The sequence below is a fragment of the Lynx canadensis genome, chromosome C1 (genome assembly GCF_007474595.2).
Source record: "Lynx canadensis isolate LIC74 chromosome C1, mLynCan4.pri.v2, whole genome shotgun sequence".
NCBI lineage: Eukaryota > Metazoa > Chordata > Mammalia > Carnivora > Felidae > Lynx > Lynx canadensis.
In genome coordinates this window covers 110,442,803-110,564,698 of record NC_044310.1, presented here as the reverse complement: position 1 = coordinate 110,564,698, position 121,896 = coordinate 110,442,803, and the positions used below count along the sequence as shown (strand labels likewise).

At 40.5% G+C, this 121,896-nt stretch overlaps 2 protein-coding genes and 1 non-coding gene across 8 annotated transcripts; 2 read left to right on the top strand and 1 right to left on the bottom strand.

Moving 5' to 3' along the window:
- Positions 1 to 2,821: 2,821 nt before the first annotated feature.
- Positions 2,822 to 6,785, top strand: SFT2D3 (SFT2 domain containing 3). Its single transcript, XM_030324764.1, has one exon. The coding sequence runs from the start codon at positions 2,822 to 2,824 to the stop codon at positions 3,476 to 3,478; it is 657 nt and encodes a 218-aa protein (XP_030180624.1). The 3' UTR covers positions 3,479 to 6,785.
- On the bottom strand, positions 6,611 to 115,344 carry WDR33 (WD repeat domain 33). Of its 6 annotated transcripts, XM_030324749.2 has the most exons (22): positions 115,200 to 115,344; positions 76,440 to 76,666; positions 74,528 to 74,596; positions 73,831 to 73,935; positions 69,434 to 69,529; positions 69,096 to 69,247; positions 67,287 to 67,384; positions 28,822 to 28,948; positions 26,798 to 26,952; positions 26,631 to 26,709; positions 26,068 to 26,178; positions 24,922 to 25,016; positions 24,635 to 24,721; positions 24,028 to 24,167; positions 23,281 to 23,433; positions 21,307 to 22,377; positions 18,594 to 18,702; positions 15,097 to 15,535; positions 10,762 to 10,925; positions 10,557 to 10,649; positions 9,465 to 9,680; positions 6,611 to 7,266 (listed from the first exon to the last, which is right to left on the bottom strand). In XM_030324749.2, exons 2-22 carry the CDS (start codon positions 76,641 to 76,643, stop codon positions 7,037 to 7,039), a joined length of 3,993 nt encoding a protein of 1,330 aa, XP_030180609.1. In that variant the 5' UTR covers positions 76,644 to 76,666; positions 115,200 to 115,344; the 3' UTR covers positions 6,611 to 7,036. The 6 variants fall into 6 exon arrangements, with proteins under 6 accessions (XP_030180609.1, XP_030180611.1, XP_030180610.1 ...); XM_030324751.1 differs by lacking the exon at positions 9,465 to 9,680 and having other exon boundaries at positions 115,200 to 115,283; XM_030324750.1 differs by lacking the exon at positions 18,594 to 18,702 and having other exon boundaries at positions 115,200 to 115,283.
- LOC115522513 lies at positions 94,372 to 94,478 on the top strand. Its single transcript, XR_003971419.1, has one exon. It is a non-coding gene; the product is annotated as a U6 spliceosomal RNA (small nuclear RNA).
- Positions 115,345 to 121,896: the final 6,552 nt, after the last annotated feature.

Sequence of the window (121,896 nt, the reverse complement as noted above, 5' to 3'; positions counted from 1 at the left end):
TCATAGCTGCATAAATGATTAGGAAAAAGTCATTTGTGGACCACTATTCTTTCTGTCTCTATCAATCTGACCACTTCATAGAAGTGGAATATTACAGTACTGGCCACTTTGTGACTGGCCTATTTCACCTAGCACGATTTTCTCAAGGTTCATCCATGTAATAGTATGTGTTAGAATTTCTTTCCTTTTAAATACTGAATAGTATTTCATTGTCTGTATACACTACATTTTGCTTATCCACTCATCTTGGATGGACACTAGGTTGCTATTGTTAATAATGCTACTATTAACACGGATGTACAAGTATCTCAAGACCCTGCTTTCAATTCTTTTGGGTATATACCCAGAAGTAGAATATTGGATCACATAGTAATTCTATTTTTAATTTTTTGAGGAAGCACCATACTGTTTTCCATAGCAGCTGTACCACCTTCTATTCCTACCAACAGTGCATGTTACAATTGCTCACATCCTGGCCAACACTTGTTATTTTCGGTGTGTTTTTTAAATGTTTATTTATTTATTTTGAGAGAGTGTGTGTGCATGCACAAGTGGGAGAAGGGCAGAGAGAGAATGTCAAGCAGGCTCCTCCACACTCATCTAGACCTGACACGGGGCTCTATCTTATAACCATGAGATCATGACCTGAGACGATCTTATAATCATGAGATCATGACCTGAGCTGAAATCAAGAGTTGAACACTCAACTGACTGAGCCACTCAGGTGCCCCAGTGTTTTGTTTTTATTTCATAGTAGCCATCCTAATGGTTTTGCTCATGGTTAGTGATCCAAGATGATCACCATTATTACCAAGTACAGAAGAATTTCAATCTAAAATGAAACCAGAGGACAGGAAATGGATGTGCTCTCAGGAAAACAAAACTTAAGAACTGAAGAGCTGATTTCCTCTAAATCCTCAGTTTACAGAAGACAGAAATTTATCTCCTGACCAAGGAACATCCATCAAGGCTCTCTCCCCATCTGGGAACCAATGAACTTACCATGTGGACTCTGGCTGGATTCCCCCATCTTTGCACTCCTTGCCCATAAATACAGCCCACCACACCCCAAATACTTAGTGGGAGTCACCTGTAGCTTGCTAAAGTCTGCATTCCCCAAACTTTAATTCCTCTGCTTTTCCCAAATAAATTCAATTCTGATAATTCAAGCTTGCCTCAGTTTACCGCTTTAGGTTGAGGTAACAAATCATAATGTATGTTGAGAAAGAACAATGTATATCAGGATGCAGACAGAAAATATTAAAGAGAATTTAATGGGGACAACGGTTACACAAGTAACAGAAAGGCTGAGAAGCCAGAGATGACACCAGCAGAAAGCCATGAACACCTGCCTCTTCCTAGGGTAGAGGAGGAAAGAGCATTACCTGTCCATTAGCTAGCGTCATGTTCTGTCACTGTGGGGAAGCTAGTACCAAGGTGATGAGGGGAGCTGTAGTGCAGCCAGAAGAAAATACCCCGGCTTCTCTGCATCAGTGCCTCTGAAGCCAGGTGACAGAGGATTACTGGAAACAGCTATAGAAGTAGGCACTGCCTCTCATCCCGGGTACAAAGGAGTGTAGGGTACGAATGGTCTTCTGGGGCAAGCAAGCCAAAGACCTGCCCAACAACAGACTGCTGTACAACTTACCGGTACTGTCCTTTACATTACAAAAGGACTTCCATATCATCATATTTAAGTTTGCAGGAGCTATTTATGAAGTCTAGCAAAATAGGTGTTTCAATCGATGGCTTCAGGCCAGATCCCTCTCAAGCACCTTTACTACACCAGAATTGACAGCTTTGTGCATTTGCAGCAGCCTTTCAAGTCCTAGAAACAGGGAGACAAAAGAGACCCTGTGCTTGAGTTGCTGGCACAGCCTTAAACAAATAAACTTTCACAACTGGGAAAGGTGAGAATGTCAGCCATAGGCAGTTGCAGGTGTGGCTAGATCTGAACGTCCAGGAGCAGGAATTAGCCAGGTGGAAACAAGAGAGCACAGAAACCATGGAGGAGACCTGCTGGGTGTGACCTTTGTGAGTAACCCCAGACAGGCTCTGAGGAAGAGCAGGATCCCTGGGAGCCACCTCAGAACAGATCTAGGAATTGACTGAAGTATGGGCAAGCTTATCACTGATCTGCCCATAAATCAGGAGACCGGGACCCAAAGACGCCAGGAGCACAAAAAGGTGAACCAAAAATATAAGGCAGGGGGACCAACAAGTCTTGCACATAGGTCTTGAAGGAGTCAAGAAGCCTCTGATGAAATGGGGAACAGAAGATAAGCAAGTAGGTGAGGGGGGGCGGGGGGGTAACTCTTCATTTATCAATTCCGGAAGCCTTCCCAAAGAAACCACCTAAGTCCTGAGCTCTAAGCTTTCTTAAAAATTAATTTATGAAGAACTGCAGATTAGCATACAGTGTTAAGTAATACGGAGATTCTCCCAATGGCCAACATCTTGCAAAACTACAGCACGGTACTGATACCCATAAGCTCAAGATACAGAACTGTTCCATCGCCACCCCAAGGGTCCCTCGTGTATCCTTTTATAGCCACAACCCACCCCGCCCCACAACTAACTTTTAATGACAGGACATAATCTAGACAGTAACAGCTCCCACCTGGAACAGTTAGCCTGGGCCGCTGCTAACCCAGACAGAAGTCTGCAGAGGGGCGGCCCCGCCCCTTTCACGCAAGCTGCAGGCCCCGCCCCCCCGCCGGGGCCGACCAACAGCCATCTGGAGACGAGCCGCTTCCGTCAGCGACCGAGAAAAACCGGAAGTCGGCGCCAGTCTTCCCCTCTCGCGGCCGCTCCGGCCAAAATGGCGGACCTCCACCGCCAGCTGCAGGAGTACCTGGCGCAGGGGAAAGCCGGCGGGCTGGCGGCCGCGGAGCCGCTGCTCGCTGCGGAAAAGGCGGAGGAGCCCGCGGCGGGGGGCGGGCCGGCGGGGGCGTGGCTGGGCCGCGCGGGTCTACGCTGGACGTGGGCGCGGAGCCCCGCGGAGCCAACGGCGGCAGTGACCTCAGCGTGTTTTCCCAGCGTGACGCGCGCGCAGCGGCTGGTGGCGAGCGGCGTGTGCCTGCTGCTGGCCGCGCTCTGCTTCGGCCTGGCCGCGCTCTACGCGCCCGTGCTGCTGCTGCGCGCCCGCAAGTTCGCACTGCTCTGGTCCCTGGGCTCTGCGCTGGCGCTAGCTGGCGGCACGCTATTGCGGGGCGGCGCGGCGTGTGGGCGCCTGCTGCGCGGCGAGGAGACGCCGTCGCGGCCAGCGCTGCTCTATGTGGCCGCACTGGGCGCCACGCTGTACGCGGCGCTCGGGCTGCGCAGTACGTTGTTCACGGCGCTAGGCGCCTGCGTGCAGGTGGCCGCTCTGCTGTCCGTGCTATTCGGTCTCTTGCCCCGGGGTGCGGTCACCGCGCTGCGGCTAGCGCTCGGGCGCCTGGGCCCGGGAGCCGGCCTCGCCAAGGCGCTGCCGGTGTGAGAAGCCCCGGGGCCCGTGCTGTCGAGCAAGGACGGACGGAGGTCCTGTACGGAGGCGACGCGGAGCCCGGCCCCGCGACTCGCCGTCGGAAGACCACCGGGAGTCGGTCCCTGGCGCGGCGCGGACGGAGCCAAGGACTGCGCCCGCCGTCTTCCAGATCGCGCTGGGTAGAGGCTGCTCCGTTGTTGTGCCACCGAACCTGTCACCTTTGAGCAGCTGTTCTAAAACTGAGACTTGAGCCGCCTCGGAAGCTCTTCGGTTTCAGCGTCTTCCGCCTTACTGTTGCATGTGCTATGAAATCGGGATGTTGTGGTTGACTTGGTGAGAGTACTGCTGTGAAACACTCACGGTAAATTGCTTTTGCGTTAACCGTGGTCTTAGAATGAGCGCAGTAAAAAATGAATGGCTCATCAGTTTTAATTAGCTGCCCTTGTGACTTTTCTCAGACTTCTACCTTTTGTCGTTTCAGAAATCCAGTGGTAGATTGTAGTAGCTTAGCTACAATACCCTTTTCTTTGGCTCTCGAAAATTTATTCTTCCTCAATGAGTGGATTCTTAAGGGTATCAAATTAAACACTAAATTTAGCCACCAGGTTTTTATTTAAGTACTTTAGTTAAGACCGTTTACCTCGGTTTTTCTTTTTTTTTTTTTTAAGTGAAATTGTAAATATGGTGCCTTATAAAATTGAAGGAAAATTGGTTTTGTATTAGACATGAAAGCGATGTACCAAAAAGTAAATGCCCCAAGCATGACCTGTCGATGATGCTATGAGAGGTCCCTGGGCAGAACTGGGTTGGGGACTCCTGCCAGACAAGAGACTTCTACATGCAAAGTTCTGTATTTGACGGAAATTGTGGATTTCTACAAGTCCTAATTTATCATTCCTAGTTTTACTACCTGCTTTTTAAAGTGCAATTTCTATTTTGTAGGCTGATTCTAATGCAGTGTAAGCTGTTTTTCATATCTGACACGTTGCCTCTTAGGTTCAGCATTTACTCTGGTCTTTGACTTCATTGCATACCCTAATGTATTGCCAAAAAGTTTGGACTCAGTATTCCGATGAGTCCAGAAAACATGTTTTGTTAGTAGCTCTATATTAACCAGAAAGTAAATGTACTTAGGATTTTCAAATTCTTTATCAGTGGGTCTCAGTTCACATCAAAATTACTTGAAGAACCAGATCAATTCAGCCAGAATCTGGAGAGGGGCGGCGGGGAACCCAGGCCTCAGTAATTTTTTTAGAGCCCTCCAGATGATTCCCTGTTCAGCTAAGGTGGAGAACTACTTTTCTGTGCACTGGATTGCACAGTTTGAAAATAATTATTTTCTGGGGCTGGATTCCACTTTGCCTAAACAGGTGTGTCAGGCAGCAATAGAGCATTGCCTCCTTTTGCTCAATATTTATATTCCTAGATCCTGATCAGTGTCCTAATCCCTGCCCCAACTTCATGGGGGCTCCGCACCCCAGTATTCTCTAAGAATTACTGCCTTGTTCCCCTTTCAGTAAACAGGGCTACTTACCTACCTCAAGAGGAACAAACAAGAGGGTGTTTGTAGTAAAAGCACATGTTTTTAGAGGGATTTTTTTTTTTGTAATTGGAAAAAACTTGTGCCATTGGCTGCTCCTTCTATCCCCTAGTTAAATCTCTGTCCTAGTTCTCAATTTCTCTAGAATTTGCACAGCTGAAGATCTGACAGTGTTTAGCCCATTTTTATGTTGATGCTGTTATGGTTTTTTTAAATTGTTTTCCCAGCATTTTCTCAAGAATTCAAACACCGAAAATGTAGCATTTATAAAATTCAAAGCACAATACCTTGTATGTACTTGGTAGTAATGTTCTAAAAGTTCCTAAGTATTCAGTAAATTACAGTGTAAAGATTGCAGTTTTTTTTAAAGGAATTCTTTCTCAAAATGTGATGTGGTTATCTGTTTGCTGAGGTACTGTATTGTTTAAAGCTGAAGCCTAAAATGTTATGATGGTAAAGATCTTAGCACATGAATCTCAGAAAAAGCCTCTCAATATGGGTTTGGTCCCTGGATCCCATTTTAGCTTATCGGAATTTGATTACAACTTCTTAAGCTGTGCCAGTGGAGGACAAATAAAGAATGTCCCACAAACTTGAAGCGTTCTGGAGACTCCTAATCGTGTGTTCACACTGACATGCTGGTAAACGTCCTTATATTTCAAAACAAAGTGAAAATTATTCACTTGTAGTCTCTAGGTTCTAGCACCCTGAAGAGCAGTGTGTGTGCAGAAATAACTTACCTTTTGCCATGTTTTACATTGACAGGGAACCAATTAAGAGGGTTTTGTTATCTGTCCACCTGTGCCAGCATCCCTGTCTAGGCAAACGCTGAGACTCCCAGCACCAATGAACTGGCCAGGTCAGCTGGTCTCCAGTACCAAATTGAAGCTGGCAAAGTAATAAGATGTTAGGGCAGCCACGGGAATATCCTTTGAGTAATAGTTTTCTTATAAAAACAAAGTGTGTGTAGAGAAAATATGGGGTTATCAAAACTGAACTTTTGCTTCCAATCCAAACCGGGCCAAATGTTAACATTTATTTAAAACTAAAGGAGTTTGTTGGGGATGAGAACTTCCTGGCTTTAAGCTAGAACTATTCCCTGCCTTAAACACTGGTAGGAGAGAAAGTTTTGCAAAATAGTTTAGGAGATATTTGGTCTATTCCTTAAACAATTTGTGACATGATGTATAGTAATCAGAAGGGTACATGTAGTTAATTTCTGGCTTACATCAGGTTCCTCTCATCAGGAACAAGAGAATTCAAGTCTTAAGTGTGATTACCAGGAGATGCACCCAAGGGCAAACCCCTACTTGCACAGCCAGAAGATTTTTTTTTTCTTTGGAGTAGAATTTTCCACCTGCCAGAGCTGGTGGGTAGCTAAGGCTTTGGATCCACATCAGACTGTATTATAGTTTCACAGTATTTCTCACTCTTACAAAAATAAGTGTGACAGAATAAGTAGAGGAGGATTTAAGACAAAGTTCACAAAGTTAACTTCGACGGCTTAGAGGTACCCATCAAGTGTGCTCACAGATACAAGCTGTAACTATACACCCCTCAGCAGCCTGGGTGCGGTGGGAACGAAGGGTTCCTTAAGGCAAGCATTTCACAACTAGTTTTCTGTTATTTCTTGCATAAATCACATTCTGTATTCATACAAAAACAACTTAATGTTTTTCTCTGACAAACTGTACATATAGAAACATTTCCAATTGGACATGAACTTAAATTTGTGGAGGCTCCATGTCGCGTGACACCTAAAAAAAAAAAAAAAAAAAAGATTCCAGCTTTTCTCTTCACAAAACAGTGGGAGTCAGGGCAGTGAGGGTGGACAGGACAGAATGAGGCCGGCCACTCTGGGTCGCCAGCAGCAGTCTTCATCTCGACCTCATTAGGGGCTCCTGGGCTTCAGCTGCCCCATAAAAAGTTCAGGGCTACATGGTGCAGGCTTCCTTTTGTTTCTCTTGGTAAGTCCACAAGAAGTTCTTAAATACTGTCCAGAGAGGCCTTGGGATACTCAGCCCCAACTTCTACCGACCCCTTCCACCACCCCTTGAAGCTCCTCGCCGTGGCGGGCCAGAGTTCATGTTACTCCCTCTACCCCAGTTACTGCCGCTACGGCCCCCTCTGGAAGGAGTACCACTGCCCGGAGGGCCCCCAAAAGGTTCATCTCTGTGGTAGCCGTCGTGGTGATCCCCATCCAAGGAGCTGGAGCGCCCAGATTTTGGCACTCTCTGGGAAGGTCCTGGGCCCCCTCGGCCTGAAAGAAAACAAATTGATTTCACATGTTACTTTTTTATATCAGAGACTGTTAATCTAAGTCCTGGTGCAAACTCTTAATGGTGATAGTGGAAGGAACACTCTGGGTCTTTAAAACAGAGTTCTGAGGACATGAGCAGTGGCACTCGGAGGGTTAGAAGTCGTGCCTCCAACCCTCTGGTCACCACTGTCGCAATCCCACCCAGCTTGGGGCCGTGTTCCTCAGCAACCACACATGCTCCCCGAGGCTGTGTGATGGACAGGACAGGAAACCCAAGGTAAACACAGAGCACCTCTGGGAGCCACAGACCACGCTGGGCCACGTCTCTAGCAAGTGTATCTTCACTCTCTTGTGCCACCAGGGGTTATTCTGTTCTGGGGAGACTTGAAAGGCAACTAAGAACTTTGGAAGCAACTAAGAAATACAAACTGTTGATGTTAATTACAATGTGTTATCATTATCCCACAGCTGTGGCATTTTTGTTTTCTTTTAAATAGTAAAAGTATTTCTTTAAAAATAAGCAATTAAAAAAAGGAAAAAGAAAACTCAGCTTTCAGAATTATTTCTCCCAGGGATAGGATTTTTTTGTTTAAATTTTTTTCAATGTTTATTTTTGAGAGACAGAGCATGAGTCGGGGAGGGGCAGAGAGAGGGAGACACAAAATCCCAAGCAGGCTCCAGGCTCTGAGCTGTCAGCACAGAGCCTGACACAAGGCTTGAACCACAAACCCTGAGATCATGACCTGAGCCAAAGTAAGACACTTAACCAACTGAGCCACCCAGGCGCCCCCTCTCCCAGGGATAGTTTTATCTGTTCCAGACTTGGACACAAAAACCTTTTAGGTATATTAAAATTCTGACTTAAAAATTTTTTTTTCTCATGAGCTGAATTTGGTCATATATCCCATAATGTACTATCAGAAAACAACTGCCAACTTTATTTTGTCTTAATGTTTTTTTAATTTTTAATGTTTTTTTTTTTTGTTTTGTTTTTGAGAGAGAGAGAGAGAGAGTACAAGCAGGAGAGAGGCAGAAAGAGAGGGAGACAGAAACCAAAGCAGACTCCAGGCTCTGATCTGTCAGCACAGAGCCCAATGTGGGGCTTAACCATGAACTGTGAGATCATGATCTGAGCTGAAGTCAGACGCTTAACCAACCAAGCCACCCAGGCAACTCTTTTTTGTCTCAAAATTTTGAATGGAATGTGAACAAGGAGGTTAGGAAAGCTAGCCAAAGGGGAAATGTTGGCTTCTTTTCCTACAAAGTGTAGCCCAGACCCACCTGAAGGCGACTGGGCAGAGAAGATGTCGTTAGGAAGTCATTTCCACACTAGCCCTGTGGCCTTGGCTCGGGATCCACAGGTGTCCTAAGTGCCCGTACTGACCAGCAAAAAAATGTGTGCTTAGGTAGGGAGACCTACCAGTGACATGAAGTAGCTTCTGAGGGTTTTGCTTTGAGAAGAACCACCAAAAACAAAAAGCACAACTTTGTAATGAAGAGACTGTAAATATGAGGCAGGTTAACTGGGCTTACTTTCTAGCAGCCTCCAAACTACCACATATGCAGTGGCCCACCCTAATCTGAGACCACATGGTGGCTACTGTTCCTGGCTAAAAGTGCTACGTCCAAAATAAAGTTCCCAAGTTTCACGCTGTAGAAGTAATCTACTGCCCCTGAAAACACCCCTTCCGGACCATATTCCTCAAAGTCTTTGTGACTCTGAGCATCAGCAGTTCCTTCCAGACCCGGAAAACACAGAAGCGGGGAGAAGACCGTTGTTCCTGCCACCAAGGAAAGCCTGGAGGGCCGGGAGCAGCCAGAAGCAGACAACACATGTGCCAACGAGAGCACGAGACACCCTGCTCTGGGGTACCGTGACGAACAGCAGGAGTGGAAGCCTGAAGGAACCAGGGAGGGGACTCTCGGAAGCAAGTGAAGGAGGCTAATGCAGAAGATGAGCCTGCAATCACAGAGTGAGGGCTCAGACTGTTGGCGTGAGCCCCAACAAGCTATATCTGTAGCACATTTGGGGACATGTGCCTTTACACAGCCCAAGAACTGGAGGGGAGAATGGAGGAAGGACCCTGGGTATCCTGCCCAGAACGGATAGAACAGGAACACGGGGATGGGGCTGGCCTGTGGCCCCGCAGCCTTCTTGACAGAGCTCCCACCACTGTTGATCACTGGCCTCCACTGACCTTTGCCTCCTCGATCCTCAGACGGACCCCCCGGGGCTTCCATTTCTCTGTGCTCCGAGGTCCCCGGCCCGTCGTGCCAGGGGCGCTTTCGGGGTGGCAGGGATGCCATGTCCATGCCCTGCAGAGAAGAGGAACGTTCTCTGCTAGCTGGGGAATGACCGTCGTGAGGGGGATGATCAGGGCGCGGAGCATCACGGAAATGTTCATGACCTGGCCCTGAAACGGGAGACACAAGGCTAAGCATCTGACAATCTTCTAGTGTGACCGAAAGCAGGTGGAAATCATACTATTTAGTACCAACTTGAGAACCAATGTTCATTCATGCAAGAAAGGTATGCTGAACACCCACCTAGGCCACATCACGAGTACATAAAAAAAGGTCAAGATCAGAAATCAACGTACCTCTTAAAATAAGATACAGGCAGCGTCCAGAAAAGTGGTTCTCAGACTTTTTAGTCTCAGGATGTCTTTACACTCTTAAAAATTACTGAGATTTAATTTATGAGACTTATATTTCATAAAATTTGCCATACTAGCAATTAAAGCTGAGAAAACTTTAATGCATTTAACTATATTTTCTGAAAACAAAGCCACTTCGTGGAAAGAATGGTAATGTTTTCTATTTAGACAAACCCCTCTGACATCAGGCTCAGAAGAAGAAAGGTGGATTCTCCCAGCCGTTTCTGCACTCAATCTACTGCAATAAAATGCTGCTGCCTCAAGGATCTGAAGACAATCCATCTTCCCATGGAGATGTGAGTTAGAAAAGAGAGGACCTGGGGGCACCTGGTGGACTCAGTTGGTTAAGCGTCCGACTCTTGGTTTTGGCTCGGGTCATGATCTCATGGTTTGTGAGTCTGAGCCCCGCATCTGGCTCTGTACTGACAGTGAGGAGCCTGCTTGGGATCCTCTGTCTCCCTCTCTCTCTGCTCCTCCCCCCACTTGGTCTCTCTCTCTCTCTCTCTCTCTCTCTCTCAAAATAAATAAACAGTACAGAAAATGGACCTGGTGGGCCCCCAGAAGTCCCCAGACCGCACTCTATGAGCGGCTGGGCTCGGATCACCAGAAGCCACAGCAGCTCTCCTTCCTTACCTGGCTCTCTATTTCCATCCCAGGAGTCTGGTTTCCGTCCTCCTTCAAAGCGAGGGAACTCATCAGGAGTAGGGAGCAAACCCTTCCTTCCTCCTACACATGGGAACAACACAACACCACACTCACAGACCATTTCAGGTGTGTCCCTAGCGGCAAACTCTCCAGCCCATCCTTGCCAAGCCCAGCATCCTCAGCACACACTCACCTCGCGGGGTACCCCGACCTCGACCTCGGAGATCTCTTCCTCGGGCCGATTCATCAGAAGGATCAAAATTCTCCTCTGGACCAAAGTCTTCAGGACCAGGAAAGCCATCCCTACCTCGGGGCGGGGCACGGCCTTCATGTCTTGGGGGTGCTCCTCTTCTAAAGCTGTCAGGGAAAAGCAGCAAAATATCCGCCTGATGAAACCCCTCACAGCTCTTGAGTTCATGTTTCAAAGAAACATAATGGTGTAAGAAAGTATGATATTAACGTTAAATGGGAGGAAAACAAAATAAAATTATGTATTTTTTTTTTTTAAGTACAGATTTTATAGTCCCAATATTAAAGGCAAAAACAGGAAGGAAAATGTAGGGTTATGTTCATTTTCTCCGAAAGCTTTTAGGAGTAACGAAAGCAGTGAATACGTTTTAAGTGCTAATAATCATGCTTTCACTTTCAGATTTCATTTCATCCTCAGCACCCCATTATTAATTCCATTCTACCCATGAGTACACTGAGGCACAGAGAGGTAACGTCATTTATTTACGACACACAGTAAGTGTTGGGATTTGAACTCAGCCAGTCTTGACTCCAGCCCATGCTCTTTTACCACTGCCTTCCCAGTATTTTTCATGATCATTTACAATCAGAAAAGGGAGGGTACAGATTTATGACTGCCAACTGTACCAGACTCATTTGGGAACATCTGCTCTCCCGTCTGCCCTAGCCCACCGCTTCTATGCAGGGCTGGCCATGAACTTCGCCCACAGCTCCACTCCACAGCTGACTGCTGTACAGGCAGGCACTTGGCAGCCCCCACACTGACTAGCTGGCAGCCTAGAGCCCTGGCTGGCAGACAGGTTCAGTGTCCCTCAGGATTCTGGACCGGAGGCCAAGTTGGCCAAGAGTACTGCCAAAGCACAGCCATTACAAGAAGAGTGTCTGAGCCAGAGGAGGCCTGTGGGGAAGCAGAAAAGGGGCCTACAAGCAGAAATGGGGCATGAGCACGTGGAGAGAGGCCTTGGGGCTGGAGAATGGGTCAGGAGGAGTGAGGGCACAGGGCCAGTCTGCGTGAGCAGCCAGGCCTTTCACTTTTCTTGAGTCTCCATTCAGTTATCTTTTACTCCAACGTTTCACTTTGCAAAATTCCAAACCAAGAACACAGTTAAAAGAACAGAACAAACACCCATGTGTCCTTCACCTAGACTGATCAGTTCTCTTCATTTTGTTTTTTTAGATTCATCAGTTCTTAGGACACTGCCATGTGTACTTTATCTTCTCTCTCCATCTACTTACAAATCCACTTTCTAAGCCATTTCAAAATCAGTTGCCAACAACATGACCCTCATCCCTAACACCTCAGTATGTTTCTTCTAAGTACAAGGACTTTCTCCTACAGAACAATACCATTACCACTTGAATAACATGGAATACTCTTTAATACAGTCCAATTCAAATTTCTCCCACTGTCCTCAAAATGTCCTTTATAGTTGTTTTTAAATATAGATTTCAATCCTGATCACATACTGTTATGTAGTGGCCCTGTCTCTGGTCTACTTTATCTAGGACCTTCCTATATTTGATCTTTCATGATCCCAGCATTTTTTAAGATTACATCCAGATAAAACGAGGCGCCTGGGTGGTTCAACTGGTTGAGCATCCGACTCTTGATTTCACCTCAAGTCATGATCTCACCGTTCATGAGATCCAGCCCCATGTCAGGCTCTGCACTGAGCATGGAGCTTGCTTAGGATTCTCTCTCTCTCAAAAATTAATAAATATTTTTAAAAAAAGATTCTCTCTCTTTCCCTCTGCCCCTCTTGACTCACACACATGCACTCTCTAAATTAAATTTTAAAATTAAAAAAAAAATCCATCTAGGTATTTTATAGAATGTACCACAATTTAAATTTATCTATTTCCTCATGACTAGACTCAAGTTAAACCTTTTTGGCAAAACTGCTTATACAGTCTCAGTGATGCCGGGTTGTCTGCCTGTTTATGAGGTAAAAGTGGTGTGCTGAACCAAATTTCACTGTTGCCAATGTACACTTTCTTTCCTTCACAATTAAGGAATCTGTGGAGTGATCTATACAGGGTTTTAGTGTAAAAAGAGCTTTCCCTTTTCCACTCCAGCTATCTTTTTTAAGAACTGTCTTGGTCCTGTGGACCTTGACGACTCATGCGCCTGCAAGCAAAGAGGGTGTGCCCGGGACACTGGCTGAAATAACAACTAAACGTAAAGGTGGAATTGGCCAAAAGGAGATGAGTGGAGCAGGAAAAGTACAGCAGAGGGCGCTGTCTCCCTGGGACAGAGTCGGGGAGAATCCCCACGCCCCCAAACACCACAGGACTGGCCAGGCAACCATTACAAGGCTGCCCTAGTTACAACAAGAGAATCTAATGTGCCCTCATTAGAAAGTAGCTCCTATCAAGGACTTAACGTGTCCTCCGTAAAACTTGTACGTTGAAGCCCAAATCCCCAATGGGATGGTATTAGGAGACAGGCCTGTGAGGGGTAATTAAGATTAGGGGAGGTCATGGGCATGGGGGCTTTGTGATGGATCAGTGCCCTGGTAAGAAGGACACCAGCAAGGGCTAGCTCACTGTCTCTCTACTGTGCAAGGACACAGGGAGAAGGTGGCTGGCTGCCTGCAAGCCAGGGAGATAAGTCTCACCAAAAACCCACCCTGCTGGACCTGGACCCGTGACTTCAAGCCTCCAGAACTGTGAGAAAATAGACTCATGTTATTTAAACTTCCCCAGTCCTTGGTATCTTGTTATGGCAGTATGAGCTGATGAGTACATCCCCGAATGAACTGACCCTTCTCAAATACCTCTCCCCATTTGACAGATTCACTAATTCAACAGTTACTGAGCACCCATGCTGTGTCACCATTACTGCTCTGGGTTGAGGCCACAGAGGTACAGAAACAAAGCCCCTGCCCTGGGGAAGCGGTCATGTTCCTGGGAGATACACATAATAAGAAATAAACACATTGCTTAATGTCAAGCAGTGCTAAGTGCTATGAAGAAACAGGAAGCAGGGTGAAAGAACTGGGGTGAGAGGAGGAGGGCTCTGACTGCAGTGAGCCACAAACGTCTGCAGGACTGTGCTCCAGGCAGAGAAAACAGCACACACAACAGGAGTAGGAGCACCTCTGGCGTATTTGAAGAGTGATGTTAAGAGCACTAGGTTGCGGGTCTGTCGTTAACAGATGAAATACAATACAAACTGAGGCACAGTAAAATCTGAAACTGAACAAGGTGCAGAGATTCAGGAAATTGGTGAAGGTTATGCTGATGCCAAAGCCACTGGAGATGCGGCTCCTGCAGACACACAGAGCCGTTTCGAAGATCCTTGAACACCACTGGTATACCTCGGATACCATTAAGACAGGCCCTCAAGAAAACTAGGAGCCCTTACGTCTTTTTAAAGAACTCCCCTCTGATGGCTGCTCCCCCACACCCCTTGGCCATCTTATCAACCATTCTTGTCTAACACATCCCGTGAGGAGGAGGGAATGCCAACTCTTGACTCTATCCTCTACTAGCAATGGTCCAAATGTGACAGGAAACACTGCGGCAGGGATGGACGGCAGGAGTGGCACACAGCACCGGCACCGCAGTCTGCCAGCCTGGCCTGAAGCCGCTGGGACACTTCCGCCTGTCCGACACGTCCACCTGTCCTAAAGTCAAACTGCTGATTCTCAGCATGGCCCCTCATCTGGACACTGCTGACAAGAACACCGATCTCACAATTCAGTGGCACACAGAAATGCTCAATTATCATCACCCCTGATTATTCTCTGTCTCATCTGCGATTCACTAATTCTTGTTTTTGCTCCTTATTTCTTTATACCTTTTTTACCCCAGGCAAGCGGAGTGCTCAAGCCTGACCTTGCCCTAATTCAACAGCAGAATAATTTTTCAGCTTGATTCCACGGTGTTAAGCTCTTTAGGAAATTACACAAAAACAATCTCATAATTCCTTTACTCTCCACCTGGATTATCTGTATCATACTGCATCATTCTAAGAGAAGCTGGTGCCTTCTAATCAGGCCCCAGAAACTTGATACTATCCTGATGCTCACATCTCTTTAAAAGAACCAAAAAGTAAGCAAAAACAAAAAGATTTCTAAATTGCAAAGATAAAAAAGAAGCACAAAAAGGTTAAAAAGCATAATTACTTGCTTCAAGTCTAAACGCAAAACCTAAAGAGGGTAGAACTAGCAATCAGTCCAGTGCCCCCTGCCCAGTGAAAGAGGAAAGAGACTTCTGGGGAGAGAACAGGGCCACAGCTCCAGGGAAGAGCTAGCAGACAAAGCGTCCGTCCCACCTTTCTTCTCTGCGCCCTCGAAAACGTGGGTCCTCAGGATCCCGGGGGAATCGTTCATCTCCAGGTCTGCGGCCTTCCCAAGCCCCCGGAGGGCCCCGAGCTGCGCCCCGGCCATCCCCCTCGCTGAATTCCCTGTGATCAGGCGGAAACGGAGGCCCGGGGCCCCCGCGCCTCCACTTCTCTTCTTGTGGTAAAGGTCCTCCTCGCCCCTCAAATTCACGTAATCGGTGGCCAAAGCGTTTGTCCGGGTGGAAGTCATCTGGTCTGCTGAAGTCGTCAGGGAAGTCGGGGTGAGGGCCACGCCTATCAGGGGGACCCCTGCAGTCCTGGCCGCCCCGGAAAGGCCCCCTCTCAGGCCCGTGCTCAGGGCCGCTGCTCTGCTCATGCCGCCTCTCTGACATGGGGCCCATGTGGTGGTTTGGAGGGCCGCGTGAGTCACCTAAAGGAAACAAAGCTGATTTTTACCTTGTCTTCCAGGAATCCTGCCAACACAGGTCTGATTTTCAGCATCTTAAACTCTCAGAAAGCATTCTGGCATTTAGAATGTTTTCCCTCCTTAGCTCTCAGCACACTCAGGAGACAAATCCCTCAGGCATCATCTAATGGAAGAATGCAGGTTTTGGGGTGCAGATTTCAACCTCATCACTCACTAGCTAAGCAACTCCACCTAGGGCAAATTATTAATCTCAAATGAGATTAGCAACTACTTGGCTGCTGTGAGGATTAATTCAAAAAACATGAGTCTCCCAGGCATAAGGACGAGCACCCCTTCCTGTCCCCATTCCTTCAGTGACTTCCTTAGGCCTGCCTGCCCCCTACCCAGGGAGGAGACGGCAGAGAACACCCATGCAGCAGGCCAGAAAGCCAAGCACAGGGAGGCCACCTCTGCACCTGAAAAGGCCCTCCAAAGCCCAGGGTGCTGTACCTCCACTTCCTCCACCCCTGAGGTCGCCCTTTTATCCTCCACTTCATTTAATTGATTCGTTAACTCACACTTTGATTCTTTTTTTTTTTTTTTTTTACAGGGAATACTTTATTCAAGCCCATCAGAGAAATGGACAGCTTGGGTCAGTAACAAAGCACACTTTGACTCTTAACAAAATCCTCTGAAAAGCACATGGAACCACAGGCCTCCCTAATAACTGCCTGGTGACCAGCCTTGCTATGCTTCAGTTTGGGGGTTTATACAAACACATTTTCCTGCCCCTTCGCATGAATGATATATATCCCTCATCTGTAAGAATTATCACCATTCTTTGCAGACAGCGTTTGGAAACCCACTAGAGATTTTTTGAAAATACTTTAATGTATGTAATATATTCAACATCCTGAATAAAGATGGAAACAGGCCAATTAAACTTGTGATGGTTACCTTAGCTCACTTCTTAACCTTGGAGGGATTTGTTCTCCTGGCTACTGAACTACTGCAGCCATTGTAAATGGGTACCTATTTTCTGTCAGGGTACAATTCAAACCAAGCATTTTTAAAGGTAGGTAGCAAAGGGCCCCTCCTGTTCCAAAACAACTAGGTTTTTAGGATGGACTTCCTCCGAATGCCTCCTCCTGCCCCGCTCGCGCCTTTCCCCGCTTCTCCCTGGCAATAAAGATGAACACCCTCTCCTCGAGCCACAGCCAGCCAGCTTTTTCCCCTCCCATGCCCTTCCTCATCCCTTTTGTTCTTTTCTCTTGGCCATTTCAATCCCGCCTCACCATTCAACATGAATAAAAAACTTGTAAATATCAGTATAAAAAAACACCACTAGAAGGGTTCTCCCTGCTCCTAAGCTCTTCCTGTCTCCCGCTCTTTACTTCAGTAAACCAGTCCTCTCCATGCTGAGGAAAGCACCTTCTAAGTTGCCTCTTTGTTCAGTCAGTTTGCAAATCCCAGGGCCCTTTCCTTCTATAAAGTGGCCCCCCCACTTCTCAGTGGGTTCCTACAGCTAATGGCTTCTTCTCTTGACTTTAAGTTGCTTGAACTTGGTGTGATCTCAGACACAGCAGACTTTGACCTGAGGAAGCTGAACACATTCCATTTGGACTTACCTATGAATAATAATCCTCCCATTACCTCTATCTGTTTAAAAGTACCCTGGCTCCTCCAAGGAAAGAAACCCACCACTACAAATTAGAAGGGGTGTGGCCACCGGTGGTGGGGCGGCGGCGTTGGTTAATCCAGTAGGGGATGGCAGGGCCACTTTCTCGGCTCTCCCTTCTCCCTTTGGTCCCTGGGAGGAGAAAGAGAGGAGGAAGAGAGAGAGAGAGAGAGGTAAAGAGAAAAGGGGAAGAGCAAGGAGGAGAGGGAAATAGGTGGAGACAGACACAAGGTAGGGGAGAGGAAGAGAGGCAGGCTCTCAGTTCGTTGATAGCTGTACCTTGTGGGTAACAGACTCTTCTTTTCTCAGGGTCCCCAAATTCCAAAGATGGGTTCCTGCTTTCTCTGTTTCCCTGTCGGCCACCACTTCCATGCAATGAGACTACCATAAAGATTCTCCTAATCTCTTTACTGCTACCTTTCCTAGGACGTGCTGCTTCTCCCAAAGTCCTAGTGCTGCAAAATGCTGATGGTAATTTGATAAAGTGAGGGCAAGAAATGTAACATGTCCCACAGAGTGCTGTGGGCTCCGCTCATTAAAAATTACAGGGACTGAAGTTCATTGAAGTGCAGCCTCCACAGTGCTCCTAGGTTTCGGGCCTGTGTCCTCCCTGTGAGAAGCACACTGACTCCAACGCCTGCACCTCCGACCTGCCCTCCATCCACACCCCTCATAGTCCTGCCCTTGCCCTCTGCAGCCAGCAGCCTGCGGCCCCCTCAGTCCCGCTCCAGCCCTTCTCGTGTGACAGTACAACATGTGAACGAGACTAGGGGCTGCCTCTGTGCTCTCCTTCAACTCCTGCAATGAACTCAACTTCCAAACAGCCTTACATCTTGATACTGACAGTTCTCATCTCTGTGCTTTCCATAAAATCAAGAACCCGATGCATCAGTACATTGCTTTCTTCTTTTTCTTAGTGAATCATGCAGAACAATATAAGCAGCTAAAGCATTCAATATGTGGCACAACTCGGGGGCAGAAGAGGGTGATATGAAAAACACTACTAAAACCTCTGCATTCATGATCTCATCAAAACCTGTAAGTGGAAGCAGCTGAGCTCTCCAGGATGCTAACGACATGCATGTGCACTCAGTGAGCACAGGAGTCGCTTCCGCTCCCAAGAGAGGCACGCAGCCGACTGTCCGAGGCACAGGCCCTTCTCCCAGGGGTCGTCCCAGCAGTCTCACTGCCAGCTGCCACCTCCTCGGGGCGGCATTTCCAGCTAACCAAAGCAAGTCTAAGAAAACACCGTTAACAAAGCCTTTACCTGAAATGACTGTGCTCCTAGTTTTCCTATAGGTTCAAGTGCCCATTCTATCAGTTACTTACCAATAAACTATTTACTGTGAGATTTACCCAGAGGTAGTAGAATGCAATCCCTTATTCAGCCAAGCAGATATTTACCTTTGTTAGGGCCAGGTCCTTGTCCAGGGTTAAGAGGGGGGATGCGACCTTGTGCTCCCTGCTGCCCTAGGCCTGGTATCAGGGGTGGGGGGCCTGCGTTCTGTCCTTCCTGAAAAGATGTTTTTAAAGCGGGGGTGTGAAATCATAGGCTTGTGCTTCATGAATAGCAATTTCATCATAATGTGACAAGATTAAAACACTAGGTTGCCCCAAAGCCTCCAGCAGTAAATATACAGCTAGTGACATTATAGTAAAATGGTCCTTAGATTGGGAGAAGGAGACACTTCTCTTACCATAATAAAACGAAACACTTACATTTTAAACCTGATGACAGGTTTCATGTAAAGCTAGATCTTTACCTGTAATACCAAGTAAGAACCACAATGGAAAGTCAGAAATCATACATAACACTCTGCATAAAGGAGGAACTTCCAGCCAAATTGAAGATCTGGAAATCTGCCGGGACAGGTAAACTCTGCTCTCACACTCAAGACTCCCTTCCAGCTACAGAGAGTAATCAGTCCTCTCAAGAGGCTAGGGCTGGGTTTGAAGAGGCAGAAGAAAGGAGTTCGTCCACACTGGCTTTCTCCCACCACCTCCTTCCCTCCCTCTTTCTTGACCTCCTCATTTCCCATCCTCAGCACCTACTTCTCATTCCCAGCTGAGTCACCTGGGACCCTACCAGACTCCTTAGGTTCCTGCAGACACAAACCTACTGCTCTGATCCTCTGTCCCTGCGCTCGGGAACCCCAGAGTTCACTCCAGCGTGTCCCCAAGACTCTGTATTTTTACCCAGCCATGCCTAAATTCTGAGTCTCCACACTGTCCAATGACCTTGGATCAGGTCTCTTAACAAATTCCTTTATATAAAAAATGCATTTGGTGGCTGGACCTACTATGAAAACAGTAGTTGCACATTCCAAACCAGCTCCATGAAAGAGCAGCCATGACAGGACATGCGGCATGCGGCTACAAGGCCACCATTAACTCAACACCAGTAATTTCCATCCTTTGTTTCCTCTCCCCGACCCAAGGACTGCTCTTATCAACATCTCTCAAGCTGTTACTTTAGCACCAGAAAGCAATTTCACTAAATTAAACCAACTGACACAATGGGTTTAAATAGTTGGCTTCATCAAAGTGAAGAAAGTCAAATTTCAGCATATAAAAAATATGAGCAAAGATGTTCATCAGGCAACTCTTGAGATTTGAAATGTCCTATAATGTATCAAACCTTCACACTCATTCCGTAGGTCAACTAATGAGTCTTTAGAACCATTACGCCTTTCATGTATAAAATCTGTCACTACTTGATACAATAAAAACTCTTACTGAACTGTCCCAGAAACTCAGGCCTATCCTCTTGAATCTGACATGTTTATAATTTCAGTCATAATGTGGTAGCTAAAGTTCATCACTGCTTTTGTCCTTCAAATGAAAGCAGTTAATTCATTACCATAAGGTTAGGTAACTGATACTGTAAACACACACAAATGCTCTGTGTGTTAATAAAATCTATAACACTTCCAGTTTTAGGGCAGTTAAGGACGATCAACCTAGATTTATTCCACTCATCCTAAATTCTAAAAGATGCCCAAAGATTCTGGAAAGAAACTCAACTACCATCGGGTTCTTTGCTGCTGTGACACCTCTAAATCCTGGGAGATCTACAGAAGGGTAACGTGTAACCTTATTTAGCTAACTATTTTAATTCAGTAGACCCTACGGTCATCTTCATGTGACAGATTCTCAGGTGTCTGAAAAAGCAAAACGGGCCGTGTTCTGCACATGCAGCATCAGCAGCACATCCTCTCCAAGTGGATCGAGTGCCTCCCAGTGAAGACCCAGGGGGTCAACATTAGCTCACTCACTCACTCACTTTTGGTCCACAACTGACTTCAGGGACACAAACCCAGTTGTTCACACCCAAACAATGCTTCCACACTATGAAACGGAGAAAAATATAAAAACCACAGAGCCACACTGTCAAATCCATTCATGCTCATGCAGTCTTTCTCGAAGTCCCCCATGAACCCTGAGCCCTCCTCTCAAAGCACAAGCCCAGCCAAGGGGTAATAAAACTTGGCGAACAAAACAGAATCGTCAAAAAAAGGGCCCAGAAAAATGTCTACAGAAATATTCCCTCCAGTAAATTGACATGTGAGCTAAAACCCTGAACAGAATTTTGTCCAAAGGGTCATCATTTGAGAATGCACAATTCTGGGCTCAGAGGTCTCTAAAAGCATTCACTGAAATGAAAATAGTGAGATCAGAGTCTGCTGTAAACTTGTGAGTTACATACTCCATCCTGTCTTCAAGAGTAGAGCCGGCAGGCAAACCAGCCCGTGAAACACCAGGCTACAACATGAAGAGCCCAGAAAGGGGAGGTCTGACAGGCTCAAAGCCATCCATGCCTCTTCCTCAGGGTCACAGCTCTTTTAGCCCCGGGGACAATTAGGAACTGTACTAAACTAAGAGTTGATCTTTTCTGGAATAACTGCTATTGAAAAGATTCATATTACATTATGTATAATGGTCCATTTAATTATTCTCATTTGCTTCTTCAGCCATGATGCTACTCTCAAGCCACCATCACTACTTGAGAGCCCCTGATACGAGCTGTGATGGCTTCCCATAGCATCTGGAAGGGCCACTTCTGTGCAGGGCATATTTTCCCAATGTGTAATGCCTAGAAGTTAGAAATAAATAATACCTGATTGAAGGGGGCCCGAGGCCCATCACCTAGCAGAGCTGTTTTCTGCTGCTGGAATGGTATTGGCCCTTGAGACGGATGTGGCCCTCTTGCCGGGTTCTGCTGTCCCTGAGGTCCAGGGGGCCCTTGCATGCCACCCTGGGGTGGAGGCCCCAAAGAGCCCTGGGGCGGCCCCTGCTGACCTTGTGAGCCTGGAGGCCCCCGCAATTCCTGGGGAGGGCCTAGCATGGACCCTTGGGCTGGAGGCCCCTGCATGCCTCGCATCTCCTGAGGGCCATGTCCCAGCAGTCCACTTGGAGGGTGAGGTCCTCTCATCTCTTGAGGCGGGTGGCCCATCATCATCCCTTGGGGAGCAGGACCCTGGTTCTCTCGGGGGCCTGGAGGACCCTGCATTCCTCTTGGATTCAATCCCATCAGAGGTCCCTGAGACACAGGACCTTGGATCCCTTGAGACCCTGGCCCACCTTGGATCCCATGAGGGTGAGGAGGTCCTTGCATTCCTCTGGGACCAGGTGGTCCCTGCATACCTTGAGTACCAGGAGGCCCCTGAGGGCCCAAGTGACCCTGGGGACCAGGTGGGCCTTGGGGGCCTATGTGACCTTGTGGGCCAGGTGGACCCTGAGGCCCCATATGACCTTGAGGACCAGAATTACCCTGTGGTCCAGGTGGTCCTTGAGGTCCCAAAGGGCCATGAGGTCCAGGATGCCTTTGCATTCCTTGGGGCCCATGCATGTCCTGAGGCCTCGGCAACCCCTGGGGTGGGCCCTGGGGCCCTTGTGGTCCCATGAATCCTTGTGGCCCCCCACCTCCCTGATGCAGTGGAGGACCTTGTGGTCCCATTTGTCCCTGGGGTCCAGGGGGTCTAAACTGTCCCTGCGGCCCCGGAGGCCCCATTTGAGCCATGTTCATTGGCATCTGCTGAGATGGATGGGGTTGTTGAAAACCTTGAGGAATCTGAGACATTGGACCTTGTCCTGGAAAGGGCTGGGGTCCGAGGAGAGGAGTGCCAGATGAAGGAGGCGGCTGAATTTGCTCAGCCTGTTTCTGTGCAAGTCTTTCAATTTTAAGTTGCTGGAAAGAAAAAAAGAAAAAACACACTGATAAATATGCCGCAGCCCTCAACGATGACAATATTGCTATCACTTACTTCACTGGGAGAGCCTCAAAACAAACATAAGGCATCGACCTCCCAACACTCCACAGTAACTACAATCCATACAACATTCAGGTATTCTGGGAGCATGTAAGCACCTTCTTTTGAAATACTGGGAAACAACAGTCAGAATTATTCATATCCAATAATTTACTAGTTCTTTATCATTCTTGCTAACTTTCAAAGGAGCAAAAAAAAAAAAGGAGCAAATCACCTGCTCTAGAGCTGACAGAAAAAGAAAAATTATTTTATCTGTGGGTAAATAAATGAATTCAAGTTAAAACTATGCTGGCTTTATCTTTTCTATTAAAAAGGTACGTTTAACTTAGTTTGACTCACTGCTTGACTGATCTGGTTTCAAAGTCTAAGAAACAGAATTCTTTCACAAACTAGCTTCCTAATGTAGCAATAAGAAATGGTGGTGCTGGGTGGGGGGATGGGCAAAATAGGGGAAGAGGTTTAAGAGGTACAAACCTCCAGTTAATAAAATAATTAAGTCACAGGGACAAAACGTACAGCATTGAGAATATAGTCACTAATACTGTAATAATGTTGCATGGTGACAGATGATACACTTATCATGCTGTGCACAGCATAAGGTATAGAACTGTTGAATCACTATGTTGTACACCTGAAACTGTGACATTGTATGTAAACTATGCTTCAATTAAAAAATGAGAAAAACAGAAAGAAATGGTGGCGTTCGTCAGATCCATCTGAGAGTCCCTTCCCTCTCCTTAACAGCATGTCAATAAATGTCTTTTAAGAAAGATCTACTTTCTTAGATCATCTTGAACCCTCGGCTAAAGAGCATCACACACCTCCAGAAGCTGTGGGTTAGTATACTGTAACGTGGCCATTTCTTGTTCAATTTCCGCTTGTGTTTTCTTCTTCTCTTCCAATTTAATGTCCTCTTTTCTGTCATTCAGTACCTCATTTGGGGCAGGAATTGGAACTTTATTTTGCATCCACGCCTTGGGAAAGAAGAGAATATTAAAATATACCCTAAGTGTGTATATTATAATGAGAGAAGGTGAAAACCATTCTGTAAGGTCATTGGCTCATTCCAACCTGCTGAAAAGAAGCCAGTTCACCTGGTACACTGCCTTTATTTCTAATGCTCCTTCTTAGTGACACAAGAATGGAGTTAGGCAAGCACATTGCCAGGTAGAAATTACTAACTTAATAAAAACTATAAGATCTTACGTGTTATTAAGAATGAAAAGCCTGCCCACATCTTCAAAAGGGCACATGCACTTTGTGTTGCAGAGACAAATAAAGTAGAAGACAGACAGACAACGCAGAGGAGAGTCAACATACTCTCTGTTCCATGCTTCTCTCTTCTCTTTCCTCTGATGACTTGGACAGTAGGACATAGGTGAGAATCAAAGAGCTACAAGAGTCATGGCGAACTCCACACGAATGCAGAGCAGCAGATGGGAACTCTGTCTAAGAATACTCCAAAGAAGTCTGTAGTGCAGAAATACCTTCCACGGATGAAAACATGCAAGAAAGCCTCAGCAGGCAGAACCTCCTGGTGGAGGAGGGGGCTGCTGGTAGTTACTCACCTGCTGGAACTGAGCAGGAATAGGTTTTGCATATGGAACTTTCTTCTGAGGAACTTTTTTCTGATCCTTTTGCATCACCTCCTCCATTCCCCAGTCCAAACCTGGAATTGTCATCTCAATTTCATTTGACTCATCTTTCCCTGTAACCATAAAAAGAAGCAGTTAACCAAGGAAATAAGAGAAGGTGGCTACTTCATCAGTGAACGCATTTTTAGAAGAGACTTTAAATAATATGTAATAGATAATTAGATGACTTTTATCAACATGTCTCAACATAAATCATTTGGGTACTTTCAAAATAATTCAGTATCATGAAGGTAAGAAACAGGTCTCCAGGGGCGCCTGGGTGGCTCAGTCAGTTAAGGGTCCAAACTCTTGGTTTCAGCTCAGGTCATGATCTCACAGTTTGTGGGTTTGGGTCCACATTGGGCTTTGGGCTGCCAGCTCAGAGCCAGCTTGGAATCCTCTCCCTCTCTCAGACCCTCCCCTGCCTGTGCATGCTCTCTCTGTCTCTCAAAACAAATAAATAAACTTAAAAAAAGAAGAAAATAGAAGAGGTCTCCAAAAATTTTATAAAAATAAAACATATAGGTACAATGTCTCTTACCCATCTGCTCCTGTTCCATAGCCAGTTTTAGTTGTTCTGGTATTCCCATTCCTGGAATTACTGCCAGGCTATTAGGTTCAAGGTCATCTACAAATAGAAATACATCTATTGTCAATAGAGATTTTATAAACATAGTAGTCCAATAAAATGAACACTTTATAAAAATGAATTATCACTCACTAAACTGTAAAACTGAAATTAGTTTTATATAATCTTATCCATACCTAATAACACTTTTATAAAAGAATATCAGATTTCAAAGAACAATAAATGTGCAAGGGTCTTACCATATTCTACTCCATCTTCAGACATTCCAGGCAATAGGTTGAGATTATATCGATCTCGCATTTTATCACCTGGTCGGTTTCGGGTCCAAAATTTGCTGTCAAAACAAAACCATTTGGAGGGGCGAGGGGAGGAGCACAGTTTTGGTGTATTTCTGGGCACTTACAAATACCAAGCAGGGTAAACGCAATAAAGTTTTACAACACCTTTCTTCTAAAAATTTAAAATGTTGAATGATTTTTTTTATAAGAAGGCAGAACAAAATTTGAATAACAAAGTCATACTCCATACTCTATCTCCTTATTATTATATACATATTTATCAATCACTATAAAAATGTTGAACTACAGGGGCGCCTGGGTGGCTCAGTCAGCTGAATATCTGACTTCGGCTCAGGTCACAGGTCATGGGTTCGAGCCCCATGTCGGGCTCTGTGCTAACAGCTCAGAGCCTGGAGCCTGCTTCAGATTCTGTGTCTCCCTCTCTCTCTGCCCCTCCCCCTCTCGTGCTCTATCTCTCTCTCTCAAAAATAAATAAAGATTAAAAAAAATTCATAAAGGGGTGTCTGGGTGGCTCAGTCTGACTTCAGCTCTCAAGTCATAATCTCACAGTTTGTGGGTTTGAGCCCTGCGTTGGGCTCTGTGCTGACAGCTCAGAGCCTGGAGCCTGCTTTGGATTCTCTGTCTCCTTCTCTGTCTATCCTTCCCCCTCTCATTCTCTCTCTCTCTCTCTCAAAATTAAATTTTAAAAAATTTATAAAAAAGAGGTTGGACCACAAATTAATACATCAATAAAAATAAACATATATCGGGGTGCCTGGGTGGCGCAGTCGGTTAAGCGTCTGACTTCAGCCAGGTCACGATCTCGCGGTCCGTGAGTTCGAGCCCCGCATCAGGCTCTGGGCTGATGGCTCAGAGCCTGGAGCCTGTTTCCGATTCTGTGTCTCCCTCTCTCTCTGCCCCTCCCCCATTCATGCTCTGTCTCTCTCTGTCCCAAAAATAAAATAAAATTAAAAAAAATAAATTAAAAAAAAAAACAAAAAAAAAAGTTGAAAAAAAATTAAATAAATAAATAAATAAATAAACATATATCTTCTCTGCAGCTCTATAAACACAGTAATTCCTTGTTATTTTTGATATAAAGCTTACCTAGTATGGTCATTTGAGCCTGAGCAGAGAATATGTCCAAGAGGATGCCAAGCCAGACTCCAGATCATTCCTTCATGGGCCATCTCCATCCCACCCACTTCCTTCTCTACCCTGTAATAGCACCACAGAAAGAAGTCTTTTCAATAAAATCACACACACACACACACACACACACAGACATTTTATTTTACTGTAACACAAAGCTACCAAAGCCTTTTACTTTGAATCTGGTCAGTTCCACATGTTTCAGGGGTACTGATTTGTCATCAGTAATATAATCTTTGATTCAAAGAGCACTTCAGAGGGAAAAATGCTTCAAGAATGATTTCACCAATAAGAAACAAAGAAATCTGTTTTATTCTCCTTTAAAGGTTTCCACATCCAAAATGAAGGTGCTAATAAGTTTTCTATTCCAAGCTGGGTTTACAGAATTGAAAACTGCAGGAAGACTCTGATACAGGACATAGGAATACTCAGAAAAAAACACAAAATACCATGTTCTATACTTTTGGGAGCTCTTTTCATAAAATATACAACTGTTTTACATGGTAAGTATTACATACCCCACATGCCAGAATAACAAAGAGCCATCGGACCCGCCACTGGCAAATAGTCCTTCGTGAACAGGATGCCAGGCCACAGCTGTAAAACAAACGTGGGGGAAGGCAAAGTCGTCAGCATCTCAGCATACTAGTGGTGACAGAATGAGAAGCATGCCACAGCCACCGACCTGTGGCTTCTTTCTTGTGACCTCGGAAGACTTGAAGCTCTTCCTTCAGGTTTCGGATATCAAAAAGTTTGCAGAGGTGGTCACGTGATGCGGTGAGCAGCCAATTGCCATTGAGATTTAATTTCACTTCCATTACTGTGTTTTTATGGGCGTGACTAGAAACAAAGTACCAAGGAAATAATCTGTCAGAATTCAAAACAAGTATGAATCCATACAATGGCCATTTTGGTTAAAAAGGACATGGGTCAAGACGGCAAGAGGTCTGTAAAGCATGTAACAGCACAAGACCACAGTTAAAGTACACTTGAAAGAAATAGGTCAATGACAGAAATAACATCCATTATCTAAGCATAGTTTTCATTAACCAATTAAAATATCAACAGAACTTCAACTGTACAGGGAAGCTGATCTGTGAAGCAGGGAAGCACCTGAACATGTAAATTAATATTCAATAAAGCTCATTAACTTTTCAAAGTTCAGTGAAGCTCCTCTCATTAAGACAAAGCATAAAAAAGGGGCACAGGCTAGTTTGAGGGTTAATTTGAACTAAAAACACCGCAACAAGTCGAGGCCTGCAAGGAGCACCGCTCACGTTTCCCTCCAGCGGCTGCAGCCACTGCAGTCTGCAGCAAAGCAGCCTTGCTCCAACCCCTCACTCTGGATTTGCCTCCCTTCCCAGTCACAAGGACCAGGATCCAGCTGTTTCGTCAAAAACATGTTAGTAACATAGCCATTTAAATAGGAATGTCAACAAATAATTCAAAGACAAAACTTTATTATGAGGCTGCATCAGAAGTAAGCACCTCAGACAAAAAATGAGAATGGATTCAAAACTGGAGGGGAAACTTCCCTCTAAACAGATGTGGTGAGATGGAGAGGGCTGGGGCAGATGTGGCGAGATGGACAGGGGTGGCGAGATGGACAGATATGGTGAGATGGGACAGATGTGGCAAGATGGAGAGGGCTGGGGCAGATGTGGCGAGGTGGGCAGATGTGGCGAGATGGAGAGGGCTGGGGCAGATGTGGCGAGGTGGGCAGATGTGGCGAGATGGAGAGGGCTGGGGCAGATGTGGCGAGGTGGGCAGATGTGGCGAGATGGGCAGATGTGGCAAGATGGAGAGGGCTGCGGCAGATGTGGTGAGATGGACAGATGTGGCAAGACGGAGAGGGCTGGGGCAGATGTGGCAAGATGGACAGATGTGACAAGATGGAGAGGGCTGGGCAGATGTGGCGAGGTGGGCAGATGTGGTGAGATGGAGAGGGCTGGGATACATGTGGCGAGACGGACAGATGTGGCGAGATGGAGAAGGCTGCAGATGTGGTGAGATGGACAGATGTGGCAAGATGGAGAGGGCTGGGGCAGATGTGGCGAGAAGGTGAGGGCTGGGGCAGATGTGGCGAGATGGACAGATATGGTGAGATGGGACAGATGTAGTGAGATGGAGAGGGCTGGGGCAGATGTGGCGAGATGGACAGATGTGGCGAGATGGAGAGGGCTGGGGCAGATGTGGCGAGATGGACAGATATGGTGAGATGGGACAGATGTAGTGAGATGGAGAGGGCTGGGGCAGATGTGGCGAGATGGACAGATGTGGCGAGATGGAGAGGGCTGGGGCAGATGTGGCGAGGTGGGCAGATGTGGCGAGATGGAGAGGGCTGGGACAGATGTGGCGAGATGGGCAGATGTGGCGAGATGGAGAGGCCTGGGGTATGTCTAGTAAGTGGCACATCAGCTCCATATGGTACCAAACGGTACATCGTGAGACATGGCAACCTAGGGTAGCGAGAACCACCTCCTCCTCCCCACCCCCACCCCCACCCCCAGGATCCCCAAATCACATTTAGATACATACAGCAGAACAGAAACCACACTTAATTAATAAGAAGACTCTAGGTACGAGTCCATCTGTTGTCTACCCTAGATTTTCAAGAATACATGGTGGGAAAGAAGGCTCAAAGTTAAGGAATACAGGCAGCCTTGTGCCCCTTTGTTTAGGGACCAAGGTAGGGTTCCTATCACTTACAGTGTTGCAAGACTCTGCCCCGTCTTGGGATCCCAGAACTTGATTGGTTGTTGACTATCTTTACTTCCTGAAACAACTAACCCTTTTGTTGGATGCCAGTCTACACATTTCACATCTGCACCATGCCCTGTGGGAAACAAATTAAGATAAAACCTAATCAGTCACACATTTAAAGCAGAGTAGACAAAACTATTATAAGTTTTGATCCTAGTACTGTCATATTAATCTTTTTGAAAAGACTCTTTGGTCTTTCGAGTTTTGGATACAGCAACCTCTTTCAAGGCCACGATGCACAGGAACTATTCCTCTTCTCCTACAACTAAGCTCATCTTCTTGCCTACCTGCTGGAGGGCCAGTCAAAGCATTTTGGAAGTTGCATCACCCAAGCCCCATATTTAAAGCTTTTTATGTTTTTGCAGGACGATCATAATCATTGGGCACGATCCTTGCCGTTCACTCCAGGTTTTCCCACTTCACAATGATCCTTATAGATCAAAAGTCCTAAATTCAGATTCACACACCAGCATTTTCTAGATGTGTCAGTAGGAAAAGTATTCCACTTATTGAAATGAATTGATGAATTTGATTAAATCAAAATGAGAAAAACAATCCCTGCGTCATTCACACACATGCCAGCTACTCTGTTTAGTGCTTACTACAAGCATCACCGCTTGAAATCCTCACAAAATCCTGACAAAGATATGATCATTACATCCTTTTTATAAGGGAAGTAAAGAAACAGAAGGACTGGAGGGGTTAACTAAGATGTCCTAGTTTCCAAAGCTAGTCAACGAGAACAGGAGCTGGAATGTGAACCTGGTCTACAGGATTCCAGAAATAGTTCTCTCAACCACAGTGCTAGAGCATGAGGTCACTTCACAAGTGGAACACATTAACTGATACTAAAACTCACTAAAGTCAAAATCACAATTTACAGAACTCAAAGAAACTAGTTATGGCTTTTAAAAAATCAGTGCTATCCAGAAAAAGCCTCAGGAGCAGTTTATACAGCACTACAAAGCAGGTGAAAACAGAGGTAGAGAGTATTTCAAACAGCTCCCTCTCTAATCAAGACCAAATCCAGCTTCTATGAAGTTTGAAGTGGGAAGGAGAAAGGATATGGAAGAATATCAAGGGAGGGAGGTAGGGAAGAAGGAAGAGATGGTTCCAGAGGCACTAGAAAGTAAATTTGCACCAATTAAGGTGAGTGATTTGGGGCACCCAGGTGGCTCAGTTGGTTGAGCGTCCCACTCTTGATTTTGGCTCAGGTCATGATCTTGCAGTTCGTGAGATGGAGCCCTCTGTTGGGCTTGCACTGACGGTGCAGAGACCACTTAGGATCCTCTCTGCCCCTCCCCTGCTCGTGCTCTCTCTCTCAAAAGTAAATGAAGAAGGAGGAGGAGAAGGAGAAGGAGGAGGAGAAGAAGGAGGAGGAGAAGGAGAAGGAGGAGAAGGAGAAGGAAGAGAAGGAGAAGGAGGAGAAGAAGGAGGAGAAGGAGAAGGAGAAGGAGAAGGAGAAGGAGAAGGAGAAGGAGAAGGAGAAGGAGAAGGAGAGGAGGAGGAGGAAGAGGAGGAGGAGGAGGAAGAAGAAGAAGGAGGAGGAGGAGGAGGAGGAGGAGAAAAGAAGGATTTGCATCTCAAATAAGCAGGAACTTTAAAAACAAGACCCCATGCTGGCAAGCATGTAAGAAGATGCCAACTGCCTGGGCAACAGTTTAACAATGTGTACTGAAGCCTGAAAAATGTGTGTATCCTACAACCCAATGACCTCATGTCTCAGAATTTATCCTGAGGAAATAATGGATGTACAGAAAGATTTATTTACAAGAATGTTAACTGATAGTTTATTCTGAAATGCCCTCCAGAAACATATTGCAAAATATATTTCAGTATGGCATATGGGCTCAATGGAATATGATGCACCTGTTATAAATGATAATATAGTAATTTAATGATGTAATTACAATGTTCATGATACAATCTCAAAAATACCAGTGTGTGCAGTATTCCTGATGCCACGAATGTAAAAGATAAATTAAGACCATGAGTGTATGCAAACCTATCTAGAGAAAAAATGCAAGAAGTCTAGACACCAAACTGTTACCAGAAATATTATTAAGATGAGTAGAGGTATTAAGGTGATTCTTATTCCTGTGTGTTTTGTTTTTATATTTTCTTTTTGTAATGTTTTGTGCTGTATATATATAATGAACATATATAATTTTATATATGGGACCCGAAGGTGGAAAAGGGGAAATTTTATTGTTGTTTTGATTTTATTAAGAAAAAGAACTGAGGATGATAAAATTGAATAGAAATACACTTCAGTCCCCCAGCCCCTTGTTTGGCTTAAGAAAGTTTAATGTCATTAACAACTAAGATATGGCCAGGAAATTAAAAAAACTTTATAGGCCACTATCACCCAAAATCAAGTATTATGTATAGATACGTGTGTACTTTAGCCAAATTTGGAAAATACGTTAGAAAACACTTTTAAAATACGATGCACTGTGCAAAAAAAAGTTCATACTCTAAGCAGCCCCCTCTAACCTCGCCTTTTCTGGGATACTTTTGATATTGCCTCCACTTTATATGTTTAGTCTATATAGTATATGTTTAAAGAAGTATATGCAAAAAAAAAAAAAAAAAAAGAAAAAAAGAAAACCCTATCAGTTCATAAAAAAGAAACAAAATGTATTTTAGCTGCTTTGATTTTGTTTTCTGAAGTTTTCTACAATGTATTTAAGTAGAATCCAAGCCAAGTGAGGAATCCCATCTATCCTTTTCTGCTAAACAAATTTACCCATATCCAAACAAATCACTAATAAAAATCCAAGTGATTGGAACTGATTCTTAGATATTATTTTATTGGTCATTGTTCTTAATAATAAAATAAAAATACTACTATTAGCAAGCATATACACTTCTTATATGTATGGTATTATTCTTTTTTTTTTTTTTTTTTTTTAAGAGAGTAAGAACACGGGGGCGGAGGGGAGGGTGGCGGTGGACAGAGAGAGACAGAGAGAGACAGTGTCTTAAGCAAGCTCCACGCTCAGCACGGAACCTAATGAGGGGCTCGGTCCTAAAACCCTGGAATTGTGATCTGAGCAAAAAACAAGAGTCAGACGCCTGGCTGAGCCACCCAGGCACATCTGTATGGCACTATTAGTTATTCTAAGCAAAGCATGTATACTAATACTTTACATATGAAAATTACAAATAGGTTGAACAACTTGCCCATGATCACACAGCTGATATATAGCAGAGCAGACATCTTGAATGCAGGGAGCTGGCCCCTAAGCCATAGCTCTTAAATGCCTATTGCCCCATTAGATGTGGAAAGGTTCGTCTAAGAGTTACAGGAGGAAAAGAAAACATGTCCCTTTCTATTGGCTTCTATATGCACAAAGACTCACTGAAAGATAGCAGACAGGGAACAGATGGAAAGTCAAGTATCCAAGTCTTTACATTATTTTATTTTTAACTATATGCACATGTCATCTATTTTTTTATTAAACACAAATAAAAGTTACCTAAGAAAATATGTACAAAATAATATGTACACCATGCTAATAACATTTGTAGCTTAAAAAGACACACAGAGAGCACACACAAACATTTGCTCAAAAATGTACAAAATGTGTCTGAAAGAAAACACAAGAATCTCATCACATTAATTGCCTCCAAGAGAGGGAACTGAGTAAGGAGACTTCACTGTATATTGTTTGGTACTTTTTAAATACTGAAACACATGAATCATCTATTGAGAAAAAAATCAACTAAAATTTTTAATTTACTAAATAGCAGTAGACTGATTACCTCTGGAAAGTGGATACGAAATGGTTACAAGTAGCATGTATCATTGTTACAATTGTTTCAAATGAAAAGGAGGAAAAATAAATAGCTTAACCCTGGCGCAGAAGCACACTGATCTGCAACCGCTTCCTTCTTCAGTAAAAAAATGTTACTGAATTTCCAATGAAGTGACAAAAATGCTTTCAAATGATAAAATTGTACCCTCTCATGTCAGTGTTGACACAATTAGATCCAGAACAAGGAGACTAATAGAAATTTATCCTAAGAAAATAATCTAAAGGTTTTTTTTAACTTTTATATTTAAGAGATGGCATTTGAAACCTTGTTGAAAGTAGTGAAAATGTGTGAACAAATTTTAAAAGTGGGATAATTAAGCAAACTGTGTCATGGCCAAAAAAAAAGAACATACAACTATTAAAATAAGGATTCTAGGAACAAAGGAAAATGCTCATGAAATAAAGTGAATTTTAAACTAGCAACCAAAATAACATATGTATAAATGGTGCATATACCACAGGGGTGATTATGAAAATGTTCATGTGTAAGTACAGAAGTATGAATAAGCAGCAAATGAAAACTATATTGAGATCACAGAAACAAAGGTGAAGTGTTCATATTTTCTCTGTTACAGTGTGGTTTTAACCATAAATCACATAGGTTAGATTTTTGTGTGTGGGTAACTTTCTGATGTTTTTAAAATGAGAAAAAAACCCACCACTGAATGCAAGTTACTTTGCTAGGCAATATTTCTTCTATCAGAGTAACAAAAATCAAATTTGGTGACCCCAGCAATAAGAGAATAATAGGCACCGTCATCCATTACTGGTCAGAAAGTAAACTGGTACAATTTTGGGAGAGACCATTTGGTCAAATCTATCAAAATGTTATAGCCTTGAGAATGCAAGCTGGTACAGCCACTCTGGAAAACAGTATGGAACTGTTTCAAAAAACTAAAAATAGAATTACCCTATGACCCAGCAATTGCACTACTAGGCATTTATCCAAGGGATACAGGTGTGCTGTTTTAAAGGGACACATGCACCCCAATGTTTATAGCAGCACTATCAACAATAGCCAAAGCATGCAAAGAGCCCAAATGTCCATTGATTGATGAATGGATAAAGAAAATGTGGTATATATATACAATGGAATATTACTCATCAATCAAAAAGAATGAAATCTTGCCATTTGCAACTACATGCTTGGAACTATTATGCTAAGTGAAATTAGTCAGAAAAAGACAAAAATCATATGATTTCACTCATATGAGGACTTTAAGAGACAAAACAGATGAACATAAGGGAAGGGAAACAAAAATAATATAAAAACAGGGAGGGGGACAAAACAGAAGAGACTCATAAATATGGAGAACAAACTGAGGGTTACGGGAGGGGTTGTGGGAGGGGGGATGGGCTAAATGGGTAAGGGGCACTAAGGAATCTACTTCCGAAATCACTGTTGCACTATATGCTAATTTGGATGTAAATTTAAAAAAATAAAAAATTAAATTAAAAAAAAATGTTATAGCCTTAATTCTCCTAGAAATTTACCTGTGTCTGTAGTTGTAAAATCACACCAAAATTTTACAAACATATTTATTGTTCCTTGTTTGATTCGCAAGACTGGAAACAACCCAAACATCAATCAATGAGGGGTTACTTAGGAAAATTAAGGTAAATCCATGTAACTGAAAACAGTACAGCTGTTAAACTGAGGCAAGATGAGGGAACTTTTTGGGGGTGAAGGAAATGTTCTATATCTTGATTATGGTGGTGGTTACAACAATGAAGCAAAGGAAAGGAACATTTTGAAGGGACTGAAATGTTACATATCTTCATTATGGTATATGTCAAAATTCATAGAACTGAATACCTAGCAAGGGTGAATGTTACCATGTGTAATTTAGACCTCAATAAGCCTGACTTTCAAAAAAATATAAGCAGAAAAGCAAGGTGTAATTTCATCCAATTTGTACAAAAGAAAACGTAGCTGATAATAGTTTTTTAGGGAAAAGAAATGCTATGGGAATAAGTAGGCATTTACTCTTGTACTGCCTGAAGTTTTTAACATGTTCTTTTATTACTTTACTTAATGGCAACTGCCTTTGGTCTCCTTCTATTCAAATCTTAAGAAATGACTGATACTAATTAGTGCCTTTGTCTGTCAATACAGAACTAACCAGTGCTTGCAGTCCCAGGAAGATGTGCTTCAGAACCTCAGTGGGGATGCACTTTTTCGGATAGCTCTCAGACTCAGTATGAATGAATTAAGTTGTATATTTCAGGTTTTGTGAGCTGGGTGCTATATATAGAAGCTTAATTTTATATAAATTATTCTCTCACAGAAAAATGATTGAAGCCCAAACACACAGCTTACCAACTGTAACCATTAACCCAAAAGAATGTCTCTATACTAATTTTTATCATTTGAAAGGTCCAGAATTTCAGGATAGAACCATTCAAAATTCTTTGTGATCCCCAAATATGGAAACTTCAAGAATGTAATTAGTATTTGCAATGCTGAAGCAATTAACACAGATGGAATTGTTTATTCAAGTGATAACCGTTTTTACGACCCAGTGACCTAGATATTTTAGAGCTAACATCTTGCTAATGGCTCAAGATCTAGGACTAAAAACTTCTTGCCAATGGAAGACCAAGCAATTTTTAAAGTGGCCCTTAATTGTAACTTTTCAGAATCAAGCCTGAAAATATGAAGATAAAATTCAACATCAAACCAGCTCCAGGTACTACAAAGCCTAACACAGGGCAAGGTGTAGCCTTGCAGGGATCTGACAGGAGTCTACAGGTAGACTGTGGTAAACACATATAGTCTTCCATAGGAGAAGAGCTTTAAAGAGCCAGCAACATAGGTGCATGGTTACCAAGTAAAGATTCCAGGATCCCTGGGAAAGGTCACAGTACCTCTACCCACACTTGACTGCAATTAGAAAGGGAGGACAGGCTGGAAGAAAGATTAATATTCAAAGTTGGAGCTGCAATTGTTAAATTCTAAAACTAAGAGATTCCAGTTGCAAATCATTACATAAAGAACAAGACTGTCATAATAAATCTATGTGTGGAATCCCTTAAATACTTACAGTTACTTAAGAATTTAACCTGCACTGTCCAATACAGTAAAACTTATCAGCGACACGTGGCTACTTAAATTTGTGTTAATCAAAGTAAAAATTTAGGTTCTTCAGTGACACTAGTGACTTTTCAAGTGCTTGACAGCCACATGGAACTATTGGCTAGCATACTGGACAATACAGACATGGAATAGTTCCATCATCACAAAAATTCCTATTGGACAACACAGGTATAGACTGTAATTAGCCATTTTAAAGAAAGTTCCTCCTTAAGTTCCCATAATGGTATCATTTGTATTCACTGTTACATAATGAACAACAAAAGAAGTATCTTCAATTGATACTAGAGCCAGGAAGACCTGCAAAGTTATCCAGTGCTGAACTTGTTACATTAAGATAAAGCTGAGGCCTAAAAGGGGTAAGCCAGTGTCCAGAGGTGGCCTGGATTTCCTTACCATCCCTATCTTCCTTTCACCTTACTATATAGAACATCCAAATGAAGTGGCAAAATACAGCTGACCCTTGAACAGGGGATTGAACTGCACAGGTCCACTTACATGCACATGTTTTTTTGATAAATACAGCACTGTACTGTAAATGTATTTTCTATTCCTTATGATTTTCTTGGTAACATTTTTTTCCTCTAGCTTACTTTATTCTAAGAATACAACATATAATACATATGATGTATAAAATATGTATTTATCAACTGTTTATGTTATCAGTAAGGTTTGCCCATCGACAGTAGGTTATGAGCAGCTAAATTATTTTTAGGGAATCAAAAGTTACACATGGAGTTTGCAGCGGAGGGATCCAGGTCCCTAACCCCTGAGTTGGACAAGGGTCAAAAAGGTTCCTCTTGTTTCACCATCAGTCACATGTAACTGAGGAGACTGCAGTAGACCAACTTCTGTACACCTTTCCATGTCTCAGAATGACAGAAGAACAGAATCGAAGGGTAAAATTTAAAAATACATAAATGAGAATTGCTTCTTTTAACTACCTGAGAAGTAATCAGATGGATTCTGGAGACCAGGGAGTCTTATTAAGAATAAAGGGATGTGGGGGACAGGGGGAAGAAAAGAAAAAGAAAGGAACGTGGCAACCATGACCTAACTCCACCCAAAGAAATTATAAACTAACTTAACAATACTAGGTTACCTTTAGAGATTAAGCTTTGGGGGGAACGAATTCTGCATCATTTCTTAGCTAGCTAACACTCTCTTCCGGTCCTAGCTAAATGAACAGTGACAGAATTAGCATCTTTTAGGAGACAGGTGGTACTGCTTTGTGGATGAACTGGAGTCTGACACACCACACTTGTTTAACTTACTTCTTCAAAATAATTATTTGCAAAAAATAGCCATAAGTTGTACACCAGAATTTATGCCAAATAGGAAGAAAACAACAATTTTACTTATTACACGTGATCATTCCTTCACACGCTCATTTGTGTGCTTTCCCTTGCTCATTAATTCAAAATAAGTGTGCACAATAGCAACATTTATTGGGCTCCTACTTTGGATGCTCAATCTCTAAAATATGTATGTGATCACCAAACAAAATGAGGACTGAACACTGGGGAAATATTTGTAGAATCATATAATCCAGGTACAGTAACTTTCAACAAAGTTAATACTTAGAATAAAATGCCGAATAAAGACTGAAATCAAGCTAACAAAAACTAATGGTTCTTAAGAGACTTTTCTCCACAAATGAAAACAGAAAAATCTCTTTTAAAAAAAAAGTTACATAACTTGCCTAAAATAGCAAGATGCAGAATGCAAAACAATTTTTCCTAATTTGATGTGTTTTTCTTAGGACAGATCCTAGAAATAAAATGCAGAGACTTCTTAATAAAACCTAAAACTCTAAGAATAACAGGACAGATGGTTTAGTCATTAGATATTTGATGAACAGTCCCAGATGTACTTTTGTAGAAAGTGGAGGCTTTTCTGTTTATTTCCTATCTCAGAACCATAACATGTAGTTCAGTGACAGAAGCCAGTAGGGGAATGAGGTCTGTTTGTGGACTCTTCCTTTAGAAGAGGAGGTTCCCTGGCTTCTGTGATATTGTATGTAAACTGTGTGCCTCTGTGTGTTCAAGAACCTCATCTCTCCTCCACAGCCTCACCAGATCCTAAGGCATCTGTCATCCCACACAGGTAAATAGTCCTGCCTTAAGACAATGCATATGACCCCAAGGCTCGGTGAACAGTCTGAAAACCAGTATTTTTATTTGAAGGTCAAATATAGTGTCCATTTTCCCATTTTATTTTTCCTGGATCAGGCCAGTATATGAACAAATCTTAAGAAAAATTTCTTTTACACATAACTTACAAAAAGCACCAAGATTTTCTAATACAGGAAGAAAAAAAGCAAACAAAGAATTCAAGTACCATCTCATACATTAACAGTTGAAGAACTGTTATTCAAGAAAATGTGTCAAACAATAACAACAAACTCCATCTACTTCCAGCCACAGGAACATAAATGTGACAGATCAGTTTAAAGCAAAGGGTATTTGTTGCCAGGGTCCACAGCCAGACATTTTAGTATTCAATAGATTAGCGAACTCCATTAAAAAATTAAACATCATAAATAACTTGTACGCTGGCCAATAATTTATTAACATTTTACCTCCCTTTTTTTGCAAAATGATTTTAAAGCCAATCCAACTGTCAATGTCAACTGAAAGTGATACTATTAGTATTTCCGTCATCTAAATCTAGAAAGTGACATTAGTAAAAACTGATAGAATTAAATGGAAAGTCAATCATGGAAACATTATACCTCTAGGCAGTGTTTTCAAGGAGTATGTTCCAAGCAACAACAGAGCACAAAATCTTGGATGAAGGGGTTGTGTGGTCAGAGAGTCAGGCAATGTTGAATTTTAAAAATTAAGTTGTTGTTTTTTTTTCCATGTCTGAGAGTTGCTTTCAATATAGATTACAAATCTGCAGGTGAGAATCTGACCATGGGTTGTTTTTTTTTTTCCCCTCAAACCACTCACCAGTCTCCCAGAAGATGAATGTGGGAAATTATGAAATGCTAGCTTATTATATTGTGTGCAGTGATGAACTCAAATTCAGGACCGCAGACACCTCTGAGGGAAGAGGGGAAGGGCACTGGGGAAGGGCGTGTAAAGGGATTTTCACCACATCTGTAATGTGCTCTTCTTTTAAAAAAATTCAGAAATAAGCATGGCAAAATGGAAGGATTTGACACAGCTGAGTGTTAACACAAAAGTGTTTATCAGGTTGTAAAAAACTGAAATGTAAGGTGTCAGAAGAGTATCCAGTATACAGGCATAAAAATTCAAATGAAACAAGGGGGTAAGATACATCATAAATTTGCCAATCGCCTACTTAAGTCACACATTTAATTTGCATATGCAAGTAAAATGGTTTCTATTTATCTGTACCATGTATTTACATAAAGACTGACCTAAAAGAAATTGTCAGGTAGGTTAAAAACTGAAATTAAGCATACATGTCATAAGATTAATGCCAGGTAGCTACTTTTGGCATCAAAGTGAAATGTTTTATGAATATATGACATATAAATAATTTCTGAGCCCAATAAAAACATATACAGGTGTAAGTTTGCTAAAACTTACATGTCAGACTGCTACTGAACTTACACAATAATGTGGGGGAAGGGTGTAACAGAGGAAAAGCACAGCTTCCCTGAGTCAATTTAAAAGACTGTATTTAGAAAAATCTTGTGGATTATGTAAGGGAGAAAAACAATTAAGAGATGATTGATACAACAGGAAACTCTACACTTTCCCCCCCAAAACACTGCCTGATAGTGTAAAGAATGAGTGTCAACACTCTATATTCTTCAGTTCAAAAAGCAGGAACATTGCATCATGTTTTCTGCCAACCAGCAAACTCTTTGTTGGTTTTTCTTCTTTTAAAATATTCAAAAAAATAAAATTACAAGGCTATTTTGGACAATATTCATCAAAGAAGCCTAAAGGAAAAGAATGCAACCAAATATTCTTTCAATCTCATTGCTATTTTACTGTCCCAAATATTAACAACCAGTATCACAAAGCACAGGAGCCATTAGTCTGAGATGGGAGCTACCTGGTGTCCCATACACATGGCAGAAACCAGCTACAAAGTCCTTTATAAGAAAGTGTGCACTGGTGTGTGTGTGTGTGTGTGTGTGTGTGTGTGTGTGTGTGTGTAAGATCAGAAGTTCTCTAGCAAACATTTCTGCATACATTCGTAATTCAGTATTAATATACAGATGATGTAATAGTCTTAAAGAATCACGAAAAGAAGCATATAGTCACCACTTGAAAAACTAGAAAAGAAAGTATAAAAACCAAAAAAAAAAAAAAAAAAAAATCTTGGAAAGAATGATGGGAAGGCCTGGCAATACCAAGACTCCCAAGACTCCCAGAAAGAGTAGCACCTATGGTGTACCACATTAACAACAGAGTCACGAGCACCAGTAGACAGACACCTTGGCCAAAAGTGAAAAGAAGCCATGCCTGAAACCCCTAATAAAGAAGAAAAGGCAGAATCACAAAAGGAAAACAAGAGTAATTTTAAATTATACTTTAAGGCATTTTTTGGGAAAGCTTTCCTTCTGAAAAAAAGATTTAAAAAGTAAACTGATTCATCACCCTCAATTGGCCAGATTAAGGTCACTGTTTTTTAAAGTTGGAGGTTTAGGTACACAAAAGCAATAAGGAATCCTGACCAAACTAGAAGTAATTAATTAACTCCATGATAATCATAGTTATGCCCAACATCAACTGTACTGTGAATCTCTTGAGTTTTGCCAGTATCTACTTGTGTATATTTGCACATTTTTGGCTCCCTATAAACCCTTTTCATCTACCACTAAGGAAGGTAACAATGGCAAACTTAAAAGAAATTTACCTGTATCAGAACAAGGTTACACAAACCTCTAAGTAACTGCTGGAGGCAGGTGTCTACCACATGATTCCCAGCAGACTGTAATTTCAAGCTATTATTACTAAGAACTTTTTCTATAAATACGTAATCCGAGATGGCATCAACACTCCAACTGGCTCTTGACTATTATCTCCCTTTCTGTTTCAAAGCAGAAATAAGAAAACAAAACCTCAGCTGGGAGCTGGTGATATTACTTAGCTTCCATCATAGTATAAACAATCAAATAAATATGAGTCCACAATGACATAAATAACTGAATAAACAAATAAGAGTGGGGAGAAGAGTTGAATCTCTTGTGCATGAAAATTCCACATAACTTATGTAGTTACTGCACCCTCAAGGACATGAAGTGGAACTTCCCACACCTTAATTGTGGGCTGTGCTTCATGACTCTGCCTTCCAAAGAGCACAGCAGGGGAAGGCAGAGAAAGAGTAGCTTTACACTGGACAATTCTGACAAACACTGCCTCAACCTCGTGATCAAGGTCATCAGGTCATGTTGTTAGTGTACATCCTTGCTCTGAGGTAATGAAAAGGGCACTTGACCTCTGTGATGTTCCCCCCTCAAATCCCATAAAACCACAACCAATCATGAGAAAAATATCAGATACATCCCAATTGAGGGACATTCTACAAAGTACCATAAAATTTTCTCCTAAGTCATGATCTCATGGTTCACGGGATTGAGCCCTGCATCACGCTCTGCACTAACAGTGTAGAACCTGCTTGAGTTTCTCTCTCATCTCTCATCTCTCTCTGCCCCTCCTCTCTCTCAAAATAAATAAACATTAAAAAAATTTGTTTTTAAAGACAGAGTAAAACTTCTCATCAAAACACTAGCTCCAAGAAGACTGGAACAAGATCTTGACAGTGCTAAAGTTGGGGGTGCGGGGGTGGAGGGAGACTCTGAATCTAGAATTCACTACCCAGTCAATGCCTCTTTTAAAGGTAAACATGAAATGAAGACATACAATAATTTTTTTTAATTTCTCCCACAGATCTCAGAAAGAAAAAAATATTTACCATTCTAGAAATGTGGAAACCAAGTAATAAATACTTAGTAGGAAATGTGAAAATCCAAACTGCTTTAAGTTAAACTTAATATATTATAAAGAATACCAGCATTTCCTTGAGGTGATTAAAATCTGCCATCTTCTTGTATTTTACTGAATGAATAATGAAAAGCTGAGAGAGCAAAAAATACATCCATGCACATTGTATTAAAAATCAAAATTGTTTTCTTAGGGAAAAGAGATCAATGGTTAATTCTGCCCTCCTCTCTGAGCAGCATCAACACAGAATCACAAAAATTCTCATTTCCACATAGTCTACTAGACTTCCCTCCATAGGAAGAAAAGATGAAATTAGCTTTGTCCAGTAGGAGCACAGGTACAGTGCCAAAACAGTATTATTTGAAAGCAAAGAAAGGATATATTAAATATACTTTAATTCATATTGGTACATTGTTTAGTGCTCATACATTATAATACAGCAGTTACTGGTAAAAAATATGGAGTAGGGGCACCTGGGTGGCTCAGTCAGTTGAGCATCCGACTCTTGATTTTGGCTCAGGTCATGATCTCCCAGTTCGTGGGATCAAGCCCTACCTCTGCACTGACAGCACAGAGCCTGCCTAGGATTACCACTCTCTCTCTCTCTGTCCCTCTCTTAAAATAAATAAACATTTTTTTAAAAACCTGCAGTAAACCTGACCTGTTCAAACATCAGATGTCACCAGTTACAGCCTTGTGTAATTTACTTAACCCTTGCTAAGCCTTAATATTTTTAAGTGTTAATACTCAATTATTGGGTTGTTTCAGGAATTAAATGAGAGCTATATAAGTAACTTATCATCATGCCTGGCACACATTTTGAACAGTCAACAAATGCTCTTATTTTGATTCAATCTCTGCCCTGAAAAATTCCACCATGAGGACAGATATTTCCAGAGTCAGTTATCCAGCAAGAGCTCTTCCTACTATGAACAGAATACAGGAAAGCAGAAAATGGCTCGATTTAAAACTACTTCCACAAAGTAAGACTTAAGATTTAGCTAAATTTCAGTTTTCAAATGACCTCTGAGAAAAGAACATTGAGCTCCAATGACCAACATCCAAACCAAGTTTTAGACTTGATCTCATGCCGTGTCTCTCTCAGAACTGGAAAATCGAAAACGGGGGCCGTCATTGCCTGAATGACTTTGACTACGTTTTAAGTAACTAAGAAAGACAGATAATACTTTTGCTATAACTACGGATTCCACTAGACTAAGATAATGCAGTCTCCAACACAGAGACTTACTTTTATATGTATGGAGGAGATGTTTGACGATTCTCTGCAGTTTCTCTTTTTTAAAGAATATTAACTCCTTTCTAGGGAGAAAGAAACCTACAGGAAAAATACCAGGTTTAACTCAAGTGTCTTTCAGTCATTTTACTCGATCACTTACCTCTAAATCCCCCACTGCCATGTATTATCTTAAGCTTCAAATACATGATTAAAAATTTAAATACATACTATTTTTTAAGATATAGAGAAATGATGTAAGTAGGAAAAATGCCAGGAGGGAAGTAATGGAAATTGCTTTATTTCTATTTATTTTATTTCTAAAGGTCACTGATGTGAAAAAGAAATTATGTCTTAAAATAAATCATGATTTTAGTACTAAATGAAATGGTGTATACAAGCCCCTCCTTTACTTTCAAAGGTTTACAGTGGAGGCACTTATTTCCCAAGACCACTAATTTTATTAAAATTTCAAAAAACTTCAAGCCAAGTGTGAGCATTCTCAAAAAATAAGTGGGCTTATTACTGAAGAATAAACCAGAGCAGAAACAAACCAAACCCTAAATACACAGCAGACTGTTAGAGGCCTTTAAGAGACTTGGGGGCACCTGGCTGTCTCAGCTGGAAGAGCATGTGACTCTTGATCTCGGAGTCGTGAGTTGAAGCCCCACACTGGGTGTAGAGATTACTAAAAAATAAACAATAAAAGACTCTAGGCTCCAAGACAGTTCAATGACAAAGGCTGTAATGTTGTAGTGAGGATAATTACAGAAGCTTCCATAAAGTGACTTGTCCAGGCCCCTGCTGACCTCTCATTTATACAGAACAGCCACCTTCAGTTAAAGTCAGACAACAGCTTTCTAAACAAAGCAGAAGTTAAGTCTTGGGAGAAACCAAAGAACAGGATTTAAGACTGGAGGAGAAAGCAGCACATAGCTTGAGGCAATGCCACACTATGACCCCGAAGCAAGGACAGAAGGGAAGGAAAAGGAAGAGTGAATGGGGAAAGAGGAGACAAGAGAGGGAAGGAGGATGAGGAGGAGGGAGAAAGGAGAAGAGGCATTCTATCTTAGAGTGAAGTCAACCAAGCATTTCACCTCGTAACACAATCCACTTAACCGTGGCTTGTGGCAGACGCTGCTCACTCCACGCCTGTCCTTCCCACCATCACCACCCCCACCCCCACCATGCACACACAGTCAACAGTGAGGGCTGGCATCCAGGGGAGGAGACTCTGGGGTAAGTGGACTTATTTAATGGTGAAAGAAACAAAAGACAGCTACTTATGCTAACCAATACAAATCTTCATTCAAATATTTAACCAACCAAGGATCACTGAACATCTGAGAAAAGTCAAACAGGAAGAAAGAGAAAGACCAGGAAAAAAGAAAGATTAAGTTACCCCAGGGAAAACAAACAGGAACAAGACCAAGGCAAACCAAACCAAATAAGCTGATTGCTATGCTAAAAACTTAAAGGGGTATATTCATTTAAAACAAACAAAAAAAGCAGGTCACTATGAAAAACAAAAATACCAGGGAACCACTAGATCTTGGAAATTACACACAGTGGTAAAATTAAAATTTCATCAGAAGGGCTACAGAACAGACTGGGCATGACTAAAGATAATATTCTGGAAGATAAAAACAGAAGAAATCTCCCAATTCTTTTTTTTTTTTAATTTTTTTTTTCAACATTTATTTATTTTTGGGACAGAGAGAGACAGAGCATGAACGGGGGAGGGGCAGAGAGAGAGGGAGACACAGAATCAGAAACAGGCTCCAGGCTCTGAGCCATCAGCCCAGAGCCTGACGCGGGGCTCGAACTCGTGGACTGCGAGATCGTGACCTGGCTGAAGTCGGACGCTTAACCGACTGCGCCACCCAGGCGCCCCTCCCAATTCTTAAGAGGAAAGGAGAGAAACAAAATATGAAAGGAACAGTTAATACAAGGCAGATAGCTCCAAGAGCCCCAACATTAATATATTAAAAGTTCTACAAGAGATAACAGAAAATGATAATCAAAGAAAGAAGAAAAACTCTTTGAAAGAAAGATTTGAAATTGTAGATTAAAGTGAGCCAAAAAAGATAAAAGTTTAAAATGCTTGGGGCGCCTGGGTGGCGCAGTCGGTTAAGCATCTGACTTCAGCCAGGTCACGATCTCGCGGTCCGTGAGTTCGAGCCCCGCGTCAGGCTCTGGGCTGATGGCTCGGAGCCTGGAGCCTGTTTCCGATTCTGTGTCTCCCTCTCTCTCTGCCCCTCCCCCGTTCATGCTCTGTCTCTCTCTGTCCCAAAAATAAATAAAAACGTTGAAAAAGGAAAAAAAAAAAGTTTAAAATGCTAGGGGCTGGGGCACCTAAGTGGCTCAGTCGGTTAAACGACCAACTCTTGATTTTGGCTCAAGTCATGACCTCACAGTGCATTGAGTTCAAGTCCCAAGTTGGGCTTTGAGCTGACGGCTTGGAGCCTGCTTGAGATTCTCTATCTCTCTCTCTCTCTCTCTCTCTCTCTGCCCCTCCTCTGCGTGCTCTCTCTTTCCTCTCTCTCTCTCTCTTAAAAATAAACACTTTTTAAAATTTTTAAATAAAATAAAATACATGGGGAGCCTGAGTGGCTCAGTCAGTTAAGCATCCATCTCTTGATTCTGGCTCAGGTAATGATCTCAGGATCATGAGTAAAAGCCCCACAGTGGACTCCATGCTGAGTGTGAAGCCTGCTTAAGAGTCTCTCTCTCCTTCTACCATTCAAGCTTTCTAAAAAAATAAATAAATAAAAAATAAAATACTTACACCTTAGTGTGGGTACAGTAAGAAAAGAAGTTGACAGAGAAAGAGCAATCATTTCAAGAACATTCAGAAAGGAAATCTAGGTTATATGCATAATAATGAGAATCAGAATAACATCTGAAATTGATAGATAATAGAGACCTTCAAAATTCTGAGGTGTATTCTAGAAGCAAGAATTCACAACCCAAACTATGAGTCAAATATGATGGCAAATTATACACCTCTCCAGGCACTAAGAATTTTGAAATTTATCTCCCAAACACTGTCTCCGGAAAAAAAATTTTTTTTTCTGATGTAATGTCAATTAAACTGAGAAAAAATGAGTGGACTTAACAAAGGAAGCCAAAGAAATCCCAGTATGACTGCAGTCACTGGCCCAGAAGACAGTTCAAATCAAAGCAGGAAGTCAGAGAGCTGGCTAAACAATGTCTTCAAAAATAAAAACAGGCAGCTTTCTGCCTCCAGGTCCTGTCCCCATGCTTTAATAAAATCACTTTTTTTTTTGCACTAAAACAAATAAACAAACAAACCAAAATTCATGTACTGTCACTGCAAAACTAAAAGAATTTTTAAATGCTTTTGGTGACATTACAAACAAACAAAAAAACGAGGAAGTAGTTAGAAATTGCAAGAAAAACTAACGCAAACTAAAATCCTTGGCAGTGTCTAAAAGTAAAGGGAGGAGAGAAAGTAGAAAGACACCAAGGGGCATGTGTTTCCTCATGTAACATAAGGTGAGTGAGTCAAAGGAGGTTGCTTAAAGTTGGTGGCCCAAAAAACTAATGAACTAATAAGCACATCGAAAGCTATCAGAAACCATCAAAACAACTATAATTTGTAATGATAAAACCCAGGAGGCAGAAGGCAGTTGGTGGTGTAAGTACATGAAACTCTTCATCTTTCATGACAGGAAGTAAAGAGACACCATATCAGACAGATATACCAAGAAATATATTATTTTAAATTCTGATGGTAACCACAGGAATAAAAACAAATTGGCTTAAAATTTTTATCTCTGGGGAGTCGTAATGGATTGGCAGATTTTTATGTTTCAAATTCCATCCTGCTATGATGTTGGAGAAAAGACTTTACCATGTGAGCAGATTGTAACTTTTAAAAATAAGATTGCATTCTTAAATGGTGGGAAAATCCTAAAATGTTAACCCTGTCATCTTTAGTTTTTGGCTAGACCACAACAACATTCTTAAACTTTATCATTAAGGACTCCAGGACTGTGAGGACAACTAAGAAGTATCTCCCAAAAGCTTAAATGTTCATAGTCTTTGATCCATCAGGTTCATGGTTAGCTGTCTATCCTAAAGGAAAACTTACATGAGTGGGAACAAATAAAAAGGTACAAGAAAGCTTAGTGTACAACTCTAAACCTCTTGCAAATCCTAAACGTCTGTCAATGAGAATGATTATGTAAGTTATGGTAGATACATGCTATGGAATGTTATAGTTACCTAAAAAGACTGAGGTAGTAATGACACGGAAACATGACCGTGATATATTGTAGTGGGAGAAAAGCAAACAGCAGAAGAATATATATGTGGTATAATCCCGTTTCATGTAGTTTTTTTAATGTATACCTTTTTGTATATGCGTAAGAACTGTGGAAACATACACACCAAACTATTAACAGAATAGTGATGAACTCTGGACATGAGACTGAAAAAGGGGAGAGACAGAGTTTTCACTTCTAATTGTGTGAACTTTTTATGAATGTTTATTACCTTTGTAAAGGCAGAAAACCTCAAGAAGATAACTTCCACATTAATCCCACCCAGTTCTTTCCTTACCTTTCCACCCCTCCACTCCCCCAACACTGTTGCACCACAGATCTCAGCCTTCCATCTGGCACATGGTGGGGATGTGTGAATCCAGACCTTACAATACTCTCCGAATCTTACTTCCGTGCGATACACAGAAAATACTTGCTGCCATGCATGACTGATGAAAACAACGCATCTTAATGTTACATTTAGTCTTCGGCTTGGTTGGCTGCGGTATGGCATTGCTAATAAAGCCAAAGTTACAAGTGATATCCCCACATCAGCCAAAAACTGTTATGCAGTCTGCTTTCATACTCATCGGTCATCTTCCTGGTGACAGTACAAGGTGTGGAAAGAGCAAAGTAAATCCATTTTAACTAGTGGGAACAAACGGACAGTGGGCTTCAGTCTCATGGTTGTATTCTGAAGAACACACATGCACATTTGTGTGACCAGTTTACCATTTCTTTGCCAGTCGACTGCACACAGTCACTGAGTTGTGTCATGTTGCCCAGAGAGCGCTGGTCAGCTGAGTATCTGCAGCAACACTGCCTGTCTGTGCTCTGTGGGAATAGTGTGATGCTGGGGTATGTGGGACCACGAAGTTCTCAGTTTCTGTTCTTTAATTCCCGTCTTCAGTCATCACAGTGAACAAAAAAATCAAAGTAATATGACAGAGTGAAGGCTACACAACCTTCACTGTGCTTGAAGTATCATTTTTCTTTCATTACTCATTTTTAGAGAAGGCAACAGTAAGAGGAGAAAATCAAGACTGACGGATAATAGAATATATGTGGACTTACAAAGGGACCACAGTGCTAGTTATATAAATATCTCTAACGATGGAGTATTGGATTCTGATCTAAACTTAAAATGTCTATTAAAGGGGAGCCTGGGTGGCTCAGTCGGTTGAGCATCCGATGTCGGCTCAGGTCATATCTCAGGGCTCATGGGTTTAAGCCCCGTGTCGGGCTCTGTGCGGACAGCTCAGAGCCTGGGGCCTGCTTTGGATTCTGTGTCTCCCTCTCTCTCTCTAACCTCCTCCGTTCATGCTCTGTCTCTGTCTCAAAAATAAAAAAACATTAGGAAAAAAATTTTTTTTCAATGTCTATTAAAAATGCCCAAATAAACAACTCACACAACAAAAACATATCATGCTTTTGGCCCTTATATTTTTTTCAGGATACTGTAAACCTAGTAAAAAGTAGCAATGGAAAAGGGGCACCTGGGTGGCTCAGTCGGTTATATATCTGACTTCAGCTCAGGTCATGATTTCACAGTTTGTGAGCTGGAGCCCTGCATCGGGCTCTCCGCTCTCAGCGCAGAGCCCACTTTAGATCCTCTGTCTCCCTTTCTCTCTGCCTCTCCCCTGCTCACGCCCTCTCTCTCAAAAAAAAAAAAAAAAAAAAAAAAAAAAAAATTTTTTTTTTTAAGTAGCAATGAAAAGAAAATTCTGCTACAAATCTGTAAGACAACTCAGTATATCTTATGCTCACCAACTATCAACTGACCTAACTAGAACTCAAAAAGAAAAAAGCTGGGGCGCCTGGGTGGCGCAGTCGGTTAAGCGTCCGACTTCAGCCAGGTCACGATCTCGCGGTCTGTGAGTTCGAGCCCCGCGTCGGGCTCTGGGCTGATGGCTCAGAGCCTGGAGCCTGTTTCCGATTCTGTGTCTCCCTCTCTCTCTGCCCCTCCCCTGTTCATGCTCTGTCTCTCTCTGTCCCAAAAATAAATAAAAAATGTTGAAAAAAAAATTAAAAAAAAAAAAAAAAAGAAAAAAGCTAGGAGTTATCAAGAAGACTCCAATCATTATCTGTTCAAAAAGCAAACAGGCAAGCAACAGACCAAAGGAAAAGCACAGAATCTGGGGGACAGTACCTGGGGAATAGTGGAGGTGCACTACCGCCTTAAGGGAATATGGTGGTTCTGAGATGACAGTGGAAGTAAAGTATGAGGACTTACATAAATAAAGTTTTAAAAAATAAGCCATAGTTCCATTTCAATGTTATTTATTTAAATGTGGCTTACAATACAATTAATTTGATTGATGACACTTCTAATCCTAAGAACCCTTACTGAAAATAGGATAACCACATATAATATCCCATCCCAAATCCCAACTCTTGATCTAGTCATCTCCTTTTAAATAAATCCTTCATAATGCCTTTCCTAATGAGCTCTAAAATCCTCTTAAATCAAATTCACTGAAATATGTGACTTTCTTTACACCATCTTTCTTTGCACATAAGTGATGTAAGCAACACACATTTACTGCATGCCTGGCATGTGAGAAGGGGATCTTCTGTGTGCTTCTCCGACTCTCACAACCACCCTGTGAGGTAGGTATCATTAGCCCCACGTGACAGAGGAGGAAACACAAACTCAGGTGGACTTGCCCAGTGGCACAGCTGGGACTCAAAGCCAGAACTACGGACTCTCAGATGACTTATGACTGCCCCCAGGGAAAAACTATACTGTACCTAGAATTCTGGCGCAGCTGGAGAAGAGGCTCGATAATTTTAAGTTCCTTTTTCCTCATCACTTAAGCATTGTAAACAGCAATTACACTATGTTCTCCTACCATTAAGTTATTTTTTTAATTTGGAGGGTATCTTTTATTTATTTGTTTATTTTTTAAGTTATCTCTACACCCAGCATGGGACTCAAATTCGTGACCCCAAGATCAAAAGTCACATGCTCTACTGACTGAGCCTGCCAGGCGCCCCTCTTATCATTAAGTTTTGAATGTTAACAATGCACAAAATAAAATTTACCCCTCCCATTTTACAGGGAAAAAATAACATACTACAAATAGACTTACAGTCATCATTAATTAGGAAAAGACATAGTAAACTGTACTATTATTCCACATCAATCCGTCTGGTAGATGGATACTTACAAAGACATAAATGTAAATCCACTGGTTGTAATAAATCATAGAAGAGTAACTCCTGTGGGGATCATTAAAGTGGGTTGCTGCCCAGACAGATTTAGTTTCAAAACACAAAACCTGATCCAGAAACTTTAACCAAGAGAATGTACCACAAACCTACATGCCTAAATTATATGAAGACATGTCCTGGCATCAACACATAATTTAGATACGGATAAAAATGGTTATGTAATAGTTCCCTGCTAATCTTAAAATTGTGGTAACTCTAGGATCCCTTTTCCTATGCAAAAATACGTACTGTAGTTGGCAAATAAAATCTAAAGGACAGTTCATTTTAGGGTGTTTAAAACTTAAAACACACACATTTTTCTGCGTGGAATGGTCTTTAGGTCTGAAACGTTATCGCCCTTAGTTGGGTCCAAAGCAACCACACTCTAATGCTACTACTGCTCTATCAAAAGCACCAAGATGTAAAAAGTTTTGCAATCTAAATACTTTCTTAAAGGTTTCTGAGAATCTCATGAATATTCAAAGCTATCATAAAGCTATGAAGAGTTCAATGACCGAACATTATATTCTTTGTTGCCACAGGAAAATTCCACAGACCAACAACAGATCTAGTAGTACTGCAGGAGGAAGACTGGTTTGCCTAGAAGGTATCTTGCCTGATGGAACTACACACTTTGCATTCTCCCTTCTTGTGACACTACCCAAATGTGCTACTCAGCTAAGTCTTAACTACTAACCTAACTTTTCTAGTTCTAACACTTACTCATTTTTATTTTTACCACAGTTTTTATTTTTTTCAGTATTAAGGAGAATACCCTCAACTTGTTATTCAAGATGAAGATATATAAAGAAGCAACTGATACATATTGCAGTTTACTAGGACACAAAATTTTGTCCTCAAGACCTCCAATTTAGAAGTATCTCTGGACCTGCCTGAGCCGATGCTCCAGAAACATGTGATTTTTAAAAATTACTACTTTTAAAGCTACAAAAACTATAAAACTATTTTATTAATTATACATATATTCTTCTGTATACTGTAATAAAATCATGCAGTGCTTAGTCTAGAATATATGTGAAATTAAGAGACTATTAAAAGTGATGACTGTAAAGCAAAAATCAGCTACCACTAGCATTGCTCATGAAGACAGGAATGGCTATTTGACCCCTTCTTCCATACCCAGGGTCTGGCACTTAGTAAGCAGCAATTATTTGAATAAATGAATAGATATAAATTTCCCTTTCATGCTCTTTGATGAACATGACTAAGACGGACAATGGAGCTATGAAAACATGATCCTTTTTTCTTTTTTTACCTTAAGTCAATCTGACAGTTCATAAGGAATTTTTACAATTATTATAATTTTTTGTTTGTTTGGAGAGAGAGAGAGAGAGAGAGAGAGAGAGAGTGTGTGTGTGTGGGGGGGGGGGGGAGAGGGACAGACAGAGAGATAAAGAAAATTCCAAGCATGATCCACACTCAGCACAAAGCCCGACACGGGGCTTGATCCCACAACCCTGGGATCACAACCCGAGCCGAAATCAAAAGTCAGACACTCAACTAATTGAGCCACCCAGGAACCCCAATTATTATAATTTTTACTCGTAAAGTATTTGACAGAGTTCTTAAATCTTTAAAATCCCTTTGGTATTTACTGCTTTATATTAACATAGATAATATAGAAAATGAATGACTGACCCTTCCCAGATGGAAATAAACCACCCCTGAAGCACTACAAACCAATCCCTGGATACCAAATTTAGTGGGGTAAACCCTGGGATCCCCCAGAGAGATTAATGCAGAAAAACTCACACATCTCATTTCTTTTATTAAAAAGAACATGTTTGTATTTTATCCACTACTTCTAGCCAGCTGAAAACTGATGTGCTTCCCAACTGTTTTTGTTTTATAAAAACATAACTATTGGTACCACTGCAGCTTGTTCTAATGACATGCCCAATGTCATGGCTACTGAATCCTGACCTCCCCCCACCCCAAGCTGGTTTCTACAGAGTGAGAAGCCAGTTTGGATTTAAATGCTTTTAAGTTTAAAAAAAAAAAAAAAAAGCAGTCTCTGACCCCTGAGAAATAATCTAATACTCACAGCTAAGCCGCAATGTTATTACAAACTGATTTGACATTTACCATTTTGCTCTCCTGATCTCTCCAGACATCTCTGTCATTCTGAGACCATAATGAAGTCAGATCAAAAAAAGATCACCGTTCAACCCACAAAATATAAAATGTCTCTTATGCTAAATGAGTGACAGTCCTCCCTCCCCCAAATTACCCAAAGCCCAGATCCTATAATACAATCTTTGTAACACCCTCTCACTGAGACACCCCATAGTTCTCTCTGGTCTGTATTCTTTGCTGCAGAGAGTATTAAATCCAACTTGCTCAATTACAAGTGTTCCTGGAGGTCTCTGAATGAAGGGTATTGACATCTGTAAATACTAATGGTGGAATGAAAATAGACTACATGTTCTAGGGTTACAAAACGGTTCCAAAATATGGCTTATTAGTACACATCTCACAATTCACAGAGAGGGCAGCTTTGGATAACTTTGGTATAACACTTCTTCCATTTTGCTTTTAATGTCAAGACCATGCTAACATGTGTTGAAAGTTCAGATAAAATAAAAAGCATTAATGACAATCGTACTGAAAATTGTTAAGGCATGTAGGAAAAGCCCAGCTAGCAATGTTCATTAGGAGAATGAGCAGGAGCGACTGGGTGGCTCAGTTGGTTAAGTGTCCGACTCCAGCTCAGGTCATGATCTCGTGGTTTGTGAGTTCGAGCCCCACGTCGGGCTCTGTTCTGACAGCTCAGAGTCTGGAGCCTGCTTTGGATTCTGTGTCTCATTCTCTCTCTGCCCCTCCCCTGCTCACACTCTGTCTCTCTCAAAATAAATAAACATTAAAAAGTTTAAAAAAAAAAAACCAAAAAAGAATGAGCAGGCATTCGCCAGGAACCATGTCAATCGGGGACATGCTCACATATCTGGGCTATACCCAGATGCAGAAGTGTTTTAAAACAAGGACTCCAGTAAGATACCCAACAATAATAAAGCCAAAGGTGTAAGGAAAAGAAAAGGTGGCAGAGGGTAACTTTTTCTTTAAATAGTGTTCACCATAACTACTGGAAAATCCGGGTAACAGGCTGTGAGAGGAAAAGGAAAGCAAAATTTTTGTATGTGCTCTTCACTGAAAGACTTTCTCAATGTGCAAAATCTCCCACTTTGCAGCTAAATGTTATTTTTGTAAGTATAAATCACACCACACAGAGGTATAAAAACCAAGAATACCAACTTAGAAAAAAAACAAGTCCTTACAACACAAATAAATCTACTGAAGACACTAAAAAACTAGAAATCCTGAAGAACCTGAGGGGAATAATAATTTTTTTTAAAACCCTTCTCTGCCCCAAAGATAAGGCAGAAAACACCTTTTAAGTGTCAATTGTATAATCAGATTTTTACAAACCTATAAAAATAAAGCTCCCATTACCTACCTACCTTTTAGATAAAACTGAAAGATTTTCATGTCTAGGAGGTGGGAACACACACACACACACACACACACCACTTCCCCAAGTGCCTACTGTGTCCTTCCTGGACTTGGAAGACTAAGTGTGGATCATCACATAAAAGTCACTGTCTTCGAAGGCACATCATTTCTTAGCAACCTGCACTGTATGGGAATTTTGGTTCAGAGAAAAAAATACATTCATCACCACTACCCTCTCATCTGTGTAGCACATAAAGTGTTATATATATTACAATCTGATTTCCGTTAGGCATTACCACTTACTTTTTATGGATCATGAAAACCTTGTTACAAGTAGAAGGAGCAATGATTTAAACTCATCTTCTGATGCCATTATGTAGTTCAAAACTATGATTTAAGGGGCACCTGGGTGGCTCAGTCAGTGAAGCATCCAACTTCGGCTTAGGTCATGATCTTGCAGTTCGTGAGTTTGAGCCCCGCACTGGGCTCTGTGCTGACGGCTCAGAGCCTGGAGCCTGCTTCAGATTCTGTGTCTCCCTCTCCCTCTCTGCCCCTCCCCCACTTGCACTTTGTCTCTCTCTCTCTCAGATAAATATTTTTTAAAAAAACCAGAAACCAAAAACTATGATTTCGGAGCACCTGGGTGGCTCAGTCGGTTGGGTGTCCGACTTCCGCTCAGGTCATGATCTTGCAGTCTGTGAGTTCAAGCCCCATGTTGGAGCCTGGAGCTCTTCAGATTCTGTCTTCATCTCTCTCTGCCCCTCCCCTGCTCTCACTGTGTGTCTCTCTCTCTCAAGAATAAAATAAAAACATTAAAAAACCCTATGATTTCAATATAAAAATGAGAACCAATTTTTAAAAAACTATTTAAAAGCTTGTTCAAAGATAATACGTATTATATGAAGTAATGCCTGTGTAACTTACAGTAGGAAAAGAGAGTTTGTGGTCTCCAAGTCCATGTGGTGAAGGAGGTATTAGGTATTTTGGAGAATAATGGGCTAAATATTCTAAGTTACATTTTATAGTATGTTTATATCCTTTCATCTGTATTTGTATTAGAGTATTAGAGATAATCCAATTAAGAAGGCTGACTTTTCCACTAACTCCCGACCTCCTCTGTAAACCTCTTCTACAATTTTTCTATGAAAAGGAGAATTACGACCCAGTGAATTTTAGCACATTTAATTCAAGTGTCATTCTACAATAACAATGAAAAAAGACACCAAACTGTTGACTACTCTCTCTTTACAATGTAATCCTAATAGTGCCAAGTTTTATCCTTTATGATGATCACAGACCTTGGTGTGCCTCCTCCAGGACTAAAACTCTCCTCTTTCAAATACCTTTCATTTCGTAAGCATCAATATCTAATATCCAATTCCTAAATCAGAACTGTCACCACCTGATTTCCCCAGTGTGGGAGGGCAGCAGTGTTTTTTTTTTTTCCCTTAAAGAAAAAAAATGGCCAAATACTAAAAAAAAACCTAAATTTCAAACAGTTCAAAGAGTTAAAGTATTTTACAGTAATTGACTTAATAATTTCTCTTCTAGAATTTAATAAACCAAATAAAATGCCTAGCAAATCACTTGAAGATTTTTTTTTTTTTTTTAAAGAGAGAGAGAGAGAGAGAGAGAGCATAAGCAGGGGAAGGGGAGAGAGAGAGAGACACAGAATCGGAAGCAGGCTCCAGGCCCTGAGCTGTCAGCACAGAGCCCAATGCAGAGCTCAACTCTCGAAGTGCGACATCATGACCTGAGCCAAAGTCAAGACACTTAACCAACTGAGTCACCCAGGTTGGGTGAGCCCGAATTTTTGTTTAAATAAGCATTTTATTTTCACCAAGAAGATCCTTGGTAATTTACATTTGCATGACACATTAAAACAATAAATCTGTAAAGCAATAATACACTTTTAAAAGATGTAAATGAAAGTTTCCATAATTTCTAGAAAATGATGAAACATGTAAACTATTAATAACCAAACTTCCACAGCATTTAACATTCAGGGCCTACAGAAACAACATTAAAACTGGGCACTGTATTGTATGACCTCAAAAAAGCAGAATTTAAGTTTGGGAATTACTAAACTTACAGTGTTCTTTAATGCCTAGTATCTCCTTTAATACCATTCTATTTGCTCTTAGAATCACTTTATCAGTAGGGCCAATATCTGCTACACCTGAGATAAGATTTAGCCTCCCACCCTCCAACAAACTCCACCAAAGACTTTTGGGGTAGAACAGGTGACATCCCAGCTAGTCTGATGGGATGGAGTAGAGGCTGATCAGAAGGCCCCAAAAAAATGACATTAGGTTTCTGTATTTAAGTCCTGTCTACTAGGACAGAAAATACATAGAATTAGCTTCCCCAAGACCCCTAACTTACCACTGACCACCTTACTCATTGAAGAGGATAAAAAGAAATGATATTCTACCACAGTTAGCACTAGCTCATCCAACTTCATTACTAAATGGAGTTAGAAATTACTGTGATTAAATTTGGTCAATAGGAAAAAACCTGTTCCTCCCCCCAGAGAACAATAAATGCTGTCCCAGTGAAACAGTCTAGACACCAGTGACCAGTCTGTAGAGGTGTGATGAGTTGTGACAACTTGATTTTCAGTGTATTCAGCATTCACATTCACCATGGTGCTTGCCCAATTCACAAAACGTATTTGAAGAAATGAAGAACTAGGGAAATGTTGGAAATGCTGCTTAAGGATGAGGCCATGCCTTGAGAATTTTTATTGACCAGAGTTGGCAATCATTAAATATTTGATTCATCTAACAATTAAAATAGAATCTTTAGGGGCGCCTGGGTGGCTCAGTCGGTTGGGCATCTGACTCCAGCTCAGGTCATGGTGTCACAGTCCGGTCCGTGGGTTCGAGCCCCGCATCAGGGGCCTGCTTTGGATTCTGTGTCTCCCTCTCTCTGCCCCTGCCCCCCGCTCACACTCTTTCTCAAAAATAAATATTTTTTTTAAATAGTGAAATAAAATAGAATCTTTAAATGCTTCCATATGAGATCTTGTTTAAAAAGGCCAATTCTGAGTGTGGAATTTTTTTATACCTGAAAACATCGGAAAATCGTGACATTTAAGCAAGGGGCCACAGTGCTAACCCCAGCAGAACGTACACTAAAGTGGTCCTATTTATGGACCACTCGTAAACAGGAACCTTTACAACTGCAATAACTAATGGCAGTGGCTGAAAAAACTTACATGAGAAACATAAAATATACTTCTGAAATAACCATTTTTATCCTTAAGTAGGCAGAGAAATGGAAGCAGGCTCTGAAATTAGTTTGGAAATGAGGTAATAACTGACATTGATCAAACGTTCTTTATGGCACTACATGCTTCTCATGAATTAACCTATTTTATTCTCATAACTACTCAGGAAGGTCAGTACTACTATTAATCCCCATTACACAGAAGAAAACACAGATACAGGAATGTGACTTGCCCCAATGTCTCATGGCTGGTAAGGAATAAACTGTGACTAACATCCAGGTTCCAGAGCCTGTGATGATAATACACAATACTATCTCTTTATATAATAACTTTTGTTGTGTTGCTTTTAGTATCAGGAAACTAGTAAATGAAGCTAATCAGAGAAATAATAAAACACTGTTTTCAAAAGAACACAGAGGCAGGGCTCCTTGGCTGGCTCAGGTGATCCAGCATGTGACTCTTGATCTTGGGATCATGAGTATGAGCCTCACTTTGGGACTAGAGTTTACCTAAAAAACTAAAATTAAAAATAAATAAATAAATCCTTAATGTTTATTAAAAAAAAAAAAAAAAAGAGGGGCACCTGGGTGGCTCAGTCGGTTGAGCGTCCAACTTTGGCTCAGGTCATGATCTCACCGTTTGTGGATTCAAGCCCCACATCATGCTCTGTGCAGACAGCTCAGAGCCTGCAGCCTGCTTCAGATTCTCACTCTCTGCACCCCCCAACTTGTGCTCTGTCTCTTTCTCTCAAAAATAAATGCTAAAAAATTAAAACAAAAAAACAAACAAACAAACAACAACAACAACAACAGGGGTGCCTGGGTGGCTCAGTCAATTAAGCATCCAACTCTTGACCTCAGCTCAGGTCGTTATCTCACGGTTCACAAGTTCAAATCCTGTATGTGCACTGTCAGTGCAGAGCCTGCTGGGGATTCTCTCTCACCCCCTTGATCTCTGCCCCTGCCCCGTGCACATGCACTCTCTCTCAAAGTAAACAAATTGAAAAATAAAAGAAAGAACACAAAGGCAAATCAAGGAAATTAATACAACTCTACAAAAAGGAAAGGGAGATGATAGAAAGAAACCACAAAATGACCCCAAAAAACCCCTTGAAAAACAGTAGGAAAAAAGGGAAAGTAATTTAAAGAAAATATATTTGAAGGTCTAACCTACCTAACAAAAGGCTTGGGTGGAGTAAAAGGCATGAAGGAATCTTTAGAGTGCTGAAAACATTCTTTATCTTCACTGATAATGACCACTACACATAAAACTTTTTTATAAAGGCACCACCAGTGTACACTCTTGAGAAGAAAAATCTATTTTACATAAAGTGTTCATTACAGGGTATTACTGCCTCCACCAAAAACCAGTGGTTTGGAATAAGTTATGCTAAAACAATCCTTTTTTTAATTTTCTTTTCAGAATTACTGAAGGAGTGTCAATGAAATTATAGTCAAATAATAGGCAATCTTTTGAACTAGTCTGTGGATCATGGCAGAAGATCATGGCTTTATAGCCACATGACTGAAAGGTCATTTCCAACGTTAGTTTCCACTAGATGTTTTGTTACCTGTGATGCAAGTCTGCAGAGAGGGCTGCAAGGTTCTTTACTTGGCCTCTGTCCCATTTAACATCTTTTTTTAATAATCTAGATGGCCAGCTTTGCAAATTTACAGGTGATCCAAAGCTGGAAGTTCTCTAGGTGTTAGGATTCAAGAAGATACTGTGATGTTAAATTTAATGACTTAATACATAAAATGTTAACTGAAAATAAATATAAGGCCCAGTATTAAGGTTTTCAACCTCAATTCTGGCTTATGAGTTTATATAAGAACAAATGTAGAGGCACTGGGTAGCTGACTCTAGATCTCAGCTCAGGCTCTGTGCTGATAGTGTGGAGCCTGCTTGGGACTCCCCAGCTCCCTCTCTCTCCCCGAAAATAAATAAACTTTAAAAAATGTGCAAGTTTTAGATGATTAGTGTGAATTCGTATGGTGTCCTGCCTTCCCCCATTTAGCAAAAATGGGTGTTCAGAATGGTGAAGCTTAATTCTGGACTAGAGATGCTCAAAATGGCAGCCGGTCCAGAAATCATGAGAAAGAGTAAAGGGATTAAGTATTCAACTTGGGTAAGAGAGACTTAAATGCCATTTTCAAATATTTAAAGCATTATGTTTGAAAGTCGGGTTGGATTTATTATATACAGATCTAGAATTCAGGGGGTGGAGGGGATATATCATATATGGGCTTAATGATGGAAACTTTTTCCTATAGAAAGATGAGAGGGTTGCCGTGTGAGCTCTTAAACATCCCCTGGCCCAAACTGGGAGGTCTGCTTGCTGGCCCCCTGTGGTGGCTGTGCCTTCCTGGTATTCCCTAGGGACCAATACAGTATTTAAAGATATCAGCAAATTGAAGCAGATACAATTCACTGGGCTAATCATCCAAGTAAAATGTGATATGCCAAAAGAATGCTAATAATGGTAAAGTTTGCTCTTTGAGAGCAAAGAGAGTTACAGCAAAATACCTTCAAAGGGAAAAAAACAGAGGATTCAGCAGATTGGCTTTGAAAAACTTATTAGTGCATGTTGGGGAAACTAAGACTAGTTTATGAAATAATCCATAAAAAAGGATAAATGGGGTGGGGGGGTGGATGGGATAGGACTTAGAAATACCATTTCTTGATTTCAACAGAAATTCTTAATCTGGTCTCTCTATAACTAAAGAGACCATAGCACTGTAGGTGCTTCTTATAGATTCCAGACATAGGACATAAATCAAACTTTAAAATGGTTTTCTGACACATCGTTAAAATATAAAGGGAAAAAGTAACTATTAAAACAACAGTATTGGGATGCCTGGGTGCCTCAGTCGGTTGAGCTCTCAATTACAGCTCAAGTCAAGATCCCAGGGTCGTGGGATCGAGCCCCATGTCGGGCTGTATTGAGCACAGAGCCTGCTTAAGATTCTCTCTCTCCCTTTGCCCCTCTCCCCTGCTTCCACTTGCTCACTCTCTCTCTAAATTAAAAACAAAAAACATAAAAAACACTATTTGTTTTGGTACTTAACCTCCCTCGTTGACAATTATTTTTAATGTATCATACTTTAATCATTTAAGGATCTACCCACTAAAACTGAAAAAGCCAAAAGTATATTACCTATTTATCTAATTTCATCAGCTCTTTGCAATGCTCTCAATTTTAACTTTAAAAACTACCAGAGAGGGGAGCTTGGGTGGCTCGTCTGACACTAGCTCAGGTCATGATCTCACGGTCCATGAGTTCCGGCCCCACATCGGGCTCTGTGCTGTCAGTTCAGAGCCTGGACCCTGCTTGGGATTCTGTGTCTCCCTCTATCTCTGCCCCTCCCCACTCACGCTCTGTCTCTATCAAAAAAATGAATAAACATTAAAAAAAAAAAAAACTACCAAAGATAGGGGCACCTGGGTGACTCTTCGTTTCGGCTCAGGTCATGATCTCAAAGGTCATAAGCTTGAGCACAGCGTTGGGCTCTGCGCTGACAGCACAGACCCTGCTTGGGATTTCTCTCACCCTCTCTCTGCCCACCCCCCACCTCAAAATATGAATAATAATTTAAAACTATAACCAAGAGCTGGATGCTTAACTAAGCCATCCAGGAACCCCTAAAGAAATTTTTTTTAACTACGAAAGATCTAATTAGCTGGGAAGCTCTAACAATATAACCAGGTAACTAATTCATCACCAAATGGAAATTTCAGCCTCACTCAAAATAAACTGAAGCAGGGGCACCTGGGTGGCTTAGTTAGTTGAGTGTCCGACTTCGGCTCAGGTCACGATCTCACCATTCATGAGTTCAAGCCCTGCATCAGGCTCTGTGCTGGCAGCTGAGAGCCTAGAGCCTGCTTGGATTCCGTATCTCCCTCTCTCTCTCTCCCCTTCTCTGTTCATACTCTGTCTCTATCTCTCTCAGAAGTAAGTAAATAAATAAATAAATAGCTGAAGCGATTATAAAATAATTAATGCAAAGATGCACACTCTTTCTGGGAATCGACTGCCTAAATTAATTTTTTTTAATGTTTATTTTTGAGAGAGACAGAGCACAAGCAGGGAAGGCAGAGAGGTAGACACAGAGTCGGAAGCAGGCTCCAGGCTCTGAGCTGTCAGCACAGAGCCTCATGCAGGGCTCAAACTCACAAACTCTCTAGATCATGACCTGAGCCAAAGTCAGACGCTTAAATGACTGAGCCACCCAGGTGCCCCTCAACTGCCTAAACTATTAATCATTGTGATTTGTTGCTGTCAAGAAACCAGAATCTTTTACATAGAAGTGTCTGGAAATTGCTAGACTCTTAATTAAAACACTGTTGGTGGCAACAGCATGCAACTCTGGCTTCCCAAGAAAGCCACAGATCTATTTTCAACAAGTTTTTTGTCATATTATGTGCAACATTTGAAATTAAGTACAGAGACAGAAAGAATAAAGCCCAATATAAAAATCTGAAAACAATTCCTGTAAAAATGTGAATGTACCATATAAAATCAATATTTCAGGGGCACCTGAGTGACTCGGTCGGTTAAGCATCCAACTCGATTTCAGCTCAGGTCATGATCTCCCAGTTCACAGGTTTGAGCCCCTCATCAGGCTCTATGCTAACACTGCAGTGGGAATTCTCTCTCTCCTTCTCTCTGCCCCTCCCCCTGCTCTCGCTCTCTCCCCCTCAAAATATACTTTTAAATAAATAAACAAATAAACAAACAAAATGGGTATTTCAGAGCCCTACTAATTTCTCCAAATAATATGCTTTGGAAGTCTTGTTAAGACTTATTAAGTCTTTTTCCCACTCATTCTCAGATGATTCTTTACATAGAAGAACCTACCATAATCCAGTCCTTACAGGAGAGAAGGAAAAAAGCCTTAGAATAAACTTCCTCAAAATAAGGAAACACCAAGAAAATCAGTGTCCATAAGTAAAATTGGTTTACATGGTTATTTGGATGATTAAGTAAGATGTCCTTGAAGAGCTTTAATATTAAAATATGCTATGTTAGTGGAAGGAGTTATTCTGATACAGTCTTTTTTGCTTTGCCTTTTTTTTGTTTTGTTTTTTAATAGGATCTTTTAAAGGAAACTGGGTGTTTCTGGCTTTTGTCTGGGGGAGAACAGACAGGATCTTGAGGAATGTTTTGTAAAACATTATAGAAATAAAGTAGGTCTCTTAATCATGAACTATGTGGTTTGCCAATTTTACTTTAATAAGTAAAATTATTTCCAGTAAAGCATCAAAGATTTTTGGAATACTCAGACTTCGTAAACATGTCTTCACAAATTTCAAAACACACTGCTGAACCAAAAGATCTTTGCAGAGGGATTGATCTCATTTATTAAAGACCACAGTCAATGCAATAAGGAAGGCATACACAGGGATTTATCAAAAGTACTAATAATATTCTTCTTAAGTTGTGTGTACTCAGGGGTTCATTTCCTCTCCATGAGTGCTAGATCTGAAAACTAAAAACAGACCTCACCCCCGAATAAGTCTCACGATAACTCCTTATGTCCATGTCCTTATTATATAAACCAGCATATATCTTATAACCCATTCAGTTTAAACTATTCATTATAGTTTAATTTTTCTGTTGTTAAATATATCATACATTGAAAACCTATAATATGGACAGTTTTAAAGAATAGTAAAATGACCTTGAGTACTTAAATTACTTCCCTCTAACTACACTCCTCCTCTTCCCCCCCAACCCCCAAAAGAAACTCTACAATTCTGTCATCACAGCTTAGGAAGACATCATTACATCCATGTTGATATCAATTTTAAAACAGAAAAGAGGCAGTTTAACATAGAGGTTGAGTATGAACTCTGGACCAAAAACCCTGGGTCCAAATCTTAGTCCCACCTCTTATAAGCTACCTGACCTTAAGACAGGTTTACTTAATTTTTCCATACCTTGGTTATTCGTTTGAAGTGTGGAACAAACAGTATTCAGCTCACAGGGTTACCAGAGATTAAACAAAGTTCTTAGAACATGCCCAATACATAGTTAAGTGTAATATGTCGGCTATAGTTAAAACTAAGAAGGTAAAACAAAAACTAAAGCATGCTAAAACTTGTAACCTGGGTTCTTTTTTAAGAGTATTATGCTTCTAAAATTCATTTCAGTGTTCTTATTGATTCTATGCTTTTACCCCTTCTCATGTGCGTTCTAACTCTACACTTCTAACACTATCATGACCTCTGATAAAACTGGTAAAACTACACTTCTAACGCTATCTTGACTCTTCTTCCATATTCTCCACCATCTTAAGTATGTGAAAATATCTTATCTTCCCTACTAAACTTTTTTTTTTAATGTTTATTTTGAGAGAGAGGGAGAGAGCACCCACGCTGACAGCGTGGAGCCCGACGCAGGGCTCAATCCCCACAAACCATGAGATCACGACCTGAGCCAAATCAATTAGCTGAATGAGCCACCCGGGCACCCCCACTACTAAACTCTAAGAAGGAGAGGGGTCATACCTTTTAAAAAGATTCTTCTACCAATGGTAGAAGCATATGCTCATTAATTTTAATGGCTCTGTTTCACTTGGAGTCAAACGGAGAAGTATCAGTAAACCAGAGACTCATTTAGTCTCATGTACTCCTGGTGCTTAAAGGTTCTTTTAATCCCAGCCCATATACTGAGTGCTCCAAAGAAAAGAATAGGGGCACCTGGGCAGCTCAGGCAGTTAAGTGTCTGACTCTTGGTTTCGGCTCAGGTCATAAGCTCATGGTTGTGAGATAGAGACCTGCGTCGGGCTCCGCACTGGGCATGGAGCCTGCTCAAAATTCTCCCTCACCCTGTCCTCCTCTCCCACTTGTGCGTGCTTGCTCTCTCAAAAACAAAACAAAACAAAAGAAGAATAACTGTGTATAAATTATGCTGACTTGCATGTGCTTTAGTAATGACTGGTATATGACACTTCTCAATTTTGCAGTATATTCAATTTCATACCTATGGACCAATCACCATCATCTTTTGAGTAGCAAATCTCCTAATGATAGGTCCGTGTTCGTTTTAACCTTAAAAATCTGATTGCTTTCTCTTGTGTAACTTCTTCCTTTTCCAAGAAGCAGGAGAATGATCTCAGAAAGGACACTTAAAGGTAACCATAAATCCTGCGGTCAGTAGTATGGTATCATGGCTTCTGCCATGCGTAGGGATCCTGTATTCTTACAGCTGACGGTCTACGTTAAGAAGACATGATAACAGTCTTCAAATAAAGGGCTGCCATGAAGAAGACAGTATAGTATAGACTAATTTTTTTGTTATCCAGAGGCAGGACAAGTCATACAGAAGCAGATTTCTGATATAATGAATGAACCTTCTGAAAACTAGAGCTATCCAAAATTGGAAAAGAGAATCATCTGAGATAGTGAATACTAGAATGCTAAAAATGTTTATGAGTAGAAGACTGGTTTTTAGGAATGATGTAGAAAAGGTTAAGTATTTGATAGAGTTGAACTACATGATCATAAACACCCCCTTCAATTAAAATGCTCTTGTATTTTCCTTATAGTTAAACCCAAGTTGCAGTCTAATGTACAACACTAACATGATGCAGGAGTATGCTTACCTGCTCAGTGTTTAAGAGTCTGTGTGGGTTACAGGAACAGCAACCCTTCACAGAGGCCAACTGGCATTTTAGATGTTGGAAGATCCTATCCTTATTTGACTCTGTGATCAAATTTTCTATGTATAAAAGCTAAATTAAATTCACTTCAAATTTTATATGAAGAATTTCACAGCAGCCCTGAGACAACTGGAATCCCATCACCCTGGGGATCCTCAACCCACAAGCAAAGAACAGGAAAATCATAACACCAGTTTTACTGTTTTATAATCACTGCTAAATTTCAGAAAATTTAGAAAAACAGGGAATGACAGAAAATGGATACTTGGAACCTAATAACTTATCTACTATACCAGACCTGCCTGCTACTAGAACTACTACTTGGAGATACAATTAACTTGGTTTAATAGATTCATATTGGTCCCATATACTCATGGAGGTACTAAGAAAAAATATTTTTAAAAGGAAGCAAAAATCATGAATAAGCTAGAACACATATCATAAAAGTACATGGAAGTTCATTATACTTTTGTATGTTTGAAATTTCCGTAGCAAAATTTAAAATATTTAAATTTAAAATTAAAAGAGCCCCCACATAAAGAAGAAAATTCTACTCTCAATTAATATAGACAGGATGCTGGTATATTTTTTAAGCTACAAGAGCAGATAATAACTCAGCATCCATTTACCGTTATCCAAATTCACCTCAATTCAAATCTGAAAATATTTAACTGCTAGAATATCTCACATACATTCTACATTCCAGAGGAAAAGTTTTTTAAGTACTATTTAGAAACAGCTGCATCACCAAATTGGGTAACATTTCATTGGAACATGAAACTGAAAAATGTTATCATATGTCAGGTTTTCTTTTTTAATCCAAGATACATAGTGATTTTAAATCAGACTTCACAATTATTGTGGTCCTCCCTAGTCCTCTGTAAAAATAACTGTTTTGATACTTTAGAATATTGCTTTTAGTAACTACAATTATTGTTTCCTTTTTATTTCTTAGGATTTTCAAAGCCCAGAAAAAGTTGTCCGTCTTATTTCTGTTTAACAGCGAAGACTTCTATCAAGAGTGAGGAAAGATGCAACATTATCACAGCATTAGGCAAGGAGTCAAGTGATAAGATTCTAGTCCTGGATCTGAACTTATTTCAGATGACCCTGAACATGTCATTTACTCCTGCTGGGTTATGATGCTCACCCATAAAATAACTCCAGCTAAATAACTCCAAAGACTCCATCTAGTTCTGAAATTACACAATATTATAGCCGTCATAGTGAGTACACTCTTTAATACGTACTATATCCTTATACTAGCTATCACCATACAGTAAGTACTGTGGATGAACCCACACAAAATGTGCAAAGCCAGGAATGTTTAAACAAATATGATTTCAAAAACTACTGGCTTGAAATATGGGTTAAATATCAAGGGCATTTATTTTCTTATCTAGAAAGCATCAACACTGAAGGCTTTATAAAGTTCTGGAACATTGTTAAAAGCTTGTAATTTAATCAAGACTTGAAAGGAAAGGAAAATTGCTGAACAGTAAGTTCTTGACACCCAATGTCTATGGTACTCATGTGTCTACCCTGCATTTATGTGTCAGAGGAAGATGTTACTTTTATGCTATACTGAAATCAAGAGATTGAAGTAAAATGTTTGTTAAATCAGTACAAATTCAAATTAAGCACTTGAGAAAACTACCTTCCTAGTTAACAATAAACCAGTGAGATTACATGTTTTTATTAAATGTAAATGTTTTTGCCTCAATGTTTGTATTACATATATAAAACACAGTTAATTCCCTAACACCCACTGATTTCACATAAATGGTACTGATAAATTGTTAGCATTTTCAGAGCCTTACTTTAAAACTAACCTAATCCAAGGTAAAACTAATGATTTCTTTTGTAGAAGGGAGTAATTCATAAACGTTAGTTTCTAATTATGAAATCAATAAAAGTAAACAAGAAATCCCTCCAAAATTTAATAACAAGTGGGCCATGTAATGTATAAATGTGATATACTTTAAAAAAATACATTTTTTTAAACACCTGCTTACAGAAACAGCAATAATGAGAAGTACAGCTATTGATACTTCAGGTAATCATTGTAATAGGACTACCAGGAGAATGTGAGCCATGTAAACAAAAATATAGTGTTATTATGTTGGAGAAAGCTACCTGGGCTACAAGACAGGAAAAGGAATATAGCCCTAACAGATAAATACAGATAAGCAAGTAATTGGGGAGGGGGGTGGAATGACAGAAGGGGAACAGTTGTATTTAATTTATAGCTCAAAGAATTCAAAGATTTTAGTAGTAATAAAAATCTACAAAATGACTGTGAACCAGAAAGAGAGTTCAGGCTTCTTTAAAGAGGCTGGCGGAGACGGTGTATATGTAAAAAAATTGAATGGAGATGTAAGCTGGTATTGTGGTATTGTGATGATTTAACCACAAATGCCTTCCCTATTTAAATATTCCAATCAGGACTGTTAGTACACGTACCTCGGAGAATTCTTTCCTCATGGCAACGAAGAAAGTCCCAGATTCTAACAGTGCCGTCATCAGAGCATGTAGCAAATTTATTATCCGTGGGTGAGAAACTGTTACATGAAGACACACAGCAGGGGAAAGAAGTCAGCATTTAACAGATTATCTGTGCTTCTCAGACAGGGAAAAATAAAAACACTGTGCTGCGTTATAAACAGGAGAGGGAAGTATTCCAAGAGTGAAGAAGCCCTTAAAGAGAATGTTGTCAGCTAACAAAAGCATCTCATCAAACGAAGAATTTAACACAGCAGTTGCGTCTTAGTTTTCAATCATTGATATTCAGAGACCTTTACCGGTGTATTATTAGCACTGATGCTTCCCACACTCCCCACAGAATATTTCCTGTCATACCAACAGAAAACGTGAAGCTCATTTAAGTGTAGAAACTAAATGAAATCTGTTTTTGCAATATTCCTACAAACACGCTGTTAAATCACATTAGGAATACCGCTCCAAAAATTAGCATCAGCTTCTTCTGCCTGGGACACTTCATGACATGATGAGCTGAAAATTTTGGACAGGCTCTTTAAAACTCGTAGCTAAACATCACTACATACAATGTTTCTCGTTTATTTGCAAGGTCTGTGGAAAACTTTCACACCTTCTCCCTGGCAAGCTATTCCATGAATGTTGCTCCTTTTAGGGAAAACTTTAACACAGGGACCTTCAGACTGTGTTTGAAGCCAAAGGTAATCTCCTGCAAAGGATTTTGCCATCTTTACCTCCTTGCCATGAAAGACCATCACGTTTCTCATCTACCTCTAAGAACTTCCTTGAACTTTTGGGTCCTGTGACTAACAAAGAACCAACTGTGAAAACTCAATGTATGGGCAGGACACTACAGCACAGTCTTTGCAGAAGCATGTCAGTCCAACAATTTTTGTTAAGGCTCTGAATGTAGAAACAAGTGACTGCAGCGGATGATGTTTCTATAAAGATGTCAACCTCCTCCCACACATGGGCGGTACGACCGTAAAGAATGCTGCTTAGCTTTATTCTGAGGCTGCAGCAATTCGTCAGGCTTGTTTTTGAAACTTTGTTTTCCAGTTTTACTATGCATATCTCATTGATATGTAAAAATATACAACTCACTGAAAATACTTTAAACTCCACTTATTATTATACATTTGCATAACTGATGTTCTCAACAGTGAATCAGAAGAAAAAGTCCTAGAGTCCTCTTGACAATGGTCTGCTTACAGTTTCAAAGCTTGAAGAACCCATTCATTACTCCATTAACGTTTGCCACATCCAGGGTCACTTGTGAGTTTTTAGTCCTACTACACTTTCCTTTTGAAGTCGTGGCATAACCAAGCCAACCAGGTCTTCACTTAAGCCTTTTTTTCTTGTATTTTGTGTGAACTCTGAAGGTGTTTTCTGTAGGCTTTAGATTTTATTCAGTTGTATAATTAAAGACTGAATTCTTTATTTGGAATGAAAGATTCTTATCTTACACAGTAGGTAATAAAAAGGAATAACGTATACACATTATTAACCATAAATGAAAAGAGAAAACCAGTGCAAAATGCGTCAGACAATACATCTCTAACATATTGCAAAGGCTGATACCGGGACAACACTACTTCAGAAAAGTGCCAGCAAAATGGTGAATGTGTGAAAACAAAGAAAAATATTGTGTTTATAGGGTGCAGAAAGTATCCCAGAATCTGACAGAGCCCATGCATCTCTGCACCCAGAATACACTTAGAGAATAATTTAACCATGACAATAGGGACTACAGAAAATGGTATATTGTGTATAAACCTGGCCTCTCTAATCGCCTCCTTATGTGCCTGGAACATCTTGACGTTGTTCATGTTCGACTGCCAATATTTCACATATCCTCCATGGTCTGCTGTCAACATCCACATGTCATTATGTGACCAAGTCATGGCCCTCACTGGGCTATCATGAGCCTGTGAAAACATAAAACAGTTTAAACATTATATGAAAGAATATATGACAGAAGGCTTTACAGGAGCAGACATCAATTCACAACAATTACTTGTCCAATTTCAAGTTTAAAACGCCAACAAAGTAACTGTATCTCCAGTTCGTTACAGGACCACAGGAGGATGCTACAGTCTGATGATTACTGTTACCTGTAATATTGTTTCAAAATTGAAGGTGAGTCCATTCCACAAAGTGAACTCTCCACTAGAAGCTCCAGTGACCAAACGTCTTCCTTCTGGAGTCCACTAGGAAAGAAAAAGAAGACAGGTTATCCAAGGTCACAATTCCTCAATCTTAGTTAATTTTTAAAGCACATAGAAAGGATTTATAAAATATCCAATAATCACCATTAAATAGACAATACTTCCACTGAATCGTAGTTCAGATTTATAAGTACTTTGTCAGAAAAAAAAAAAAAAAACATGTTAACACAGTGCAGGGAAAGCTCTAGCACTTTAGCCCATAAACTAAATAATGGTAAACATATTGTAAGTATCTGGTTAAGTTACATATACCTACATACATTAAAGAACCTTTAAAAACAAAATTTGCAAAGACCACGTTTTTCTAGGATACAAGGCAGGCTAACAAATAAAATGGTCAGTCACCAAAAAAAAAAAAAAAGAATTACATCTGCTAGTGGACCAATTCAAGCAGAAAAGTTAGTGGTGTTTTATGAAAAAAGCTAATTTAAGGACATCAAGGCTATCAAACTTTTCCTGGCAACTAAATGTACTTTAAAAAGCTCTCCTCTTGGGGCGCCTGGGTGGCGCAGTCGGTTAAGCGTCCGACTTCAGCCAGGTCATGATCTCGCGGTCTGTGAGTTCGAGCCCCGCGTCAGGCTCTGGGCTGATGGCTCAGAGCCTGGAGCCTGTTTCCGATTCTGTGTCTCCTTCTCTCTCTGCCCCTCCCCCGTTCATGCTCTGTCTCTCTCTGTCCCAAAAATAAATAAACGTTGAAAAAAAAAAAAAATTTAAAAAGCTCTCCTCTGTTCACAGTATCAAGCAGTCTTATACTAATCTACTTTCCAAAACATGTAATACAACACTCACGACTAACACTACAGCAATATTTTAATGCCATTATTTGTATACTGAAGGAAATCTGTGACATATGCTTATCAATTCAAAACACAACATTTTTTCTCAACTTTTTATTTTCAAGTTTCCATGACAGATTACACACTAATTTTCCTTAGACAATGTAAATACATGAAATGAAAATACAACAACTGCATTTTCCAAACTAAAAATTGTAACACATACTTGAAAACTGAAGTGTGCTTATCAGAATAGTAGGATGAGATACATAAAATAAAGACTATTTGGGGGGTGCCTGGGTGGCTCAGTCAGTTAAGTGTTGACTCTTGGTTTCGGCTCAGGTCAACAATTTCACAGTTTTTGAGTTCAAGCCCCACATAAGGCTCCCCGCTGGCAGCTCAGAAGCTGCTTGGGATTCTTTCTCTCTTCTTCTCTCTCTACCCCTCCCCTGCTTGCGCGCTCTCTCAAAATAAGCAAAAATTTTTAAAAATAAGGGGTGCCTGGGTGGCTCAGTTGGTTGAGTGTCTGACTCTTAGTTTTGGCTCAGATCATGATCTCACTGTTTCCAAGTTCAAGCCCCACGTTGGCTTCTGTGCTGACAGCACAGAGCCTGCTTGGGATTCTCTCTCCCCCCACCCTCTCTGTCCTTCCCCGACTTGCACATGCACTCTCTCTCAAATAGAAAAAAAAAAAAAAAAAAATTAAAGACTACTTGGTAAACCTGGCTTTTTACTGCTTACCTGCACATCACGACTTTGACTATTATGAATAAAATCTTCCTACTTTCCTAGTTCCTGTTATCTGCTATGGATTGTAACAAAGTAAATACTACAGGCAACCAACTATAGGCACAGGACCCTGTTTTTATGTCTTAATTTCTTATAATTTGGACTCTGCCTCCACTATGTGCAAGTGTCTCCTAAGATCTTACAGTTTGATCACCATATAAGAAATTTATCTAGGGGCGCCTGGGTGGCGCAGTCGGTTAAGCGTCCGACTTCAGCCAGGTCACGATCTCGCGGTCCGTGAGTTCGAGCCCCGCATCAGGCTCTGGGCTGATGGCTCAGAGCCTGGAGCCTGTTTCTGATTCTGTGTCTCCCTCTCTCTCTGCCCCTCCCCCGTTCATGCTCTGTCTCTCTCTGTCCCAAAAATAAATAAAAAAAAAAAAAACGTTGAAAAAAAAAGAAATTTATCTAATGAACTGCAACAAATAAAGTTTTACCCTTCTGTACTGTGATGCAAAACGCTCAGATTTTATTCATTTCAAAAGATGTTCTGGGGCGGCTGGGTGGCTCCATCAGTTAAGCGTCTGACTTTGGCTCAGGTCATGATCTCACAGTTTGTGATTTCGAGCCCTGCATCGGGGTCTGTGCTGACAGGTCAGAGCCTGCAGCCTGCTTTGGATTCTGTGTGTCCCTCCCTCTCTGCCCCTCCCCTGCTCATGTTCTGTGTGTGTGTGTGTGTGTGTGTGTGTGTGTGTGTGTGTGTGTGTGTGTGTGTGTCTGAAAAAAACTAAATAAACATTAAGAAAAAGAATGTTAAGGGGCGCCTGGGTGGCTCAGTCGGTTAAGCGTCCGACTTCAGCTCAGGTCATGATCTTGCGGTTCATGAGTTCAAGCCCCGCATTGGGCTCTGTGCTGATGGCTCAGAGCCTGGAGCCTATTTCAGATTCTGTGTCTCCCTCTCTCTCTGACCCTCCCCCGTTCATGCTCTGTCTCTCTCTGTCTCAAAAATAAATAAAGGTTAACAAAAAAATTTTTTTTTAAAAAAAGAAAAAGAATGTTAAAAGAAAAGGAAAAAAAAAAGATGTTGTCAGGGTGCCTGGGTGGCTCAGTCGGTTAGGCATCCGATGTCAGCTCAGGTCATGATCTCGCGGTTCGTGAGTTCAAGCCCCAAGCGGGGCTCTGTGCTGACAGCTCAGCGCCTGGAGCCTCATTCAGATTCTGTGTCTCCCTCTCTCTCTGCCCCTCCCCTGCTCATGTTCTCTCTCAAAAATAAATAAAATGTTTTAAAAAGTTAAAAAAAAAAAAAAAAAGATGTTCTCTATTATGCTAAGAAGATATTAAAGTCAGCTGCATACCGGGGCACCTGGGTGGCTCAGTCGGTTAAGAAACTGACTGTTGATTTCGGCTCAGGTCACCATCTCACAGTTTCAAAGCTGTGAGAGTCTATGCGCACAGAGCAGAGCCTGCTTTGAATCCTGTCTCCCTCTCTCTGCCCCCACTAAACCCCACCTCTCTCTCTCAAAAATAAATAAATAGGGGTGCCTGGGTGGCTCAGTCGGTTGGGCGTCTGACTTCGGCTCAGGTCATGATCTCGCGGTCCGTGGGTTCGAGCCCCGCGTCGGGCTCTGTGCTGACAGCTCAGAGCCTGGAGCCTGTTTCACATTCTGTGTCTCCCTCTTTCTCTGACCCTCCCCTGTTCATGCTGTCTCAAAAATAAATAAATGTTAAAAAAATAAAAATAAAAATAAAATAAAATAAAATAAAATAAAATAAAATAAAATAAAATAAAATAAAATAAAATAATAAATGTTAAAAATAAAATTAGCTCTTACCAAATTTCCTGACAAACAAAATTATATAACATACTGGTTGGCTCTACCAACAAAATAGCCATTAAAATAAGTTTCTCGACTGATGTTTTCTACTGCTTTAGGCCTCTGAAGCAAACAGGAGACAGAAGGCTGACTGTAGCATCTCCCCCAGCCCCTGAGTTCTGCCTGCTGTCTGCCATACCTAGTATCAGAGAACTTGCTTATTATGCTCATTTGCCACAATGTTTGCTATAACTCTCTTTTCTCTGTCCCATTTTTTTCTTCCCCAATTCTTATTTGCTCAACTCTATTAGCTATCTTACATTTCTGGACTTGATGTACTGCTAACCAACAAGTACATTCTTACTTAGCAAATCACAAAGAAAATGATTATACTATCACAAATGGTAATATTAACTGAATGCCTGGGAGACAAAGATGGGAAGACTTTTTATTCCAAACCCCTTCAAATTCTCAAGTTTTGAACGATGTCAATCCACTATTTATTTAAAAATATACATTTTTTAATTTCATGCAAATGTATGGAGTACCTACTATGTACCTTAATGGAGCTAATATTTATGGTTGACCATTGGTCTTTAGCTCTTCTCAGGTGTTTTCCTTACTAGTGACACCTAACAGTCTTCATTAACCCTGAGATGCACTTTCTAAACAGCAGCAAAAGCATCCCTATTCAAGAGCAAGTCCGAGACCTGCTGCAATATAGACCCAGAGCCTGCGCAGAGAATTCTATGGAAATTGTAACATGAAGAACAATCCAAAAGCAGTATCTTACTCAATGTGGCTATAGTAGGTAAGTGACTGGGTATTTCAAAAGATTTATTAGCAACACACCAATGTTCATACCAGATATATATTTAAAATAATTTAATTTTCTCTGTCCTGTTAAGCATATGTACAGATTAACTCAGGATTAACTTTTCCAAAAAACATCCAAAAGAATACTTACCCTAACAACAAATACAGGACACTTTACTTTATTTGTTGATGTTCGAACAAATTTTGTTGTTACTGCATTCATAGGATTATTCAACATCCCTATAGGTGGGACCAGCTACAAAAAGAGAAAATTGGGTTTTAAAGAGCTCCTGATTATGCACAGAGCATAAACCAGGGACAGAGCAAGGTAATTATTTCAACATGTAAAGACAAATTCAAGACTATACAGGACTTTCAAAAAACTATTATTATAGGTAATAATCAGTCAGTATTAATTAAATTTAAAAAACTGAGACACAGGACAGTTAAATGCCCATTATTAATAAAAAAAAAAAAACAAAAAAATCAAGTACCAGATTTCACCAATTACCTCTCAAGGTCAACATAATAAAAACATGTTTCACAATAAGCCAAATTTAAAATTAGCTTTCGTATTCCACAGACTTTGAGGTAGTGGTCTTTTGTTAGACATGGCTTTAAGCCCCAAATAAAAAGTTCACCCACCATTAGAGTACAAGAAAAATTTTAATTGAGATAAAAACCAATGGAGTACATACATGTTATATTATCTCTTTAGGAATCTTTTGTTTTAATTATAAATCCGTAAAAAGAAAATTCCATGTTGCATTTGAGGTCACATAGTTTTAGGTTCAAATGTCCAAGCAAAGAGGTTTTATTAAACTAGTGTGACACATCTTAATACTCACATCATTATAATAACCTGCGTCAGGCTGAACTGCCCGCATGTCTCTCTGGTCTCTTTGCCATATTCTATTCTGTTTGAAATAAACAAATTAATTAATTAACATATGGCGCATTATACTCAGTTTCAAACTAAAGTAAGCATTAACAGAATGTAAGCTGCTATCAAATGGGGAGAAAATAGGATTAAAACCTTTTCACAGGTTCTAACACAAAGATAACAGTGGGTATCTTAAAGAGACCTTATCCTAGGGGTGCCTGAGTGGTTCAGTGGGTTAATCACCAGAATCTTGATTTCCGCTCAGGTCATGACCTCTGTTGGTGAGGTTAAGCTACACCTTGGACTCTGCACTGACAACACAGAGCCTGCTTAGGATTTTCTCTCTCCCCCTCTCTCTGCACTTCTGCCACTCATGTGCCCACAGCACTCCTTCTCTCTCTCAAAATAAACACACATAGAAAAAAATTTTTTTTCTATGTGTGTTTATTTTTGTGTGTGTGAGAGAAAGAACGAGCATGAATGGGGAAAGGGCAGAGAGAGAGGGAGAGAGAAATCCCAAGCAGACCCTGAGCTCCCAGCACAGAGCCCGACGTGGGGCTCAAACCCACAATGTGTGAAATCATGACCTGAGCCAAAACCAAGAGTCGGACACTTAACCGAGCAACCCAGGTGCCCCAGAAAAAATTTTTTTAAAAATCAGGGGCACCTGAGTGGCTCAGTCAGTTGTGTCTGACTTTAGCTCAGGTAACGACCTCACGGTTGGTGAGTTCGAGCCCCGTGTTGGGCACTGTGCTGACAGCTCAGAGCCTGCTTCAGATTCATATTCTCTCTCTCTCTCTCTCTCTGTCTCCCCCCCCCACCCCCTGCCCCTCCCCCCGACTCATATTCTGTCTCTTCCCTTCTCTCAAAAATAAAGACATTTAAAAAAATTAAAAATTAAAAGAGAGAGAGCTCGAGAGAGAGCTCTTACCCTACTTACATTGCTTAGAATCTCCCTCCTCTCTTTACTATACCTCATCCCCAACCAATCATCCAAGATACTGCTGACCATTCTCACCATACTTTAATAAAAGGAAAAAGAATAAGGGATAGATAGGCAGATGTCTTCAGTTTCTTCAAAATCCTCAGCACAAAACAATTTCTGGTATCCTGCCCTTGGTTGTCTTAAGACATCTCAAGCTCTCTTAGACTAGTTTTGCAACTGAATTACCTGGAAAAACCTAAATCTGTCTTCACCTCTGAATGAATCTTTTTCTCATGTCTGCAACATACTAATTATATCCAATATGCCAACAGGTCTTTAACAGGTCTCAGGTAAGAAAAAGCAAACGTTTTCTTCATTGGAGGCCAGAGAAGACCAAAACCTGATCAAAGTAATAGGGTTAGTAATCAAAAGCGAGTCACAGAGGCTAATTCCTTGGTGAAGACAAGTAAATAAAGAACTCAAAGGGAGAAAGATCAGACAGGTTTCTGCAGACCCCTATCCTGCCTGTGAGTGCCACCCACCAGCAGGGCCTGAAGAGTCCCTGTGCCTTGTGCCAGAGCCTCAGACATGCAGAACCGCTATTCTGAACGTGTGTTCTCACAGGAATATCCTCATATTGGTAGTGTCAACATTTCATATGTACGTGGGTTTAACAAGTGTCTTAAGGCTGGCCTAGGGATTAAAGTACCACTTTCTAAGATTTGCTATGAACTTTAGAACAAGGCCTATTTCTAAATTAGAGTTTAAATTTCACAATTTTTGAGAAGACTCACACATGCAAAGAGTCAAAATGTACTGGTGACCAGCTGCACTCTGGAACTGCACTCCATCCCATTAATCCAAGGACACAGCTATGCTTATAACCCTGTATTTTAAAAAGTTTTTTTTTAAAAAAAGACAAAGTTTGATCATCAGAAGCACATTAACTTACCTCCAAATACTTAATTACAGATGGATTATAGTCTATGGTTTTTCGGTTTACTGCTTTTCTCATCCGTTTTCCATCAAAAGTAAGCTGTTGCATTGCTTGCTGCTGTGCAAAATCAGGTCGCTTATAAAAGAGTTGTCGAGGTGCTTGGTGTTGGAACCTTGGCATATGGAAAAAACGAGGAGGAGAACCAATTTCTGTAGCCATGGTGAAGTTTTCGTTCTAGGACACTAGGGTAGGGAAAAAGTACTTTCACTACAAACATCAGCACTAAGCACTGCTTGAAAATATTTTTAAATGAGTTACTTTTTACACTTCTCTTCCTTTTTCAAATAAGTATCATTTCTAGCTTTTAGTCAACCTATTTACAAAATGAACTATTGGATTTAATGGCAGAGACCAGTTATATATTTTAAAAAGGTCAATTCACAGAATAAGTGCTAATAAGCATTTATTAGAAAATTCAGGCTGACGGAAAGAAAAAACCACAGTTTATAACAGCGTGGGGTGTGTGTGCTGAGTATTGTGCATGTGTGAGGTAGGGGGTAGGGTAGAACCACTGAGAACTGTTCACATTGTTAAAATGAAGTTTTCGGGAGGCGTCTGAGCAGCTCAGTCAGTTCAGAGTCTGACTCTGGCTCAGGTCATGACCTCACAGTTTGTGGGTTTGAGCCCCACATCAGTCTCTGCTGACAGTGCAGATTCTCTGCCCCTCCCCAACTTGTGTTCTCTCTCAAAAAAAATATATAATTAATTTTTAAAAATGTGTGTGTGTGTGTGTGTGTGTGTGTGTGTGTGTGTATATATATATATATATATATATATATATATATATGAAGTTCTCAGGGCACTAGGGTGGCTCAAGTGGCTAAGCATCTGACTTCATCTCAGGTCATGATCTCACAGTTCGTGGGTTCGAGCCCCATGTTGAGCTCTCTGCTGTCAGCACAGAGCCAGCTTCAGATTCTCTGTCTGCCTCCCTTCCAGCCCCTCCCCTGCTCACACACTCTTTTCCATTAGAAAAAAAAAAATTTTGTTTAATGTTTATGGGGGCGCCTGGGTGGCTCAGTCGGTTGAGCATCCGACTTCGCCTCAGGTCATGATCTCACAGTCTGTGAGTTTGAGCCCCACGTTGGGATCTGTGCTGACAGCTCAGAGCCTGGCTTCGGATTCTGTGTCTCCCCCTCTCTCTGCTCCTCCCCAGCTCATGCTCTCTGTCTCAAAAATAAATAAAAACATTTAAAAAAATTTAATGTTTATGTATTTTTGAGAAAGGAAGAGAGACAGAGTGCAAGCAGGGGAGGGGCAGAGAGAGAAGTAGACACAGAGTCAGAAGGAGGCTCTAGGCTCTGAGCTGTCAGCAGAGCACCTGACTCAGGGCTTGAACTCAGGAGCCACGAGATCATAACCTGAGCCAAAGTCAGACACTTAAGTGACTCACCCAGGTGCCCCCCAAAATAAACATTTTTTTTAAATAAATAAAAATATTAAGCTTATCATAAGACCCCATTTTATTTATGCAAGAATAACTAAAAATTTTTTTAAATCTGGGGGGCATCTGGATGGCTCAGTTAGTTGAGTGACTGACACTTGATTTCGGCTCAGGTCATGTTCCTGAAGTTCATAAAATCGAGCCCCACATCAGACTCTGTGCTGACAGCACAGAGTCTACTTGGGATTCACTCTCCCTCTCTCTCTGCCCCTCCCTGACTTGTGGGCTCTCACTCTTTCTCAAAATAAATAAACATTAAAAAAATTTGTAAAAAAAAATTTTTCTTTTTCTTTCTAATTTTTAATCTTTTTTGTCCTTTCAAATTTCCTAGGAATAGTGTAAAAAGAGCAATAAACTATCCTATTTTGTATGAATGTTGAAAGTATGTATATCTAATTTCAGGATCAAAACAACTACCACAAAAACGTATTTCTCAGCATTGTGTATTTACATATTCATACAAGCAACACTAACATCTGAACAGAAAAAATATTCTCTTGATTTCGACTCAGGTCTTGACATCAGGTTCATCAGATGGAGTCCCACATTGGGGCTCCGTGCTGAGCAGGGAGCCTGCTTAGGATTCTCTCTCTCTCGCTCCCTCTGCCCCTCTCCACTGCTTGTGCTCTCTCTAAAAAAAATAATAAATTGTTTTAAAAAGCTCAAAAATAAATAAAAATCAAATGAACATCTTTAGGGGTGTCTGGCTGGCTCAGTCAGTAGAGCCTTCAACTCTTGATCTCAAGATCATGAGTTCAAGCCCCAATCTAGGCATGGAACCTACCTAAAATAAATTTTTAAAAACAAATAAACAAACAAACATTTTTAGGGGCTACATTTCAAGGAACTATATATCACCAAATGGAGAAAATGAAAATAAGAGCTTTATCCTCCATAATTACTGTGATTTCTACTTACTCTATTATTCACTTAAGCTACATTAACAGAACAACTTAAACTACACTCAGGTTTGTCCCCAAAGCATGTTCATCTATCTAGTGTGCAGGGAAGGTGGGACAAGAAAGATAAACTAAGGTACAGAGAGGACAAGTAATTTGGATATGATTATTAAACACTACATACTAACAAGAAAACCAAACGGCTAAGGAAAAAAAATCCACATGAAACAATGAACTCATCATGTCTTTATTGTACACACAAGCCTTCAATGTTTCAAGCAATAAGCAAAATTTCATCAAGTGCCTACTTTATATTATACCCTGCACCACATATAGCATATCATACTGATTTACTGAGTATCACTTCGAAGTTCAGAGAACAGATTTCAGACCTTGTGGTGGTTGGACCCATCTCTATTTTTGGCAAATACAAAGACTCCTGAGTTCACAAGAGTTTGCAGCATATTCTTAGCCTTCAAGCTTTCAACTACTCCCCAAAAATAAGCAAACCACTCAACTTCTCTGCCTATGTTTTCTCAACCTGGACAAGGAAGTTAATGTACATAACTTCCAAGATTCTTTTTGCTCAAAGATACTATTTTAAATGAAATCTACTATTCTGTTAGCCAACACAGTGACTAGTCTGTTGAACAAAGTGGAATATCCAGACTTAGTTCTCCACTGTTTGTGCACACAAGTCTATACCAGCATTATAATTATGGTTCTTGCCGCAACTGACACAAAGTAACAGGTTTTGTAAGCTTCATCATGTGGCAATTATACCAAAATTATACCTGAAGATAGAAAAGTGAAAAGAAAAAAACCGTAAGTGCTTTCCTTCAATAACAGTCATTACAAATTTCACATTGTAGAACTGTGCTAAACAAGAACTCATTTTATTGAACCTAAGCCTCCAAATAAAGTAACAAAAACTGTACATGAATGCTAACAAAGCCTCAAAAATTATGAAACGAATAGTACAATGAAGAGAAAGAACAGGAAGGTATTCATTAGTAAGGGTAAGACTTAAGTTGGAAATTAGATAGGAAAATTAATATAGGGTAATGAGCAGGCACTACCAAATGTACTGAGGCAGTTCCCAGCCATGAATACACACATACTTAGAAATTGCTGAAACAGTTGAAAAATCCCCATGGCAAAGGGAAGCATAATGAGAAATTCAATTCATTTCAAGAATTTATCAGTGAGCACTAACTACCTGACAGGCTCAAAAGACACACACACACACACACACACACACACACACACACTGCTATCAAAAGACTGACAGTTTGTAAGTAGGTATTGTGCCTGACTACAGTAGCTATGGCAGAATTTGGTCCAATTATCAAATCAAGTAATTCTTACCATGTCAACCAGTAATCAGAGCTTCTGATCACAAAAAAAAGCTTGTTTTCCCAAACTGAGATGAAATAATTCTAACCAAGAGCAAATTATCTATGCATTAAAGAGCTAGGATAGCAAGTACAATAAGTATGGAACTTCTAAAAATAATAAAAGGTTTTAAGATCCCCACATGATTAACACAAACCTGGACTCCACTGTCAGAACCTTAGCCTGGAAACCTCTATTTTAAGATTATTGATCTCCAGGGGCACCTGGGTGGCTCAGCTGGTTAAGCGTCTGACTCTTGATTTCAACTCAGGACATGATCTCGCAGTTTTGTGATTTTGAGCCCTATGTCAGGCTTTGTGCTGACCATGTAAGCATGCTTAGAATTCCTCTTTCTCTACCCCACTCATGCTCTCTCAAAATAAATAAATTAACTTAAAAAAAATTTTTAAGACTATCGATAGCCAAACCAGTAAATATGTCCTGGGATGAATAGTCTACCCTAAATGAGTTCTGATACCTACAAAGTCCCAGAACTTTGAAGGGACCTACATGAGTGGTAAAGAAGGCCAGTAACAAAAGCATCATCATGATCCCTTTTTCTTCACTGCCCAATCTTTAATAAATGTGAATCCCCAACAAATTAGGAGAAATTATAATGAGACCATTCAGTTTTTTAAAGAATAAACAAGACAGCTGTTTATATAAGTAGTTTTTAAAAGTTCACATGATTCTGTATCTTGACTGTGGTAGCAGATACACGAACCTATCCAAAAGGTTATATCTGATTGTACAGTGTCATTTATGTGACATTCTTGAAATAACAAAATAACAAAAATGGAGAAGAGGAGTTAGGGATAGGGAAGGGGTGTGATTATAAAAGGGGAACTACTGTGGTGATGAACTGTTAAGGATCTTGACCGTGGTGGTAAATACACAAATATATACATATAATGAAATTACAGAAAAGTACTCACACGAGCACCAGTAAAACTCAAGAAATCTGTATAAGATCTATAGATTAAAATCAGTATTAATCTCATCTTGTGATATTGTGCTATCATTTCCAAGCTGTTACCCCTGGGAGAAACTAGACAAAGTACATGGGACCATTAGGTATTTTTTTTTTAATTTTTTTAAATTTACTTTTTAAGACAGAGAGAGAAACAGAGCATGAGTGGGGATGGGGCAGAGAAGAGAGGGAGACACAGAATCTGAAGCAAGTTCCAGGCTCCGAGCTGTCAGCACAAAGCCCAACACAGGGCTCAAACTCACAAACTGTGAGATCATGACCTGAGGCAAAGTTGGATGCTTAACCAACTGAGCCAGTCAGGCACCCCATTCGGTATTTTTCTTCCAAATGCACTGAACATATAATCATCTCAATAAAAATTGATTAAAAATGTTAACATGAGGGGCACCTGGGTGGCCCAATCCATAAAGTATCTGACTTCAGCTCAGGTCACAATCTTGCCGTTTGTGGGTTTGAGTCCCACACTGGGATCTGCACTGTCGGCTTAGAGCCTGTTTCGGATTCTCAGCCTCCCTCTCTCTCTGCCCCTCCCCCATTCGGGTATTCTTTCTCCCCCCCTCCCCCCCCCTCTTTCTCTCTCTCTCTTATCGGGGGGCCTGGGTGGCTCAGTCGGTTAAGTGTCAGACTTCCCCTCAGGTCATGATCTCACAGTTCAGGAGTTTCAAGCCCTCCATCAGGCTCTGCACTCACAGGGACAGCCGGCTTTGGAGTCTCTCTCTCTGCCCCTCCCCAGTTTGCGCTTTCTCTCAAAATAAACTTAAAAAAATAAAAAAATAATTAAAAAATAAAGATTCTATCTCTCCCCCTCTGCCCCTCTCCCCTGCTCACTTGTTCACTCTCTGGGGGAAAAAAAAGGAAAGAAAAAAAAAAAGAGCATTTTAAGACTACCATAAATTTGTTGATAACTAAATTGGACATTAAAAAGCAAATTTTTTGAAATGTTTATTTTTGAGAGAGAGAATATATTAGTGGGGAGGAGCAGAGAGAGAGGGAGCCAGAGGTTCCAAAGCAGGCCCTGCACTGACAACAGCAAGCCCAATCTGGGGCTCAAACTCCAAAACCATGAGATCATGACCTGAGCTGAAGTCAGACATTCAACCAACAGAGCCACCCAGGCACCCCTAAAAATCAATTTTATTTAACTCTCAGTGTAGGAGTTTTCCAACTTTTATAGCTTTCAGCCACAGTTTCAACTGCAGAACTCTTCATAACCTGGGGTAAGGAGCTTGCACTGCATACTTAGCTGTGAAGTTACTGAAACATTTTAGCGGATACTGAACTTGACCAATTTAACATGTTACTTAATACTATACTTGGGCTTTTAGATTGTTTTCTGTGCCATTTCAAGAGCTTTTACATATAATCCACACATGAACATAATTCTGGCTGTCGACTTAATTAGAAAATAATTCAATATTCCACAAGTGTGATTCTGGGATAAAGAAATCTGTACTATCAATTGTTTCAATGGAGATAAACTCAGTGTGGTTTTTCCCCTTGTCATTAGCATACAAAACAAGAGAGCTTTTCCATTTTTATGTGTTTTTTAAACTGGATTATGTATTAACTTACCAACTATTTAAGCCAATAAAAACTGAACAAACGAAGTCTCACTGGATTACTGAATTCATCTTTGCAAAAGTAAAAATGATGTAACATTTTCTAGATAAAGTAATCTCCTAAACTAGGAATAAGGAATTCAAAGATTCAAGTATGAGCCAAAACCAGCAGTTCCCAAAGCCAGGCTTTAAGGCTCTCATCTTCATTCTGATTTAACTGTATGGAATATAAACCAAGCAGCAGAGATTTTTTTTAATGTTTATTTATTTTGAGGGAGAGAGAGCAGGGAAGAGAAAGAGATAGAGGAGAGAGTCAATCCCAAGCAGGCTCCACACTGTCAGCACAGAGCCCGACGAAAGGTTCAATGAGAAAAACCACAAGATCATGACCTGAGCCAGAATCAATAATCAGGCACTTAACCAACAGAGCCATCCAGGCACTCCGTGAGCAGCAGCGCTTTTTAAAGCGTGAATCATCAAACAACCACAACCAAGATGCAGAACCCTCTGTTACCAATCTCCTATCACTACCCCTAATCCCTGGCAACAACTGATGTTTCCCATTACTGTAATTTTTCTCTTTTGTTGAATGTCATATAAATAAAATCACACACTGTGTACCCTTTTGAGTCTGGCATTTTTCACGTAGCTTAACACTTTTGATATTCACCAATGTTGTAGCAAGTACCAATAATTCCATTTTTTTTTTTTAAGTTTTATTTATTTACTGAGAGAGAGAGAGAGAGAGAGAGAGAAAGCAGGAGAGAGGCAGAGAGTGGGAGAGAGAATCCCAAACAGACTCCACACCATCAGTACAGAGCACGACACGGGGCTCAATCCCATAAACCATGAGATCGTGACCTGAGCTGAAATCAAGAGTCAGATGCTTAACCGACTCAGTCACCCAGGTGCCCCCCACCAATAATTCCTTTTTTATTATTGAATTCTATGGATATACCACATTTTGTTTATCCATTCTCCAATTCAGGAGAATGCCCGTAGCACTTAACAATTTGAACAAAACTGCTACTGACATTCACATGTAGTTTTTGTGTGAACTGTTAAGTCTTCATTTTTCCTGAGTAAATATCTAGGATTGAAACTACAATGGTGGAGGGCGCCTGGGTGGCTCAGTTGGTTTAGCGTCTGACTTCAGCTCAGGTCATGATCTCGTGGTTTCATGAGTTTGAGCCCCATATCAGGCTCTGTTTGCTGTAAGCACAGAACCCACTTCAGATCCTCTGTTCCCCTCTCTCTTTCTGCCCCTCCCTCACTAGTGCTCTCTCTCAAAAATAAACATTAAAAAAATTTTTTTTAATTAAAAAACAAAACTACAGGGTCATGGAAGTTTTTGTTTAACTTTATGGGAAGCTTTCAAAAGATTTACCAAAGTGGCTGTACCATTTTGCATTCCCACAGCAATGTATTGTATGTGGGAATGTATGTGTTCCAGTTGCTCTACATCCTCACTAATACTTAATATTGTCAGCTAGGGAGAGAAGGATTGTTTATTTTCTTAGTCACCCTAACAAGCGTACAGTCACATCTCACTGTGGCTGTAATTTGCACTTCCCTAATGACTCATGATGCAGAGAATCTTTCAAGTCCTTACTTGCTACCCATACATCATGTCCAGTGAAGTTTCGGGTTCAAATCTTTTGCTCATTCTTTAATTCGGTTTTTTTCTTATTATAGAGTTTCAGAATTATTTCTGTACTCTACATATAAAATCTTTGTCAGATATGTGATCTGCAAATATCTTCTCTCAGTCTGCCACTTCTTTTCACTCTCTTCAGAGTATCTTTCAAAAGATGGAAGTTTTTATCTTTTTTTAAGTTTATTGGGGGGAGGGAGGGAGGGAGTGAGGGAGGGAGGGAGGGGGAAACAGAAAGAGGGAGAGAGAGAGGGAGGGAGGGAGGGAGGGAATATCCCAAACAGGCTCTGCACTAGCAGTGAGGGGCTCGAACTCATGAACCATGAGATCATGACCTGAGTCGAAATCAAGAATCACACCACAAAGATTAATTTGTGGTGTCGTTGATTTTAACAACATCCAATTTATCAATTTATGTTATGCTTTTGGTCATATGTAAGAAATTTCATCTAAGCCAAGGTTACAAAGATTTCTCTCCTTTGTTCTCTTCTGCCAACTGTATTATTTTACATTTTACATTTAGATCTCTGATCTGAGTTCATTGCCACATTAGGTATAAGAGATAGTTTAAAATTCTTTTTTCTCATATGCTGTCCAATTGTTCTGACTCCATTATGTGGAAAAAAGGCTATCTTTACTGAATTGCCTTTACACCTTTATCAAAATCAACTGACTGCATTTTTTCTATGGGTCTACCTCAATACCCTGATCACTGTAACTTCACAGAAGGTCTTGAAATCAGCTACATTTCAGATCAAATCCTCCAACTATGTTGTTCTTTATCAAATGGTCTAGCAATCTGTGTTCTTCTGCCATTTTATAATTTTTAAAAGCAGTTTATCATTATCTACAAAAAAAAGTGTTACTGATTTTGATCTGGGTGCACCAGGCTGAGGAGAAATTACATTTTAACAATACTGAGTCTTCAAACCACAAACAGTAATTCTCTACAAATATTTAGGCCTTCTTTGATTTGCTGCATCAGTGTTTCGTAGTTCTAGACACACAGATCCTGTATACACTTTGTCAGATTTACACCTATTTTTGGTGCCACTTAAGTGGTACTGTTTTTTACTTATTTCCATTCCTGGTTGTTCATTGCTAGTATAAACAAACACAATTAATTCTTATACATTGTCCGTATATTCTGCAACCTTGCTAAATTCACATGTTGGTCCTGAATCTCTCTTGTAGATTCCTTGGAGTATTCTACATAGACAATCATATCATCTGCAAATACGGGAAATTTATTTCTTCCTTTCTGTTCTAAAAACTTTATTTCTTTTTTTGCCTTATCACACTTCTCCATCTTAAAGGAGAAAACATTGTCTTCACTAGTAAGCATTATGGCATTAGCTACATACTTTTGTAGATGCCCTTCATCACATAAAAGAAAAACTCAATTCCTAGAATTTCTAGTTTGTAAGAATTTTTATCAAGTATGAAAAATTTTGTCAAATGCTTCTTCTCAATGTACACAGATGATCATATGGCTTTTCTTAGTCTTAATACAGTAAATAAGCCTCAACAACTTTTAAATGTGGAACACACTTGCATTCCCAAGATAAATCCCACTGGTCATGATGTATCATCCTTTTAATATATTGGTGGAATTTAACTCACATCTTGTCGTGACTTTTGCATCTATGCTCATGAAGAATATTAACATAGTTTTCTTTTCTTGTAACATCTTTATCTGGTTTTATTATCAAGCCTCATATAATGAATTGGGAAGTATTCCTTCTAACATTTCCTGGGAGACACTGTGCAGATTTGGTATCTTTTCCTCTTACATGTTTGGTAGAATTCACCTGCGAAAACTTCAAGTTTCCTCCACTGGAAGGTTTTAAACTATGAATTCAGTTTCTTTAAAAGAAGACTATTCTAGGGCACCTGGGTGGCTCAGTTGGTTAAGCATCCAAATCTGATCTCAGTTGAGGTCTTGATCTCAGGGACATGAGTTCATGCCCCGTGTAGGTCCCCATATTGGTCACGAAGCTTACTTAAAAAAAAAAAAAAAAAAAAAAAAAAGATGAAGACTATTCCAGTTATCTATTCCTTCTGAGTGAGTTTTGGTAGTTTGTTCTTTGAAGGAATTGAGCAGTTTCACTCAAGCTGTCACATTTTGGGCATAGAGTTGTTCATGGTATTCTTATTATTGTTTTAATGTCTATAAGATCTGTAGTGATAGCTCCTCTTTCATTCCTGATATTGTTAACTTGGTCTCCTCCCTCACTATCCATGCTCTGCTTCTATTAAACAGTCTGTCATTCTTTCAAGTAAAACACCAGGTTTTGTAAAAAGTGAATATTAATATTAATATGAAAATTAAATAATTTCCTCAGGGAACTATTGTACTTCTGTAAATAGCAAAAGTGCTTTATCCACACTTCCCATTTCATCACACACTATCCATTAGTCTGCTTGGCTTGCCATAACAAACTAGTGCCGACTGAGAGGCTGAAACAAAAATTTATTTTCTCACAGTTCTGGAAGCTGAAAATCTGAGATCAGGGTGCCAGCACAGTCAGGCTCTTGGTTTGCAGACAGCCACCTTCTTGCTATGTCCTCACATGGCAGAAAGAGACAGCAAGTACTCTGGTGTCTCTTCTTATAGGGACCCATCAGGAAGCCCCTACCTTCATTCCCTCATTTAAACCTAATTATCTCCCAAAGGCCAGATTTCCAAATCCCATCACATTGGGGGTTAGGGCCTCAACATATAAATTTTACAGAGACATGATTCAATCCACAGAATGCTCTATTTAAAAAAAAACATATATTCAAGGTGGTTGGGAGGATGGGTGATACAGGTAATGGGGATTAAGGAGTACACTTGTCATAATGCACACTGGATGATGTATGGAATAGGTGAATCACTACACTGTACATCTGAAACGAATATAAAACTGTGTGTTAACTATACTGGAATTAAAATAACTTGAGGGGGAAGGAGGCCTGGGTGGCTCAGTTGGTTAAGCATCCAGCTTAGGCTCAGGTCATGATCTCACAGCTTGTGAGTTGGAGACCCACATCAGGCTCTCTGCTGTCAGTGTGGAGCCCATTTTGGATAAATAAAAAATAAAAATAATTATAATAATAATAAAAACAAATTGGGGCACTTGGGTGGTTCAGTCGGTTAAGCATCTGACTCTTGATTTCAGCTCAGGTCACGATCTCACGGGTTTGTGAGTTTGAGCCCCACATCAGCCTCCATGCTGGCCATGCGGACCCTGCTTGGGATTCTCTCTCCCCCTCTCTTTCTGCCCCTCCCCTGGGCATACACGCTTTCTCTTTCTCAAAATAAATAAATAAATTTTAAAATAAAATAAATTAGAGGCACCTGGGTGACCCAGTTGGTTAAGCATCAGACTTCAGCTCAGGTCATGATGTTGCGGTTCGTGGGTTTGAGCACTGCAACGCACTCTGTGCTGACAGCTCAGAGCCTGGAGCCTGCTTCAAATTCTGTGCCTCCCACTCTCTCTGCCCCTCCCCCATTGGTGCTCTCTCAAAAATAAGCAAACATTTAAAAAATTAATTAAATAAAATAAATTAAAAACGCAAAACCAAAGTGGCGCCTGGGTGGCTCAGTTAGGTTAAGTATCCAACTCTTGATTTCGGCTCAGGTCATGATCTAACAATTAGTGAGTTCGAGCCCCAAGTCAGGCTCTGCACTGACAGTGTGGAACCTGCTTGGGATTCTCTGTCTCCCTCCCTCTCTGTCTCTCTCTCCCAGAAATAAACATTAAAATATATATATATTCTCAAGGGTTGATATTTAATTAAATTATTTTTAATGTTTTACCAATAACATTCTCAGGTGAAATTGATTTTTTTTCTTTCCAACTACCAGTGTAAGGTGGTAGTAAACATAAAATGACTATTAGTAGAAATTTGATACCACTGCCTTGAACCATGCTAAGGAGCCAAGAGTTTTATCCATTACTGCTTTCACACCATACATACAAATGTCAACATAGTAAAAAGGCCTAATAATATCTTAATATTATGAAAGTAGTTCTGACCTTAATTTGAAAACTCACCACTGCCATACAGAATTAAATTCAAATAACTAGCACAGAAGAACTTATTACAAACTATGAAGTACATTATTAATTTAAGATATTATTACAAATTATTCACAAGAAACATAACCAATAAAACCTGACCAATTCCTAAGCTTTCCAAATTTATTTATGAAAATGATAAAGTTATGCTTTCAACTTGATGAATATACACCTTAGAAAGAAATGGGAAATTCCACAGAATCTAAAAAGAACAAATAAATAAAACTATCTTGGTTGGAATGAAACAAACAAACAAAGCAGGCCAGTGGTATGCTATAAACACTCTCAAATTTGTTTATGCTTGTATCACTTATAAAAAGATATGCCAGAGGCGCCTGGGTGGCACAGTCGGTTAAGCGTCCTACTTCAGCCAGGTCACGATCTCGCGGTCCGTGAGTTCGAGCCCCGTGTTGGGCTCTGGGCTGATGGCTCAGAGCCTGGAGCCTGCTTCCGATTCTGTGTCTCCCTCTTTCTCTGCCCTCCCCCATTCATGCTCTGTCTCTGTCTCAAAAATAAATAAACATTACAAAAAAAATTTTTTTTTTAAAAGATATGCCAGAAACACTATCAGTGATGGCTTCTGGGGAAGGGACTTAATGTAAGGAGGAGAAGAAACTTACTCAACACCTTTTGAATTGTAGGTGTTCAAATTCTATTGGAACCATCTATTATATGTGTTACTGCCCAAAATAAATGAGATTTGTTTCATAGGTAGTATTTAATGTTCCGGTATATTAAAAACTCAATGTAAAACACTGTAAAATTTCACCGTCTCACTCAACTTAAAAAACAGAAGCCAGAATTCAGTTTTGTTTTTAAGAATATATTTTTCCAGGGTACCTGGGTGGCTCAGTTGTTAAATATCTGACTTCACCTCAGGTCATGATCTCATGGTTTGTGAGTTCGAGTCCCACATCAGGGGAGCTCGAGCCCCACTTCGGGTGAGCCTGTGCGCCGCTTCAGGTGAGCATGAGCCCCAGATCCGGTGAGCTCAAGCCCCGCTTCAGGTAAAACACAAGGCCCACTTCAAATAATCCCCGCTTCTCTCTCTCTCCCTTCCTCCCTCTCTCTCCTCTGTCCCTCCTGGGATTCTCTCTCTCTCTCTGTCCCTTGCTCACTTGTACCCTCTCTCCGTCTACAAGAACATATTTTTCCATTTCAGTATATAGTATATGCATTATCATTCTAAAGCAGTAAGGGTCCTATTTGATCTCCTTTAATGAGTAGATAGTATCCATTTATAAATGACAAAAATACAAGTTTAAATGCATATTCTATTTGGGATTAAGTTTTCAACCAAAAACTTGGATGGTTTTTAGCTGGAAGCTCTGTAAGGCTGAAAAACATGCTTACATGCTTGACATCTATGTGATAGGTCTCTCCAAATGGAGAATTCAATTCAATACAGTTATTTCTGGAGAACTGACAGTTTCACTAGTACATTATTTCAAACACACAAATAAGGCACAAGTCTAACAACTATTTTATTTGGAATACCATTTTTAATACTTTTAACCAAAATTAATTTTAAATGGAAAATATGACTGTCAAAAAAACTGTCCTTTCACATGTGCTTACACAATACTGGAAGAGAAAAGGAAGACTTATTCCAGATTATGTGACTGTTTATCTGTTTAGATAAACTAACCTTGGGGGCACCTGGGTGGTTCAGTCAGTTAAGCACCTGACTTCAGCTCAGGTCATGATCTTGAGGTTCATGGGTTCGAGCCCCATATCAGGCTCTCTGCTGACAGTTCAGAGCCTGGAGCCTGTTTTGGATTCTCTGCCTCCCTCCCTCTCTGTCCCTTCCCCACTCACACACACGCTCTCTCTTTCAAAAATAAACAAACATTAAAAAAAATGTTTTAATGTAACTAACCTTGATGGAACCCTGATTTAAAAAAAGAAAATGTTAAACAAGTGTCAGTGAGGATGTGGAGAAAAGGGATACCTTGTACATTGCTGGTGGGAATGTAAATTGGTATAGCTACTACGGAAAACAGGATAAAGGTTCCTCAAAACATTAAAAATAGAACTACCCCAGGATCAAGGAATTCTACTTCTGGGTAATTATCCACAGAAAATAAAACTACTAATTTAATAAGATATATGCACCCCATGTTTACAACCTAAGTGTCCATCAACAAACGAAAGGATAAAGAAAATCTGTGTGTGTGTGTGTGTGTGTGTGTGTGTGTGTGTGTGTGTATGCAACACAATATTTGGCCATAAAAAAGAATGGAGTTTCAACATAAAAAAGAATTGCCAGTTTCAACAACATGGATGGACCTTGAGGAAACTATGCTAAGTAAAATAAGTCAGAAAACGACAAATACTGTATAGGTGAAACTTACATGTGGAATCTAAAAACAAAACAAACAAACAAAGGCCAAGTTCATACATTTAAGAAAACAGATTAACAGACTGGTGGTGGCCAGAGGCAGGGGATGAAGGTGGGAGACATGGGTGAAGGGGATCAAAAGGTACACCACTTCTAGTTATAAAATAAATACGTCATGGGGATATAACGGACACTTGTTAATGGACACTCATTAACAATACTGTATTGCATATTTGAAAGCTGCTAAGACAGATCTTAAAAGTTCTCATCACAAGAAAAAAAAATTTGTAACTATGTGAGGTGATGGCTATTACTAAATTTGTGGTGATCATTTTTCAGTATATGCAAATACTGAATTACGTTGTACACATGAAACTAATATAATGTTATATGTCAAGTATACCAGAATTTTAAAAATATAGTGCAAAAAAAGTTATACAAAATAATTTATTGAATTTATATATAGTTCAATTAGGTAACCTGGGTAAATAAAATTAGGTAAATAGAATTTGTCACATTAAACAGAATTACATATTAATTAATATTAGGTAATTATTGCTAATTTTCTTTTCTTACTGCTATATGGTTAAGAAAATCTCTTTATTACTGCTGATGATGAACACGGAGGTTTTTAGAAGTCTGTATCTTTCAGAGCTCATAAAAAACCTAAATGAACAAATTAATCCCTCTCTAACAACTATTAGAAGTCACTTGAAGATCCTGTTCCATCTCAATATCACATTATTATGGACACTGATGATCCCATTATATATGCTGAGTCAAATCTGTATTGTCTATTACATAATTTGCATATTTTTAAGCCTTGGTCCACTGTGAAAACAACACATGGTAATAACAGATTATCTGTTAAAAGAGGAGAAAATAGGGGCATCTGGATGGCTTAGTCAGTTAAGCATCTGATGTCAGCTCAGGTCATGATCTCACAGTTTGTGGGTTTGAACCCCACATCAAGCTCTCTGCTGTCAGCACAAAGCCCACTTTGGATCTCCTGCCTCCCTCTCTCTCTGCCCTTCCCCCCCCCAAAATAAATAAACACTTAAAACAAAAGAGGAGAAAATAAAGTAGAAAATAAATATACCACCATTTGCCATTAATCAAGTGTACAATTGTGGATTATGTACATTTTTATTCTTTTTTCACATTAATAATTACAATTTAAGAGTTTTCCATATTACAAAACTCTTTGTAAATGTTTTTAACAACTTCCTAAATGTTCCACTAAGAATATGATTTACTTAAATGTCTCAATGCTTAGTAAAGGAAATGAGCCTCCACCATCTCTCTTTAATAAGATCTCAATTCACAGACAATGTCCTCTATGCTGTATTTGCCGATGGAAGTGGACAACAATTACCTTGGGTTTGTTTGGTGATTATAATTTCAGGTCTGTCACTCTTGTGACACTGGTGGACATTCAAAGGAAGAGAGAAAATACATATAATCATCTCAACTAATTTTTACTTCTAACAGGTAAACGTTAAGTAGCAGTGCAGGGGTGATCTCTGTTTACTATACCGTGACATGCAAAAGGCTCTCCTAATAATCCACTGAAATCTCTAATGAAGCTGTATGTATTTATGAGTATCAATGAATAAAAACTGCTTGGACGGTTTACCTTTAAAAAATCTCATTGCTGGATTTTTTAAAAGTATTTTTAAAATTTTTTTAAATATTTATCTTTGAGAGAGAGGGAAAGACACAGTGCGAGTGGGTGAGGGGCAGAGAGAGAGGGAGACAGAAAATCTGAAGCAGGCTCCAGGCTCTGAGCTGTCAGCACAGAGCCCAATGCGGGGCTCGAGCTCACAAGCTGTGAGATCATGACCTGAGCCAAAGTCAGGTGCTTAAGTGACTGACCCACCCAGGTGCCTCTGGTATTTTTATACAGAAGCACACATAAGATTATGTTTCAGCTGGTCTTATGCAAATGTCATCCAAGGCTCACAAGAATCTAACCCTGTATTTCCCCTAGGAACAACCATTTAGTATTTGCTAATTCAGTGTCATAACAATATCACAAAATATTATTGCCACGAATAACAGGAATCAACTAGAGCTGGGAATACTTACTATTCACAGGGAAAAAATAATAGAATTGGATGGGAAAGACAGTAAAAGAATGTTCTCATTCTCTTTTTAATCTCTTCCAACTATAAGAGCCCCTTACTCAAGTCAGTCTTAGAAGCAAGTTCAAGATACACAAGAAAACTGTACCACTCTAATACTATTCACAACTCCTCCACAGAACACCTAAGCCTTGGGGGGAGAGGAGTACAAAGCATTTGAATAAAAAGTAGAAGGGGGGCGCCTGGGTGGCGCAGTCGGTTAAGCGTCCGACTTCAGCCAGGTCACGATCTCGCGGTCCGTGAGTTCGAGCCCCGCGTCGGGCTCTGGGCTGATGGCTCGGAGCCTGGAGCCTGTTTCCGATTCTGTGTCTCCCTCTCTCTCTGCCCCTCTCCCGTTCATGCTCTGTCTCTCTCTGTCCCAAAAATAAATAAAAAACGTTGAAAAAAAAAATTTAAAAAAAAAAAAAGTAGAAGGAACTAGGAAAGCTAACTAAGACTCTATTTGAGGCTCTGATAATTTCCCTGTCAATGCTGGGGAACTTTTTGACACTGTGATTTCTTTTTTAAAGTTTTTTTGGGTGGCTCCTGGGTGGCTCAGTCAGTTGGGCATCCGACTTTGGCTCAGGTCATCTCACAGCTTATTGGTTCGAGCCCCACATCAGGCTCTGTGCTGAAAGCTCAGAACCTGGAGTCTGCTTCTGATTCTGTATCTCCGTCTCTCTCTGCCCTTCCCCCGGCTCGCATTCTCTCTCAAAAATAAAAACATTAAAAAAACATTTTTTTAATAAAGTTTTTTTTGGAGGGAGGGGGGCAAACAGAGAGAGGAGAAAATCCTAAGCAGGCTCACCACTGTCGATGCAGAGCACGATGCGGGGCTCAATCTCACAAACTGCAAGATCAAGACCTGAGCTGAAATCAAGAGTCAGACATTCAACTGACTGAACCACCCAGTCACCCCAATATTTTGATTTCTAAAATGAAGGAATAAAATTAAGGACCACTAATATCACTCAATACTTAAAATTTGTAAAGCACAGAATGATTATGAATTATAATCCTGTATTTGATATTCAAGAAAACTTTTGCTATTTTTAAACCAGGTTACAACTGGCTGTGATTTCCAAAAGTACCTTTGTATATTTACAAATTTCAGAAAACCATTCTATGATTTAATAGAGATGAACAAGAGGCAAACAAAAAATGTCTTACAAAAAATTTTGTCTTGCAAAAAAACCTTTCAGTCAAGTTCACAGGCATAAGCACCAGAGAGGAAAAAAAAAAAGACTATTACTTCAACCTATCTGTAACATGAAATTTTATATAACCATTTAAAATCTTGAAATATTTTAAACAAATTGCACATGATCTAATGTTAAGTGGAAAAATCAGATTGAGAATAATTACAATTACTTTAAAAGAACCATACACTTTTGCGCAAAAGCCAAAAAAATAGGTGCTCACTTCAGCAGCACATATACTAAAACTGGAACAATACAGAGAAGATTAGCATGGTCCCTGCACAAGAATGACACACAAATCCGTGAAACGTTCCGTATTTTAAAAGGGGGGGGGGGGGCAGAAAAATGGGAAAGAACACATAAGAAAGGCAACAAAGCATGGGAGTTATGGTAAAATTTTGCTGTCTTCTTTATACCTTCAGTTTTTCTAAGCTGTCCACAACAGATGTGGATTACTTTTACAAGAGGGTAGGAATGGTGTTTTCTTTTTAAAATGCTCTTCTGGGGGCACCTGGGTGGCTCAGTCATTTGGGTGCCCAACTCTTGATTTCACCTTGGGTCATGATCTCACAGTTTGTGGGGTCCAACCCTGCATAGTACAGAGCCTGCTTGGGACTCACTCCCTCTCCCCTGACCATGTTCTCTCTCAAGTGAACAACAACAACAACAAAACTCTTCAAAAAAATAAAAATGCTTCTCTAATATCTCTAACTTTGCCAAATACTCCCACAACCACTGTTAACTACAACCAAACCACTGTTAGTTAATATATTCCTATCTGATGCTCTCAATTCTTTTTGTTAATTTATTCTTACCTATTATGCTCAATTTATTCAGCAGTCTTTGAACTCCCAAAATATACTATGCATAATCCTAGAAAGCATACATCACACTGGTAAAACACACACACACACACACACACACACACACACACACACACACACATTATCTTTCTACCTAAACTTCAAATTCCTTGTAAGCAAGGACGGCACTGGGTTTTAAGTTTTTTTTTTTTTTAAGTTTATTGATTTACTTTGAAAGAGAGCATGGGGGAGGGGTAGAGAAAGAGGTGAGAGAGAAATTCCAAGCAGACTCTGCACTGCCAACAAAGCCCAATGCAGGGTTTGATCTCACAAACCTGAGAGATCATGACCCGAGCTGAAACCAAATGTCAGACACTTAACCAACTGAGCCATCCAAGCGTCCCAAGGACTGAATGTTTCTTTTTTTTTTTTAATGTTTATTTCTTTTTGAGAGACACACACATACAGAATGAGCAGGGGCGGGGGAACAAATAATTCAAAGCAGGCTCCAGGTGCGGAGCTATCAGCACAGAGCCTGATACGGGGCTTGAACTCACAAGCTGTAATGTGACCTGAGCTGAAGTCGGAAGCTTGACTGACTGAGCCACCCAAGTACCCCGGACTGAATGTATCTCTGTATTTCCAATGCCTTGCATACAGCCTGGCACATATAAAAATTGTCATATATATATATATATATATGTTAAAATATATACTTAACAGGGGCGCCTGGGTGGCTCAGTCGGTTAAGCATCCGACTTCGGCTCAGGTCATGATCTCGCGGTTCCCGCGTTGGGCTCTGTGCTGACAGCTCGGAGCCTGGAGCCTGTTTCAGATTCTGTGTCTCCCTCTCTCTCTCTGACCCTCCCCCGTTCATGCTCTCTCTCTGTCTCAAAAATAAATAAACGTTAAAAAAAAAATTTAAAAAAAAAAAATATATATATATACTAACAGAAAATCACCATTGGAACACCCAATAATACTTGCTGCAGACAGGATCCACCAATGGATTAAGAAAATTCGTAGGCAGAAGTTTGAGAACAGTATATTTTACATAATTCCAAAGTATCTACTCCAAGATACTTACTAATTACAAATGAAAAAACAGTAACTATGCAGTAGAGAACCAGCAAAGTATCTGCTCAGAGAACAACATTAATTGTTGTTTCTATATTACAGAGAATGAGCTAAGAGAATTTTCACCAGATTGAAAGGGTATGTTCCAGATAGTCAAAACTTAAAATACAGAATATGTGTTGCACATATAAAATAAACATTTTGAGGTGGTGACACAATCCCTGAGATACACAAAAAGATAAAGTCCATTTGCCAGAATACTATAACAGAGACAACTAATGTAAACAGCCCTCTTAACTATCCATCAAGAGCCTTCTGTATATATACTCATGTATATTAATACAGCCTTCTGTATTAATACTCTTGGATGGGTGCGTCTGGGTGGCTCAGTCCGTTAAGCATCCGACTCTGGACTTTGGCTCAGGTCATGATCTCACTGTTCATGAGTTCGAACCCTGCATCAGGCTCTGCCCTGACAGTGTAGAGCCTGCTTGGGATTGTCTCTCTCTCTCTCTGCGCCCCTCCCTGGTGCTCACTCACTCTCTCTCCCCCTCTCAAAATAAATAAACTTTAAAATAAATAAAATAAAGGGGCGCCTGGGTGGCTCAGTCGGTTGAGCAACCGACTTTGGCTCAGGTCATGATCTCACAGTTCATGAGTTCAAGCCCCACACTGGGGCTCAGAGCCTGGAGCCTGCTTCTGATTCTGTGTCTCCCCCTCTCTCTGCCCCTCCCCCACTCATGCTCTGTCTCAGAAATAAACATTAAAAAAAATTTTTTAATAAATAAATAAATAAATAAATAAATAAAAATAAAAAGGACAACTGCTCTAAATAAACAAGACATACAGGGCCTGGAGCCTGCTTCAGATTCTGTGTATGTGTGTCTCTCTCTCTCTACCCCTCCCCCACTCTCACTCTGTGTCTCTCAAAAATAAACAAACATCAAAAAAAATTTTTTAAATAAACAAGACTTAGGAGCCAACCAAATCGAACATATAAACCTTGATTAGGTCCTGGTGTTTGAAAAAAACAGCTATCAAAGACCAGCTGAATGTAGAACAGATATTACATAATAATAGGGAACTATGACTAATTTTCTTAGATACGATACTGCATGTTACTACTGCATGCTGAAGCAATATGTGTCATGTCTGCAATTACTCTCAAATGGTTCAAAAACATGTGTGTATGTATGTATGTATGTATGTATGTATGTATGTATGTATAGACAGAATGTTATGGATTAAATTACATTCCCCCTCAACATCCTTAAATTGAAGCCCTAACCCTTAGTACCTTACTGGGTACTAGGGTCATTGCAGATGTCATTAGTTAGTATGAAGTCATATGGAGTAGGATGAGCCTGTAATTCAACGTGATTGGTGTCCTGATAAAAAGGGGAAATTCTGGACTTCTAGCCTCCAGAACTGTGAGAGAATAAATGCCTTTTGTTTGAAAAAAAAGGGGGGCATGGGGATTTGGACACACGTAAAGATTGGAGTTATGCCAGCACAAGCTAAAGAACTACCAGAAACTAGGAGAGAAACCTGGAACAGATCCTTCCCTAACATCTTCAGAGGGAACAAGGCCCCACTGATACTTGATCCCAGACACCTAGTCTTCCGAAATGTAAGACAATAGGGGCACCTGGATGGCTCAGTCCATTAAGCATCCAACTTCGGCTTAGGTAGATCTCACAGCTTATGAGTTCAAGCCCCCATCAGACTCTCTACTGTCAGTGCACAGCCCGCTTCAGATCGTCTGTCTCCCTCTCTCTATGCCCCTCCCACACTCACATTCTCTCCTCAAAAAAACCTCTTCGACCTCAGCTGCAGCAATTTCTTACTTGACACATCCCCAAAGCCAAGGGAATTAAAAGCAAAAATGAACTATTGGGACCTCATGAAGATAAAAAGCTTCTGCACAGCAAAGGAAACAACAAAACTAAAAGGCAACCAATGGAATGGGAAAAGATATTTGCAAATGACATATCAGACAAAGGGCTAGTATCCAAAATCTATAAAGAACTCACCAAACTCAACACCCAAAAAATAAATAATCCAGTGAAGAAATGGGCAGAAAACATGAATAGACACTTCTCTAAAGAAGACATCCAGATGACTAACAGGCACATGAAAAGATGCTCAATGTCACTCCCCATCAAGGAAATACAAATCAAAACCACACTCAGATATCACCTCACACCAGTCAGAGTGGCTAAAATGAACAAATCAGGAGACTAAAGATGCTGGCGAGGATGTGGAGAAACGGGAACCCTCTTGCACTGTTGGTGGGAATGCAAACTGGTGCAGCCACTCTGGAAAACAGTGTGGAGGTTCCTCAAAAAATTAAAAATAGACCTACCCTATGACCCAGCAATAGCACTGCTAGGAATTTACTCAAGGAATACAGGAGTGCTGATGCATAGGGGCACTTATACCCCAATGTTTATAGCAGCACTCTCAACAATAGCCAAATTATGGAAAGAGCCTAAATGTCCATCAACTGATGAATGGATAAAGAAATTGTGGTTTATATACACAATGGAGTACTACGTGGCAATGAGAAAGAATGAAATATGGCCTTTTGTAGCAACATGGATGGAACTGAAGAGTGTTATGCTAAGTGAAATAAGTCATACAGAGAAAGAGAGATACCATATGTTTTCACTCTTATGTGGATCCTGAGAAACTTAACAGAAGTCCATGGGGGAGGGGAAGAAAAATTTAAAAAAAAAGAGGTTAGAGAGGGAGAGAGCCAAAGCATAAGAGACTCTTAAAAACTGAGAATAGGGGCGCCCGGGTGGCTCAGTCGGTTAAGCGGCCTACTTCGGCTCAGGTCATGATCTCGCGGTCCGTGAGTTCGAGCCCCACATCAGGCTCTGTGCTGACAGCTCAGAGCCTGGAGCCTGTTTCAGATTCTGTGTCTCCCTCTCTCTGACCCTCCCCCGTTCATGCTCTGTCTCTCTCTGTCTCAAAAATAAATAAACATTAAAAAAATAAAATTTGAAAAAAAAACTGAGAACAAACTGAGGGTTAACGGGGGGTGAGAGGGAGGGGAGAGTGGGTGATGCGTATTGAGGAGGGCACCTTTTGGGATGAGCACTGGGTGTTGTATGGATACCAATTTGACAATAAATTTCATATTAAAAAAATAAAAAATAAAAAAAATGTTTAGTGGGAGGGGGGATAGGCTAGATGGGTAGGGGCACTAAGGAATCTATTCCTGAAATCATTCTTGCACTATATGCTAATCTGGATATAAGTTTTAAAAAATAAATAAATAAATATAAAACAAACAAAAAATGTTTAGAGGGGCACTTGGGTGGCACAGTTTGATGGGCGTCTGACTCTTCATCTCAGCTCAGGTCATGATATCATGGTTCATGGGTTCCAGTCCCACATCAGGCTCTGCACTGTTGGCGTGGAGCCTGCTTGGAATTATCTCTCCTTCTCTCTGACCCTCCCCTGCTTGTGATATCTCTCTAAGTAAATAAACTTAAAAAATAAAATAAAAAACAAATAAATGTTTAGAACTGTAAAACAATAAGTGACTATTGTTTTTTTTTTTAACGTTTATTTATTTTTGAGACAGAGAGAGACAGAGCATGAACAGGGGAGGGGCAGAGAGAGAGGGAGACACAGAATCCGCGGGGCTCGAACCCACGGACCGTGAGATCATGACCTGAGCCGAAGTCAGACGCCCAACCGACCAAGCCACCCAGGCGCCCCAATAAGTGACTATTGTTTAAGCAACCCAGTTGTGTTATGGCCGCCTAGCAAGCTAATAGAAAAAGAAACTACACCAAAATTGTAATAAATGTTGAATCTAGGGGGCAAGTATATGGTATTAACTACTTTCAACTTTTCTGCATATCTAAAATGTTTAGTACCTCAGGTAATACCTTAGAAATGTGTGAATATTCTGTTCTCTAATAATCAACCATTTAGTAGCCATTGATGATACTCACCTGAATAAAAGGAGCTTTGTTTATCGATATATCCATAAAATAGCTTGCTGGGATTTTGACTTGGATCACACTGAATCTACAGATCAAATTCAAAAGAACTGACAGCTTGAACAATATTGAATCTTCCTGTCCATGCAGTATGGAATATTTTTCCATTTATTTAAGTATTATTTGATTTCTTTCAAAGAGTTTACAGCTTTCCTCATGCAGATTTTGTACATTTTTTTAAGATTAATATCTAAGGGATTGGGGGGGGTGCTAATATAGATAGCACTGCTTTATTTCCAGATTCCAACTGTTCGTTGCTGGTATATAATAAAGCAATTGGCTTCTGTATATTCATCTTGTATTTTGAAACCTCGCTATAATCAATTAGTTACAAAAGATACTTTGTTAACTCTTGAAATTTTCTACATAGACAATCACATCTGTGAACAAAGACAATTTTATTTTTTTCAAAGAGCTTAGTTTATTTTTTTCTAACTTTATTTATTTTGGGGGCGGGGGGGGGGGGAGCACGCACAAGGCATACGGATGCATGGGGCAGGGAGAGAGACAGAATCCCAAGCAGGCTCTGCAATGTCAGCACGGAGCCCAACCTATGGCTCGAATCCACAAACTGTGAGATCATGGCCTCAGTCAAAATTCAGAGTCAGACACTCAACCAACTGAGCCAGGTGCCCCGAACAAAGACCATTTTAATTCTTCCTTACCAATCTGTATACCTTTTATTTCCTTTTCTTGTTTTACTGCATTCTCTAGGACTTCCAAGACAATGCTGAAAAGGAGTGGGGAGCAGGGACATCTTTGCCTTGTTCCAGATCTTAGCCTTTAATTTCTCACACTATTAAAGTATGATGTTAGCCATGGGGGTTTTAGAGATGTGCCATATCAACTTGGGAGAGACCCCCTCTATGTTTGGTTTGCTGAACATTTTTATCATGAATAGATACTGAATTCTGTCAAATGCTTTTTTGCATGTATTAATATAAAGCATGATTTATTAATCTATTAATATAATATGAATTTTCTTCATATAATCATATGATGTGATAAAGTACATCATTTCATTTTTGGATGCTAAACCAGGCTTGCATACCTGAAATAAATCCCACTTGGTCATAATGTGTGTAATTCTTTTTATTTACCGTAAGATTCATTCAATTTGCTAATATTCTGTTGAGGATTTCTGCTTTTATGTTCATGAGAGATACTGATCTGTAGTTTTCCTCCTGTATGGTCTTTATGTGGTTTTGGTATTAGGGTAATGCTGGCTTCATAGGATGAATTAGGAAGTATTCCCTATTTTCTGGAAGTATTCCTTCTATTTTCTGAAAGAGACTATAGAGAATTGGTAGAATTTCTTTCTGAAGTGTTTGGTAATGACATTATGCTAAGTGAAATAAGCTAGCCACAAAAGGATATAGTATAATGTCTCTTATACGAGGTTTCTAGAGTAGTCAGATTCATAGAGATAAAGTAGATTGGTTGTTGTCACGGACTAAGGGAGGGAAGAATGGGAAGTTAGTTTTTAATGCATACAGAGTTTCAGTTAGGGAAGTTGAAAGGGTTCTGGAAACAGATGGTTGTACAATATTGTTAATGTATTTAATGTCCCACAAGTGTATATTTAAAAAGGTTAACTACCACTGGGAGAAAAGAATGAAGTTAAATTGTCAATTCTACACTAAGCATGTTTTAACCAAAACAAACAAACAAAGCTAGACATGGAACCTAGCAGGTATTCAATAACTATGTAATGAACTAGTGGCTTTAATAAATGTGTACTAAAGGATTAATTTTTAAATGCTATGAGAGGGAATACTATGGGAAGAAACAAGAATTAATGAGCGCGGAAGCACAGATGTAAAACAAGTTTCAAGTGAATTCATTTATGCAGTGATAGGAGCACCTGGGTGGCTCAGTTGGTTGAACTATTGTTTTCAGCACAGGTCATGATCCCATAGTCATGCTCAGGTCACACTCTGCACCGAGTGTGGAGCCCACTTAAGATTTTCTTTTTCTTTCTCTTTCTCTCTCTCTCGTTCTTGCTCTCGCTCTCTCTTCTCTCTCAGGGCACCTGGGTGGCACAGTCGGTTAAGCAGTCAACTTTGGTTCAGGTCACGATCTCGAGGTTCATGGGTTCGAGCCCCGCATCAGGCTCTGTGCTGACAGCTCAGCCCCTCCCCCACTTGTGCTCTGTCTCTCTCTCTCTCTCTCAAAAAATGAATAAACATTAAAAACATTTTTTAAAAAAAGATCCTCTCTCTCTCTCCCTCCGCTCCTCTCTCCAACTCATGCTCTCTCTTAATAAAAATTTTAAAAATTATGCAGTGATTAAAAAAAGGAATATACCAACTGGACAACAGGCAGAGTGAAACAGCAAAAAGAATAAAAGGCCTCTGTTCTAATGGAGACACAACTGACATATAACACCAGATTGGTTTTAGGTGCACTTAAGTTTTTAAAAGTGGTTCATGGACAGGGTAGGTGTTAAGAGTGAGCAGCAGAGGAAGTTCATATATTGGAGCTGAATTCTGAAATTCCTGTTATGTCAACTACACATGCTGAAGACATGCTAAATCTATCAAATAATGCAGGAAGCCTTAACTGGGGTCTATGGATACATAAATGGGCAAAAGGAGTTCAGTGACCCCCTCACCTCACAGCTGCAGGAATTCTAATATGAATATTTACATATTTGTCTGGGAAAAGAGTAAACAACTTTCATCAGACACCTCACGGGGTTCAAAAAAGTATAAAACTACTATTGTGGACAATGATGAGTCAATCCAAGAAATGTGAATGATAAAATTTGAATTTTAGAAAGATAAATTATCCTATGCAATTTTAAAGGAGGAATAAGAGGCAAGAAAAGAATTAACTCAACTATAATAATCAAGGAAGATGTACATATCTTTTTACCAAAATCTCTCACTAAATTTTTCAGTCTTCACAAATTTTTTTTAAATCTATGGTTTTTACCTATACAAAACAAGATTCTAATGGACTGCCCTTGAGATCTACTTTAAATAATGTATTCAATGAGCTGCATAACATTTTACTATGCAAAAATTATCCCAGAAGAATGATCAAAAAGGGGCAAATTAGTGATTTTATTTTATTTTGAGAAAAACAGAAAGAGTGAGCAGAGGAGGGGCAGACAGAGTGGGGGAGAGAGAATCCCAAGCAGGCTCTGTGCTGTCAAGGGCTCTATCTGTGGGTTTGAACTCAAGAACTATGAGATCATGACCTGAGCTGAAACCAAGAGCCAGATGCTCAACCAACCGAGCCACCCAGGAGCTCCCAAATTGGTGATTTTAAATTCCCTTCAATACTCATGCTGAAGAATGACTCTTCATCACTTACTGAAAAGCAACATCACTCAAAAAAGCAAAAATCAGGGGTGCCTGCTGGTTCAGCAGGTAGAACATGTGACTCTTGATCTCAAGGTTGTGAATTCAAGCCCCACATTAGGTGTAGAGATTACTTCAAGTAAAATCTTTATTTAAAAAAAAAAGCAAAATACCAGGGCACCTGGGTGGCTCAGTTGGTTAAGCGACCGACTTCAGCTCAGGTCATGATCTCATGCTCCATGAGTTCGAGCCCCGCATCGGGCTCTGTGCTGACAGCTCAGAGCCTGGAGCCTTCTTCAGATTCTGTGTCTCCCTCTCTCTGCCCCTCCCCCACTCATTCTCTCTCTCTCTCTCTCTCTCTCTCTCTCTCAAAACAAACATTAAAAATTAAAAAAAAAAAAAAGCAAAATCCATAATACATGTGTTGATGTGAGAGAAACAACTATACTCAGACACTAATGGGGTACATACTTTGACCAAGCAATCCCATGTCCATGAATTCACCCCTACACAGGCAGAGCACTTTCTGCAATAACAAAGACTGGAAACCACCTGTGTCTGTTAAACAGAGGACTAGTCAAAGTAAACCATGAAATATACATACAGTGCATATTACGAAAACTACCATAAAGGAGGTAATTCTATTTAGGATCTCCAAGATAAACTGTTAAGTGAAAAAAAGGGAAGTACAAACCAACATATAGAATGTTACTGTGTGTGTGAAAAGCAATAGAAAAAGGAACACATACACATCTATAGTGCATAAATTTGCTATATATACCTCACATTACTTTGGAAGATTTCACAACAAACTGATAAAGATAGCTACTGCATAGAAGAAAGAAGATAGTTGCAAGAAGACAGATCACTGCACATCCTCTTGTACTTTTCAGTTTCTTAACACATGTATATAGCACATAAATGAATGAATAAATACACAAAAATGAAATAACTTATAAAAGTAATGCTACCAACTGTAGTGTTAGTGTTATGAACATGGCCAGACACAAAACTGGAAATGTCTACTCTGGGCACAAAAGCGACATAAAAAATATAACTGGTAGAGCATTGGGTAGAAAATGTAGGTGAAGGGGGCCTGGGTGGCTCAGGTGGCTCAGTCAGTTGAGCGTCCAACTCTTGATTTTGACTCAGGTCATGATCTCACAGTTCATGAGTTTGAGCCCCCCCACATCAGGCTCTGCACTGGGGATGTGGAAGCCTGCTTGGGATTCTGTCTCCCTCCTGCCCTCCCTCTCTCTCTGTGCCTCCCCAGCTCTCTCTCTCAAAATAAATAAACTTAAAAAGAGAGAGAAAATGTGGATGAAAAAGACTCTTATTAATAATACCAACTACAATTTGAGTATATGAAACATAGGGAGGCACGGGGCTACATTTGGGATGTGAGGGTGGGTGGCTGTGTGTGTTTCCATGTGTATAAAATCTACTAAGAAATATTCTCCCAAATGCAGATTTAAAGACTGAAAATCATCACATTACTAAAATAAAAATACACCAAAGTCCTCACCAGTAACCAATTCTGAACAAAGCTATTTGTGACAACTTAAGGACCACAAACAATGTGACCACTTAAATCCTGATGGAAGATTTTCCTATTTTAGACTCTTTTAGGTATGTAACTTGTCATTTTAGCTCTCTCCCAAAGACAATGAACCAAACAGCCCTTCCAAGTTATACTATGAAATGCTCTGGGTTTTTTGTAAAGGGGGAATGAAGAACACTAAACTGGTATTCAGGTGACCTGAATTCTGCCACCGTGTGCCTACAAACAAATTTAATCTCTTCAATCCTGTTTCTTTATCTTCAAATTAAAAAGTCTAGATTTGATGACCTTCAAAAGTAAAACAATTCTATAATTTCAAGATTACACAGGGAGCAGGTAAGAATTTTCCTAAATTTCGTTCAGCTCATTTTTCATCTAGCTTAACAACTGAAGGTAAAAGCACTTAACAGAATACCCAAAATCATTCCCAAAGCAACAATCCCTAAAGACATGGTCCTGAATATTTCAAATTTGTCAACAGCAAGATAAACTGACATGCTCAAGGCTTTGAATGTTTCTTGATTTTGGACCAGTTCTCGGTTTCTAGTTCTTACCCATATTGGCCTAAAAGCCTAACAAGTTCCTCAGTATTTGGCATTTACGGTGTCTTTAATTACCCTATGACACACACTATCTCAATTTGTATTTCCCTCCAACCCAGTCTGGACCTCAAAAATATAGTGGTTATTAAGGACACAGTAAACTGAGAGTTAATCAAATATTAAAAGTGAAATTAGGGGCACCTGGGTGGCTCAGAGTGTTGAGCGTCCAACTCTTGATTTTGGCTCAGGTTATGATCTCATGATTTTTGAGTTTAAGCCCTGTGTTGGGCTCACGCTGCCAGTGCAGAGCCTGCTCAGAATTCTCTCTCCTCTCTCGCTGCCCCTTCTCCCACTCGCATGTGCACACACACACTATCTCTCTTTCCGAATAAACTTAAAAAAAATTTTTTAACAATAAAAATGAAGTTAAAAAAATTTCACTAATGGAGCACCTGGCTGGCTCAGTCAGTAGAGCATGCACCTGTTAATCTCAGGGTTGAGTTTGAGCCCCATGTTGGGGGTAGAGATTACTTAAAAATAAAAGCTTTAAGAAAATAAAAATAATAAATAAATAAATTTCACCAATGAAATATATATCCTTCCTTACCCTTTATAAAATAAAGGTTAAGTACAGTTATGTAAAACTGCTTTTATTAGAGCCAAAACTGAAGCTTATAGATTTCTAACCACAAAGTAAAGCCCTACAAGTTTCTAACCAAAAAGTCAAAGTCCTACTCATATTTACCCTATGGACAACACACATTCTTGGTGGGGTAAATCAAATGCTTGACCAATTGCTAACTGCATCAAATACAGCAAATATATAATATATTCATGACTATGAGACAAAGCCTTCTTAAGATATAATGCCAAAAGCACAATCAACAGAAGAAAAAATAAATTGGACATCATCAAAATTACTTTTGTGCTTCAATAATACCATCAAGAAAGTGAAAAGACAATCCATAAAATGAGAGAAAATTTCTGCAAATCATGTATCTGATAAGGGACTTGCAGCATTTACAATATATTCAGTAATAATAAAAAACAAATAACCTAATATTTTAAATGGGCAAAGTATCTGAAAAGAGACTTCTCTAAGATATATAAATGGCCAATAAGCACATGAAAAGATGTTCACCATTATTAGTCATTAGGAAAATGCAAATCAAAGCCATGAGATAACACTGCACATCCATTAGGGTAGCTATAATCTAAAAGAAGGCAAATAACACGTGGTGGTGAGGATAAGGAGAAACTTTTTTTTTTTTTTCAACGTTTATTTATTTTTGGGACAGAGAGAGACAGAGCATGAACAGGGGAGGGGCAGAGAGAGAGGGAGACACAGAATCGGAAACAGGCTCCAGGCTCTGAGCCATCAGCCCAGAGCCCGACTTGGGGCTCGAACTCACGGACCGCGAGATCGTGACCTGGCTGAAGTCGGACGCTTAGCCGACTGCGCCACCCAGGCGCCCCGAGGATAAGGAGAAATTCTAACCCTCATATACTGCTGATAAGAATATGAAATAGTACAGTCTTTTGAGAAAACAGATTTGGAATCTCCTTAAATCCCAAATACAGAATTACCATAACAACCAGCAATTCCATTCCTAGGTATAATGCCAAGAGAACCGAAAGCATTATGTCTACACAAAAACTTGTATGCTATTATTCATAACTATTATTCATAACATTATTCACTATTTTTCGTAATAACTTGGAAGTGATAACAACCCAAACATTTTACTTACTAGATTACTGGTTAGTCAGATGGAAGAGACATACAGGGCAAGGTATGTGGGAAAAGGGTTAGAGCATCCACATCCACTGACTCACCAAGCTACCCAAATCTCTACACAATCACCAAATTGGAAGCTTTCTGAACCTCATCCTTTTGGCCTTTTATGGAGGCTTCTTTACCTAGGCATGGTTCACTAAATCACTGGCCACTGGCAACTGATCCTACCTCCAACCTCTCTCTCTGAGGTTGAGAAGGTGAGACTGAAAATCCAACCATCTAATCACTTGGTTGGTTTCCCTGGCAACCAGCCCCTATCCCACAGCTTTCCAAAAGTCAGCTCCTTAACATAAATACAGTGTGGTTCAAAGAGGTTTGTTTTGAATGTCAAGACACACATCACTCTAATCACTTAGGAAATTCCAAGAGTTTTAGGAGCTCTGTGCTAAAAACTGGACAAAGATCAAATATGTATTTTTATTATAAATCACATTATCATGGGGTGGGTGTGGGGGAAGGGGGAAGCTCTGAATTGATATGGAATGATTTCTTGAATATATTGTTAGGTGGAAAAAGAACAAGGATCACACACAGAAATGGGAAACATCAAACTTTCCAACTTTTGCACAGCAAAGAACACAATTAAGAGAGAAAAGGCAACCTACAGAATGGGAGAAAATACCCACAAATCACATGCCTGATAAGGGGTTAGTATCCAGAAGAGGTAAAGAACTCCTACAACTCAACAACAAAAAATCAAATAATCCAATTAAAATTGGGGCAAAGGATTTGAATAGACATTTCTCCAAAGCTGATATACAAATTGCCAACAAGCATATGAAAAGATGCTCAACATCACTAATCATGAGAGAAATGCAAATTAAAACCACAATGAAATATCACCTCACACCTAACAGAATGGCTACTATCAAAGAAACAGAAAATAAGTGTTGATGGGGATGTGGAGAAATTGGAACCCTTTTGTACTATTAGCAGGAATATAAAATATAAAATGGTATGATCGCTATGGAAAACGGGATGGAAGTTGCTCAAAAAATGAAAAATAGGGGCGCCTGGGTGGCTCAGTCAGTTAAGCATCTGACTTCAGCTCAGGTCATGATCTCACAGTTCATGGGTCTGAGCCCCGCGTTGGGCTCTGCAATGACAACTCAGAGCCTGGAGCCTGTTTCCGATTCTGTGTCTATCTCTGCCCCTCTCCAGCTCATGCCCTCTCTATCTCTCAAAAACAAATAAACGTTTTAAAAAAAAATTTTTAATGAAAAATAGACTACCATATGATCCAGCAATCCCACTTCTGGGTATATATTCATAAGAATTGAGGGGCGCCTGGGTGGCTCAGTCGGTTAAGCGGCTCACTTCGGCTCAGGTCATGATTTCGCGGTCCATGAGTTCGAGCCCCGCGTCTGGTTCTGTGCTGACGGTTCAGAGCCTAGAGCCTGTTTCAGATTCTGTGTCTCCCTCTCTCTTACTCTCCCCCGTTCATGCTCTGTCTCTCTCTGTCTCAAAAATAAATAAACGTTAAAACAAAAAAAAATTTAAAAAGAATTGAAAACAGGATCATGAAGAGATATTTGGACACCTCCATGCTCACAGCAGCACTATTCACAATAACCAGAAAGTCAATGAGCCATGGATGAATGGATAAATATAATGTGGTATATACATACAATGGAATATTGTTAAGCTGTAAAAAAGGAAGGAAATCTTGCCACATTCTACAACATGGATGAGCCTTGTGGACATTATGGTTAAGTGCAATAAGCCAGCCACAAAAATAATGCATGATTTCAACCATATGAGGTATCTAAAATAGTCAAACTCCTAGAAACACAAAGTAGAATAGCCACAGGCTGGAGGAGGGGGTAATGGGGAGTTGTTCCATGGGTACAGAGTTCCAGTTTTATAAGATGAAGAAAGTTCTCAGATCTGTGGCACAACAATGTGAATATACTTAATGCTACTAAACTGTACGCTTAAAAATGGTTAAGATGGTAAATTTTTTCATCACAATTAAAAAAAGGTCACAAGTTTTTACAGAAAAGAAAAATAAGAATACACACATACATACATTGGGTGAGTGAGAATTGTAGTGGAGAGCCTAGAGACAGAACCAAGACTGAAGTAATTCTTTCAGTACAGTCTTAAATTGTAAACCATGTACATATTTGATATATTACAAAATTAAATCGATTGGGTGCTGGGTGGCTCAGTCGGTTAAGCATCCAACTTCAGCTCAGGTCATGATCTCACAGTTCGTGAGTTCGAGCCCCACAGCAGGCTCTCTATCAGCACAGAGCCTGCTTCAGATCATCTGTCCCCCTCTCTCTCTGCCCCTCCTCCCCTGCTAAATCTCTCCCTCCCTCTCTCTCTCTCAAAAGTAAACAAACATTAAAAACAAAAACAAAAAACAAGAGGGGCTCTGGGTGGCTCAATCGGTTAAGCATCCAATTTCATCTCAGGTCATGATCTCACAGTTGGTGAGTTCCAGCCCCACATCAGGCTCTGTGCTGACAGAGCCTGGAGCCTGCTTCAGAGCCTCCATCTCCCTCTCTCTCTGCCCCTCCCCTGCTCTTGTTCTCTCGCTCGCTCTCTCACTTGTTCTGTCTCAAAAATAAAAACATCAAAAAAAAAAAAACAAGAGAGAGAAAAAACAATATAGGGGTGCCTGGCTGGCTCAGTCAGTGGAGCATGTGACTCTTGATCTCGGGGCTGTAAGCTCGGGCCCCACATGGGGGGTAGAGATTACTTAAAAATAAAATCTTTAAATGGGGTGCCTGGGTGACTCAGTCGGTTAAACGGCCGACTTCGGCTCAGGTCATGATCTCACAGTCCGTGAGTTCGAGCCCCGCGTCGGGCTCTGTGCTGACAGCTCAGAGCCTGGAGCCTGCTTCAGATTCTGTGTCTCCTTCTCTCTCTGACCCTCCCTCGTTCATGCTCTGTCTCTGTCTCAAAAATAAACAAACATTAAAAAAAAAATTTTTTTTAATTAAAAAAAATAAATAAAATCTTTAAAGGGGTGCCTGGGTGACTCAGTCGGTTAAACATCCAACTTTAGCTCATGTCGTGATCTCACAGTTCCTGAGTTCTAGCCCTGCATCTGGCTCTGTGCTGTCAGTGCAGAGCCTGCTTAGGATTCTCTCTCTTCCTCTCTCTGTCTCTGACCCTCCCCTGCTCATTCTCTCTTTCCCTCCCTCTCTCTCTCCCTCCAAATAAATAAATTTTAAAAATTTTAAAAATCTATAAAAAATAAAAATTAAAAAAATAATCAATGCCAAAGACTTAATGCTAATTGCCTCAGGCACAATAATGGTATCGTGTTTTTAGTACTGCCTTAGATGGAGTCAGGCTTGAAATAAAAATGCTTAAAGTGTAGAAGAATGACACTATTTTTAAAAGATGCATCCTGGGGCATCTGGATGGCTCAGTTAGTGAAGCATCCAACTCTTGATCTCAGCGCAGGTAATGATCTCATGGTTCATGAGTTCAAGTCCCATGTCAGGTTCTGCACTGACAGTGCTGAGCCTGCTTGGGATTCTCTCTCTCCCTCTCCCTCTACCCCTCCCTCTCTCTGCTCTGCAATCCCCCCCTCCCCATGCACATGCATGCGCTCTCTCTCTCTCTCTCTCTCTCTCAAAATAAATAAACTTTAAAAAAAAAAAAAAAGAGGCATCCTGAGGTGTTTAGGGGACAAATAGCATGGCATATGCAATTTAATTTCAATTGGTTGTTGAGAGGGGACGTAGATAGCTAAAGCAAAATGGTTAAGTGTTAGTAACAGGTAAATCTAAATGGAAGGTAATAGATATTCATTCTTTCAACTTTTCTGGATGTTTGCAATTTCTCATAACATAAAAAGATAAGAAAGTTACCAGAATATCCCACATCCAAAAAAGGAGAAATGGCTCTTAAAAGTATCTTCCTAAGTGGGACAGTGAATAGAGCAGGAGCCTATAACAAACTCAGCCTCAAGCACAATTTTACATTTATCATCCCACCCAAGGACCTACTCAAAATGGGTAAGGCATAGTGCCAGGTACTAAAGGACACAAAGTAACAGAAGGCAGTCACACAGACCCTAGGCTAACTGGAGAGAGGAATTATAAATAAATAAAAAGGAGAGCCTGGGTAGCTGAGTGGGGTTAAGTGTCATACTTCAGTTCAGGTCATGATTTCACGGTTCATGGGTTCAAGCCCCACGTCAGGCTCTGTGCTGACAGCTCAGAGCCTGCAGCCTGCTTTGGATTCTGTGTCTCTCTAGCTCTGTGCCCCTCCCCCACTCACGCTCTGTCTCTGTCTCTCTCAAAAACAAATAAACATTTAAAATGTTTTTAATAAATAAATACATGAAAAGTTTCTGAAGACCTTATTAATGGGATGAGATTTAGCTGGATTTTGAGGAATGGATAGGTTATGAATAGTCTAGAGGAGGAAGACAGGCAAAAAGTTAAAGCCAAGGAGTAGAAATAAACCAGATCTGTGTGAAATGAATCCCAGTAGAATCATGAGAATAGTTTTTGTGGAAAATTCACTCACTTCTATAAAACAATTTTTAGAATGCCATGGTTTTATGAATACAAAAATGTAAGGCAATGAAGGATCTGCCTTCAAAGATCTCACAAAGTAGTGGAGAAGATACACAATCAAAATACATTAAACAGAGATATGTACCAAATGCTTTAATAACACAGGGAAAGGAATAGTTTACAAGAGAATGAGACTGTCAAGTCTTTAATAAAGATATCTGAGTTAATCTTTAAGAACTGAAAAGTGGAAGGGAGGCAAAATAGGTGAAGGGGAAAAGGTACAAACTTCCAGTTATAAAATAAGTCATGGGGATGTAATGTACAACATGGCGACTATATTTAATAATACTATAGTGCATATACGTAGATCCTAAAAGTTATCACAAGAAAAAAAAATGTGTAACTTTCTATGGTGACAGATGTTAACTAGACTTATCGAGGTGGTCATTTTGCAATAGATATAAATACTAAATCATTATGTTTTACACCTGAAACTAATATCGTGTTACATGTCAATTATACCTCAAAATAAATAAATAAATAAATAAATAAATAAATAAATAAATAAAAACACCCTACAAATGACTTAGCCAACTAAATTCAAGTAACAGAAAGAAAAATGCCAAAATTTATTGAATGCTTACTACATTATCATTTTCTTTCACCTTTGAGATAACTATTATAATAACTAACACTTTCATATGTAAGGAAACTGATGTTCAGAGTTTCATTACCTGACCCAATATTTTAAAAAAAGCTAGTTAGGGGCGCCTGGGTGGCGCAGTCGGTTGAGCGTCCGACTTCAGCCAGGTCACAATCTCGCGGTCCGTGATTTCGAGCCCCGCGTCAGGCTCTGGGCTGATGGCTCAGAGCCTGGAGCCTGTTTCCGATTCTGTGTCTCCCCCTCTCTCTGCCCCTCCCCCGTTCATGCTCTGTCTCTCTCTGTCCTAAAAATAAATAAACGTTGAAAAAAAAAAATTTTTTTTTAATAAATAAATAAAAAATAAAAAAAAAGCTAGTTAGTGGTAAGCCTGGCATTCAAACCTAGGTCTTTCTGATGCCGGAAGTCAAGCCCTTTCCAACACTACCCAGCTCTGAGAATTTATAAGCATTCAAATTATGAATATACGGTACAATACAAACATTATGAAGTCAGTCAATTTTCACGAGAAAATACTACATAAAACAATCAAGGACCAGAAATAGAGAAGTGTAATTTGGGGAATATTTTCCAACATACTTAAGAGCTTCCATGTCTAGGACTAATGTAAATCTTTCGCAATGGGGACACAAATGTTACCAGCCACAGTGTGTGTTCAAGGAGGAAAGTTTTTAAACTATGTCACTGTCAAAGACAAAAGATAAAATATCTTGAAGCATTAAAACTATGGTCAGGAGACCTACTTGTCACAACACATTACACAGCAACAGAGAAACTTTCACCATTCGACAAAAAAAAAAAAAGAGAAGAAAAGAAAAACAGATATAACCTCTCTTACAAGCAAAAATTTCAACACAAAATCTTGGAATGTTCTGGAATCTTAAAAGAACAAATCTGCAGTGTTTAAGCAAGTTGTAAGTTTATGGTATTTAATTAATTATTCTTTGATAATAAAGATTTCTAATCTGCAGACTACAAATAATACCACTTTATCTAAAAACAGTACTAAGACCCCTAATTTTTTGCTAAGCAACCTCAAAAGGATTACATATATATTCATAAGTGAGACTTTCACTAATATTTCTGTCAATATATCTGTTGTAGTTTGTTTTTTTTTTATTTTTATTTTTTAATAAAAAGCCCAACACTGGGTTTGAACTCACGACCCTGAGATCAAGAATCAGATGCTTAACCGACACACAAGCAACAGATTTGTTGTAGTTTTAAAGCTTTGCTATAACCTTACTTTCCTACTCTGAAATATGAAAGAGTTTGGAATTTGGCAATAAATAACAAGTTTTTCCCAAAGCAATGTGAAATATGGACTTATTACTTAGCAAAGAGAACTGAAAAAATACATTAAGTGGTTAGCAAAAGTATAATTAAAGCCTTAGATCAAGACAAATTTGTGATGGCAAAATCTGACCTTTAGTACTTTTCACCAAAGTATGTAAGTTAAGCCATCAACATCATAGATAAGAATTTATTTGTAACTACATCATGGTGATGTAAGGTCAACTTTCTATCAATATTCTTACCACGAGTACAAAAAGAGAAAACTTTTCCGTAAAGTTCAATGAAACAGGCTAAAGAGTAACTGCAAGCCTCTGCCAAAAAAAAAAAAAAAAAAAAAAAAATCGTTCCAGTTATTTTATCTTCCAAGCAAGGAGACCAATTAAAAACTGCAAAAGTATCTTATGGCGATTAAAGATGGGTGTCAAATGCAATTAAGATTAGGAAAAGAAAAAGCCACCATGAGAACAATTAACATGTTTCCTTTTAACAGTCTCTAAAAGTTTTGTTTTAAATAGATCTACCATTGCATCACGTTCACAGGCAAAAATACTGCATACACTCTATCTCCAGAGGGTACTTAAAAGTCAACTCAGCGCTCCCAAAAGGTATTTCTTTTAACACCGGCTTTTTTTGTTCATACTCTAATGTCTTCCAAAGTTCCTAAACAGTTAAGATAATGTCATCTGTGCAGAAATTACTTAAAAACATTCTTGACAAGTTTTCTACAAATAACAAGTACTTTTCTGATCTGATTTAAACAGATCCAATTACGAAATTCCCTGTCGACCCACCTTCCTCTTACAACGGAAGGGTCACTAACCACAAGGGTGACAAGAGAGTATTAGTATTTCTTTAAAAGAAAAAAAAAAGCAAAAATCCTAAATACGTAGTTGTCAGGAAGCAACTTAAAACCGGAGATAAAGAGGGAGTTACTGTAGGCACACTTGCAACTAGCGTGATCGAAAGCAAGCAAAATAGGAATGTAACTATTCCAAAGGAGAAGGGTTTTTGCCCGTCAAGCTGTAGACCTATTACAAACACCAATTTCAAGACACGATAATATCGAGGCTAAACCTGCTGCTGTTTCACAGGCTTCCCATTAACTTCCCGTGACCCTTGAACCAAAAGCCGCACTCCATTCAACTCTCGGCTCGGCCCCTTCCACTCCCGCCCCAAATTTACGTTTAACGCGCTTCCCTTCTCCAAACTTCACGTCTTATCCGTGGCCTACCCTACCTACGTCTTCTCGTCGCCAGTCAGGGGCCTTACTTCCACCATGCCCTCCTTTTCTGGTCTACCTCAAGCCTCCAGCTCCCTCCCCTAAAAGTCGACCCAGCCTCAAAGGGCCCTCCCGACGACGATGCTCCCAGTTCTCCCAACCTGTCCCCAGGCGCCCCTCTAGGCCCCCAAAGCACGCAACGGCCGAGCTTGAAAATGGCGGAAAGTGCCATCGTCTGCAGCAAGCGAGCAGTCCCGTGCCGCCGCCGCACTCACCCTCCGGCGCTGAGCAAAGCTCCTAATGAATGGCGAGCGAAGAGTTCGTCTCCACCGCCGGGAAGGTCTCTCGCATCTAGCCTCTTCCCTCCTCCCCTCTCAATCCCTCTCCTCCAAAGGAGCAACCGCCATCTTCCCCTACGAGCCACCGAGCGCACGCCCTGGCGTCACCACGCACCGTCGGACGTTACTACGTCACTCGCGCCTGGGGCGCCTAGCTCGGTCGGCCTCCATCTGCGCAGGTGCGTAGGTGAGGGGTGGGACCTGGCCGAATCCCCTTGCGGCTTGCCTGAGGGCTTCCTTTGTTCCCGCTGAGCGGAAGTCAGCGCTGCCAACGGAGGCGCGGCGAAGGTGTTAAGCGGTGCTGATTTTCTTCGCGCTGTGAGCTAAACTTAATGCCCTCAAGAACACCCAGTTTTTCAGGGTTTGAATAAGAAATTTGTTCGGGGGCGGAGTGGCAGTTCCAGCGTGGGGCCTAGAGTGAAACTGTGGGCAAGGCACTTGGCCATGCTAAGTCTATTTATCCGTGAAATTGGAGTTCCTGCCTGCTAGTATTTTCAGCATTTAAATGAAAGCACTTAGCTTAGTCAAGCGTGCAGCTGGAGTTTATATCACCCCAGTGCAAGTCGGGCCTCTTAGTGTGACTCCCTTCCTGAGAGTCAGACCAAGTTATAAAAGCTGAACCATGTGGTACGACCACTTTGAAAAACATTTAACAGTGTCTGTTGGAGCTAAGTTTATACTCACTCGGCGTGTGACCCAGCAATTGGAATGAGGGCATACATCTAATAGAGGCTTGTACAGAAGTGTGCATAGCAGCTTTGATCAGAATAATCGATCCATCCAATGTCCATCAGTGCTGCTGCATGTAAATGAACCGTAGTGTGGTTATAGAGTGAACTACATGAAATAAGTACTGATAAACACAACTTGGATGAATGTCACAGATGCCGTTAAATCAGGGGCAAAAGAGGACAGGGATGATTCCATTTATATGAGGTTCACAATACAAATTCCAAACAAATGGTCTTCTAACTTTTGGGAAATAATACGACAATGTGAATAAAAAATTTTTTAAATGTTGGGCAACTGGCTGGCTCAGTTGTTAAAGCATACAATTCAATCTCAGGGTCGTGAGTTAGAGCCCCATACTGGACAGAGACATTACTTAAAAAAATAGAGGGGCATCTGGGTGGCTCAGTTAAGCATCCAACTCTTGATTTTGGCTCAGGTCATGATTTCATGGTTCATTAGTTCAAGCTCCACATCAGGCTCCATGCTGACAATGTGGATCTCTGGCTTGGGATTCTCTCTCTCTCCCTCTTTCTCTCTTTCTCTCTCCCCCCTCCCTCCCTCCTTCAAAGTAAGTAAATAAATAAAAATAAATAAATATGGGGCACCTGGGTGGCTCAGTCAGTTAGGCATCCAGCTTCAGCTCAGGTCATGATCTCGCAGTTTGTGAGTTTGAGCCTCATATCAGGCTCTGTGCTGACAGCTCAGAGCCTGGAGCCTGCTTCAGATTCTGTGTCTGCCTCTCTCTCTGCCCCTCCTTTGCTCGCTCTCTCTCTCAAAAATAAATGTTTAAAAATTTTAATAAATAAATAACAAGGTTTCAAAATGAAAGACTTTTATAGGCAGATGGGATTGGGAACAAGGAAATTAGACAAAAAAGTGGATTAGTTATGGCAAAGTCACTTTGCTTTAGAGGATGGCAAAGGTGTATCAGGCAAATTACCTAACTAGTGCTGATAGATGATTCCTGAATGACTGCTTGAAGATCCCACTTCTGGGGGTGAACCGAAACTATACTTACGTCTTGTTTTGGTGATGTGGGGCTAAATTTAAGTGACTCCATTTTATGGTGGTCTTGTTTTTTAACACTAGGATATATGAGGGTGTATATCCCCTTAGAGGATATGGTAGAGGTGGAAATGAGAGGAGCAGGGATGATGGCTGGTGTGAAGGAACTCATAATTCAGTCAATAAACCACTATTTAAGCCATAAACAGTACTGCCCTGCATTTCCTCTAACATCCAAGCACAGAATGAACCAGATCTCAAAGAGTTCCTTGCAGTACAAGAGACAAACAATTCCAGTTCCATGTCGTTAGTGTAGGATAGGATAGCAGGAACACTGAAGGACAGTCCAGTCAGGATGGAATGCAGGATTCTCGGAAGCTGAAGTTGGATAATGGAGTCAGGAGAGTGACCTTAAGGCATCCACCCTTAAGTAGAATTCTAAAGGTAGAAAAGAAAAATGACAAGCAAGTGGCCCGTTCCTAGATATTACAGCTCCAAGTGGTAGGGAAGGCATTCAAGCATATTAAAGTATCCTGATCCTTGAAGAGTCTTAAGATGCGCTGCATTAGAGGATCAATCTAATCATAAGTAAAAGCTATTCATACCTCTAATCTTGTGAGTCATGCCAGGAAAATGGTTTTGTTTTAATATTTTATTTTTAAGCAATTTCTACATCCAACATGTGGCCCAAACTTACAACCCTGAGATCAAGAGTCGCACATTCTACCAACTGAGCCAGCTAGGCGCCCCAGGAAATTTGTTGTTATTGTTTTTAAGTTTATTTATTCATTTATTTTGAGAGAGAGAGTGCAAGCAGAGTCACGGCAGAGAGACACAGAGAATCCCAAGCAGGCTCCACACCGTCAGTGCAAAGCCCAATGCAGGGCTTGAACTCACAAACCATGAGATTATGACCTGAGCTGAAAGCTCAGTGATGCTCAACCAACTGAGCCAGCCAGGTGCCCCATGTTTTTTAAATTGACTAGGAGAGGGGCGCCTGGGTGGCGCAGTCGGTTAAGCGTCCGACTTCAGCCAGGTCACGATCTCGCGGTCCGGGAGTTCGAGCCCCGCGTCAGGCTCTGGGCTGATGGCTCAGAGCCTGGAGCCTGTTTCCGATTCTGTGTCTCCCTCTCTCTCTGCCCCTCCCCTGTTCATGCTCTGTCTCTCTCTGTCCCAAAAATAAATAAACGTTGAAAAAAAAAAAATTTAAAAAAAAAAAAATAAATTGACTAGGAGATAACACCACAAGTATACAAACAGTCATATTCTATAGAATTCTATACAAGTGATCTATCTCCAAGAAAAGTTATTAAAGAATAGAGGCATCAAGGTGCATGGCTGGCTTAGTCCATAAAACAGGAGTCTTGGTCTTGGGATGGTGAATTCAAGCCCCACATGGGTCATAAAACTTACTTAAAAAAAAAATAGAGGCATGGAACTGTTACAGATTGATTTATCAATTAGAGACTTAAGAAAAAAATTCAGCTGAGCAAAATTGAAGATCTAATTGGCTTTGTTAAGCTGCTTATGAATCCTGCAGCATCCCATCCAGCAAATACAAAAGAACTTCAAGGAGCTATACAAAAGGAAGGGTTTTAGGGGCGCCTGGGTGGCGCAGTCGGTTAAGCGTCCGACTTCAGCCAGGTCACGATCTCGCGGTCCGTGAGTTCGAGCCCCGCGTCGGGCTCTGGGCTGATGGCTCAGAGCCTGGAGCCTGTTTCCGATTCTGTGTCTCCCTCTCTCTCTGCCCCTCCCCTGTTCATGCTCTGTCTCTCTCTGTCCCAAAAATAAATAAACGTTGAAAAAAAAAATTTAAAAAAAAAAAACAAAAGGAAGGGTTTTATAGACAGAAATGGGGTAGGATAGTTAGCAAAGAAAAGAAAGGATTGTTTCAGATAAGATCACCTTCCCTTGGTGGAGTGAGAAATCTTATCAGGTGAAATATCTCAACTTCCTTTGGGAGATGGAGAGGGACCCTGTCACAGTGTTGGGAAGGAAAAATTTTCCATACCCTTCAAGATTCTTCTAGCTAGTCTAAGAATAAAATTGACATGAAACAGATTAAGAGGAGGAAAAAGCCGATTTAATTACATGTGCAAGAAGGCCCAATAACAAAATTCAGACCAAACAAATTAGCAGGGCAGGCAGTTTTTGTAGTTTTTACACAAAGAGACAATAAATCTTTGAGGAATTGACAGGACAAAGAAAATTCATGTTCATGAGCTTCAATTAGTAAGGAATTTTATTTTTATTTAAATTTTAGCTAGTTAACTTACAGTGTAATACTGGTTTCAAGGCATAGAATTCAGTGATTCATCACTTACATACATACAACACCCAGTGCTCATTACAAGTGCCCTTCTTAGTACCCATCACCCATTTAGCCCATCCCCCATCCCCCTCCCTCCATTCACCCTCAGTTTGTTCTCTGTCGTTAAGATTCTTTTGTGGAGGTGCCTGGGTGGCTCAGCTGGTTAAGTGCAGACTTTGGCTCAGGTCATGATCTCAAGGTTTGTAAGTTCAAGCCCCAGGTTGGGCTCTGTGCTGACAGCTCACAGCCTGGAGCCTGCTTTGGATTCTGTGTCTCCCTCTCCCTCTGCCCTTCCTCCACTTTCTCTCTCTCAAAAATAAATTTAAAAAAAATTTTTAAATATTCATTTGTGGTTTGTTTCCCTCTCCTTTCTTTCCCCCTTCCCATATGTTCATCTGTTTTTTAAATTCCACATAAGAATGAAATCACATGGTATTAATAAGGAATTTTAAACTGAATTTGTGTTGGGGCAGTAAATTAGTATAAAGTAGCATCATTATTTATATACCCTTCTCAGGTCTAAATTCCCTATCTCTGGTAATAAGTATATATCATTACCTCCTGGTGTAGAAAGGATGCAATTCACGAGGGAAATTTCTATCCTGTTTTCTGGAGACAAAGGGGCATCAGACATCTTTTTCAGCATTGGCTGTTTCTTAAGTAACTTTTACTTAAAATAATCAGTATGCCACGGAGCACCTGGGTGTCTCAGTCAGTAGGCTTCCAACTCTTAATCTCAGCTCAGGTTATGAACTCAAAATTTGTGAGTTTGAGCCCCACGTTGGGCTCCTACACTGCCAGCTTGGGGCCTGCTTGGGATTCTCTCTCTGCCCCTCCCCTGCTCTCTCTTGAAAGCACTTTCTCCCTCTCCCTCTCTCTCAAAATAAATAAATAAATGTAAAAATAATAAAATAAAATAATCAGTATGCCAAAGTAGCACATTTTGGGTTGGCTTAACCTTGGCCCATACGACAGATTACCTCACTGGTGCTGGCCAGAAAATCCCTGACTGACCAGGTAAGATTGCATTTCTGGAGGAAGTTGAAACAGCAATTACATTAAGTATTAAACCTCAGTTTGGCAACGTGGCCTATCATGAATAAGTGACTCCGTTTTGGACATGTGATTTTTCTTTTTAACAAAAGACATGCTAGCTAAATGCAATGTGTGGCCCTTATTTGTATCCTGAACTGAACAAATGGACTTTAAAAAAAAAAAAAAGAAAAAGTAAAAAAATTTTTGAAAAACTGGATATATTTGGACATGGATTGGGTAGATACTAGATGGCATTAAAGAACTATTCAATTTTTTACATGTAACAATGATATTTAAATCTTTTTTTTTTTTTTAATTTTTTTTTCAACATTTATTTATTTTTGGGACAGAGAGAGACAGAGCATGAACGGGGGAGGGGCAGAGAGAGAGGGAGACACAGAATCGGAAACAGGCTCCAGGCTCTGAGCCATCAGCCCAGAGCCTGACGCGGGGCTCGAACTCACGGACCGCGAGATTGTGACCTGGCTGAAGTCGGACGCTTAACCGACTGCGCCACCCAGGTGCCCCCAATGATATTTAAATCTTAAAAATCTTTTCATATTAGTTACATTCTGAATTATTTGTGTGTTAAAAGATATATAAAATGATGTAATAGGGGTGTCTGGGTGGCTCAGTCAGTTAAGTGTCTGATACTTGATTTCAGCTCAGGTCATGATCTCGTGGTTAGTGGGACTGAGCCCCACATCTGGCTCTGTGCTGACCTCTCTCTCTCTCTCTGCCCCTTCCCTGTTCACACTCATGTGCACGCATGCACACACACTCACTCTCTCAAAGAAAGAAACTTAAAAAAAAAGTTTAAAATATTCCAGTCAAGGACATCAGCAGGTATGGTTAAGTAAGGACATCCAAAAAGGCACTCCTCCATAAAAGGAATAAACACATTGGCAAAAATTTTTCAAAATCAACCTGAATTTTCAGTTTTTCAGAATTTGGGAAATTAAGGGTTTGCAACGATTGGAGGAATGTTCTTTTTTTTTTTTTTTTTTTTAATAGCTGAATATCCTTAAGGGGGAAAGGGAGGAAAGAGGGAGTTAGATGACACACGTTGGCTAGGTGATAGGCGAGAGTTCATTATACGCTATTCTGTTTTTGTGTGTATTTGAAATTTTTTTTAAATAAAAGGTTGAAGAATTGCCTCGTTGATTTGGAGGGATTAATGGCACAAACTTAAAGGTACAAAAGGGAAAACAGTGAAAAGAGGATCACTCACCCTCACACACTCTCTCACCTCATGCCACGCTTACCAAAGAGAGTACCTTTCCAAAGACACATATGTGAAAATACTGTACACAAGATTTTTTTTCTACATAAATAGGATACTATACAAACTTACCTTGCTTCTGTTGTGACAATATATCTTGACTCTTTTAATTTCTCAGTTCACACACAGATATGTCCTTCAACTTTTAACAGCTTCATGGTTTTCTGTCATATGGTTGAACAATATTTATTTAAGTAATATCTATACCCAATGTGGGGCTCAAACTCACAACCCCAAGACCAAGAGTCACATGTTCTTCCAAATGAGCC

Coding starts and splice junctions, on each gene's coding strand:
- WDR33 (XM_030324749.2), bottom strand. CDS start 76,643: ATGGCTACAGAAATTGGTTCTCCTCCTCGTTTTTTCCATATGCCAAGG. Junction 69,248..69,433: donor ATTTTGAAACAATATTACAG/GTAACAGTAATC, acceptor ATGTTTTCACAG/GCTCATGATAGCCCAGTGAG. Junction 22,378..23,280: donor CTAACCCACAGCTTCTGGAG/GTGTGTGATGCT, acceptor TTTTCTTTCCAG/CAACTTAAAATTGAAAGACT.
- SFT2D3 (XM_030324764.1), top strand. CDS start 2,822: ATGGCGGACCTCCACCGCCAGCTGCAGGAGTACCTGGCGCAGGGGAAA.